The 144,179-nt window shown below is 44.4% G+C and overlaps 1 protein-coding gene and 1 pseudogene across 1 annotated transcript; both read left to right on the forward strand.

Moving 5' to 3' along the window:
- The first annotated feature begins 15,771 nt into the window (after positions 1–15,771).
- Positions 15,772–116,457, forward strand: LOC138993917 (heparan sulfate glucosamine 3-O-sulfotransferase 3A1). The gene is made up of 2 exons (XM_070393398.1): positions 15,772–16,592; positions 113,743–116,457. Exons 1-2 carry the CDS (start codon positions 16,000–16,002, stop codon positions 114,362–114,364), a joined length of 1,215 nt encoding a protein of 404 aa, XP_070249499.1. The 5' UTR covers positions 15,772–15,999; the 3' UTR covers positions 114,365–116,457.
- LOC138994513 (cytochrome c-like) lies at positions 25,967–28,984 on the forward strand (annotated as a pseudogene).
- Positions 116,458–144,179: the final 27,722 nt, after the last annotated feature.

The raw sequence follows: 144,179 nt of genomic DNA on the forward strand, positions 1-144,179 counted from the left end.
TGCCCCCTGGTGGTCAGTGTGCTTCCACAGAGGGAGTCCTACTCAGCCAAAAGCCCTGAGCCAGGTTCACAGCTTGTGAGTGCAGCGGCGGTGGCAGGAGCGCTAAGGATGTCCGACTGACGGCTGTCTGACTGACCCGTCAGTAGGACATCCCCTGAGGGCTCCCAGACTGCAAGAGGGTGCAGGCTGAGCTGAGGGATTCCCCCCGCCCCCCTCCCCGTGCACAAATTTTGTGCACCAGGCCTCTATTATTTAAATAAAATAAAAAGATGCAATCATTTAGTTTCAGTACAACTTTTTAAAAACTAGTAGATGAGAAAAGTTATCTAGGTTGGCATCATTTGGGTCTTCTTGGATTGTAACAATGAGATGAAGGAGAAAGCAGTAAAGAAGGGTGTGTTTGCAAATCACATTATAAGAGGCTGAGCATATATATGACCTGGAACAGAAACCCCTGGGGGACAGAGAATAAAACATGTCCAATTGCTAGCCACTGTCTGCTTCTTTTTTAGCCACCCAGCTCTTTACTGTGTGTGTGTGTGTGTGTGTGTGTGTGTGTGTGTGTGATTTTGCAGGTAATGCAGTATTTTCTATCATTTATGAAATTTTATTTATTTCTCACCATCACCCTATATTTTACATGCTTTATGAACTTAAGTAAAAGGCAAATTTACTTAAGTGGAATATGGCATTACCCAAGGAGCATCTGCAGTGAGTATTCAATGTCCAGTTATTATTCCTGCTCAGCTGGATTAGTCATTTTTTTTCTTTCTGTTTTTAAAAAATCAATCACTAGCAGGGTAAATGAGATGGGTCCTAAGAGAACAATCAATTTAAATCTCATCCTATAAATATGAAGCTATTTATGTTTCTGTGTCTGCATGTTTATGTATGATATGCACATGTCTTATCTAGGTATTCCAGGGAACAATGGAAAGGCGATTATTTGGGCAAAGAGAATAGAAGTGATCTCTCATTTTGAATTTAAAGTGCCAAATCTTAAAAGCCTTGTGAACATTTATTAACTTGATCAAGTAAGACCTGTTTATACTCCAGGAGATCAAAACCATCCAAACTTTAAAACTGTAAGTACTTAACTTTGACCATGTTTTATTTTCTGTTCCCCCTGGTGCATAAAAAATCAGCAGTAATCTTGCACTCCTAATTGCTGAATAATATGACTGAAAAAAGCTATATGATTATGTTGAAATAATATCACAACTGAAAAGAAAATTAAAATAGCATTTGTTAAAAGAAGTGCTATCTGTAGGTGTTTTAAGGCATGCCTTGTGTTTTCATGAGTAAACTAAGCATATGGGCTTATACCTACTTCCATGAGTGTGCAGGCACAAATGGCTCAGGCTGGGAAGTTAGGTGTGCAAATATAACTCTTTTGTGCTTTTGAAAACTGACCTGACTTTTCATTTTGATTGTGAAAAATGTCATCTCAGTCCACTCTGGGTAATCTCAGGGTCTCCCCAGACTCTCCCTGCTCCCACACCTTTATTAGTTCCTCTGATCTCACCCTACAGCTCCAATATGGTCTTAGAGAATTCCAAGCTGTCACAGGGAATCTGGGCTCTGACAGATGCTCCCATCCATGGGCACCTGACGAGCTGCACTTTTCCCACCTGTTCATGGGCAGCAGCTCATGCTATCCAGTTGTGTCAGGACGTGTTCCTGGCCCCCAGCTTCTCCAGTCTGTGCTCAGTCCTCCAGACCTGCTCCCTCTGCATCTGTCTGGGCCCTTTTCCAATGCCTCTGGGGACCCGGGGGAGCTGTGGCTGGTGCTTTCTGCTAAGGAACACACAGCCCTCTCTTCTTCTGCCTGATGCCACTCAGAGGTGGGGGATCTCTTTGAGACTTGCCCCTTCCCGGGGCCCTCCCTGAGGACTGGGGCACATGTCTCCTTTGTTCTCAGGTTCTCCCAGGCTAACCTGGGTGGCCTATGCCTTCCCTCCCATGCCTGCTGGGCATATGTCTTGGGAGTGGGAGGGTCAAGACACTGGCTCCTGCTCAGGAGACCCCAGACTATCTCTCACTTTCCCTCTGACTGGCCTCTCTCTTCTCCAGCACAAGGAATGTTCTAGAAATCACTAGGGTAAGGGGCCATGGAAACTCACTCAGACTCCTCTATTTTTCACCTCTATTATTTATGTCCCACAATCTTCTAAAAGTCACCTAAAGATTAACTTATTTTGTCTACTATGAAAAGTATGGTACAGTATGTCCTCGAGTTACATCGGAGATCCGGCGATTTTGCCTGGAAGTCGGAACCCACCTGCATAAGCACCTACGTCACGCACATGGAGCACATACACAGCAGCAATGAAGTGAAACACTAAAAAAAAATTTAAAAGAAAGATAACAATTCCTGACCTTTAACTTGTGGTAAATAAATAATAAAAAAACATAAAGCACATATGTACATATGTCAAAATGATGGAACTTTTTTTTATATAAATAAATGGGAGATGGCAACATAACCACGAAACAACATACATTGAGTCCGATGTAACCTGAGGACTGTCTGTATCTTAAAATAAAACAAGGTATTGGTGTTACAGTAAAACAAAGAGAATTATGGACTCAGTGGTCTGTACTTTTGGAAGAGAAACTGAGAGGAGAACAAATAAAATAACTAAACAACCTTCATTGAATCAACTTTAGCCTCAGGTTACTTATTTGAATAGGTTCAGGTTTTTTTTTGTTTGTTTGTTTGGTTTTTTTTTGTTGTTGTTGTTGTTTTTAACCAACAGTTCATCTTTCTTCTGTTGCTTGACTGTTATTGTCACCATGAGATTTTGAAAACTGGATGGTCAGTTGACTGAAAAAAAATGTTTCTTGACCCTTTTGCATGCTGATTCATTTCTTGATGCGGCATTTTTCAAAACCTGCACCTATTTTTTTTTTTAATATGTCACAGGATCTAAAAGAATTGACTCAGGACAGAAGCAGGAAGCCTGAGGAAATTTCTGTGTAATTATCAACCTTTCCCATTATTTTTGGCCAAATCAATAACTCATGAAAATTGCCATTTGTCAAGTCATTATTTAAGACCCTATTCCTTGGGGAATGTCAGTCCCTGGAGAAATAACAGAACAAAAGAGGATCCCAGATAGTCGGTGAAATGTCCCTGCCCTCAGGCTAAACCAAGGTCTCACCATGTGCAGCTGAGACCCCAGTGTGTTCTGCAAACATTAGTGCTCCGAGGTTCCTGGCAGCAGCCAGTTCTATAAAACTTACTAGAAGGTCCTATTTCTTAATGTGTGTTCCTCAGAACAGTGAATGTTACTGGACAGGGAAGGGGTAAAAGGAGTCCATGGTCCCAAAAGCTTGGCAAACAGTATATGAAGCAAAGTTTAACCAGTTTCTTCATTGAAAAGTCATCTCAGAGACTTCTATGAGGAATGCTACTGTTCATCAAGAATGCTCAAGAGGTAAAAATGGTTTCCCAAACTTACTTGGCTACAGGCTAGTTTGTTATGGAGAATTTCTCAGGACTAGGGTTGTATTGAGGGAAACTCTGGCCTCTTCCAACATTGGAAATGACAGGAAAAGACCTGCCCATCCATTCAGACTAAGATCTGCTGCCCAGCACACTGGCATCAGCAAACATCAGCCCCTGCTCAGTATCTTTCCCTCATCACCTTTTCTTATCCAAACTACAAAGCGTTTTGCTCACTATTATTGATGAAAACACTCCTGAATGTTGCCTTGCCTAACTTTCTGTTTTATTTTTATTTTTTCAACCTGGAACAACCATCTTGCTCATCTTCACCTGAAAAAAATCTTTGTATTTCTTCAACAAGGTCCTTCTTAAATTTCACTTACTTTGGGAACTCTTAGTGATATTTCTATTTTATTTGAATTCTCCATAACCCATAGCTTAGCAATTAATGTATTTTTAATCATCATGTTGCTTGAGACTGAGAAAATAATTTTGCCCTCAACATGCGATGAGTAAGAATCATGTATGATTTAGAGAAAAAGTCACTGCGATCAAATAGTCACTGTGATTCCATTTCAAGCCAGATCCAGCTTTGAGGAGCTCTGGCTTGTCACTAAGGCAGTACAGGTCCTTCTGGTAGTGACTGGACCCAGCTTCCAATCCCACGTGGCCACTTGACTGCTACTCACTGAACTCATCTCTCCAGTCCCACTGGCAGGTCCCCATCCCCAAGTCCACCTAGAGCAAGGCACCAGCATCCTGATTGTACAGACAGAGAAATAAAAACCGACTACAAACCAATACAAGGCCAGTGTGGAAGGACGGACTCAGTGGGGACACTTGGAGTGGCTTTTGACTCTTCCTTTCCCTTCATCTGCTCTATCTACCATATCACAGGGTTTTATGTTTCTTTCTCTTTAAGATATTTTAGATTCTCTCTTTTTGTTTGTGCCCTCTGTCAACACTGCAATTGGCATTCTGTGATTTCATGGCCAGCATCTAACTCCAGACTCTCCATTGGGTTGTCTCCTGCAAACTTTCCTAATTTGTATAGCATTCTGTTTTCAAAGCAATTTTCCAAAATGATGCTTTCATAATTCCTGGGGCTGAGAACAAGAAATCGGAACTTAAATTTAAAATCTGAAGATCCTGGACCCCAAGTTTTGTCTTTTTGTTTTGGTGTATTTTAATTATAAAGAGTTTATGGTATCAGGTAGTTTTATATCCCAAGAAGTAGTGAATCAACCTTTATTTTCCTAATAGTGTTGTGATTGAAATAAGTTGAGAGAGGCAAAGATTTTCTTTCATGAATAATAAATCCTTTAAAAATGGTATTGGAATGATGTGCACAAATTGTTGAAAGCAGTATGTATATCTGTTGTATAAGAGTCAGCAATTGAATTTCGAAGCAAACATTCCTTATTTATAGTAAAAAAAAAATAGTAATGTGTTAAACCCCCCATAGGGTAAATAAAAAGACAATTTAAATGTCAGGATTAACTTACTGCCTTTGAGCTGGTCTCCCTAGAGTCAGGCTAGGTGACCACAGTGTAGGTCTGGCTGATGTGCTGGGGGCAGGAGAACAGGTACAATCAGACAGGTGAGAGCAGGTGGTTCCTGGAGGATCTAAGCTGGTGAGCATGAGCGATGCAGGCTGGGGGCATTAATAGGACAGGAGGCATTACTTGACCCGGCACAAGCCTGTTTGGGGGAGCAGAGGAGCAGACGTGATGAATTCGAGGAGACATGCTGCTCTAAAATCCCAATGAACACTGAATATTACAGCAGCAGAACGTACTCCAGGGCATGAATGAATCTGAGATCAGATCAAGTTTCCTGGAATCTACCTCTGTTTCCTGTGTTGAGTTCATCCCCGGGCAGATTTCCCTCCAGAGAGGAAAGTATGGCCCCCAACAGCTCGGGCTTGTATCCCAAAAGCTGGGCAAACCTAGGGCAAAGGACAAGATTTTCCAGGAACTCCAGCAGGGTCCTGCCTCAAAACCTTTGGGGCTGGTTTGATTTACTCGCATTCTCTATGCAGAGCCTGTGCACTGGAACATGACTACTGTGACAGCTTAACCCAGGAGTTGAGCGCAGCTGTCCCCATATTTTGTGGCATGAGTATAAGGAGGAGTGTTGGCCAGAGGAAAGCCCAGGTGCTGCCATTAGAAGAAGAGCAGGCAAAAGTATAGCTCTTCACCAGAATATGTATGGGCGCTTCCTATTTATAATCTGGCTTCTTGGTGTTTATGGCAGAAAGCACCTCTTCTCAGGACCTCACATGTGTCATAGGCAAATTTCATCCCGGAGTTTCAGCATCCCTGTGAGAACTCTTGACAAAGAGAAAGATTATTATTTTATGCCCAAGCCGGTTTGGCTCAACGGATAGAGTGTTGGCCTGCGGACTGAAGGGCCCCGGGGCAACCAAGGTACATGCAGACTCCTGGCCCTTGTTGGGGGCATGTGGGAGGCAACCAGGCAATGTGTCTCTCTCACATCGGTGTTTCTCTTGTCTCTCCCTCTCCCTTCCACTCTCTCTAAAAATCAATGGAAAAAACTGTCCTCCAGTGAGGATTTAAAAGAAAAAGAAAAAAGATGCTTCGTTTTCAAAACGCTGTCCTGCCATCTCACAGAAACTGTCACCATAAATTACAAATCTGCATGACTCCCATGCCGGTGTCTCTGGAATGAATGAAGGGGACCGAAGCTGGAATCTGTGGGTCCTCACACTCCCCTTCAGATGAACAAGGGCATTTCTGTGAAGTTCCTCGGTCATTTCTTGACCACAGTTTATCCTTTTGGGTCTTCAAGGTAGTTTATGGCAACACAATGTCTGAGGCAAGTCTTTAGACAGAGAGAACTGGTGGGAGCTGGAATGCTGGGTGAACACTGAGGACAGAAGAACCCGGCTTCTCACCCGGTGACCGCATTCTCTCCTGACGGCAGTAACATAACCAGAGAAAAGCAGGGTGCCTAGTCAGACAGACACTACAACGTCACAGGGAAGCCAAGGCAGTTTCCAAAGGCTGTGAAAATCACACTTCTGCTTCTAAGAAACCTTCCTGCATTAACAGATAATTGAAACAGGTCCCAGGGCTGAAAGGAGGATCAAGGGAGATGTGGTCACAGGTCACCATCAGCATTTTTATTGGCTGCCTCTCATGCCTGCAGCATTGGTGCTTAGCCCTTGTGACCCCAAATACCACGCCCCTCAACCAATTCCTCAAGATTCATTTTAAAGTCCACCGCCTCCACTGAATCTCCCTCCTAATTTCAAGCTAATTATCGATTATCACATTTTCTCTGTTCTACCAAAAGCTGGGATCTTGCCCTCTAGTCTTGACAATGCTAGGAAAAAGCTTTTTAAATTTTTTTCTTTATTTTTAAAAGTATTACAGATGTCCTCTTTTTCCCCCCATTGACCCCTTCCACCCCACACTCATCTCCCTACCTCCAGGCCTTTCCCACACTATTGTCTGTGTCCATGAGTTATGCATATATGCATAAAAGTTCTTTGGTTAATCTCTACCCACCTACCACCAACCCTGCCTTTCCTCTGGGATTTGTCAATCTGCTCCATGTTTCTATATCTCTGGACCTATTTTGTTCAACAGTTTATTTTGTTCATTAGATTCCACATATAAGTGAGAGCATGTGATATCTGTCTTTTTCTTACTGGCTTATTTTGCTTAGCATAATGCTCTCCAGGTCTCTCCATGCTGTCTCAAAGGGAACTACATATATAAATATAGATATATTATAATATATCTATTGATCACACAGCCCAAGTGTCCATTAGTAGATGAGTGGAAAAATAAAGCTGTGGGATATTTACACCATGGAATACTATGCAGCTGTAAAAAAAAAAAAAAAATAGGACAGCTTTTTTTTAGGAGAAACTTTGCTCAAAAACCATATGTAGTCATGCCAGCCTCCACAGAGGTGTGACAAAAGCACAGACTCCGAAGAAAAATCATACAGGGCCCTCAGGATCTCACTCCTGTTTCTTCTACGTTCTCATTTTTATGCTACTTCTGGCTCCTTTCATTGCCTCCCCCAGGCCAACCCACACTTTATTCACAGTGAAGCACAGGCAGCCGACAGCACACCAGGCCCTCTCTTGTCCCTGGCTTTTCTGTGTGCTCTCAGGCTGAATGCCCAGCCCTCAACTCTTCTAGAATCATAGTTCATCAACAAATCTTTACTGGCTGCCTTGCGCCCCGTAATAAGGTAGGTGTTCCAGGTGAACTATTGAACAGTTGTCTTAGACTTTGTGGAGTGCTCGTGTGGTCTAAAAGGGAAGCCCGGACATCACCACATACCTGTAACATTACAAACCCTCACAAAGTCTGTAGGGAGAACTTCTGGGAACTTTTAGAATCTGTCCAAGAGACTAGATCAAACCAGGGCCAGGGGATGGACAAGAAGACATCCTTGAAGATGCATTTTGAGCTGATACTTGAAGGATGAAGTGGATTTGCACTCTAGGTAGAAGCACCATGTGCTTGGGGATAGGAAGGACTGGGCACATCTGAAAATACATGTGAATCAGTTGGACACAATGCAATCTTGCATTCCAAGGAATGTGTGCATGTTTTGTCTCATTAAGATTATAAGCTCCAAAAACCTGTGTTTCCTCACATGCAGAACATAATTTGTTTGCTCTCCCAGAACCATGTTACCCCCTGACCTGCTTTAGGAGGCTGACCTGGATACATGACATCCTTGGGCCCTCAAGTTCTCTGGTTTCCATGGTGGCTTGGCCAGTAGGGTGCCCTGGCAGAAGATGGAGGTGGAGATGAGCATGAGACACAGAGAAGAAAGGAAAGGAACCAGGCAGTGGAGGGCCAAAGGATTGTTTCTTAGAAATGCTGGGCTCCTGGGGTAAGGGAGAATAAAGGTCCAGTGAAGTACCCTAAGTCCGTATACATCAATTATTCTCATTCTTTCCAGTGGCCAAAGGATGCTCTCCACATTGTTAGAAAGTCTTTGTCTTTCAAAAAAAAATAGCTATCTTTACATCTATCTATAGATGGATATTTGTAATTCATATGTATAACTTTATATAGAGGTTTATATATATTATGTTATAATTACAGATAAATTATTATCTAATCTAATAAAAGAGAAGCATGTAAATTGACCACACCTCCGCTATGCCCCAAGCCACACCCACCAGCCAATCAGAGGGACTATATGCAAATTAACACAACCAAGATGGTGGCCAGCAGCCAAGGAGCTGGAGCAAGCAGGAGGCTTGGTTGCCCTGGCAATGGAGGAAGCCAAGCTTTCCGCCTGCCCTGGCTGGCTGTGGCCTCCGCTCAAGGCAACAAAGTTTCAATTATAGAAGATAAATAAATCCCAGATACCTGCTTCCAGCCAGCCTCCACTGGGAGCTTGGGTGGCTGGGGGCCGTGGCCAGCCTGTAAATAGCCATCAGCCCCTCACCTAGGCTGGCCACACCCTCATGGGGTGAGAGTCCCTGCTGGGGGGCTGTGGCCAACTGGCAAACAGCCATCAGCCCCTCACCCAGGATGGCCACACCCTCATGGGGTGAGGGTCCCTGCTGGAGGGGTTGGCCAGCCTACAAACAGCCATGAGCCACTCACCCAGGCTGGCCACACCCTCATGAGATGAGGGTCCCTGCTGGGGGGGTTGGCCAGCCTGCAAACAGCCATCAGCCCCTCACCCAGGCTAGCCGGGCACCCCAGAGGAGACCCCCCACCCTGAAGGGGCTGTGGCCAGCCTGAAAACAGCCTCAGCCCCTCACCCAGGCTGGACAGGCACTCCAGCGGGGACTCCCACACTGAAGGGGCTGTGGCCAGCCTGCACACAGCCATCAGCCACTCACCAAGGCTGGCCAGGAACCCCAGTGGGGACCCCCACCCTGAAGGGGCTGTGGCCAGCCTGCAAACAGCCATCAGCCACTCACCAAGGCTGGCCAGGCACCCCAGCGGGGACCCCCACACTGAAGGGGCTGTGGCCAGCTGGCAAACAGCCATCAGCCACTCACCCAGGCTGGCCAGGCACCCCAGCAGGACCCCCCTTCCTGAAGGGCATGTGGCCAGCCTAAAAACAGCCTTAGCCCTTCACCCAGGCTGGCCAGGCACTCCAGCAGGGACCCCCACCTTGAAGAGGGTGTGGCCAGTCTGAAAACAGCCCTCAGCCTCTCACCCAGGTTGGCCAGGCACTCCAGCGGGACCCCCACCCTGATTGGGGACACCCTTCAGGGCAAACCAGCTGGGCCCCACCCATGCACCAGGTCTTTATTCTATATAATAAAAGAGTAATATTCAAATTGGCCCTAACAGCAGAATGACTGGGAATGACTAGTCACTATGACACACACTGACCACCAGGGGGCAGACGCTCAATGCAGGAGCTGCCCCCTGGTGGTCATTGTGCTCCCACAGGGGGAGCTCTGCTTAGCCACAAGCCATGCTGATGGCTGCCAGTACAGCAGTGGTGGCGGGAGCCTCTCCCACCTCCTCAGCAGTGCTAAGGATGTCCGACTGCAGCTTAGGCCTGCTCCCTGCTGGCAAGTGGACATCCCCCGAGGGCTCCCGAGCTGCCAGAGGGATATCTGACTGCTAGCTTAGGCCTGATTTCCCGGGGAGTGGGCCTAAGTCAGAAGGTGGTCATCCCCGAAGGGATCCCAGGCTGTGAGAGGGCACAGGCCAGGCTGAGGGACCCCCCCGAGTGCACAAATTTTTGTGCACCAGGCCTCTAGTATTATATAATAAATCATATACACATATAATACATAGTAGTATATATTGTTTTATGTATAATAAGTTATATAAATATATTTTATGTTATGTAATTATTATATATAATTATTGTAGCACTGTATATTATATCTATATCTATTTATGTAGTTGACCTTTAAATAGCACAAGTTTGAACTGCACAGGTCTGCCTATATGCTGATCTTTTTTATCATTAGCCATACTGTTTTCATTTACCAGTCGGGAGCCTGTGGATGAGGTGGTTCGACTATATGCATTTTTCCAGATCGTTTTATACCAGGACTGGAGCATCTGCAGATTTTGGTATCCATGGTGCCCCAACCCCTGCATTGTTCAAAGTCCACTATATATATATATATATATATATATATATATATATATATAAACTTTAAAGGAAACTAACCAATATATTAATCACAGTCATCTCTAGGCAATGAAATTTTGAGTGTGCTTTGTTTTACTTTATTCTTTCTATTTCATTGTATATTAAGTGTTTTACATAAACACAAATTACTGATGCTAGAAGAAAGTCATTGAAATTATATTTCTTTTTTAAAATATATTTTTATTGATTTCAGAGAGGAAGGGAGAAGGAGAGAGAGATAGAAACATCAATGATGAGAGAGATCATTGATTGGATTCTCCCTGCATGCCCTGTATTGGGGAATCAAGCCTGCTCCCTGTGCCCTGACTGGGAATTGAACCATGACCTCCTGGGTCATAGGTCAATGTTCAACAATTGAGCCATGCTAGTTGGGCTGAAATTATATTTCTAAGTTTAAAATAATGTTTAAGTAAACACTCTGGGTAGGGATGAAGGAAGGTAAGTGATCTTTGGTACAGTAGAGTGGATGGGTCTATAAGATCCAGGGCTAAGAAGGGCCTGTGGGTAGGAGGCCTTGGATGATGGTGGAGCAGAAGTGGGCACCCACCAAGGGGAGACAAGGCTGCAGAGAAGGAAGCTGGAAGGCAGGGAACATCACCCTCACCTACCTCCCCGCTGAGCACAGACCAGCTTCTATGGTGGCAGGAGCTTTCCTGGAAGAACCTGTGAGGAGTGGCCCTGCACTTTCCCATGGAACAACAAAGAGCAAGGGAGAAACAAGGAGGCCTGGCGGCAACCTCCACAGCGCGTCTTGGTATTTCGGCAGCCGTATTTCTCCCTCCAAAGTTCCATAATAATGGTGAACTGTGACTGGCTGCATTCTAACAAATGCCCCTGAGTGAATGGAAAGAAGCTGTTTCTATTAGTAAAGGGCTGTGGTGTGACTGTAACTAATGTTATCATGGGAATTCGTGGGACTTTAATCAATCTTGTTATGATTAGACATATGCCACATATCTGTCCCCTATTGTTTTGTTGTTGGTGTGGTGGTTTTTTCTTTCTTTCTTTTTTTTTTTGGTTTTGTGTTTTCTTTGTTTGTTTTTGTCAAAAATCTTTCTCTCCCCCTGACCCTTTGTTGAGAACTTGCCTTGCCTGGGCTGAGCTCCTGCTCCTCTCAAGGGCCTCCTTAGATGACCTTTTCCTTCTGGTTGTGATAAGCTGTCCTTTCCTTCTTTCCTGAGACTGAAATGTGGTAACAACCCCAATGCTGCTGGCCCAGGGTGTTGCATTGTACCCTCACGTGGGAAACTGATATAGGGTTAAGCCTCAGACTGGCCTGCTGGCAAAGTCACAAACAAGTCCTAGCTTAAAGGGCACAGTCCTCTTAGCATAATTAGGCTTGACCTTATAACACTCCCTAGATCTTATCTGGGAAAGCTAATGGGATGAGGAAGTGCAGGAAGTGTAACCATGGTCAAAACAAGTGAAACTCACAAGAACTGTGTAACTATGGTAATCACTACCTTGTTTACCTCTCACTATAAAAGCTTGGTGAGGCCTGAGCACAGTGGAAGTCCTTCCTCTTGAGTTGGACTTGCTCGCCTGGTCCCCCATATTCCCAAATTATCTTATGTCTTTTCTATTTCATTTGTGTGCGGCTCCACTTCCAGACCCGAACCCTGAACCACGCAGAACGTGGAGGGAAACACTTACGACACCCTCATATTTGCCTTTCCTACTACTTTGTAACAAATCTTTTGTAAATAAGCCCTCTAAGAATTACCCTAATTTAAATGTGCTACCTGTTTTCTGTTGGGACTCAGAGATAAACCCCTCTTGCCCATCTGTACTGTCCAATGTGGGGGTCACTAGCCACGTGTGGTGTTGAGCACTGAAACGTGGCTAGTCCCAACAAAGAAGTGCTGGAAGGCCCTAACCGGTTTGGCTCAATGGATAGAGCATCAGCAGGTGGGCTAAAGGGTCCCAGGTTCAATCTGAGTAAAGGGCATGTACCTTGGTTGCTGGCTCCATCCCTGGTGGGGGGTGTGCAGGAGGCAGCTGATTGATGTTTATCTCTCGTTGATGTTTCTAACTCTATATTCCTCTCCCTTCCTCTCTGAAAAATCAATAAGATATATTTAAAAGAAGAGCTGGAAATGTGATGTTGAAGACTTGGTATGAAAAGAAAGAATGTAAATTACGTCAATTATTTTTATATTGACTACATATAAAAATCACACTTTTAGGTGTAGCAGATATATTACTAAATTTAATTTCACCTGCTTCTCTACCTTTTTAAAGGTGGGTTAGATATAATGTATCTATATGTAAAGATAGCTGCCTTCTGCACACCCCCTACTGGGGATGGAGCTGGAAACACAGGCATGTTCCCTGACCGAGAATCTACCATGACCTCCTGGTTCACATAGGTCTATGCTCAACCACTGAGCCACACCCACTGGGCTGTGGCTCATATTTATTTTTAACTAGAATCCTGGTGCATGAAATTCATGCATGGGAGGGGGGGCCCCCTCAGCCCAGCCTGCACCCTCTCCAATCCAGGACCCCTCACGGTTTAGGCCCGATCCCAGGGACATCCCTCTCACAATCCTGGACTGCTGGCTCCTAATCGCTCACCTGCCTGCCTTCCTGATAACCCCTCACTGCCTCTGCATGCTGGTCTGGTCTCTCCTAACTGCCCCCCCCCCCCCCACCAGCCTGGTCACCCCCAACTGCCCCTCCACCGGCCTAGTCACCCTTCACTTCCCCCCCTGCCAGCCTAATTGCCACCAGCTCCCTCCCCCCCCAGCCTGGTCGCCCCTAACTGCCCCCCTCTGCCAGTCTGGTCACCCCCAACTACGCCCCTGCTGGCCTGATCGCCCCCAAGTGCCCCCCCCCGCCTGCCTGGTCTCTCCTCACGGCCCTCCCGCTGGCCGGGTTGTCCCATGAAGCCATCTTGTGAGGGCATGAGGGTTAATTTGCATATTACTTCTTTATTATATAGGTTGTACAGTGAGACCCTGGATAACTAGTGAGTGGTCTCCGGAATGCACATCTCTCCTACATAATGTGTATTTCTAACACTCACATGGAGCAATCACCTGTGCTGGAAATGTGAAAGCAGAAACACAATATCCCACCATTTGGGAGCTGGGAGGGGTCTTGGAAGCCATCGTTTTCAGGAGGAGAAAAGCTAGACATGTTTGTAAGCACTTACTTTAAAATGGTCTGATTTTTTTGTTGTTCGTTTTTCTTCTGGAACGCAGACTGAAATAACTAGAGAAAAACTTTAAAATACACTAAATCTCAAGTTAGTATTAAACCTCAACTGGTTTGTCGATATCCAATTTTAGCACACAACGAGGCATTAAAACTTGGCAGGATTTGTTTGTTATCCTTGTAAAAGCCCACTGCTTTATGGCATCAGAATGTAATAAGCTCTTCGCTGGCTTGTGGAAGAAGCTGGGATGGGTGCTTCATGAACATAAAACCATGTCCAGCACTGCGCATTTATCTATCCGGCGGGCACGCGCAGCCACTTTTCCCAGCACAGCTAGAGCCACTCGGGTCCCTTTGGAAGGTTAAAAAGGACTTTCGTGACTGCCACTTCCAAGGCCAAACAGAGCCCAGCAGAGAAGGGCGCACAGTCCCAACACTGGGGAGCAGGAGTCCCCCAAGTTTCTTGCCACACTGATGCGCCCGCTGGGGGCCCTGGGTCAGCACCCAGGCCGGCCCAGGCTGCCTCAGCCACATACAGGAACTGGTGTGCCAGCCAGGCTACCGCCCACATTGTGGGGCATCCTGCTGAGAGGAGGAAGCCAAGAAATCAGGAACAAATCGGATTGGAATAAAGACCTGCCTCATGCAGGTTCCACGGCCGACCTCCCTCCATTAAACTGCCGGGCGATTTGTAGCCCTTCCTGACCTGATCTCCCAGGGGCGCAAGGAGAGGATGTGGGGTCAGAGGAGGCAAAAGAGGGGAAATCGCCATTTATAAAAGGACATTTAACTCTTTTACACACACACACACACACACACACACACACCATTTAAAAAAATCCATCATCAAAAACTGGGCATATGGATTTGGAATCGAAGTTGATGTATTTTTTTAATCTTAATTTCTCATCTTGATTTATTGGCTTCTCTCCTAAGAGGTTGTTCCTTTCTAGGTCGGGGAACTCCTGATCATCCTAAATTAATAGAAGGGAGAACAATCAAAAGGAAAAATAACTACAAACACAGCGGCGGGGAGACCAGCCTCCCTGCCGGGCCTCCTCACCTAAGAGGTGCTCCCCGAGTCGCCATGGAGGGCGAGGGGGGATCCCGCCCGCCAGGGACACATGGTGCGCAGCGCGCAGCAGCCCTGGGACTGCTCCGCAAAACTTCGGAGGGTTCCGGGAGGAGCGGGCGGGGCGCGGGAGGACAGCGCGACCAGGCGGGCGGGGAGAGGGGCGCCGGCGACTCGGACGGGGTCAGTGCCGCGAAGGGCTGAGCCGAGCCGGAGGCGTTGGGAACCCCTAATCCAGGGAGTGTCCGCTGGTGGAAGTCAGGCCCCGGGGATCTGGCAGCTCTGGCCGTCAGTCTGACGTCCCGGGGGCCGCCGCCTCCAGCTCCAGAGAGAGGGGCGCGGCCGCCGGCGGGGGAGGGAGGGACAGCGGCGAGGAGAAGGGGCGTCGCCCTGGCCGCGCCCGCCCTCTCCGATGTCATTGGGCCGCGGCTGCGGGGTCCGCGCCACCTTTTCTCCATCCCACCCGGCCGGTCCCGGGGCTGGTCGGGCCCACCGTTGACGTCACCTCCAAGTTTGCTGTCCTGGGCGCCCCACGTGTGGCGGCAGCGGCGGCCCGGGAGGCAGGAGGGAGCGCCTGCGAGCTGCGGCCGCGGCGCTGACAGGTCCCTCGCAACCCGACCCGCCGCGCGGCTCCCAGGTAGGGCGCCCGCGCCGTTGGGAGCCGCCGGGCGCGCCCCGAGAGGGGCGGACTGCGGGGTGCGGGCCTCAGGGGACCTCGCACCAGGGCCCTAGGAAGCGAAGACCGGGAAGCGGGGCCGGGAGGCACTGTCGCTACTGCTGTCTGGAGCGCACGGAGCTCAGCGGCTCCGCAGCAGCAGCAGCGCGTCCTCAAGGGACGGAGCGAGGGATGCCCGGCCGCTGAGCGGAGATCGGGGCCGAGTGCCGCCCGGGCCGGGCTAAGACGCGCCCTCGCCACAGCCGCGGAGACCCCCCTTTTCCGCGACTCTGAGAACTGGGCGCCGAAACCTGCCGCCAGGCTCCGGACTTGGCGAGTCTCAGACGATGGTCTCTTAAGCACGGCACCGTGTCTCCCGTCCCGCCCCCGACCCGAGGCAGGGCTCCCGTGCCGGCTCCCGGGGCCTGGCTCCCCAGCAGGGGGGCAGCTCCCGGAGGATGTCCTGGCACCCGGAGGAGTCCCGGCCTAGCATGGCCCGCGCGCTCCCGGACGTCGCCTCCGGCTAGGATGGCCTCTCCGGGCCCGGCTGGCGCGCACCCCGCCCCGGCCGAGCCGCTGTCCCGCAGCATCTTTCGGAAGTTCTTGCTGTTGCTCTGCTCCCTGCTCACGTCCCTGTACGTCTTCTACTGCCTGGCCGAGCGCTGCCGGACCCTGTCGGGCCCCGTCGTGGGGCTGCCGGTTGGCGAGGAGGCGGGCGCCCCGGGTCGCGGCGCCCTGGCCGGATGCCCCCAGGAGCTGGCGGCGTGGCCCGCGGCACAGAGAACTCGCCTTTGGCAGCTGCGGCAGTGGCGGAGGCGCCGGCGGCCCCCCGGGCGCGACGGCGGCGAGGAGGCGGCCTGGGAGGAGGAGACCCCCAGCCTGGCCGGGGGTCCCGGGGGCTCCGGGGCCGGGAGTAGCGTGGCCGAGCCCCCGCCGGGGACCCTGGAGCTGCTGCTGGACGAGGGCAGCAAGCAGCTGCCGCAGGCCATCATCATCGGCGTGAAGAAGGGCGGCACGCGGGCGCTGCTCGAGTTCCTGCGCGTGCACCCCGACGTGCGCGCCGTGGGCGCCGAGCCCCACTTCTTCGACCGAAGCTACGACAAGGGCCTCGCCTGGTACCGGTGAGCTGGCGCGGGGCACTGGCGGGGTGGCAGAGCGCTGGTGTGTTTGGGGAGGCAGTGGAGGGAGGGCTCTAAAGAGCCCATGTTGACCCCCAATTCAGCTCCTTCCCCATTTCAGGAAGAAGGCAACAGGTCCTCAGTAATTGTCCTTAACTCGCGGGGCGCCTTCCTTTTACCAGGAGAGTGGGTGATATCCACTTTGCAGGTGGGTGGGTGGGCAATTTGGGCCTTCAGGGTTTTTTCCTTAGTCCTCAGGATTCCCTTTCCCCCAAATAGCCAATCTCATCTTTTCCTCCTGCTCTGTGAGAGGATGTTTGTTAGCTAAAGAAGAAAGAAATCTCACACAAGCTAGATCCTGTTTATCAATTATTGGGTGGACACCCCTCTCCGGAGGAAGCCTGTTTCTACTTCTCCGTTCCCTCCTGGGCAATTCCCTGTGATGAATGCAGTCTTAGCCGCCATGTATTTATTCACCTTGACTCCCAGAGACTTGTTCTAGGTGGTAATATAGAAACTTCATAAAAGTGTCAAGAATCAGAGTCCAGGAAGTTGGGAAAAATATGTTGGAGCAAGTGCCAGCAACGGGTCACTGTGCTTCAAAGAAGGCGTCCTTGGTAATAACTTTTGTTTGGGGCGAGGAATGAGTTTTGCCCGGTGCTATCTATATTTATAAAGGAGAGTAAGTGCCCTTTGTCTCTGGCTTGCCAGAAACTTTTCCAGAAACTTTTCCAGAGTGCTTCAGACAATTCTTTTTAGGAATTCGGTAGTCAATTAAAAAACAAAAACAAAAAAGAAGAAAAGGACAAAATATAAGGACTCTGGTTACATGGTGAAAAACCCTCCTAATAGAGTTTAGGAAACAAGTCTGATTTAGATCTTAATCTTAAATGTAGCAGTCCTCTCAGATTCTGCCCACTTTTAATAATAGAATCAGCCAAACTCTAATAAATCCTAGTGTCACCTGGACTTTGTTTGCCATAAAATACTGGCCTTTTTCTTTACTCTGAGAACAAGGAGAAATCGTGTGGCCCGGACTTTCCATTTCACAGTTTTAGCTTGTTCATTAAATGTGCAGTCTCCTTGTCATTTTAACAGAAACAGTGTTACAAAGGTTACAACACAATTTAAATATATATCAAAAGCCCACTAAATCAACCATGCATCCCCTGAACAGAAATGGACATGATTTGACAAGTTTATTTACATGAGGGGTCAGACACACTCTCAGATAGCTTTCAGGAGCTGAATTTACAGTAACCCAACTCATGAGAAAACATTTGGTCCTAAAAGTCAAATTCAAACATTAAATACTTTAAAACAGTAACTTTTCATTGGTTGGAAAGAAAAACAAACAACCTTTCCTTAATGTGGGATATATATCATTTAAAATCATCAGTCTCTTAAAAAATCCCCTTGTGTTTCTGTCATTTATGTTGTATCCTCTGGGAAGTTCTTATAAAAATGACCTGTTGAATCTGAAAACAACAGGTCCTTCTTTTTAGCACAAAGGCAGCTCTGTTTTTTCCATCAAGGACACAAGAAAGAAGTGATTAAAGACCCCTAAAACTCTTATCTGTAGCAGTTCCCAATGAATTCGGCCTCGTACAGTGTATAAGTGAACGCATTGCAAGCTGACTGCCCCAAATATCTAAGACAGTGTTTGGCTCTGGGGTGCTATTCTATATGGTGAAATGTGTAGTACTAAAACCCTTTATTTAAATTTTACCTTTTAGACTTTATTTCCACAAAGTAGTACTGTTTCTTCTTATTCCAGAAATGAGTGTTTGAGGGCCCAGTATACGGTATGTAGAGACCTGGAGACCTGGATCTTATTTTCTGTGGGACTTTCTGAGCTTGTGAGAGAGAAGGAAGGCTTCAAGGTAACTAGAAACACAAGTATTGAGAGAGAGAGAGAGAGAGAGAGAGAGAGAGCAAGAGAAAAGGGGAAAAGTCATAAACATTTAGAGCACTCTCTATTTGGAAACGGGATGCACGTTGTAAAGTAAATCTTTCTTTGGATTGTTTACTCCAGCAGAGGAGTTCTATAAAGCAATTTATGGTGGTTACAAAAATAACTGCACAGTAGACTTCATGGTTTGGTGAATTTAATTTTCCAAGTGTTGGAGCAATGTCTTTGTTTTGCCATTTGCAATGGGTTTTTATTGGATGCATAAATTTAAGTTTAACTCAATTACATAGGAAACTCATTACAAAAAAAAATCCAAGCTGTGGAGCCTGGATTATGTGATTATTTAATGAAATTTTGCCACAGTTCCCTTTCATTTGGCCCTGAAGTTAGAGTTTGATGTTTGTGAGAAAGACTGAAGACTTCACCTTGAAAAATAAATCTCCCACACAGAATGCCACTTAACTATTAAGCACGTTTTAATTTTTTTTGTTTATTGATTTTTAGAGAGAGGGGGGTGGAGGGAGAGAGAGAAACATAAACTTATTGTTCCACTAATATCGATGTATTCGTTGGTTGCTTCTTGTATGTGCCCTGACCAGCCATGGAACCTGCAACCCTGGCGTATCCGGTGGACACTCTAACCAACTACCCTGCCAGGGGTTAACTGTTAAGTGCATTTCAGCTGCTTGTATTTAGCCAGTATTTTAGAATAAGGGGTTCAGTTAGACTTTCTTTAGTTAGACCAAAATTTGTAATATAGCACTTCTAATCCATACTGATGACCACTTGTGTGTGCACACACACAAACAGGAAGTCCTAGTATTTGCACCCTGATGTGAATTGTGGAAGAGAAAGATCTGTATAATAGCTTTTAGATGCTCAATGAATGATATGGGAGAATCATAATACATGTCTAGCCCTGTTTTTCTGCCCCTAATAGTTTGTTGTGGCAGTGCCCCCTACTGTCCAGACAAAGGGAGCAATCTGTTGCTGTTAGGAAGTTGGAGAGAATCCCTTGGGGAATGAGTTTGAGGGTTAGAAATGCCTTGCTGGGACGTTTCAATATATTTATCATGCTGGGGGAAAATAAGGTGCTTTATAAACTGCATCCCAAGAAGAGTGTAACCAACTGTTTCTTTGAACAAATTGGTAATGAAGGCAAAGAAAACTTATTTAAAAATATTTAAAAAAGGATTTCTTCTAATTAATTTAAAATGTCCTAACATTATTCTAAAATAAATGAAACAAAAGCAAATTTTCATGTTCTAGGAGATTTGTCAATGATAACTCAGGCTGCTGCCGTGTAGTTTTCTGGATATGAAACTCCACACGGATGAGTCTAAAATAGCAGACATGATATCAGGACAACAAATGTCTGTGGCTTGCACGTCCCGGGAAAGCAATCCTTTGCCATGAATAGTCTCCATTTCCGTTGTCCGTGTGGTGGGTTCATAAAGCAGAGCAGGGAGTTGCTTCATTGGCTTCTAGGCATTCAGATCTTTTCTGGAAGTCACGACCACATGCCTCTATGGGATTCGAGAGCAGGTGAGCTTAGGATTGCATAGGAGGGCCTCCCTCTCCCCTGCACCAGCCAGAAGGTGTGCTTTTTTCTCTGAAGACAAGGCATACCTACTCATGAAGGATTTAAAGATGCGTGTATTTATGTATATGGGTGTGTCTCTCTCTCTCTATGAATATATATACACACGTTTATATGTGTGTGCGCACGTAAATGTTTGGTTTCTCTAGCACTTTAGTTTCATATTTTAGGACAGGATAGTATTTATTATCCCGTCGTCTATGCTGGCACATCTATTCCCTACGTTTTGATTTGCTTTCCTTGGTGAGACTGGACAGTTTCAGCGGAGATCGGTATCACCTAAATTGTTTTACTCCGCAGCGTTCAGGAAGATCAAAGATTGCTTCCCTGGTATTTGGGAGTCGGTTCTCCCCCGACCGAAGTTTTGTGGCCTTCCCCGATTACCGTGTTTTTTCTCAAGTCCAGGGAGGGACAGGCTGAGTGGAGGAGCTTCGGTTCCTCTCGGGCAGTCGGCGTTTGGCAGCAGCTGGGAGCAGCTGCAGAGGACCTCCGTGTGCAGTTCCCACCCTCCTGAGCCGCAGGCCCTTCTGCGCCGAGGCTTGGAAACGAAATGTGAGCCAAGGGAGCTGCAGGGCTGGCCACCCGGGCTCGGTCACATGGCTGAAGTCCGAAGCGGTCTCTCTGTCCCTAGGGACGAGTTAAGAACATGGGGAGGGGGCTAGAGTAGGAGGAAGCAGGACAAAGTTGCTCTGGACCCTGAGTCTAGGGCACATGTCTGGGGGGGAGGGGATACAGTTTCTCTCCTACATACAGTCCCCAGAGCTCTCGGTGGTGGCCACCTCCGTCCCTGAGAGGTGGCATACGGGCTGGTGGAGAAGCCACAGTGCTGCCACTTGTTTTCTGAGCGTCGGCCCTGGGCCCCTCCTCCCGGCAGACTGCCCAGCAAACAAGTCAGATAGCCTCGTTCTGTGTGTCTGTGGGTTGCATCCCCACACGCACTTGGGGCAAGACCAGACACCTCCAGGAGGGGGAAGGGATGGACTGGTCACAGGGAAGTTATGAAGCGGTTAGGAAACATCTGAACAATATCAGTTACCCTGCTATGGGACAGGCTTTGGGGATACCGAGTCCAGGCCCTAAAAGCAAGAACAGCAATAAAGCTACATTCAGCTTGGTCCTGGAATACCTCGTGTGAGCAAATATTTCTGCATAACCACGCGATTTATAATGTGCTGTTATGTTTCATGTCAAATGCATAGCCACGTATGAGTGAGAATCCTCCACAATATTAAAATCTGCCTTCTCCTTCAAAGGAAAACACTCTGGCAAAATAGTTGTCTCATATACATGTGTTGGTTGGTCAGGAAATATGTGTCAAATCGGTATTTTTGGAGGGGTCATGGGAACGCCCTGAGCCGGTGCAGTAGTGACAGCGGGGTAACCTCCCACATACCGATGCTCCATCCTGCGGAGGGAGTCAGACAAGCCGGCCGCCAGGTGTAAACCACAGCGCGCCTCGCATCTCCAAGGGACGGATTTGAACAATCGCAAACTGCAGTTACCACCAGTCCAAGGGCTGGGCCAAGTCGGGAATTTTATATATTTAGCAGGTTTCCTTAGGGGGAGGTCTTTCTCCACCAAGTAATAGTAACCTGGCTGCTAAAAACTACCATTTCTTGGTGTGTCTCCCAGGTATATTATATAGACTGCAAGCTTTTAGAAATGTGTTTCTGCTTAAGTGATGAGCTAACTTTGTGAAGTTGAGGTTTCTTATTGAATATATGTTTTTAATGTGTAATAAGAGGAAATTACACCCAAGTACTATTTTAGCTTTCTAGGTTTGGCATTTGTAAAACTGTCTTAAACATGTTTGCCAGCACTTTAAATGTGATGCAGCTTAAAAATATCTGCAGGGGATATTGATATAGTTAATAAATAAAATTACGTGAACAGAACTTAGAAACTGAGGAAATGCCCAGTTCAGTGGATTGAAGCATCTTCCCAGTTTTTTGCCTTCAACCATAGAAACTTCTGCTTTTTGCATTATTCACGTGGTCCCTATCATGCCTCTCACATTGACATTCTTCCTATGAACACGTCAGGAAGGGATTTCAGAAGTTCAAATTAGGCTTGATTCAGAAGTTGTCAGATGACAGCAAATGTCAAAAGAAAAGGGGAAGTGTTTATGAAGAATGAAGTACTTGACATTAAGCTTGTGGTATTCTTGAAATTTTTTTTTTAAATTTATTCACTGTCTCCTGAGAGCAGATTACTTTGAATGTGACCTGTAGCGCCACCTAGTGGAAGGGACAGTCAGCAAGGAACCGAATTGGCTGAACTTTGAAAACATTATCTCAATCTAAATTCAGTCTCAACTGAAAAAGGGGTGCGGGGTGGGGCTGTGTTAGGGGGCACTTACAGCAAGTATGATCTGCCGGTGTGGCTGAGCTGCCTTGACTCTCTGCCTGCGCTCGCTTCTTTCAGGTAGGGAGTTTATTCTTTGGAGAGGAATAAAAGAGACTTGCCTTCACAATAAATCTGAAAAACAAGATATAAATGATTAGGAGATTTATATTAGAAATGCACATGACTGAAAAGAATGCCATATGCCCCAGATTAGCTTTGTTAGTGTGTTTTGCCTCTGTTTCTGAAAGCCAGCCTCCAATGAAAATACTTCCAGATGATTTTATTTCAGCAGGCAGCCTTATTCCTTCCCGTGCTGTGCAGGCTCTGGAGGAAGGTCCTGTGACTCCTAACAGGGAGCACACAGAAGTCCGTTTAACCCTTCATGTCCCGAGATGCACTGCCAAGGCCCTGCTCACCAGGATGCTGTATGGGAAGTGCTTCTAGAGTTCCAGGAAGCCTTCCTGGGACCACAGCCCAGTGCCCAGCCAGGGCGACATGTCGAGGGGGTGGGGGGGGGGTGGGGGGGGTGGGGGAGGCTCAGGGTAAAAGTAATGCAGGAGGGAAGGGAAAAATAGGAATGTTAAGGTGGAGAAACATGGCAGACACCACCCTGATCAGGTGGTGAGGTTAATGTTTCTTGTTATCATGTGGATGTCCCTTCCCCTCCCCCCGTGGGGGATTCTCCTCCCAATTCCATAATCTCGCTCTAATCATGAGAAGACATTTGACCAACCAAATGGAGGGGCATCTACAAAATTCCTGACTGATATTCTTGGAAAAAGTCCAGATGATGTAAGACTGATAAACTGTCCCAGATGGGAGGAGGCAAGCGAGACTGATCGCTAATGAGTAAATAAAGGTGATAGTCTTGATTGGATCCTGGAACAGAACAAGGCCGTTCATGGGAAAGGGGGAATGTGAGTAATGTGAGTGGTCTAGTCCAGTGGTCGCCAACCTTTTGGACCTCACGGACCACCAGTGGTCCACGGGCCACCAGTTGGTGACCGCCCATAGTATTCTACCGAGGTTAATTTCTTGGTTTCGTTCATAGCACTAGGGTTATGCAAGATAACAAGCTTAGGAGAATTAAGGCAGAGTCGCATATGAGAATTCGTTCTACTATTTCTTTTACGAGTTTAAAACCTAAAATTATTCTAAAACAAAAGGAAAAACAGCTCCATCAACAGAGATGGCAGGAGATGCATCCGCACGGAGGGACAGGGCATATGCCTGCATGCCCTGTGGCAGCTCCCTCGTGTCTGTGTCTGTGTCCGGGGTCCTCTCTCCTCTCTGAAGGCCCCAGCGCAGGCTTTCCCGCCACCCCAGCACCTGTCACTTCAGACATGCGCAGCCTCCCTCAGCTGATTTTATGTGAAAATCAGCTCGTGGCTCCCCTCCTACTCTCTTGTCTCTGAATCCAGCACAGAGATAGTTTTGTTTTTCTTTCTTTCTCCGGCAAATGGAAAGTGAGGAAGGTCTAAGACGTTGCCCACCCCGACTGCATCCCTCTCGTGCTGGAGGGCAAAAACTCTGATGTAAATGACAGGTCCCTGGGGACACAGGAGCTGAGGCAGGGGTCAGAGGAAAGTCAGACGTGGGCATCTGGTTCTTTTGCTACAAATACAGGAGGAGCAGTTGCCAGGGGTGAAGAGATGGGCACATGGCTGTGGACGTGCCTTGTGGCTAAGGAAACAGCACAGCCTAGATTTCCTGGGCCAGCTCAGACATTCTACCCGCATACTCTGTGCTTTTCACCTCTGGTTTAGGCACGAGGGCTAGGAGGTCAGCCACAGGAGCAAGCAGATCAGGAGCAATCGCGGGGCTAAAGGACCAGGGGGTCCAGAAGCTCTGACCCTCAGGGCACAGGAGGGCCAGGCCTGGGCATCCGGGCGGTTCTTCCTGCTGGAGCTGCCCAGCCAGAGGCCGGTCATCAGACCCAAAGTTCCTGCCTAGGGGCACGCGGGCATTCTCTGCTCTGTCTTCAAACACACAGTGTGCAACAGAGAGTCCAGCTCGATAGAGGAATGGAAATCCGACTTGAAGCATTTCCTTTGACATTTTTCACAACTGTCATTACATGTTTATGTAAGCAAAACAAAACCGCACGCAAGCTACATCTTAAAATCAGAGAATTTAATAGTATTTCCTATTAATTGTTGAGTCACTTACCTTTATTGGATCTGTTTTATGAACCTGTTTCCTGCAAAAGACAGGCTACTTATGCTTATGTAGGTAAAATGAATTTCTGTGATTTAATGCCATTTCCAACTTGTTTGGTACTTTTCTCTGTGCGTTTTGAACTTTTTTTTTTTAATTAGCAAAACACTTGAACCCTGCAATGCACATTTGATAAAAATCTATCATTTTAGTCTGATTTCATTTATTTTCACTGTTTTTTTTGTTGTTGTTGTTGTTAATTCTTTCCTTCTACTAACTTTCAGCTTAGTTGTTTCTTCTTTTTCTGGTTTTTTAAAAGGTAAAGGAGGTTGTTTGAGATCTTCCTTTTCTCTTGACCTATTGCATTTATCGCTGTAAACCTCCCTCCACAAACTGCCTTTGCTGCTCCCATAAGTTGTATTTCCCTATTCAGTTATATATATATATATATATATATATATATATATATATATATATATATATAAATTTCCATTTTGATTTCTTCTTTGACTTGTCCAGGAGCAGATTGTTCAATCTCTATATATGTGTGGGTTTTCCCGTTACTGATTTCTAGTTTCGTACCGTTGTGTTCGAGAAGATACTTGCGATGATTTCAGTCTTCTTACTTTTGTTCAGACTTGTCTGTGGCCCCGCCTAGGGTCTCTCCTGGAGAATGTTCCATGCGCTGGAGACGAACACCCGTTCTCCTGTTGGCCGGACTGTTCTGTGTGTCTGTTAGATCCATCTGCTCTAAAGTGCAGTTCAAGCCCGCGTTTCCGTCCTGATTCCTCCCTGGATGATTCATCTATCATTGTAGACATGCCAGAATGGCTACATTTGCTGGGCCCTCACTGTGTGCTGGATGCTGCTGTGTGCCCTGCTGCATGGTCTGGAAACTTGATGGATATGATTAGTATTATTAAGTAGGTGCATTATCTATCAGGATATAGAGGCTCAAGGTAACTTTCCCAAATAGTAGGACTGGCGCTGGGCCCAGCATGCCCGTGCTCCACCACGAAACATTCTCCGTGTTCTCAGACAGCCGCTCATGTGGCAGAGTGACTTGGAATGTTTGATTCTGGGTCCCGCATCTTCCGTTGAAAAACAAGGCAACATATCAACATGTAGTTGCAAAGTGAATTTTGAAAGTAGTTGATAAATACCCTTGTGCGCTCATTGGCCTATATAGAATAATGGAGGCCCCCTCTGCTTTTGGTGTAATTCTTTTTTTTAAGAAGTAATCTGATCACAGAACTCATTGTTCTGAGCATATCAGAAATCCTGGGCCATTCAATTGATTTTTTCCTCACCCATTAAAATATCACAATAACCATGAAAAAATCCAACTAGTCATTGGTCCAAATGAGCAAGTTTCTTCCTTCTAAACAGCTGGATAGGAAAACAAAATATGATCAGAGCTATAATCAGACAGTTGCTTGTGCTCCTGGAATCGGGGCAAGGTGAGTTGGTGTCTGTGCCCCTTGGCTGCTGTCGTCAGCAACGCCTGTTCCTGTAGACTGTAGGAATCCCTCCACAACCCCCTCACAGCCCCCCCCCTCCCCCCCGCACACAAATTTGGCTGAGTCATTGCCAAAGTCCATCTTTCTCACTCTTTTCTGTATTTGCACTTTTTGATTGATCCTTTTTTTATTCTTTAGATATATTAATACTCCCAATGAGGGCATGGCCCAGTTTTTACCTCCAATCACTATTCTATCTTCATTATTGTTATTAGTAACTTTCATCTAATTGATTTCTGGCCAGCTGGTCATTGTTCCTGCCCAGCCCTTCGGTACAGTGACCAGGTCATTGCCACATCAGACGTGGCTCTAGCCAGATAGAATGGTAAGTTGTAAAGTTGGAATTAAAAGCCACTTAGAGTCTTCTTTGTATGAAGAAACTGAGGTGTCTTGCCCAGGGTTAAGCCAAACCACAGGATCTTGAGGCTCCTGATGGCCAGGGAACAATTCTGGAGAACACAATTTGGGAAACAGTTACAAGGCTCTGAATTACATAAATGTAATTTTGGAGGATTTGCACCAATGACAAAAAAATATTCCTGAGAATGGAACAAGTTACAGCATTTTTTTTTCTCCTCCCACAACTGGTGAGCTAAAGCACTGAATTGAATTTGAGTCAGCGATGCTTAGAGATTTTAGAGGCCCGCTAGCACGACTGGCCTATGGATCCGTGTAAGTAATTTGTGTTTTATGCCTGTTGCCTGCTTGTAAAAGATTAGTGGGAGAAATCCGAGCACAGGCAGGAAAAAGTTTGCTTTTTCTCTCTTGAGTGTTCAGGGTAGGAAGTAATCAATCAAATTATGGGAATAAAATTCTGTTTCCCTTTTACAGAGTTCTTACTTGGATTAGCCCTCTCTTTTCAATAGAAAATATCAAAGTTGCCAGGCTGGTTTGAATGACAAAGTCAGAAATGATGTGTTTGTTACGGTCATAAATCTTGGCGGAGTCTCATTAAGTTCAGGTATTTAAGAGGGAACTGGATTAAGCAGCAACTAAAGTTCCATTCCCAGAGCCCACTGCTCCCCTCCGCACCTTTCTTAACTGAAGCCACGTTCTCCCAGACTCACTGTTTTGAAAAGTCTGTGGTAGGAAAACGCTGCAGCCACCAGTGATTTCATTTCACAAACAACGCTTTTCAGTAAACAAAAACGGGCATCTCCTTTTTTTTTTTAAATTTCCTGGTGGACTCTAATTATTTTTGTTGTTTCTTTCATCAAATGTCGTGGGTGTGTTTTGTTTTTGTTTCTGTTTGAAAGAAATAAAGGCCACTTGTTTTTCTTTCTAATGAGACCTTACTCTTTCTTCTCCGTGTAGGAGGACCTGGATTCCAACAGTATCTGTTAAAATGGCTTTTCCCAAAGCCAGAGGGCCTACTCGAAGCCCTGCCAGATTTAACGATGGAAAGAAAACAAATTGGATCTGTTTTATATTTATATGGGGGGGAAGTCATGGGGAGTTAATGCTTGTGATAAAAATTCTTGGGATTTTCAGGTGCATTTTTCCTGTGGCGAAGGCTGGCAGGTTGGAAGCAAATGTTGGACTAAGGACTTCTCAGCTCCAGCTGGTGGTGACCAAGTAAGAAAGTGGACTCCTGACTGCCGTGCCCTCTGATTTTTTAAATACTTTTGGGACACTAAAAAAGAAACATGTTGGGGAACATGTTTTTAAAAAACGTATTGGGAAACAATTCATATATTTAGAACCAAAACCAAATCTAAAACAAAACAAACTTTGGCCTGGATGAAGCAGAACACTCTTACCTGAGGGGAATAGTTTCTAGTTCGTAAACTAGGGGAGACCAGAGCTGGACAGTAAAAAGCTGGTGAACCAAGAGTCTTCAAACACTGAGTCACAAGACATTCATGTGTAACAAAATCAAACGATTTAATGGAAGGGGCTACAATAGGATGCAATAGAGGAGTGAATCCAGGTAGCTAGCAATTCATGCATCTTGACAAACATGGTTTGGTTGTGTGTGTGTGTGTGTGTGTGTGTGTGTGTGTGTGTGTGTAGGAAGGATTAGGCATAAAATGTATTTGCTATAGTGAATCTCAATGGAAAAATAGTTTGGGAAACTCTGGCTGGTGTGAGCAGGAGTCCTGTGTGAAGAGACTCAGGTGAATACGCTGCATTCTGTGCTGAGGATCTAAACCTTGTATCTCCAAAGCTTGGAACTGTACCTGCCACGTAATAGATTCACTATTTGTTTAATGAAAAAAAATTGAAAATGACCTTTAAAGCCAAGGTCAGTATTTTTTTTCTGGAAAAGGCCAGGTAGCAAATATTTTAGGCTTTGTGGGCCATATGGTCTCCATCAATTATTCAGCTGTGCTTTTAGAGCAGAAAAACAGCCTTCGACAATATGTGAATGGGCATTGTGATGGCCCAATAAAACTGTATTTATCAGAGAGCGGGACGGCTGGCTGGTGAGTGGGAACCTCCGTGTCGCGCGTGACTAACGAGCGATTTAAATGTGGGTGATGTTGAGGAGGGCAGGGAGATTTTTGTTCATTAGTGTGCCCAGGGCCATACTGTGGAGAAGGGAGGCAAGCCCAAGGCTGGGCCAAATCTCCGTGGTCTGTTTGGGCGAAAGACAGGTCAGGCCCCTGGACTTTCTTACACGGATGCCAACAAGAACAAAGGTATCACCTGGGGTGAGGCTACACTGATGGAGCATTTGGAGAATCCTAAGAAGTACATCCCTGGAACAAAAATGCTCTTCGCTGGCCTTGAGAAGAGTGCAGAAAGGGCAGACCTGATAGCTTATCTCAAAACGCTACTCATGAGTAATAGTTGGCCACGGCCTTGTTTGCTACAAACGTCTCGTGACTTTTTTGCCTGTGCCATATTTAAAATGTGAAGTGATTATAGGCTCCACTACATGCATTCTGTTTTAGAAAAGCCACCACATAAACACAAATCGAAGCAGTCTTGGGTCATTTTTTAAAAGCTCAATAACTCATTGATATTTCCTTGACCTGGTACTTTAATACATGTATAATTTACAGATCTCCCTGTTCTTTCCCATTTTCCCTTTTGTCTTTGGGATGGCGATAGAGGACAGGATGAGGCAATAGCTCATCATCTGACCTCCGTTCTGAGAAATGGTCCCACCACGTGGTTTAATTCAACCACGTGCCTTGGCAAGAGAGGAGCAAGACACCAGGAAAGATCACTGAGGGCATGTTTAAAAGGCATGTTTCGGGAGTTGGGACCTTATTCTCAATCAGCGTTGTCTAATAGAAATGTAATAGGAGCCACGTATGCCATTTAAAATTTTCTAGTAGCTGCCTTAAAAAAGTAAGAATGAAGAGGTGAAATTCATTTCAATACTATTTTTACTAAAGCTGACATGTCTGAAATATTAACATTTCAATATGTAAACAAAAATAAAACATTATCAATGAGATATTTTGCCTTTTCGTACGAGATATGACAGGCCTAGTGCGCGTTTTATGGGCGCAGCCATCTCTGTGCCGACCAGCCACATCTCAAGGGTTTACTAACCCCATGAGGCCAGTGGCTACCGTACTGGGCAGCACAGCTGTCTGGGGGCAGGGCCTGGCAGTGCGTGTTGAAGATTTCAGCAGAGGACCCGCTCTTCGCTCTTCTCTGGTTCTGCTATGGAGCCTAAGCCTCTGAAAGTTGGAGGATACTGAGCAGGTGACGGTTAAAGGGCCTAAAAGAAAGACAATGGAGACTTGAGCTAGCGGTGCTGTAGGCATGGGACTGGGGGATGATGTGCTAGACATTTCGGTAACAGGAATTGTAAAGCTTTTTGTGGAATGCTGGCAATGAAGAAGGGGGGAGAAATTGGAGAATATTTCCAGCTCAGGTGTGTTTAGTGGTAACTGTGACTATGATAGGGAACAGATAGGAATAACAGTGATCATAGAGAACAAACAGCTTTCTTTTAGACCATGAAGAGGACAGTGCATCGGGGTGAGCTGCAGCTCATGAGGTAAGGCTCAGGAGCCATCAAAAGGCATGGCTGCTGAGGTTGTGCCAGCCGTGACCATGACCATGACGTGCAAGTGTGTAGCAGACACAAGGAAAGGGTGGAAGGGGCGCAGGACCAGAAAAACGTGTGTATTCTTCCCCAAAGGGAGGCAGTTTCCGTAGGTTATGCCATGAAGGCAGAAGTGTTTAGAAGGAACTGTACTGATGTCTATAATTTACTTTGAAATGCATTAAAAATGACATCATGGATAGATGGATGAATAGCTATATGATAATAAAAATATAAAACTATGTATTTAGAATTTGGTGTCGGTGGGTAAATAGTGTTTGTTGTACAAGTCTCTCCTACTGTGGCCGTGGTTAAAGTTTTCATAATACAGGGTTGGGGGGAGGGGATGGAGATGGTTTCAAGGTCAGTGGTATCGAGTGCTAAGGAAGGGGGAGGAGGTCCGGAATGAAAGGATGTGTGTCTCTTCAGTCAGGAAGGGATTGGCGACCCTGCGACCGGATGGGCTGTTGTGCTGTGACAGAGCCAGCCGGCAGTGGGAGAATGGAAATGCTTCAGAGAGACAGGGAGTGTAAGGGACTTCACCAGGTGTCTGCTCTATGCCTTCTCCTTTGCTGGACTGGAGTTGGCCAGTGAGTTCCTTATCCTTGTTTTAGGACCATCATTGCTAGTCATCCAGGTATAAAATTCCCTATAAGGAAGGAGGCTTTAGAATGTATTTAGTGTGTCTTTGTCCTGGTTACTGCCTTTTGCATAATGTTTTCTGCACTGACATGGTTACATATGCATAGTGACTTGACCAATGGCCTTTTTTTTGTCAGAAGTTTCTAGCGAGATTTTTTTTAAATTGCAGATTGTGCTCTTTGGTTGGATGCTAAGGTTTCAGTATTAATTATTGAACACAAGTTGTGTCTGCTATGCCTGTTGAATGTTCTTTGAAAATTTTGGGGAAAGCATAGTGGCTCTGTTTCAAGTTATGCTGCACCAGCCTATGCTAAACTGCATGGCGGGCGTGGAAGGAAGCATAAACTTGCTTTAAGAATCTCCATCTACCTTGACTAGCATAGCCCAGTGGTTAGAGCATCGGCCTGTGCACCAGAAGTCACAGGTTCAATTCTAGGTCAAGGGCACAGACCTGGGTTGAAGGGCCAATCCCTTCTCCCGCTTCGGTGCATGTGTGGGAGGCAACCAATAGTGTCTCTGTCACATGGACATTTTTCTCTCTCCTCCCTCCCCCCTCCCTTCCGCTCTCCCTAAAGTCAATGGAAAATGTATCCTCATTCTTTGGGTGATGATTAAAAACATTATTTAAAAAAAGAATCTCCATCTTTTTAACCTCACTTGAAAGGCCCATGAGAGAATGAAGAAATTTAAATGCTTTGTGTTTTCTCTCACCAACACTGAAATTTTTAAAGAAGTTTCAACCATTGAATATTTTTCCATCATTGACATATTCTTATTTTTCCTCTATGAATGTCAAATATCAAACATGCTTTCTTATGTTCCTGATGCTTTCTCATCTCGGGAAACTTTGGTGATGATGAGAATACACTAAAAAAAGAGAGAGAGAAGAAAACCCTGAGAAAACCAAACCAATTTATTCCTTAACTGTCTGACTCGCAAATCGATTGCTCATGGAAAAACTGTAGTGTTTTATTTGTCATTTAGTTGATGGTGATGATTTCTCTCCAATTCATATAAACTCCTAGAGAAAGGACTTGGAAGACATTTCAAACTGAAAGTTGCTTAAAACAAGGGGACTTGCTGCATCTAAAGTCAGGAATGATTTCCATGGCGTCTCTCTAGATTTGGTGCTGGAATGTTGCAGTCAGGAATCCACTGCACCAGCCTGTGATTCCAGTGCACCCGGAGACACAAGGTGGGCCCTCAGCACCATGCAACACCTCAGGGCATCCATTTGGAGAGGATGAGGGAGGAGAGCAGAGGGAGAGAGTGTGAAGTCCAGAGAGCAGAGGGAGAGAGTGTGAAGTCCAGAGAGCAGAGGGAGAGAGTGTGAAGTCCAGAGAGCAGAGGGAGAGTGTGTGAAGTCCAGAGAACTGAAGAATTGAAAAGCTAGTGGGCTTATGTTTAGACAGATGACTGCATTTTCACTCTACTCATCTACTCTCCTGATTGAGATACAGCAGCTGCCATGCTACCCTCTGTGTATGAGTGAGAGAACTTGGAAAGGTTGACCTGCATGACCAGAACTCACCATAATTGCAGCAGGGGAGAAAGTAGAAAACAGCACCGAACAGATACGTGCTGGGAGGGCCACCAGGAAAGGGCCAAGGAGACCCACGTGCATTGGAGTGGGATGAGAAACAGTTTCAGAGTTCGTTCATGGTCAGACTTGATGTTTTCAGTGGGTACCTCCAGCATCTCCTTTGAGTCCTGAAATTCTTAGATGTGGAAATGTTCATTGTACCTTCTTCCCCATGTCTGTTTTCCTGGTCACATCTTTTCTACGGCCGTGGGTTTCCGATACATTTCCTCAGGCCCTAAATTTATTGCTTTTTCAATTTCTACCATAATTTTGTTCACTTGACTTTTTTTTTGATAAGTAACATTTCCCCATGTTTGTGGAGATGAAGACCTGTACCGTCTTTACAGGAATGCCAGTCATCTGCCTCCACAAAATTAACAATGACAGGATCTCATGAACTGCTCAGTCTGCTTATACATCATCAGAGTCACTGCTGGGGGATACTCTATACGACAGTGTGGGTTGAAAAGTAAGGCATTAAGAGAGATATGACAATATTTCAAATATGGTTTCTTTTAAGATATAATTAACTTCTCAGGCAAAGGAAGCATGAAAATCATTAATTAAGTGATCTAATGTATGAACAGTGCTATTCAAATGCAGAAGCTGACTATTACAAAATGCTTAGAAATCCATTGGCCATTCATTGTCTCATTCCATGCGCAAACCCCTTAATTGTCTAGCAAAGTATGTCAATGGATGGGTTATATTTCAGCTGTCTTCTTGCAAGCATGTTTCCCTCATTTATAAAAAAAGTAAATAAGTTAATAGTTCATTGATTACTAATTGGCTTGAATAAGTGGCTTATGTATATCTATTATTATGATTGTAGAGGCCTGGTGCACGGATTCTTGCACCAGTGGGGTCCCTCTGTGGGCCTGCAGGGGTTGGGCCGAAACCGGCAGTCCAGCATCCCCCAAGGGATGTAGCAGTGTGTGAAGCAGCAGGTAGCCGGGGAGGCTGTGCTACTCCCTCTCACCCTGGCCCAGATGCACCTGCCACCTCCACCATTCGGTAGGCTCGCTGCCACTCTGCTGTGGTCTCCGCACCTGTCTGAGGATGATACTGGCGTGCCCATGACCAAGAAGCAGCTGCTGGCTCATGCCCAGTTAGTCCTGATGCAGGTCCCGATTCCAGTTCCGGTCCGGATGGGGGAGGGGCGTGCAGGGGCAGTGTCTGGGGGAGAGGCTCGTGCCGCCGCAGCGGCGCTCGCCAGCTATGAGCCTGGCGTCTTGTGCCCATTGGTCAGCTGAGTGGCATTCCCACTGTGGGAGTGCACTGACCACCAGGGGGCAGCTCCTGCATTGAGCATCTGCCCCCCGGTGGTCAGTGGGTGTCATAGAGCCACCAGTCCAATGGTCGAACAGACGCTTAGGCTTTTATATATATAGACACCAGCACAGTTGTAAAGTTTGACTGACATCATTGTCCTTCAAAACAGGAAGTCCTCAAAATCAGATAATAATTAGATATGTAAGCAATTTCAATATATTGATTTATGAGTACCTGTGATCAGAATCTTGTAGAATATACTAGCTCAGTTTGGAAAGCTCGGGCAAAATCATTTTCCTTGGAAACAGAAAGTTCTTTTTCTTCCTCCCCATGGCCTCTGAAAATCTGAACTATTGAACTCCGATTTGAGTAATGATGTACTCGGCTTTGCCAAATGAGTCGTTTCCCCTTTTATAACATCCATCAGAAAAAAAGGGAAGTGTTCATTTGGACACACTGTTTCCCAGGAAAGGCCTTTTCTTGTGTTTGTTTAAGTCACAGTAATTTTAAAATAGAGGAAAACTTCCTATTGTAGTTGAGTAACATTTAGGGAATAAAAAAGTTTGAGTCTCTGGGTTGTGTTCTGTTGGCACAGAGATGCTAAGACAGTAGTTAAACAAGTGTCTTCCGTGGTCAGAGGAATGTAACTTGGACTATTTAACAGCATATGTTCATATAAAAATGACAGAAATAAGAGATGGTCCACATATTTGCAGTTTTCTTAGACACAACGACATGTAAAATATACTTTAAACATATTTTTATAAATTTGAAATACTTAGGCTCAGGATGATGTGACTGGATTTATTTTTATTGCATTCGATTCTTGTTTGAAATTCATGGAGTACTAAATCCCAGCCCACTGGGAACTGAGCTTGTTTACTGTGATCCAAAATAAAGTGCCTTATTAATAAGAAAAAAGCCCACTATCATCAGATCTCATTATCAGCATGGGAAATGGCCTCCGGACCATTTAGTCCAACACTTACCTGATAGACCAGAGTTTATTTAAACAGCTCATAGCTCTTCTAGTCATCGGGTAATGCTTCTGAGATGTAACAGCGATATAACGTGTTTGAAGAGTAAAATATTTAGTCATCCCATTGCTTCCTTTGCCTACTGGTTGACAAGCAGGTTCATATGTCTTTATTCTTTATTCACGTGGCTAGTGGCTGTGAGATAGTACAGCGTGTGTAGACGACTGTAGAAGTATGCCTTTACTAGCCGCTATCAAAGTTATTTATTCGGAAGACAGGACAGGCACTTCTGCTCTGATGCTTGTTTTAATCAAGTGAGTCTGTTCCTGGGAACAAGGATATTAGGGGATAATTTGAGCATGAAGTGAATTTTGCGTTTGTTTATGTGCATTTTCATCCACAAGAAACACTAAAGGAATGCAGAAAACTGTACCCAGCTGAACCCAGCCACGCAAGAAAACACACATGCACACACACAGCCCTCAGCTCACCACACGTTACGGCACACATGTGTGTGGTGTCCAGCTGTAGGTACCACTTCACAGTCACTGACAAGCTGCAGCCTTCCAGTACCCACTTTCACAAGAAAACTTTAGGGTGTTTTCAAGGTTAAGTGCCATGTTTATTGTAGTATTTATGAATTTCATAACCATTTAAGGTGTGTAAAACTGTGCTACTCTTATTAGGTTCCCGCCTTTTTTTACGATGCTACTGGTTAAGTGTCTGAGTGTTGTACCCTAAGTCTATTTTCCCCATAAGCCCTGTAACTTTTACTGTGTGGTTTATGCAGTGTGATGATTTTAGGACTGCGTATGTTGGAGTTCTTTGCACAAGCTCTGCATGGCTGACCCATGACAGAAAACAGCAAATACAGAAAAGACAACCCTTGCAACCGGCTAGATGCACTTCCTCCCAGGCATTCTACTACATAGCACTCATTTTTTAAAAAACGTTTTAACCTAATGAGGCTCAGGGCATATATACAATGTATAATAATAATTTTATCATTTAGGAGAATAGTATAAACCTTGCTAAGTTTACTGGTAGGCCTTTTATAAATACTGTATTGACTTCTAAATCCTATTTTAAGAATATATCATAATTTACTTGTTTTGTCTTTAGGTACTTTTTAAATTTGGGACTATTATAAGTGGCACCTTGCTGGATATCTTTGTAATGTTATTTGTTACATTGAGTACAAGTTGTTTAGAATGTGTGCCTAGAAATAGAATCATAAGGTCAAAGGCTATGAACATTTCATACACACCACTAAATTGATTTCCACATGGTTGTGTGAATTTATATTCTCAACAGTATTGTACAGGTAGAAATGTGATAAAGTCTTCATTATTCTGAAACAAAAAAAAGAAAATTTCATTTAAATGCCAAAATGTATCCAATTACACAAATATTTTAATAAAAAAACGATGCACAGTGCTAGGCATCCGGATATTTAAGTATATAGATGTGTGATGTGGTCAAAGAATCTCCAGCTTACCTAAAATTAAAATTTCTTAGGTTTTTTGACATCAGACAGCTAGCTACATGTTGTTCATACATTTTGTACAATTAATAGAAATAGAGAATTTGGGGATCATAATAATGGAAAGTCAATGCTAGTTTTAATACATGAAGTAATTCAAATTTAAATAATCACCATACTTGCAAATAGTTATTGTTATTGACATGGTATTTGTAATTTCCCTTACCTGAGTGTGACTTTGTTATTAAGGCACTTTGGTGCCACGGTAAGAGTAGTTGTTATTTTCTCATTTACTCATTCATTAACTATTCCAGGTCCCTTTCCCGTGAGAGCACTGTGCTGGGAACTGGGTCTCCATGGGAGATCTGTGGGTCCCAGGCCCCAGACTGGATTAAGGCCGTGAGTGAAGAAAGCACAGCTCTCCAAACACCACTGCGAAGCCCCGCCCTTACAGATGCTTAATGTGGCAGAGATTCTGTTGTCTGGCTCTGCCATGAGGCGCTTAAGAACTCCTTACTATTCAAGTCCAGCATTTCACTAAGACAAACAAAACTGCAGTGGGTTCCTTGGAACAGATCCTGAGTGTTCACCCCTGGTTATTTTTTAGGGTGACTTCTTGGGAGAAAAATGGTTGGGTTAAATGGCAGGCACGTTGTTTAAGGCTTTTGATAGACACTGCAAAATTGCCCTTTGGAAACACTGTTTTCAGATGCTCCCACTGGTGGTGTGAGAGAGTCCATTCGGTTGGGTTCTAGATTACAGCTACTCTGAGCAATCTTTTCCTCATGAATAACAGCGCTGCTGTCAGTCCTGCCTGGGGTCCTGCCGTAGCCATGGCACAAACGTGGAGTGGAAGCCTGAGCTGATGCCAATGGCAGTCATGTCGACGGTTGTGGAAAAGCCTGGAATCCGGGCCTGGCGTCCTCACTAATTAGTGAACTTATACCACACCCTAGACTTCCTCGTGACTGAGGTTTTTCATCTGCAAAACAGGAATGTCTCAGTGATTTCTGTTGGTTCCCACTGAGCTGGAAAGTGCACTGCTCTCCATGTCATCTGTACTGGTTACGGATGTGGGCCATTGAAGCCTGGCTTTCCCGTCGTCGTGAACAGTCCTGCTCTCATTCTTCCTCTCGCCCAGGAGGGCCAGTTGGCTTCACTGGTCCCTCCACAGCCAGACCTAACAGCTCTTCAAGGCAGAAGGTGATGGAGAAGGTAGGCCCTTTGTGGTGAGCAGCTGGAAAGCCACTCCAGGGGCCCATTGTCAGCAGAAAGTCCATACGGCTTAGAGGACTCTGGACTGGCCAGCTCTCGTCTCATGCTGGCCAGGCGGTATATCTAGGAATAAACAGTTGATTCTTAGGATGGTGTGCTGGAGAGATTTATTTTTTTGAATTGCAAAATGATGACCACAATAAGTCTAGCCAACATCTGTCACCATACATAGCCACAAATTTTTTTTTCTTGTGATGAGAATTTTAAGATCTACTCTCTGAGAAACTTAAAATATACAATCTTATTAACTACTAGTGGCCTGGTGCATGAAATTTGTGCACATTAAAAGGAAATTAATTAGAGGAAATATTTTAATATTGCTATTTGCCCTTTCTCTATAATAAAAGTGTCAGAGATGAAAGAAAATTAGTAAAATGTATATGAAAATATCCCTCCTGGCAGAGTCTGGGGTGCACCATGGAACCCAGAGTCAAGTCCCTGCCCACCACCTGCACCCACTTCGAAAACGTAGGAGACCGAGACCCGGCTGGCCCCACCCCCATTCGGTGAGACCAAGACCTGGTCAGCCCCACCCCCGTCAAGCCCCTCCAGGCAGAGGGCACAGCCTCAGGTCCCCTAGCCTGGCACTGGGGGGCGGGGGTGCAGCCTCAGATCCCCCAGCCCAGCGCCAAATGGGGGTGCAGTCTCAGGTCCCCCATCAAGCCCTGCCTGGTGAGGGGTGTGATCTGAGGTCCCCTGTCAAGCCCCGAGGGGCAGGGGGTGCGGCCTGCGGTGTCCCGGCTTGGTGCTGGGCTGGGGGCACAGCCTGAGGCCCCCCATCAAGCCCCACCAGGCGAGGGGCGTGGCCTGAGGTCCCTTGCCCTGTCCAGGCACCATGCAGCCTCAGGTTCCTGCTGTTCGGTCTTGACATTACAGCTTCCTGGATAATTTGCATATTCCTCTATTATATAGATAGATAACCACCAAGCTATACATTACACCCTCATGACATATGTATTTTATAACTGCAACATCCTAATTAAAATGGGATGCTTCAGCTGCTCTGTGCTCTTAACATCTCCAACCCTGCCATCCTGGTGGCTTAGAAGCTGTGCCCACAGATTCTGTGATACCCCCTCTTTCAGGGGGTGGCCTTAACCCTCTCTTCCCAGTGTGGGCTGGGTGTAGGCACTCATACCAAATTGAGTGTGGCGAAAGCGATAGAATGCTACTCTCGGGTTCTGTTATAAAAAGACTACTTTCCGACATGGGTGTGTTCTTTATCTTGGATGACTTGAATGGGGGAATCAGCAGCCCTTCGGCCCACAGGGAAGGGCCAGAAGTCTGCCACAGCTAGGCAGCATTAGTGTGTCTATAATGGATCCTCCAGCCTCGTCAAGCCTGCCTGTGACCGCAGCCTCCCCTGACCACAGGCCTATAACCTCAGGGGACACCTGAGCAGGAACCGCCGCCATATGCTGCTCCAGGAATTCCGGCCCTCAGGAACTGTGTGAGATCATCTGTCTGTTATTTAAGTTACTGAGTTCTGGATCATTTGTTACTCAGCAGTTGCTGACACAACCAGCAGCATGGTCTGTCTGCTGAGGCTGCTCCAACCCAGTGGGCATCCGAATCTTCTGGGAGCTCATTTACACACAGTCCTGGGCCCAGCTGCTAAGGGTCAGATGCAGGAGGATTCCTGTGGGGCTGAGAATGGGCCCTTCTCACAGGTGCTCAAATGATGCCGAAGCTGCTGGTTTGGGGGCCATCCTTTAAGTGAGAAGGCCTCACCAGCCGCCCAGAGGACCTCCCTGTCTCCGTGGCCTCAGCAGGGCAGCTTCTCCGTGGTGCTGCCCTGGAAGAACTTTCTAGCCTCCCAGCCACCTGCTGCCTCCCCTTGCTGCCCAGCATTGGAGCTGGAATGAAGCTTAATATTTACAATGGAAGCTCTGGAGGCTTCGCAGCCTGCTGGTCCGTTGGTAGCCATTCCAGCAGTTAGTCTGTTTTCAGTTCCCTCTTTCCCAATACAATTTCCCTCCTTTCTTAGCTTCTGTGGGCAAACTCTTGATAACACTTGGTATGGTCTTGTGTTGTCTAGAATCTCAACACATGTGGAAGAAGCTAAAATCTCTGAGTAATGTTTAGAATAAGCTGGAAGCTGAAATTGTGGGAGTTGAAGGTTAACGATGGCTTTCCCATTGTTGGGACTAGGTGTCGACTGCCTGCAGACTCAAGCTTGTGTCTGTGGTTCGTTCTGTAACGCACACACCCACCTTTATCTGAGCTGTGCAGTGTCATATACAAATGTCTTATGAACTGGAAAATTATAAAATCAAAATGCAGGCTGGGAATTTCCTGGCTTTATGACTTCAACCATTATTACCCAACTTTTTTGAGCCAGTAAAAGATCCTTTCCCCTTAGTGTGGGAGCTTGCTGTTCGGTTGGGGAATCAGGAAAAGGCTGCAGTAAGGGGTAGCGTGTGCAGTGCCACGTGAGGGCCTGCAGATGATAAGCATCAGAACATGTCAGAGTGGATAGCGCAGTAGAGACCTTCGCGTGCTGGGACAATGGAGGAAACCTCCGGAAGGAGATGGGGTCTCAGAAGTGAATAGACTTAGATAAACAGGGAGACACGGAGAACAAAGTCCAGGGAGGGCACCTGCAAAGTGGGGGAGGGAGTGCTGTGTGGGGTGGTGGGAGGTGGCCCACTTTAACCAGAGTGGGTAGTTTGCCTATGAGGAGTGTTGTGAGATAAGATGAGAAAGAAAAACTAGAACCTCCCTGTGGGGTCCTGAAAGGTAGTTGAAAAGTTTAGTATTTTTTCCCTGTGGAAATAGGACAAGTTTCTGAGCAAGGCAGTGGTGTAGGCCCTTAAATGCTGTAAGGAGATAGGTAGATAGGGCTGACTGAATTAGGCTGATGTTCAGTGTGGGGTGGTACTGCAGGTGGGAACTCACTGAGGCACCATCTGCGGTCATTGGGCCACAGCTAATGAAGACCTGAGCCAGGGGAGACTGGACCGGAGAATCATCGCAATGTGGTGTCTGGTTGGTTTGGGAGAAGGAAAGGAATTAAAAATGACTCTCCCCAAATGTTATCACGTTTGCCTGGAAATGCACGAGGCTGAGTGTGGCTGAGGGGTGTGGATTTGAATGCACAGAGGTCGGCGGAACACGACGAATGTGGATGTGGAGTGCTCTTAGCAGTGAGAGGAGAAACCAGAGGCAGACTGAGCTTTTAAGAGACCGAGGGCAGGAGGCTTGGAGGAAGCCTGGCTGGGGGCCCTGGGCTATGGGAGAATGTTTTAAAGTGCATTCCGAGAGGTCAGACGAGACGCAGGACAACTGTAAGGCCATGGCGGCCAGGAGAGTGTCCTCTTAAATGCAGGCAGGAAGGAGGCGGGGAGCAGCCAAGACCTCCAAAGATCGAACAAGTTTGGCACTTAGTAGGTCAGGGTGAGCATTCGCATGGATGTGCATATTTTGACTGCAATCCAGGTGTGAGGGGAAAGCTTTGATGGAGTGTGTTGTACTGTTTCTCCAGGACCTTCTGAACTCCAGGCCTTTGCATAAAAATCCTTTCTGCCTGCGGAGGTCAAGGTGTTCATTAAGCCTGGCCTATGGTAGAAAAGGGTCATCGCTTTTCTGCAGTTCAGTACATAAAATTTTCACTTACTCCTTTTCTCTCCCAGGTCCCTCCTAGGATGGTGATCTCCTTGTATCCATGTTTTGCTCATTTTTAAAATTTTTCCTGACGTTTCTGGCCCAGTATCTCGCACCTGGTAGAAACTCTGAAAATGGCTGTTGAATTTCCATCTTCTAAATCCTTTCAAATGAGAGAATGGGTCTAAAGGTCAGCAGGTGAAGTGCCCTCAGCAGGTTAAATCACAGCCGGACGTCTGCTCAGGGAGCCAGCTTCTAGGAACAGAAGCCAAAGGTCAGTTGTGAGCCCTGTCTCAGAAGCAGAGTCCAGTCTCAGACGCTCTTGCGTCCCTTCTGCTCGCTCGTGGGCTGTCCTCAGCACCCTAACTTCTTTTAAACCTCCACTCAGTTTCCAAGTGCAGTAGCTTCCTAGTCCTCCCAGGTGAAGGTTCACAAGGAAGAGATCCAGCTCTCCACCCGAGGGAGGCGTGTGAGGACGCCGTGTAAACTGGGAGACAGGGGGCCTTCGTTCTGCTCCAAACCCCCTGTGGTAACTTGATTTGGGACCTTAATCCCCTCTCTAGGACTCAGTTTTGTTCTCTCAAAAATGGGTTTGAGCCCTGGCCGGTGTGGCTCAGTTGGTTGGGCGCTGTCCGGTTCACCGAAGGGTCGCTGGTTCCATTCCCAGTCAGGGCACATGCCCGGGTTTTGGGGCTGGATCCCTGGTAGCGGGTGTGCAGGAGGCAGACAACCAATGTTTCTCTCTCGTCGATGTTACTCTCTCTCTTTTCCTCTCCATTCCTCTCTCTCTCTCTAAAATCAATAAAAACGTTTTTTAAGTAAATGGGTTTTAATCACTATTTTCTGATCACATTTGGTTCCCTTTAGACTTAGAGGAATGTTTTCAAGCAATTCATAGAAGTAAAAAGGACACGAGAGAGGGTGAGGTGAAGAGAAAAGACAATTATCTAAGCTGGAGCAGTTTGTCATTTAGGAAACCATTTTTCTGTGAAGTCTCTGTCTTGTCTTGTTTTGCTGTTAAACAGCATTTTATTCTGAGAAATTCCAGTACGTAGCAAAGCTAAAATGAGTTTACAGTGAATGCGCAACTACTCACCCTAAAGCTCATTCTTCACATCCTACTACACTTGTTTTATCGCATGTCTTTCCACCCATTTCTTCTCTCTCCAGTGTGGATCCTCCTGTTTTCATGATTCCTCAGGGCCTGTGACTGCTCGGACTCCTCCCAGGGCTGTGGGAGAGGGAGGGACGGTTGCTAGTTACCATCCAGACAAACAGGAGTTGTCACGTGGGCAGCCCTCGCCATCATGGATGCTCTGAGGGAGATGCTCTTCCTGCACTCACAGAGCAGGAAAGTTGCTGAGCTAATACCCCGCTCTGCAATGGAAAACCTGAAGCTAAGGAGATGGGGGTGGGGGGTGGGAGTGGTAGTGGAGAATTTGCAGATCCCATTGAGCAGGTTCACCAGAGCCCAGGATGAGGCTGCTGCCTGCCCTGTGCTGCCCTCACACAGGCTTGGGGGGTGGGGGTGGGGTTTTTTTTTGGAATTCCCTTTGGAACTAAATGTCTCCCAGGAAAGCTGGCTTCATTGTTTCTTGGGAGGCAGACACTGTAATGACTGATTAGACATGTAATTGCTGCTCTCCAAGCCACCTCTGTCCCCGCAGCTCCCCCCGCGCCTCTCCTCATTGCCCAGGAGCCCGCAGCAGCCCAGCAGATGAGTGCCCTAGGCCTGTGGACACCCACAAAGAGCCTGAGAACAACCTCTCTCCTTGTATCCCTGTCACACCCAGCAACTCGCCATCAAATGCCTGCACCTCGGTTTCCTTTTCTGTAAAAGTCGGCCAAAAAATTTTGGTTTGCTCCGGTTAGAGGTTGTTAGATGACAAAAACAGCGAGATGTTTAGGAACCCAGAGCTTTCTTAAAGGCATTAAAAATGCATGGGGCACTATGATTTTAACTGTTTAAATAAAAGTCATAAGTCAAAAAAATAGACTGAGAGGAAATAGATTAAGTTGTGTGTGTGCTAGAATGAAGGATGAGTGACTAGCCCTCGCCGGTTTGGCTCAGTGGGTAGAGCGTTGTCCTGGGGACCGAAGTTCGATTCCGGTCAAGGGCACATACCTTGTCTGCAGGCTCCTCTCCGGCATCGATATTTCTCTCTGTCTTTCCCTCTCTCTTTCATTCTCTCTAAAAATTAATGGGAAAATATCCTCAGGTGAGAATTAAAAAAAAAAAGGATGAGTGATTATTTCCTCTTCCTGTTTCCAAAATTGCTTATAAGGTGTTATTACTGTTATCATGAAAATGGGGATTAGGACTAAACATCTGTGTTTTTATCATTTTAGAAGAAAAAGCAAAAACAATTTTTGTTTTAGATAGTAGATAAAGGAAACAACCAGTCATTTGAGAAATGGAAATATCATCGCAATGACTACTTTTTGCCCAATGTAGCACTGACTATTGATTTATACCTTCTAGTAGAGGCCCAGTGCATGAATTTGTGCAAGGGTGGGGTCTGGCCAGCCTGCCCTGATTGGGGTGGCGGGGCTGATCAGGCGTGGGGCCGGCCATGGGGAGGGACCACAAGTGGTTGGTCGGCTGGCCCTGCCCCCTGGTCAAACTCCCCATCAAACTCCCGGTCGAGGGGACAATTTGCACATTAGCCTTTTATTATATAGGATATCCTAAGAATTTCTTTTATTTTGCATTCCTGGGTAACAGCTGGAATCTCCCAAATGTGGTGAAAATATTAAAATGTCAATAATTCTGGAACACTTCATCAGTTTTGAGCTATAAGAAAGCTTTGGGAGGCCAGAGGAACTGCTGGTTAACCTGCTCTCTCCTAGCTTTTGCACTGTGCCATGGTCCAAGCTGGATTAGTGGCGACTCCCAGAATAGAATTTCCCGTCTACCCATGTAGGACATAGCTTGCTGCACAGGAAGGTGGGAGGAGTGTGGAATGGCTAGAGACCCGTTTTAGATTATAGAACAGAGCATGTGAAGACCAGGAGGCTAAAGGGGGAGGCAGCAATGAGATTCCTTAGGTGTGCTATCCAAGAGTTCTATTTTAACTTTCATCCCCCACTACCTTCCCCAAGGGAATGAATGTACATCAGATTTTACTTCCAGACTAGTCTCCAGCATTAAAGTTTCAGAAGTTGATAGTTGTGAAAAATGAGCATCTTAGAAACCATTACTGGTTGTGCAGACAGATGAAAATGGAAGGAGCTGGCAGGCACGCCTGGGGACATGATCAGCGAGTGATCCGATTCGCTCTGTCAGCCTGGGACATCCAGGTGTGTGTACCTCGTACCAGCCAGGGCCCCCAGCAGTCCCCACGGGAAGGCTCAGGCTGGTGCATCTGTGAGCATTACGGCAATGGAGTGGCTGTGAGATGTGGTACCAATATAGCCTCATAATTAAAACCTTTCATTATCTCAGCAACACTTCCAGCAATGAGATGAACTGAGCAGAGGAAAGATGTGATCTAATTCCCGCCCTTCCGCCCACTAACAATAAACACATAGGAATGTTGCATAAATATAACTACCACAACAAAAGCAAGTTCACCACGCTGAAGTTCAAAGAAAGGAAATTCTGCCGGAGCAGTAAGTAGAGGCTGAGCTGCAGGAACCCACAGAGGGTAAGCAGGAGAGAGGAGCTGGAATTCAGCTCCTGTAGGAGGGAGCCCGAGGCTGGAATTCGGTCTTGTGTTTGTCAGGAGAAACAAAACTGTGCCCCCTCCAGAATGTCCAATGCCCAAACCCCATGGTCTTGACCTTGTGGGTTAGAAAACCTCACCTCCAAGGACCAGAACACAACGCTGAAGAGACAGGATTTTGGACAAAATTTTAAAATCGACCATAGGGAATGAAAACCACAGTCTGAGCTGTATGTTCACAAGTGGTCTGAGTTCATACTTCCTGTGAAGTGTGAGAACCACAGCTCAGACGTCAACATAAGGACTGGTCTCAGGACCATTGACACCCTGGTATCTTTGGCAGAAGAAAAACTGAAACCTGTCCCATGATTTTTCATAACTTGGTTCCCAGGAGACTTCCCCACAATCAGCAACCACAATTGAGGACAAGTGCACAGTTAGCAATTTAGGAAAGAAATCAACCATGAGAGGGAAGCAGCAGACACAACAAACCCCAAGACAGACCTCAAAAATATATATACTCTGAAAGATACTTACATGCTTGTTTCAAATTATTAAAGAAATAAAAGAAAATATAAAAATCATAATGAAAAGGTTGGACAGCATAAAGATTTGAAAAAGAGCCAAATAGAATGTGAAATGAAAAATAGAGTTGAAATTAAAAAATCAGTGAAGATAAAAGAGCAGAAAAACATAATAATGAAAATATCGACTTGATAAACAGCAGAGCAAAACAGCCGTGTAATATTAATCACTGAAATATTTGATAAAGTTACCAAAGAGATAAAGAAATGGAGGACTAGAAAAAAGGTCATTTATAGAGACAGAGAATAGAATAACTAGGTCCAATATATGTTTATTAAGACAGAACTTGGAGAACTTTCAGATAAACAAAAAGAGAGTTAACCACACACAGACTTCCCCTGAAATAATGACTAAATGACATACTTTAGCCAGAAAGACTGAAGCCAGAGGAAACCATGATGTAATAAATGCCATGTTAAGCCAAGAAATCGGTAAACATGCTAGTGCATCTAAATGAGCAAAGACTATAAGATTAATTAAAGTAAGACGTTGGTTGGATCACTAATGAGAATGAGAGGAAGGTGAAGTGGGGGCAGCATTGAAGTATTTTAAACTGTGTTGATAGGGTGAAGGTAAGAGATACCAGCTTTAGGTTTTCTTAAGTCAATTGTCATGCAAAACATTTCAATATAACCACTAAAAGAATAAAAATAACTTCAAACTGGAGAGATGCTAAGCCAAACTACAGCTAAACTTGACCAATCCAGTAAGACGATAGAAAATGAAGCCAAATTTATAAGTAATGAAAATAAATGTGAACCTGGAGAGATTTTCTGATTGGATAATTTTCTCAGAAATATGGATCTCCATCAAGAAGAGCCTCGGTCTTTGGAGAAACATCACTCTCCCAGCTTCCTCAATGCACTTCCCACCCGTATCTTCACCGAGGGATAAAAATACATGCTGCTGTGCAGAGAGCAGAGATCTGTATATAGAAACATATTATTAACACATGTCCCGAGGTGCTGCTGATGCAAGAATTACTTTTCTTGGATTAACATTAGAAACTTCCTAAAATCAATGCTAAACTCTAGCTTCCTACAGAGCAATGGCGATGCAGATTTTGGTCAATGGGATGAGTCCAAATGTTTCACTGTGTAATAATAGACCGGACCCTTCATTCACTGATAATTCAGAAAAACTTTATTCCTGGCACCAGTGCTAAAAGTTGCAATTTTGTGATTTTAAATTGCTCTCTCACAGTTAATTATAAGCATTTACAAAGTTCAGAAGCTTGGGCTGAGGGAAGGAAGGGCTGCAGCTGTGTTTGCCTGGGACAGATTTCCCAGCCAGAGAGCGCGGCAGCCTCCGGCCAGCATCGGGACCTGTGCCTGGAGGTCGGGCCGTTTCGTGATGCTTTGCTGGGCTGACACCTCTGGACTCCGTCCACTTAGTCAGTCCTGGTAGCAGAGCTGGTCAGAGCTGGTAGGAACCTTCCGAATATCAACCTGTCAATCTGCTGCAGAGATGAAGGGAGCGAAATCCCCCACCCCTCACGTAATAGCTGGACATCCTCATGTTTCTCAGTTTGCCTGGATTCCCACTTTCAGATACCCTACACAAGCCCTGCTCCCATTGAACAGCCCAGCCAACTCCAAGTCCTCCTGCACAACGACCGAGTGAGACATAACATGGTCCTGGGCCTCAGTTTCCCGCCAACTTCCTATGCTCCAGCCTCAGTTCCTTTCGGTACTGGAGCCACTCTGAACGATGACATGTGGTCTCCCTCCCGCGGGCTCTGGGCTTAGTTGCACCCACCACTGACTTCCCCTCTCCCGTGGGACCCTGCCCGCTGCAGGAGTGGGAGCTGGCATGTGTTTTCTCACTTGCAGGGCACCCCGAGGGCCTGTGGGGTCGTTACAGCCCCTTTAGGTCTGACTTACTCCTTTACCCCAACAAAGTGAGCAAACAACAGCTGCTGACCTGTCTTTTCAGGTCCCGTGTCCGCTTCTGCTGCACAGTCCCCTGTAAAAGCAGCGGGGGCCTGCAGGCAAGGCAAGTCAGACAAGAACCATCTTCTTATGAGCGTGCGCACTGCTCTGTCATCGTAAACATAAGGTTTATGGTCACAGGCTTGTGGACTGGCTTCATGAACCGTCTTCTGGAGCTCAGCCGGGTGCCATGGCATTTGACTCTATGAGTTTGTCCCAGTGGATGTGATTGTCAGTGATTTCCATCCATGTAGGGGAACGGGACCCACAGCCATAGACTGTCTCCTGGCCAGGGGGGAGGTAGGGCGGGCTTGGGGTCAGGGCCTGAGGCGGAGGGCGGAGGATGCTGAAGGACCTCATGGGGTAAGGTTTCTTGGGTTTCTGAACCTGTCTTTCACGCTGGACATTTTTATGGGGCCATTCAATCCCAGGATGTAAGGAGATCAGAGTGGGTGGGAGGGGCTGCAGTGTCAGGAATCAGATAGGGTTACTGCCCCGGCCACCTCCCTGGTGACAGGATGTGCCGTGTTCACAGAATGGCCTGGGTGTCTGTCTGTCCGAGGCAGGCTCGGTGGTTGCTGCCTTCTGCAGAACGAGTTACCCTGGACCTACTGCCCGGCCACCCACATGTGTGACTCATTCCATGGCAGGTGGCAGGCTGCGGCTCCCCTCTCCCAGAGATGAATCTGAGCTACTACTTGCCTGTCCCCCAAAGGCAGGGTGGTAATGGCCACCCATCCTGTTCCCATTGGTAGGTATTTTGAGACAGTACCAGCACCGGCCTTTGCTTGAGGATACGGCTGCCCACAGGGGCCTCTGCCTGTGCTGTGTCAGCTACGGCTTTCTCTGTGGCTGCGCTCGCTGCCCAGTGAGGATGCCAACATCTCTGAGGACGGGCATTCAGCCCCAGCCAGACCAGCACACCGCATGGCATCCTCACTTTGCTCTTGGCTCCTGCTCTCCTCGCCTATGTTTGGGGCATCTGTGCTGGTGAAACACACCGTTGTCTTTTGGATGCTTGTGTGAGCGAAAGTGCTGCCATTGGCCACTGTGTCTGTCTCCTGCTAGAATCCCTGGTGTCTTGGGCCTGGTGGGAGGGCTGTGGCCAGTGAGTTGAGGAAGGGCTGTGGCCTGGCAGTTTCTCAGGGTGAATGCCGGCCAGAAAAATCAGCATCAGGGAGAGAAAAATGCAGTCTGGTGTTACCTCCTAAGGCGAGAGACTTACACAGCTGCAGCCAATGTCTGGGCTCCCACTGCTCCGGGCATGGGGCCCCATGCTGGCTGTGAGAGTCACCTGGGGAGCTTGTAAACACTGGTGCCCTGGTTCTGCCCAGAGACTCCTGGTTAATTGGCCCGGGGGCTTTGAAGGCATCTGTGCGTCCTTTAAAAGGTCCCAGGGTGCTTCTGCTGGGCACTAGGGAGGAGCCCTTGCTCAGATGTGGTGTGAACAGAAATGAGGCCATGAAAGCAGCTCCTTTCTGCTCCACGTGGCTCCAGCCCCCAGAGAGTAAGCATCTTGAGGCTCTGTGTGTACCTGGGTGACATCGCTGGAATTAGTCTGAATTTCACCAAGTGGTAGCTCAGGAATGCCACTTTAAGTTCCTAAACTTTGGTGTCTTTATCTTTTTAAAAGAAGGAAACATTTTAAATGCTTTTCCTGGAGCACTAAGTACTCTAGTTCAATGTCAGGTTCTTTACTAAGCACCTCACTGGGTTGCAGTTGTCCTCTGAGTTAAACAGAACGACAATACTTAACTATGTTGAGGTATTTGTCCATAATATGAGTGATGGAGCCTGCAGTGTTTTGCGCTAAAAGAGGTCTGATCACTTTAGCCTGGGCATCATCAGGCTAAACCTAAACACAGTCACATGCTGTGACCAAAAAATAAAATAAAATAAATACTAGTAAAGGTCTCAATGTGAACTATCCTGAGGGTGATAATTGCATTAGGATTACTTCTGTTTGTTCTCAGAAGATTAGCAAGGAGGGGCCAAGGGGTGGGGCTAAGGTCTTGGGTGAGAATGCAGTCTTTTAGGCCAATGAGATGTAGAGAAGGGGTGTTTGAAATATCCTATATAATAAAAGGCTAATATGCAAATCGACTGAATGGCAGGAAGACCGGTTGCTATGACATGCACTGACCAATGCAGGAGCTGCCCCCTGGTAGTCAGTGCACTCCCACAGGGGGAGTGCTGCTCAGACAGAAGCTGGGCTCACTAAGAATGTCCAACAGCCAGCATTAAGCCATCAGTCAGACATCTCCTGAGGGCTCCCAGACTGTGAGAGGTCACAGGCCGGGTTGAGGGACCCCTCCCCCCTCAAGTGCATGAATTTTATACACTGAGCTTCTAGTTTAAAAATAAAAATTTTCAGAATCAAGAAATTGGTTTAAAAAGCTGGTGGCCCAGCTATAACTTAAACTCTTTAAAAAAATGAATGCAGTTGTTTGTACAATCTGAGCAAAGTAAATAAGTAAATAAAAATCTGTATTTGTGTGCTGTTTGCCAATCTCCTCAGTGACATCAAGGTCAGTGTGTGCTTACACTCTCTGCCCAGAATGTGAGGAAGAAGTGCTAGTTGCTATCAGCTGCCTGTTAGCTGAGGCTATCTACTAGCAATGTACTCATTTCTAGAATTTTAGAAGGGAATGGTATCATAGAGATAATAAATTGCTTAAAACCTTTATACAGTGGGGCCTTGATTGACGAGTGTCCCAACTAACGAGTTGTTTGAGATACCAGCTGTCTCTCGGCCGATTTTTTGCATTGAGTTGATAGAGTAATTTGAGTTAATGAGCTCCTTAACAAGCTAGGTCTCAGAATGAATTAAACTCGTAAGTCAAGACCCCACTGTATATGTATAACAAATAAAATAGCTATACGTAGTATATAATACATTTGTCTCTTAGTATCCACAGGGGATTGGTTTTGGGACATCCCCACAGATACCATAATCTCAAGTCTCTCATGTAAAATGATGCAATGTTTGCGTGGAACCTATGCACTTGTTCTGTATCATCTCTAGGTTACTTACTATACTTAATGCAATGAAATGCTATGTAGAGGCTTGTTGCGCTGAATTGCTTAGGAGCTATTACAAGAAAAAAGGCCTGTACGTGTTCAGTACGGCCACATCACAGGCCTGACAACATAGTATGCGTCAGCAACAATGTAACTATTTTGGAATATTTTCAATCCGAGTATTCGGAACCCACAGATAGGGAGGGCTGACCGTGTGTATGATAGACATTTAATCTCCCTCCTAGTTGAAAGTGTAACCTGGAACTAGAGTCTCACCTGTGAATGTTTGAGTTTCTAGATGTTTGGGGTGGCACTTACTGTCCATATGTGAAATGGTCTCCCTCGGGTCCCTCCGCGAGAGTGCCCAGCCCAGGGCCAGGCGCTGAGGGCGATGCTCGAGGCCACACCCAGCATCCTGGTGCAGGGCCTCCGTGCCCAGGGATAAGGTGCGTTTTCAAATTTGCATCAAGGTTCTATACGGGCAACCAGGGGTTTTCATTCTTACCATTACTTAGGTCATTTATCCTTAAACTCGGACTTATTTGGTGTCTTTCTTCTACTTAAATTGCCCATTAATTTTTTTTTTTAAATATATTTTTTATTGATTTTTTACAGAGAGGAAGGGAGAGAGATAGAGAGTTAGAAACATCGATGAGAGAGAAACATCGATCAGCTGCCTCCTGCACATCTCCCACTGGGGATGTGCCCGCAACCCAAGTACATGCCCTTGACCGGAATCGAACCTGGGACCTTTCAGTCCGCAGGCCGATGCTCTATCCACTGAGCCAAACCGGTTTTGGCAAATTGCCCATTAATTTTTGCTTGTTCAACTTTTTTGCCTGTACTTTTACTTTACTTTGACTTGCCTTAGGTAACTCATTGTACTCTTTGTTTGTTCTTAACATTTTGAAGCATTTACCGGGACATCCTGTGTTTGTCCCCTTTCAGGAATTTTCCTGTCAGAGCAGACCTTCCTGGCTGCAGACCTGACCATGAGGCCTGCCCCGGCACAGCCCTCGGCCGAACCTCTGCTCCGGGGTCTCTGGGTCTATGGCCGCCCTTCTCTCTCCTCTTCTCGTCTCTGCCGAGGGTTTCTCTGCACTTTAAGGGGAGACAGCTTCGTTTGGCCTCCACAGTGATCATTCACTTTTTACTTGAGTGTTTCTTTTAATTACTTTCCTTATCCCCTTTCCATTTCTCTTTACCTCTCAAGTAGCGTTTCCATAGTCAGTTTTATCCTTAGTATTTCATTTTTTTTTCTGGGTTTAGAAGATCTATATTTAAGTTTCGTGAGCATATTGGCAGGTAGCCCTTAAACTTCCAGTTTTGTTTGTTTGTTATACATCATCACTTTTTTTCTCTCCACTATGTACCTCTGTAGTCTCTCCTTATTTAGGGCTTTGTTCCTTTCTTTTAACTTTGCGGCTGCTCTTTCATGATGTCCGCTGTTGACTCATAGTTGACTGTTCAAGGTTTTATTCAGGTCTTTAATTTGCTTAAAAAATAGGGTGCATGACTCACCTCCGATACACGGGAGGTCCAGCTAATGACGTGACTCAGCAACTGAGAGGAGGGAAGAGGCCGCACCTCAGCACCCACCAGGGACGTTCCTGGTCGTCGCCCACCCTCCTCGTTGTTGTAAATGTGCTGGGCTGGACGGCCGACTTCCCATGGCTTTTGTTTATTAGCAGTGTTTTGTCTTTGTTTGTTTTGATTTGGTGTAAATGACAGGGCTGGGTCTGCCCTACTCCCGGGTCTCCATTTATTTTGTGATGTCTCCCGAGATTCAAGGAGTCCTTCGAGGGGCGCCCCTGCTTACTGCTCATCATACAGTCTACCTTCCTAGGAAAGATGCTCAGGTATGCTGGCCATAGGTACCATTTCTTAACTTGGCTTGACTGTGTCCGCACGCCGAGGTCACCTTACTAGTTGTCAGTCCCAGGGGACGGATTTCTACACATTCACCTTCCTCTGGTCACTTTGCCTAAGCCTGGGGAAGGATGTAAGGCAGGGGGGTTTAATGCAGCCTTAGGTATCTTTTACCTTCAGGATTTGTTCCTTCGCTTTCGTGCTTAGAAAACACTTCACCAGGAGTGACTACATGTCTTCAGTTCTAATTATGCAAATACACGTGGAACTCTTAACACCTAGAATTTACTGGGTGTGTGGTTTGGGGTGCAGATAGAACTTTATTTCTTGTCTCAAATAGTTCAGCTTCTGATGAGTGTAGATACCTTTCTTATGTTCATTATTTCATCAAAAATGTGCCACATTCATGTCATAGGGGAATCGTGTCTCATTTGGATGTTAACTTAAATTCCACATGGAAGGTAAATTCTCATAGAGTCGTTTGCCTGAGGAACCTGGAGTCAGGTGTAGCGTGCGGCATGGCGTGGAGCTCTGCAGGGCCCCAGGGAAGCAGCGAGCTGGGACCATTCCTTCTTTTTCGGGCATATGCACCCGGCGAAGGCCAGGGTGAGTTCCCTGCATTGTTTCAGAAGTGTGCCCTCCATGGCCAAACTGACACTGTGTAATCGAGATGGGTGTCAATGTGACGCCCCTTTAAACAAGGGTGGTTGCACTTCTCCATCTGGCTGCCCTTTTGCGTGCAGCATGAGCCACATGGTGGGTTTATAAGAGCATGGCTTTGGGAATGCTTCCCAGAGTGCACCGCAGCGGGCGAACTCTGGGCAGGCAGCTCAGAGGAGGCATGAAACCTTGGTTTGTGTTCAGGCAGCCTTGGGGGTCCGGGGTCACAGAAATGTGGGTCTCAGAGCGGGTGGTGACACTAAACAGGCAGGAGATCTGGGACAACTGTGACTTCCAGACTAAGATGTCCATTCATAATGTGCTCATCAGCCGGGTGCCACTGAGTTAGTGCCAGTGACACCATCCTCGGGGGCTTGAGGAAGAGTGGTTGGGCAGCACGGAGGCTCAGGGTGGAATTGAATGGTAGTTTCAGGATAAGAAGGCAGAATGGGGTGGGGGATGGATGGTGGTGAAGGGAGGTGGCGTGTTACAGCCTCAAGGATGGCATCTTGCCCACCCAGCAGGGTTTGAAACTCTGGAGGAACTTGACTCTTTTTGTTTGAAAACAAACCTTTGCCTTGTCTCTTTGGAAGGACGGCTGAGCTTGCTCTACCTTGACTGCCCTTGTAGGTTGGAGACTCAACAGTTGTTAAGGCACCAGCACCCAGTGAGGGAGGCAGTGACCAGCTGCCTGGTCAGGGCGGGCAGGGATGCTGAGCGTCCCCGGGGCCTGCCTCCAGGGACATCCACTCCCCATGGGAACTTGCGCTGTCAGGTGGTGGCTTTGGTAACAACTGTGTCTGGGGACCTTCATGGACTTGCCATTCCCCTGGTGAACACTTATTCCCCATTTTTAGTTGCTTCTCTGGGTGCTGTGAGTTTCCTGCTACTCTCCTTCATCGGCAGAAGGCTCCGAGCTGCTCACACCGCAGGACGTGGGCCACGGGCTCTGCAGCTGGGCTGGTAGATGCTCTGAGCCTGGAGCACAGGCTTGCTACTCAACAGGAACTCTAAGAAACAGCAGAAGGAAACAAACTAACCCACAAGAGAACCAAAAGGAACAAACCTACGATCAGTCAAATGGAGAAGATGTCTTGTCTCTGCAGCAGAAGTCCCCAACTCTGATTAATGGGCCAGGAATGTCCTTTTCCCTTGGAATCTCTGATTGTTGATGTCTCCAGCCTCTGTACTTGCTGGCAAGCACGTGAGAGGCATCGTTCCCTTATCTTGGTGCCTAATTTCCTTTGCAGATTGCTGCCTAGAATATTCATAGGGAAATTATCAGATTATCCATTGCTCTAAAGTCCCTCTCTGTAAAGGGTATCAAAGGAATACAATTTCTTCTGAACATCATTTTAAGGGGTGCTTGATAAAGACGGATAGTTAGGCCAAGAGCCTACATACACTTTTAGAAGGAAACACTGGGATGATGAACATAACATTTTTTAAAGAAATCAGTACTAGAGAGAAAAAATGGCAGAGGCTTAGACGGACGTGTTGGTGCTTTGTTCCGGAGCAGATAGGGGCGAGCAGCTGAAACGGGTAACAATCAGCCCGATCAAGCTGGGGAGGTTCAGCTGAGAGACAGTCTGCAGCCAGGAAAGACAGAGAACTCCTAAAAAATGCGGATGGTTAGAGATTGAGGCTGAAACTTCCCCCTGGGCGCCAGCGCAGCGGCGAGACCGCGCCATCTTGGGAAGCGGTTACCGGCATCCAGAGATCGGCTACTAACCCGGCGGCTACTAACCCGGAGGCAACCACTCGCAAGCAGCGCGACTGCAAGAGCCCAGAGGAGACCTGCACCCCTCCACGGAAAGGTTAGACTTACCCCAGGGGTGCGGTTTGCAGTTCAGGTTGGAGCGAGGAGCGCGAGCGCGGGCGCAGGGGGAAATCTCCGCCCTCCAAAATCCGCGCCCATAGAGGCCAGCGTGACTCGCAAGTGGGGAGGGCTTCCTCAGGGCTGCTGCCAGAAGGTAACACTATAAATGAGCCCATAGTTGGACTGGATGCAGGAGGGCTGCCTCAGAGTTTCCCTGATAGCCGGCTACTTGTTGCCGGGGGCTTGAGCGCATGCAGACACTCCGCGCAGCTCTGGGGGGTGGAACCCTGCGAGTTCGAACAGCTTCCCAGGCTCTTGTTTGCACACTTCCTCTTACTTCTGTGAGTTTGATTGTTGACCGCAGTACATGTGATTGCCCAGTTGGGGTCACTAGCAGAGCCTGTAGGGGAAGATTGTTTTTGGGGAGCCTGGGAAACAGAGCTGGGAGTGGCACCTGGGGAGCCAGCTCTGGGCGGAGCTGGTTCAGGTACAATAGAGAACTCCTGGTCAGAGAGAACTTATAGCCTCAGAGGTCAATCCAGACACACTGCCACCCAGAGGCAGAGCCACAAACTGACTCTTCTGTAAATACAGATAAGGCAATAAGGGGATTTTACGGCCGACTTTAAAATCAGGACTGTGGCTTACAACACGGAGGAACAGTGTATCAGAGGGAAACTCAACATTCTCCTGAATTCCAGGCATGCCAATAAGAAGAGTAGAAGATCTGAAGCACCTGCATTACTGCACATTTTTATTTTTATTTTTTTAAATTACTTTTTCTCCTTTTAACTAAGAAAACATTTTTTTTCTTTTTTTTCTTTTTTCTTTTTCTCCATCCCCTGATTTTGCCCCTTCAGCTACTACATTTTTATTTTTAACTAGTATTATTACCGCTACCATTTTACCATTTTTTAAAGTGTCATTTTATTTTGTCTTTATTTTATTTTGGGACTAATGTTCTCCATTCTATTTTCATCGTTCCTTTAGCAACATTTTTGTCTACCTCAATTTGCCTCTGTGCTAAACAATCTTCCCCACTTTTTCCCTTTTGCTGTCCTGTTTCTCTTACCCTACTCCAGCTTTTGATTTTCCCTATTCTTTTTACCCCCTGTCAAAATTCAACACTGCTTATATATCCTACGTCCAATCCCCTGTTCTAAATCCTTATACACCTTTCCCTTATCTTCCTTCACTATCCCATTTTTTTTTTCTCTTCTTCTTCTTTTCTCTCTCTATTGTTTTATTGTTGTTTGCTTGATTGATGAGTATATTGGGTTTTTTTTTTTGTTTGTTTTTTTGTTGTATTTTTTTTGGATTGTTTGAGAGGTTAGACTGCTTATTCTTTTTATTTTCCTGCCCCTCCCTCTCCCCGCCCCCCCCCCCCCCCGGTTATTTCTGTGCTTCTGTTTCCCCTTGCGTCGCTTGATATTATTGGTTGTTTGTAGTTTGTATTCATCTCCAGGAATCTGTTGCTGTAATTTGTTGGTATTAGTGGCGGACCTATAGGAGTTTTCTCCTCATATAAATAGTCTCTTCCCCTTATATACTTCATTCTCTTTTCTCTCTTACTTTTTTTTTTTTCCTCCTCTTTTTCCCCTCCCTTTTTCCAATTTCATTTTTGCACTCCTTTTTTTTCTTTCTTTCTTCTTTCCCTTCTACATTTTGCTCTTCTTTCCCCCTTATCTCCCAACTCTCTTAGCTCGGGTGGCCACCTTTATTTGGGGTTAGTAATATCATAAATACATTAGTGTTCAGTGCCTGGTACGTTGTGCCTTGTTGTGTTGTATTATGTGCCTTTAAATCAACGCAGCAGATTCAAGCAACAGCGGCCTCCTCATCACCACACGCTCTGCCTGGGGAACAGTTGCTGTGTGTGAAGCCTCCCTCCACCAGCCAGAAGAGCCACCACAACTGTGAACAGCACCCACCAGAGGCTCTGCTATCAACAGAGGAGCCGCTGCTACCACAACCGCCCAAGGAGCAACCACAGCCCGAGGAGCAACTGCCACCCAGGAAGCAGCCACTGCCACCCAGGGTCCAGCCACTGAACGACTCAACAACTAGTCATGTCAGTGAGATCAAACATGGGTAGACAAAGAAACCCCCAAAGGAAAGAAAAGGAGGACTCGCCAGAAAAGCAGCTGAGACAGAGATATGCAACATGACGGAAAAAGAATTCAGAATAAGGTTCCTAGAGTACATGCACCGGATGTTCAAGAAGCAAGAAGAAACAGATGAAAAACTCAACTACTTATGCAAGAAGCTAGAAGAAACAGATGAAAAAATCAACAACTTAAGTAAGTCCCAAGAAGAAATGAAGAGCGACATAGCTGCAATAAAAAACACCATTGAAAGTATCAACAGTAGACTGGGAGAAGCGGAGGACCGAATTAGTGAATTAGAAGACAAAGAAGCAAAACACACTCAAACTGTACTGCAAATGGAGAAAAAAATTAAAAGACAGGAGGAGAGCCTAAGGGAACTTTGGGACAACATGAAACGAAACAACATACGAATAATAGGGGTGCCAGAACAACAGAAAGATGAACATGGATTAGAAAACCTATTCGAAGAAATAATATCAGAAAACTTCCCTGAGTTGGGGAAGAAAAAAGTCACACAAGCCCAGAGAGTCCCTAACAAGGTAAACCCGAAAAGACCCACACCAAGACACATCATAATTACCATGGCAAATGTTCAGGATAAAGAGAGAATCTTACAGGCTGCAAGAGAGAGACGGAAAGTAACATACAAGGGAGCTCCCATTAGATTATCAAATGATTTCTCAACAGAAACTCATCAGGCCAGAAAAGAATGGACGGAAATCTACAAAGTGATGCAAAGCAAAGGACTGAATCCAAGAATACTCTACCCAGCAAGGCTATCATTCAAAATTGAAGGGGAAATAAGAAGTTTCACAGACAAAAAAGGGCTAAGGGAGTTTATCACCACCAAGCCAGCCATGCAAGAAATGCTAAAGGGACTGGTGTAAAAAGAAGAAATATCAAGCTCAGAAAGAAAACAGCCACACACACACACAAAAAGAAATGTCTACAAACAAGTACCTTTCAATAATAACTTTAAATGTAAATGGACTAAATGCTCCAACCAAAAGACATCGAGTGGCTGAATGGATAAAAAAACATGACCCATACATCTGCTGTCTACAAGAGACCCACCTCATTAGAAGGGACTCACACAGACTGAAAGTGAAGGGATGGAAAAATATCTTTCACGCAAATGGAAAGGAAAAGAAAGCTGGGGTAGCAATACTTATATCTGACAAAATACATCTCAAAGTGAAGGCCATAACCAGACATAAGGAAGGCCACTTCATAATACTAAAGGGTTCAATACAACAAGAAGATATAACCCTGGTAAACATATATGCACCCAATGCAGGAGCACCCACATACGTAAGAAAACTTCTGGAAGATATCAGGGGAGAGATCGACAATAATACAATCATAGTAGGGGACTTTAATACACCACTGACATCACTGGATAAATCCGCTAGACAAACAATCAGCAAAGAAACAGCAATCCTAAATGACTCACTAGATCAGATGGACTTGATTGACATCTTCAGAACACTTCACCCCACAGCTGCGGAATATACATTCCTCTCAGGTGCTCATGGGACATATTCAAAAATTGACCACATATTGGGTCACAAGCAAAGTCTCCACAAATTCAAGAAGATTGAAATCATAAAAAGCATCTTCGCAGACCACGATGGCATAATGTTAGAAATAAACTACAATAAAAACAACCCAAAATACTCAAACACTTGGAAGCTGAATAGCATGTTATTAAATATTGATTGGGTTACCGATGACATCAAAGAAGAAATTAAAAACATCCTGGACACTAATGACAATGAAAACACAACAATCCAAAACCTCTGGGACACAATGAAAGCAGTCCTGAGAGGGAAGTTTATAGCTCTACAGGCCTATCTCAAAAAACAAGAAAAAATGGTAGTCAACCATCTAACTCTACAACTCAAAGAATTAGAAAGTGAGCAACAAGAAAACCCCAGAGTGAGCAGAAGGAAGGAGATAATAAAGATTAGAGCAGAAATCAATGAAATAGTGACCAAAAAAACAATACAGAAAATCAATGAAACCAAGAGCTGGTTCTTTGAAAGGATAAACAAGATTGACAAACCCCTAGCCAGGCTCACCAAGAAGGAAAGAGAGAGGTCCCAAATAAACCAAATCAGAAATGATAGAGGCGAAATAACAACAGACCCCACAGAAATACAAATGATTGTTAAACAATACTACGGGCAACTCTACTCCAACAAACTAGACAACCTGGAGGAAATGGACAAATTCCTAGAAAAATACAACATTCCAAAACTCAATCAGGAAGAATCTAAAAACCTCAATAGGCCAATAACTATGGAAGAAATTGAAGCAGTCATCAGAAAGCTTCCAGCAAACAAAAGCCCAGGGCCAGACGGCTTCACAGGGGAGTTCTACCAAACATTCAAGGAAGAACTAAAACCTACCCTCCTCAGACTACTACAAAAAATTCAAGAGGAAGGAACACTTCCAAGCTCATTCTATGAAGCCAGCATCACCCTAATACCAAAACCAGGTAAAGACATCACAATGAAAGAGAATTATAGGCCAATATCCCTCATGAACATAGATGCCAAAATCCTCAACAAAATCTTAGCAAATCGGATCCAGCAGTACATCAGAAGGATAATACACCATGACCAAGTAGGATTTATCCCAGAGATGCAAGGATGGTACAACATCCGTAAATCAATAAATGTGATACATCACATAAACAAATTGAAAGAAAAAAACCACATGGTCATATCAATTGATGCAGAAAAAGCATTCGACAAAATCCAACACCCATTTTTGATAAAAACTCTCAGAAAGGTGGGAATAGAAGGATCATACCTCAACATAATAAAAGCCATATACGACAGGCCCACAGCCAACATCATACTCAATGGTCAAAAACTAACACCATTTCCCCTAAGAACAGGAACAAGACAGGGATGCCCACTTTCACCACTCCTGTTCAACATAGTACTGGAAGTATTAGCCATTGCAATTAGGCAAGAAGAAGAAATAAAAGGCATCCAAATTGGAAAAGAGGAAGTAAAACTGTCCTTATTTGCAGATGACATGATATTATACATACAAAACCCTAGAGACTCCATCCAAAAGCTACTAGACTTAATACATGAATTTGGCAATGTAGCAGGATACAAAATTAACCCCAAGAAATCTGAGGCATTTCTATACACCAATAGTGAACTTTCAGAAAGAGAGATTAGAAAAACAATCCCATTTACCATCGCACCAAAAAAATTAAGATACCTAGGAATAAACTTAACTAAAGAGGTTAAAGACCTCTACTCAGAAAACTACAGGACGTTGAAAAAAGAGATAGAGGAAGACATAAACAGATGGAAGAACATACCATGTTCTTGGATTGGTAGAATCAACATCATTAAAATGTCCATACTACCCAAAGCAATCTATACATTCAACGCACTTCCCATTAAAATACCAATGGCCTTCTTCAAAGATCTAGAATGAACTCTCCAAAAATTCATCTGGAATAAAAAAAGACCCCGAATAGCTGCAAAGATCCTGAGAAAGAACAAAGTAGGTGGGATCTCAATGCCAGATATCAAGCTGTATTACAAAGCCACTGTTCTCAAAACTGCCTGGTACTGGCACAAGAACAGACATATAGATCAGTGGAATAGAATAGAGACTCCAGAAATTAGCCTGAACCAATATGCTCAATTAATTTTTGACAAAGGAGGCATGAACATACAATGGAGCCAAGATAGTCTCTTCAATAAATGGTGTTGGGAAAATTGGACAGATATATGCAAGAAAATGAAACTAGACCACCAACTTACACCATACACAAGAATAAACTCAAAATGGATAAAGGACTTAAATGTACAACAGGAAACCATAAAAATTCTAGAAGAATACAAAGGCAACAAAATCTCAGACATATGCCAAAACAATTTCTTCACTGATACAGCTCCTAGGGCAGTTGAAACTAAAGAGAAACTGAACAAATGGGACTACCTCAAAATAAAAAGCTTCTGCACAGCAAAAGAAACCATCAACAAAACAACAAGAAAACCCACCTCGTGGGAAAACATATTTGCCAACGTCATATCTGATAAGGGCTTAATCTCCAAAATTTATAGGGAACTCATACAACTTAACAAAAAGAAGATAAACAATCCAATCAAAAAATGGGCAAAGGATCTAAATAGACACCTTTCAAAAGAGGACATTCAGAAAGCCAAGAGACATATGAAAACATGCTCATAGTCACTAATCATCCGAGAGATGCAAATCAAAACAACAATGAGGTACCATCTCACACCTGTCAGAATGGCCATCATCAACAAATCAACAAACGACAAGTGCTGGAGAGGATGTGGAGAAAAAGGAACACTTGTGCACTGCTGGTGGGAATGCAGACTGGTGCAGCCACTATGGAAGGCAGTATGGAGGTTCCTCAAAAAATTGGAAATGGAACTCCCATTTGACCCTGTGATCCCACTTCTAGGAATATATCCCAAGAAACCAGAAACACCAATCAGAAAGGATATATGTACCCAGATGTTCATAGCAGCACAATTCACCATAGCTAAGATCTGGAAACAGCCTAAGTGCCCATCAGTAGATGAATGGATTAGAAAACTGTGGTACATCTACACGATGGAATACTATGCTGCTGTTAAAAAGAAGGAACTCCTACCATTTGCATCAGCATGGATGGAACTGGAGAGCATTATGCTAAGTGAAACAAGCCAGTCAATGAAGGAAAAATACCACATGATCTCACTCATTCATGGATAATAAAGACCATTACAAACTTTTGAACAATAATAGATACAGAGGCAGAGCTGCCTCAAACTGATTGTCAAACTGCAATGGGAAGGCCAGGGAGGGTTGGGGGGGAGGAGAGAGGGGATTAAGAGATCAACTGAAGGACTTGTATGCACCCATATAACCATAGCTAATGGACATAAGACACTGGGGGGTAAGGGAGGGCAGGGGCTTGTCAAGGGCGGGGGGGAAAAAAAAGGACACTTATGTAATACCCTATGTAATACTTTAAGCGAAAAAAAAGAAAAAAAAAAAAAGAAATCAGTACTGTTTGAAATGCCTCAGAAGAACTCCAGGAGTATTCAGAAAGCTGTATATCAGCTGGCCAGGGGCATCTCAGAAGAAAAGTCTTTAAAGCAAGAAGGGCTGTGGATGGGGACTTGGTTCATGAGGATAATCTCAGAGATATTCAGGGAGATCTGAGCTATGTTTTAGAATTTTGGTGCATGGACAAGTCTGAGAACCCTGAGGCAACCACAGGTAGAGAAGAGCTTAGTTTTTGCAGCTAAGAGGAAGGCACAGCGTCATCATGGCAGGCACCCTCATCACTGCCCTTGTGCATCTGCAGTGATGGCTAGTGATGGGCGGCCCTGAGCTCCCCTCCCTTCCTCAGCAGCCTCTCCTGCACAGGGCCTGTGGAGACGCCCTCCTTGGTCATCCCCGGGTTGCACCTGTTGGGCCCGGCAGCACCACGTTTCCTGTCCTGTGAACCCACAGTCCCCCACTGAGAAGCTGACAGGAGGAACTAGCTCCAACTGTACACTCAGCCTCGGAGACATCATCTGATCTGATTGGGTTCTGCATTTTGTTCTCAGCTTTGGGCCACAGCAGTTCTTGCTTCTTGTGTACACTTTGTACCATGACCAAGAAACAGCCACAGGAGTTGAAGTTAGTTGATCATGGAAAACCAGGAAGCCTCAGGCCTAGGGATCCACAGGTCAGCTGACAATTCTCCTCCCTGTTAAAGGGGAGCAGTGTTGGTCAGTGACCAGAGGGGAGAACTCTTCGTCGGGTTGTAGTCAAGGTCCAGGTGACTTGCTTGGGTGGGAGAGGTAAGGCCTGGGAAGGCCCCACCCTAATCTGCTGCTTCCATTTCCCTTCTTGGGCACAGGGGCTGCTGATAAGGACATTGTAGCTGCACCTTTTTTTGTTTTAATTTGAGTTTGAAAAAGTCCTGGAAGTGTTCATAATAAGTGCATCTCTGAATAATCATGAAGGCAGATATGGCACCATCCCTTCAGCTAGCAGGCAGGATTCTGGGGAAGAATATTTCAGCGCAGATAGGAATCTTCTGTAAATAAATTTCAAATAAGATGATAGGGCATAAGCCAGCCACCTAAGAAGAGGCAGAAGGAGCAACCCTCTGCCCCCCCCCCCCCCCCCCCCCAGCCCCTGCACACATCCACTTCCCACACTGCCCTTGAGAATGCCTTTATGGGGAAGTTGTATTGATCAATGCCTCAATCGTCTTTTCCCCTGACGTGCCTGGCTCTGGGATCATACCGCCATGGTCAGCCAGGGGAAATGAAAGTGTTCAGGAACCACATATAGCAGTGGCCAGTCAGACAGCCATAAACTCGGGTCTAAATCAGATCAGTAAGTGCCCTCAATTGATGTCTCTGTGTGTGGGGATAAACAGAGGATGAAGACAGGGTCTTACTTCACGAAATCTACTGCTTCCTCGGGTAGAACAGATGCTGACCTAAAATGTTAAATTGTAATTTTCAAGTTAAATAATATATAAAAAACATAAATGAGGAAAAAGACATGCCATGAGGCAAAGAGATCACTATGATAAAGGCATGTGAAGGAGATAGTGGGACATTAATGGGGAAGTGTGGGATATGATGAAAAAGGTAGAGAATAGAAATGTAAGAATGGAAACAGTTGAAGCATTGCATAGAGACAGAAGTGAATCCAATTTATTCAAAATAGAGATTGAAAATTACTTTTTTCCCCTTAGAGAATGCGATTCATTTAAGCAGGGACAATATTTCGGAGCCTGAAAGTAAGGGCTCTGCTAAGCAGGTCAGCGTCCCCCAGGAGCCCTTTGGATGAGGCTGGGTATGACCACAGTGGTATGTGATTCATAGGCTGCTGTGTGCACGTGCAAAGCTCTGTCAAGTAGGAAAGCGTGTCTGCTGAAGCAGGTAAATGGTGATCCTGTCGTCATTTAAAATATTGACAATGTGTTCCTGATGGATTTTTTCATCAATGTTGATTTTTTAAAAAATATTGCGTTAAAATCTTGCTCATCTTGATTCCTGAATTTTTGGGGCCCCCTTAAATTTTGTACCTGAGGAAAACATCTCAGTCATCTCACCCTAGCCCTGGCCCTGGGTAAATCCTCAAATTTGAGCATTTACATAAAAGTTTACTTGTCACTCAAGTAACCGACAGTGCAGGTGTTTTTGGTCAGGTGACTCTGCTTCAAGTGGTGATTCGGGGACCCGGGTTTCTGACATACACATACCGCCCGGCTTGCTCTGGTCCAGCCATTGGAAGTGGGACAGACCAGGGAGGGCTGTGGAGAGGAGGTCTGCACAGACCCGATTTTGAGGTGGTGCAGTCAGCTCTGCCTTCAGACCACTGGCTGGAGCTCAGCACCTGCCACCTATGGTGGGCAGCGGGTGGTAAGTAAGGTGTGGCTGTGTTCTCAGGAAGAAAAGGAAATAGGTTGGGTGAACAGCTAGCCAGACCCCTCTGTCACAAGTCCTGCAAAAACAATTTAAACTTATGCTAAAAGTTTGGTCTTGATCAGCTGCCTCCTGCATGCCCTTTACTGGGGCTAGAGCCTGCAACCTGGGCATGTGCCCTGACTGGGGAATCCAACCAGCAACCTTTTGGCGCATGGGACAATGCCCAGCCCACTGAGCAACACCAGCCAGGGTGGATAAATGAAACTTTAATTTAACCGTATGTTCCCCAAACATAGGTAGCCATGGAATCTTCTTTTCCTAGATTATCTGTCAATCTCCTGTGAGCATCTTGGGGAATGGTGTGTGTAGACTCTAGTGGTCCTCAAACTTTTTAAACAGGGGGCCAGTACACTGTCCCTCAGACCATTGGAGGGCCGGACTATATTAAAAAAAAAACAACTATGAACAAATTCCTATGCACACAGCGGCGACAAAAACACCCGGCGGGCCGGATAAATGTTTTCGGCGGGCCGCATGTGGCCCGTGGGCTGCAGTTTGAGGACCCCTGGTCTAGAGGAAAGGGAATTCTTGAGATAATCAATAAGAAGTGAATAAAAGGACCTCTGAGTACCATTAGCCATTAACGGGTTCAGTTGTTTTAGTCGGCAAGAATTTATGGTGAACTAAGATAGGGCAGCTTTGTGACTTTTCTTAGTACCTTTCCTTGAGGCTACATGGGGAGAAGTCTATGGCTCTGGAGTTCCAAGTGTGACAACAGGTACAACGGATTAAGTCCACATGGTGGTTGGAGGGACGTGTGTGAGTAAGTGTGAGGAATGTGTCCGACGCAGAGTCCAGCAGAGTGAGGTGTGGCTACTGTCAGAGGAAGCCAGGTGGGTCTGGTTCACTGGGAGGGGTCAGTGCTGGGGAAATTTCCCTGAGCTCAGAGAACCATTAAACAGTGGTGAGCAGGGAAACATAGCAAGAGAAAATGTGCATGTAGAAAGCAGGAAAGTTTGGAGAACTCGGAGACTGTGTGGTGCAATAGCTGAGTGTGTGCCCGTTTGTGGCTGACAGATGCAGCGTGAAGACTTACCAGTGAAGTCTTTGAGGATGATGGATGGCAGGTCAAGATTATAGATGGGTCCTTAGCCTGCATAGTATCTAGGATGCTAAGAGACATGGTGGATGTGTGCTTTGGATTGACTATTCATGCCCCCCCTCCACTTTATATGTGATGATGTTTGAAGGTGGGGCCCTTAGGAGGTGATTGCATTCAGGTGAAGGCCTGCCAGAGGAGCCCTGCTGCTGGGATCAATCCCTTGCCAGTGCGGATGCAGCAAGGCGGTGATGTCTGCCAACCAAGAAGAGCTCTCACCATGCACCATATCTGCAGGCACCTTGATATTGGACCTTCCAGCCTCCAGAACTTTTTGTTGTTTAAACAGCCCAGCCTGTGGTATTTTGTTTAGCAGCCTGAACTGATTAAGACAATATATAAACGCAATGCAGCCAGAAAATCATTAAAGACCAAGGAAATGGCTACTGGGAAGCATTAGAGTATGAAATGAGACTTAGACTTGTTAGGGTACTTAAATAACGGGGACTTAAAAAGGTGAGGCACAGTGCTAGCTGCTGAGAGGAGCGATTGAGTCAAAGACTCCTTTTCTTCCTCGGAGATGATGGTCTCAATGTGAGATACTGGGTCATAGAATTTAATAGGTTATGAATATTTAACAGAATAGGGATGTCGGTAATCACTGACTGATGTGTGTTCTGGGGGGGCTTCCTAGGCAATCCACACATGCACCTGGCAGTTCAATATGTTTGCTAAGTGTCACAGACCATGTGATCTTGGAGTTTCCCAGTGCCTACTAGCACTTACAGGATTTGAAAGCTCCTAAAGATTAAACACATTTATCTCAACTCTTCCCAAACTTATTTGCCTATGAAATCCATCTTTTTCATGGTACATGTAGTTTTATGTATTCAACACATATTTATTGAGCATTTACTACTTGGGACTGTAGTATGAAAGGTTGGTGATCTAGAGAATGCAACTGAGAAATGCTGATCTGGTCCAACCTCTTTATTTTTCAGAAGAGGAAGTTAAGCCTGTGAATAGTCAGATTTCAGTAAAGAGAGAGGCTGAGGAGGTGGTTAATTTCCATACGGACGTCAGTGCGGGAAAGTCCACACAGGATCTTGGAACTGAGCGAGTGCTGTGGTGGGAATGACGTTGGGGGGCAGGCACATTTTTCTTGGGTGGCACATGAAAAAGGAATAAGACACGATGAAGTGCACCATCTTCGTGGTGAGGAGAGGGTCTACCCAGTAGACAGTCAGTTTTATGATATTGGAGAGGAAAGGGTGGAAATTAAGCAGAGAAATACACATGCATAGCCCCCTGCTCAAGTGTTCAGAGGCTGGGAAGTGAAGATTCATCGGGTTTCTGAGTTTCAGGCTGGATGCTCCGGGTGATGGAGACATGAGGAAGAGAGCGTCCCTCCCGTAAACTGACGGAGAGGTGGCACAGCTTCAGACCCCGCTCTGCAACGGGTCACATCCCAAGCATAGCCTGGTCCTTTGGAAGCCACATGACCACAGCTTCCACGGCAGAAATTATGAAACCTCTCCCCCGCAGAGAGATGCTTAACTCCCAGGTCCAGGGCGAGGGAAGGAAAGGTTGCTCAGATGGCAAAGGCAAATCATGAGAGAGAAACACGCAGAATGAAAGCTCCTCCCCTGGGATACAGACAGACACTGGGAGGAGTCACTTGTGGACGTGCTCCCTGTGGAGCAGAGAGCTCTGATTTCTCCATTCATTGCGCACGTCCCCCTCACCCTGTTCATTACTTGAACACTATCTGGTGTCATTAAGATATCAGGGTTATTTAGGGGTATCCACATTGGCAGTTTAATTATGTCTGGGTAAGCCTGGGCGTTTGTTCAGGGTGGTCTGGGACTTGTCAGACAGCGGTGCCTGAGGAATGCTAATGCTCCCCAGTGCTCACTGACATACGCATGCCCGTTATTACCAAACTGATGACTTCAATCATTAGCAACACATACATCAGCCTCCTTCGCCCAGGACTGCCACAGGCGTTCATCTTTTCATAAACAATTATCTGACAAGGGCCCTGAGAATGGATGTTCTGTGGGGAATTGCCTAACGCGGGTCAGCCAGGAGATGCGGCAAACTGACACCCCGTTAGCATCATCATTTCATTAATCAGATTAGGACAATCACCCAGGAGTGAGCACCACATCCGTAAACAATCACCAATCAGAATGCCTTTGTGTTGCCCGAGGCGGTGGCTGAATCTCTTTTTAGAGGATGCTGCTTTGCAGGTCCCCTTGGAAAACCTGCATCTTGGCTCATCCTATCACCCGCCCATTTATAATAATTACTGTTGTTCAATGGATCGGGGCATGCGGAGGGGCTCTGGGGCTGTGGAGGCACCATCTGCTCCTTATTGCTCACCTGAGTCAGAGCCCCCTGATCACTGCTCCACAGCGACGTGAGCCAAACCGCACAAGTGAAGAGGGTGGGGCTGTGCCAGACGTTGCAGGGCCTGACGGTGGTGAAGGAAAGCGATGGGAGGCAGCAGAGCTGCTCCCGGCAGACAACCCTTTCTTGCCAAGGGTGATGCACAGAAAAGGCAGCTCTGCCCCATTCCCGAGGTCAGCAGATCCTTTTAACGACCCTTTTGAGTTCTCTCTCTACCGGCACAGCTTGTTCCGATTGCATCTCAACCGTATGGGAAAGGAGAACACCCGTCCAGTCCCACCTAGACTTTTTCTTCTGATGATGAATACAAAGTTTCAGAGTCCAGTTTCTAATGAGTCTAGACCAGTGGTTCTCAACCTTGGCTGCACATTAGAATCACCTGGGAATCTTTTCAAAATCCTGATTTCTGGGCCTCATCCTCCGGAAATTCTGTTTCTTTGTTATGGGGTGGGGCCACAACATTAGTAACAAAGAAACAGAATTTCCGGAGGATGAGGCCCAGAAATCAGGATTTTAAAAAGATTCCCAGGTGATTCTAATGTGCAGCCAAGGTTGAGAACCACTGGTCTAGATGATTGCCTTTCTAATAAATAAACATTTCTGTTTAAGCAATCCACAGGGAACAAAGAGCTTTGCCCTTGGAGTGGTTTCATTTGGCGACACCTGTGACATGATGGTGATGGTGCTGACACTTCCCATCCACGTAATGCTTCACTAGTGCAGTCCTTATTGATTTTCACAAAAGTTGGACTTATTTCTAAAAAAAATTTGGGAATGGAGGTTAAGAGACCTTAAGCAACTTGCCCAAGATCCTGAGTTGGTTAGTGGTAACCCCTTATGAGAGGTGTCCTCTCTCTTAGCTTTACCACCTTACATTCATCCTGGAGTCGCAGCAGCCAACATTCTATGTGATGCTTCAGTCCTGGCGAATGCTTATTCACTCCCTTTCGGTGTCTAGCTCATCTTTTGAAAGGCTGTAAAAATTACAAATTCTTTTAGCAATTGGGCCAAATTCTTTATTGTTTTCAGCTGATTCTAGATTTCCTCCCAGGTGCACATAGAACAAGTCTGAGTCCCTACCCAGGAGCCTCTCAGACCGTTAAAGACAGCCACACCGTCTTCCTTCCAAAGGCCAATGCCTGGGATGGAGGTTAAGTGGTACTGCACTCGTCTTCTAAGGATCCATCACTAAATACCACACATGGGGCAGTTTCTACAACAGAAATTCATTTTCTCATAATTCTGGAGGTTGAAAGTCCAAGATCAAAATGTCAGTCAGGATAGTTTTTCCTGAAGCATCTTTCCTTGGCCTTCTTGCCTATCCATGGTGACTCTATTCTTATAAGGATGCCAGTTTCATTAGTTTAAATAAAGCTCATCCTTATGACCTCATATAACCTTAATTACCTCTTTTTAAAATATATTTTACTGATTTTTTACAGAGAGGAAGGGAGAGGGATAGAGAGTTAGAAACATCGATGAGAGAGAAACATCGATCAGCTGCCTCCTGCACACCCTCCACTGGGGATGTGCCGTCAACCAAGGTACATGCCCTTAACCTGAATCGAACCTGGGACCCTTCAGTCCGCAGGCCGACGCTCTATCCACTGAGCCAAACCAGTTAGGGCCTTAATTACCTCTTTAAGTGTCTTATCTCCAAATATAGTCACACTGGGGCTTAAGGTTTTAATGGACAAATATAGCAGGGGGTGGGGGAAAAACTCAGTTCATAACAGGTACAATTAAATGAAGGCCTCCATTTCTTTAGCATAATTTTCTGTTCAGGAAACAGAGAAAGCCAGTACCTTTCACAAGTGAAAGGGGTGTCTGGAGCTGTGTGAAAGACCTGACCTCTGTCTTCTTCAAGTAGCCTTCGGACATTGTTTTCCTGAATGTACGATGTAAACGGCCAACAAATGGTCCTCCGGCCATGATGCTCAAAGACTCAAACTAAGTTCATATTGAAATGATCAAGCCCAAGGCAAGAGATATCCTGTATAATAAAAGGCCAAGGACATAAGCATAATGACCGGAACAACCACTCGACCAGTTGCCATGAGGTGCATTGACCTCCTCTGGGTCCCTCTCCCTCCCCCTGCCCACCCCAGACGGGGCGGCTTGCAGCTCACGGTGGCAGGTGGGGCGGCTCACGGTGGCAAGCGGCAGCGAGCTAAATGTGCATGATTTTGTGTGCTGGACCTCTAGTGATTCCATAAAGGAGGAGAATTCTCAAGTACCTCAGGTTTCTTGGAACTGGCTATTCTGTAGCACAGGGTGGAAAATTGGAAGGTCACCCACTTCAATCTCAAAGAAACCAGACTCAGGCTTTGTTTTCTTACACTACGTTTGAGAAGGTGGAGAGGGTAATTATATAACTGGCTCTTCCATTCCCAATATGTATACTAAGGGTGAGTGAGACAGTGATGAATTACCCAGGATGAGGTTAGAATAATTTAATAAAAAGAAGTGGAAATGGGGTCTTTCACTCCTAACCTTTGGTGCAGTGGCTCAAATCCATCACTAGAACATGGATTAAGAAGTCCAGAGTAAGATTACTCAGCACTGCCCACCAGTGAACCACTCTGGCACTTGGGTCAGAATTAACATCTGAGAATTCTTTAAAACTTCATGACTGAGATTTTTTGTGTGGCTTGACTTCTTTTGTAGTCTTAGTCTCTTTATCTAGTGAGATAGGAAATGTTTGGCATCCACTCAAAACTCATTCAAATCACAGGGAAGAACTGTAAAAGAGGTTTTGGGGAGTATGCAGGGTCAGTCTGAATAGTTTATATCATAGCTTTCAGTAAAAAATAGTATTTTACAGTATCAGTACAGAGATTTATATCACAATTATGTAAGTAGAGTTAGCAAGATTTACAAAACTACATGTGTTCTCTTAAGCCAGCGGTTCTCAACCTGTGGGTCGAGACCCCTTTGGCGGTCGAACGACCCTTTCACAGGGGTCACCTAAGACCATCCTGCATATCAGATATTTACATTACAATTCATAACAGTAGCAACATTACAGTTATGAAGTAGCAAGGAAAATAATTTTATGGTTGGGTCACAACATGAAGAACTGTATTTAAAGGGCCAGAAGGTTGAGAACCACTGCCTTAAGCAGTAGTTTTCAAACATTTGATGATCTTAGAACTCTGGGTTCAAATGAAATATTTCATTGAAGTAAAATTCTGTTTAAATAAGAATGTGCGTTCTCAAGCACCCCCACCAATCTATTTCACTCTTGTGGGTAGACCATAATGAGAAGGAATGCTATGGTCTTTCAAGAAGATAGATTGAATGCCTTTTCTCCGGGAGATTCTTATTCTACAGTGAATTTCTCCAGTAAAGCACAGAACATATGTGAACAAAGTTGATCATTAAGTAGTAAGTCACACTTCTCCTTAAGTTTTGAAAAATATTTTTAAATGTATAGTTTGTCTTCCAACCTAAATGTAGAGGTTAAGGAAAATAGATTTCCCTCATAGCAGGAACATTTAAAATTCTTTGACTGTTTAAAGCAAACTGCTGAAAGCAGGTGTATTTCATCAATTGAGCATGCATTTTTAATCCATCAAATCATACAATGGTGAAAATGAAAGGGAATCTAGCAATTGAAATCAAATGAGTTAATTAGATAAAAGTGACTTCTAACCTAGAAAACATTCTGCAAGGATAAGCATTCATGATGACGATGTCTACCCGCTTCCTTTAACTTTAATATCCCTTTGATCTTTAACACATGGACCTTTAGCTGGAGCTCAGAAAAGGGTAAAAACATCTTGCTCCGTGTCAAGCAGCTAGTCAGTGATGTAGAGGACACTAGAACGTTATTGATTGCTGCTTGAGGACATTTCGATCAGTGGTATACACCTAATAATCAAAGGTCAACAAGAAATTTAAAATCAACCATTTGCTTTCTCTTGTGCAGAAATGTATTTCATTTATGGTTGAGATAGATGCCAAGGAACTGCTTTTGGTCGGAACACAAAAGATAAGTCTATCAGCCTGGACCACATGTCTAAATAAAACATGTTCGTGGAAGGATTTTAGGCTCATTTACCCAAGCCCAAGCTGAGGGGCAGAGGGGCACCCTCGCTATAGCTCTGCACTGGCAAGTTTGGAACATACAGAGCGGGCTCCCATCTTACATGGTTGGTGGTGAGCTTCTAAAATAAGTGTAAAAGGTAAAGATCCTACAAAATCAAAATCACCTCTGAGAATCCTTCAGGCTCTTAGAAGCTCAAAGACAAGTTCTGTATTTTGTCTCTGGAGAATTGGCTGATATATTACTTTTCCTGTGGTGTTGGAAGCCAAGGTCATTTTTCACCTGAGCAAGGCAGCATAACTATGTTATATGCTTGGTTCTTTTGAGCTTCATTGGTTGCCTGTGTTGAGGAATTGCCCTTGATCTGACTTCACTATACAAGTGTCCCACTTCACCCACAAATTGACTCATGGTGATAGAACTGACTTGTAACTCAAATAAATTTAAAAAGAGGATGTAGTAACAAATATGTAGTGATGCTTAATGGAAAAGGTGTTCTTTGGCAATGTTTCTAAACTGTGAAGAGAAATTATGGAGGGTGACTGCAAATTTCCTCGGATGACCTTTAGTACCCTCCTCTGAGGCTGGATCTGGGTTTAGAAGAACACTGGTATTATCTCCAATGGTGGCCACCAGCGATTCTTCCCATTCATATTTGTGCATTCCACTCCTTCCATCAAGAGGAGGAATCTAATTTCTCTCCCCTTGGATCTGAGCTGGCCTTGTGACTTGCAGTGGCCATCTAAATGAAGAGATGCTGTGCCAGTTCCAGGCTTAGCCATGCAGAGGCTTGACAGCTTCGGTTTTTGCTCCCTTGGACCCGAGAGCCACCATATAAGAAGGCCAGCCACCCTGCTGGAGGGAGAGGCCGGCCAGCCCCAACTCTTCCACCACCATAATGGAGGACCCAGCCACATGAATGGAGCCATCTTGATCATTATAGCTGAGCTGAGCTCCTGGATGAATGAAGCTGTGTGAGTCCTACTGACATCATATGGAGCAGCAGAACCACGTAACCAAGCCCTTCCTAAAATGCAGAATCATGAGCAACTAAATGCTTTGTTTGGTCTTAAGCATTAAATTTTGTTGCTTTGTTAGGCAACAGTGGGTGACAGTAGAAAACAGTAGATATCTCTGCCCTGATTCTTTTCCTTCCTCCAGTAGAGTCTTCTGCTTTTGTGTGCTCCAAGGCTGCGCAGATTCTTGGTGAAAAAAGCAAAACAGAAACAAAGCCTCAGGGACTTCTCAGTGGTGGGCCCTGCACAACCTTCTGTTTCATCCGAATGGGTGATTGGGCTGGGAGACCTGGCCACAGTGTTTGCCAGTGGCTCTCAGTTGTGTAGGAGTGGTCACTGATGCATATTTTATACATTTCCTATTGATACATTCCATATTATTTTATTCCACATTTTACTTTGCTTGGTTTTCAGTTCCCATTGCAAAGCAAGATAGTGACAGTTGGCACACAATTACTTCCTGAAGGATTTAAAACCTAGGGAGAAGGAGGCAGTGATAAGGATCAGAAGTGAAAAATTAGACAATGGTAGGGTAAGGGTGGCAATTGAATTCCAGGAAAAGAAAGCGCTACCACAAAACTATCCAGAATCCACTCCAGTGACTTGCAAAATGAACGACTCCACCAGGGGAGGTGGAGTCTGCAAAGTGGCAGATCCGAGGGCTGGGGGTTGGTCAGTCACTGAGCCATCTAAGTCAGCTGTGAAAGAAAGTTGTCTGGGAAAAAGTGGAATCCCACCTGTAAACACAAAGTGGCTTGCCCATGCAGTAACACCGCGAGCTTCACTCTGGGAAACACAGATGCTGGATGCCTGACCATTAAGCACTAAGCCATGTCCCTTTTGTTGGGTCGAAAACACTATAAAACTGATGTATCAGTTAAAATACACAAATGCTGCACTTCCATATCAAATACATATTTCTTGATAGAAAACACCCTTTAAGACCTTGGAACGGCAAAGCAATCTGCTAAAGAATGCTTATCGTATTAGTTGAAACTCAGTTAAATTGAGCAATGTTGTCACTTAGGAAAACACCGAAACCCAGATTTTAACCTTACAGAAGTATTGACGCACACGGTGGGGGCTGATGAAATAAAGGATTCTCATTACTGTCACTGCCTCGGAATGACTTCTGGCTGTAAAGTACAGGGCACTGCTTTCCCACCGCCGTCCCTCCCCCTCCCCCCCCCCCCCCCCCACACACACACCCTTGTCCTGTATGAGACAGCTCTACCCTCAGTTGACAAGTGTCTGGTGGAAATTTTATAAGAGTTTTCAGTGAGGCATCAGTTGTCTTTACTACCTGAGAGAAATGGAAAGGAAAGATTCAATTACTCTTGTGAAAAAATGAACCTTCTCTGAAGGTTTGGCCACTGCTGCTGTGCTTGTTTTAAAGCTGAATTATAGGTGCAATACATTTTCCAGAGACACCGGCATTAATTCTTCTCAGACCATTCAAGATTGGTAGGACAGAGTGGGAGGGAACAGAGAGAAAATAAGATAATAAGAGTTTCATGTTGATTTATTCACCTTTGTGCAATGTTCGGGGACAGGAGGGAGGGAGGCCGCTTCAGGAGCCCGAGGAGACGAGGAGCTGCCGGGGAAGGGATGCAGGGCAGCCTGCCAAATAGAGAGGGTTGTTGTTCTTAGATGATAGAAGATCGCTTCATTTCTCTAGCTACTTTATAAAAATACATATACATAAAATATGCCACTTGATGCTGCTCGAGTGACTGGAGGCCACTGTGTTTGTCCAGGAAGCAGTGTGTTCCTAACCTGCCTGTCTGTTAGCTCATTCTTTTCATTCAGATAAACAGGGTCTGTGCAGAGCAGAGCCGAGGCGCTGGTCCCAGGGTGTGTGAGTCTGGTAGTGCGAGAGATTGGCTCCCAGCCACACTGGTGGATGGATGGGATCAGAGGCATGAAGTTGACATCACACAGAAGTGTCTGCGACCTGTCTTGCAGACCTTGTAGGACCACTTAGAGTTGATGGGAAGCACCGGACCAGGAATCCATAGTCCTCCCTCAGTCATTAGCTCCAGGCAAGACCAGGTTCATAATGTGTGTGCAGTGTGCAAAATGAACATGTAAGGCTCCTTGTTTAAAAAGTTTTGAGAATTTTTGGCTGCAACATCAAAGCACTAAACAGAGGGCAGAGCCTTTCTAAGCATGGACCCTGCGAGACTGCACGGGCTTCATGCCCGTCAGGCCATCCGGGCTCCATGACTTTGTAATAAGAAGCTTCTCCTTGGAGTTGTCAGTTTCCATGTATTTAAAATGCACTGGTGAGATGTGATTAGCAACGTTAACCTTGGGTGTGGGGGTGAAACATTTGATGGAGTCAGCAACATTATTAATGGACTCCAAGTCTTATTTCCAAAAAGCTGCTCCCCATCCTGTTCTTCAAACCATGGATTTGGATTCTCTTAGGTACCCAGGAGGTGGGGAGTAGGAAGTTCGTGGCCATTGTCTCATAAAGCAAAAAAAGAACTTAAAAAAATAAGAGCATGTTTTCTTGCATCCTATATAATAAAGAACTAATATGTTAATTAGACCAGACAGCAGAACGACCTTCCAGAACAACCTTCTGGAATGACCAGTGGGTGGAGGGCGGGGCTATGAGACAGCCAGGGCTGCAAAGGTTTACTCTTGTATGAATTTCGTGCATTGGGCCTCTAGTCTATAAAATAAAATAAAATCCATTCAGTTGCATTGAAAATTAGTCTTTGCCTTTCTTCTAAAACAACTTAAACCTTTTTTGGTTCCCAAACAGAGATTTTTAAAACAGCACATTCTCATTTATCTGGAACCTGACTCTTTAGGCTATGCTGGCAGGTTTATCTGTTTAAAAAGAGACCTTGAAACCCAAGTGCCTTCTGTAAAGCTTGGGCTCTGAGATCGAACTTCTGGGAGATGACAAATGAGAATGGGATGAAGGCTCACTTTTCTTGCTGTGACCATAACAGGATCACTAACCCTGAGCACCGAGGTTTGGATTTTGAGTCCTGAGAAACATCACTCTGTGTCTGGCAGCTGCGAAATGAGTAACTCTGGTTCTCCAGGTCATTTAGGGAAGGTTCTGGAGTCGCCAGGAAAACATGCTGATGCTTCAGTTTCTGGGCGTGATGAAAGAAGCTAATATAATTCTGCAGATCAGCTCTTTTCCCCCTCAGAACCCAGGGCAGAGACAGTGGTACAGTCAAGCTATTCACTAGCACAGGGAAAGTGATTTAACATTGACTTGTCATTTTGGGTGTGTTTCTGACCAATTCATGTTTTGCTTTATTTTATTTATTTATTTATTTATTTATTTATTTATTTATTGTCTTGTAAAAAGGAAAAACCTGATTTGGAAGGATTCTTGCAATACATTTGGTATACTTTTACAGGTTTTTAATTCATCCACTTAGCAAGTACAGTTGACCTTTGTTATTTATATATTTGCATTTGTGAATTTGTCTGCTTCCTAAAATTTATTTGTAATCCCAAAATTAACACTTGCAGCACATCCACGGTCATTGGTGGGCATGTACAGAGCAACAAAACATTCGAGTAAAGGGCACATGTGTTCCCAGCAGAAGTCAAACAAGGACACACTCTGCTTCTCGTTTTAGCCCTCATACTGCCAAAGTGTCCTTTTCTGGTCTATTTAGTGCCATGAGGGTTTTTTGGGTTTGCTTAATATATATATTTTTTGCATTTTTGTGCTTTGTTGTGTGTGTGTTTTTTTGTTTTTGCTTTTGTTTTTGTTTTGTTTTGTTTTGCAATTTCACTGTTTAAGTGTCCCCCAAGTGTAATGCTAAAGTGCTGTCTAGTGTCCCTAAGCTCAGGGAAGCTGTCATGTATCCCACAGAGAAAGTATGTGTGTTAGGTCAACTTTGTCCAGGCATGAGTTATAGTGCAGTGGACTGAGAGTTCAATGTAATGAATCAACAATATATATATGTATATATATTAAAAAGTGTCTTTAAATAGAAACAGACATAAAACAAGGTTATTAGGTATTGATTGGTTGATGAAGTGCTGCGAACAGAGCTCTTGGGAACCTAACCCTGTGTTTCCCTTAGGAACAGCAGGTCAGTATTTGCTAATGTTCACTTTATAGGACAAAACTATACTGAATAATGAGAATCCATTGTGTATGTTGAGAACCCACTCTGTTCAACTGTCCTGAAGCTGCAAAGTGCAATGGAAGAGGGCATCCGTCCTCAGGGAGTGTGTTTCATCATAGTGTGACCATTTTTTACTACCGTTTATTCCAAGCACCTTATACAGTACTAGGGGCCCAGTGCTCGAATTCGTGCACCTTGAAAGGAACTGTGGGCCATGAGGCTGCAGTAGGCATAGGGGTGGTTATCGGCCCATCCTCCATGCCCCCGCCTGGCTCCTCCTGCCGTGGCCCCCGGTCCCCTGTTCTCTGGCAGCCCCACTCCTGTTGCCACTGCTCCCATGCTCTGACAGCGCCAGCCCCACTCACAACCTCTGAAGACACAGAGCGATTGGGGCTGGTACCAGCAGTGGGTGCAAGCTGCAGCTGCTGCCCCAATCGCCCCTCAGGAGCAGGGGAAGGTGAAGAAGCCCTGAGGGGTGATTGGGGCTAGCAGCCACCCCTCACACCTGCTGATGGTGCCGAGTGATTGGGGCTGGTGCCGGGTGCTGGCAGTGGGTGCGAGCAGTGGCTCCAGCATTGGCAGCAGGTGTAAGTGGGGCTGTGCCGGCAGCAGGTGCAAGCACCAGGCGGGACCATGGCACACGGGTGCAAAGAATTTTCAGTAATCACCAGAGACTCGCCCCGATGACAGCGACCGGTGCCCCGCCTTGGACTGGCACTCCCGCTCACCTGCTCCACCATCCTGCCACGGCCGATGACCGCCATATTCTGCGCACGCCCTCTGGTGGTCAGTGCACATCATAGTGACCAGTTATTCAGTTGTTCGGTTGTTCCAATTGTTCCACCATCCCATCTATTTGCATATTAGCCTTTTATTATATAGACTGTTCTTTAATTCTCCAAATAATCCTGTAAGTTGGGCATTAAACCATTTGTTGGAACAAAGACTCAAGTTGGCATAGCTTCTAAGTGGCACAGCCAGGAATTGGACCCGAATCATTGACTCTCCAAATCATGCATCATCCTCTCAAACTCTGCTGTCTAGTCAAAGAGAAGGAAACACACACACTTCCACTATGAGAATGAGAAAAAGAAGATACCAAATAGATATTTCTGGTTTGTTTTCTCAAAACCACCAAGCCCAGCTTACTTTCTCCCTCTAGCTTGCTTTGAGATATTTATAAAAATCTTCTCAGAGAAGCTCTTGTAAAATTTACAGTTCTTCATATCAGTTCTTTTTTCCTGAGTTGTTGGATTAAATATAACACATGAATTTTAAGCAAGCAAGAAACACATGAATTTTAAACAAGCAAGAAAACAACTTTAACTCAAGACTATGATCCTTTATGATAATAAATTTTATTTAATTTGGGGGGGGGTATTGCTGTCCTCTTTAATCAATTTATAGACTGTATCAAAAGTTTTAGGAAACTGTCTCCATGAAAGTAACATCTTTTTACCCCCAATCACATTCCTCCAGTTGTATTATTTTAACTTAAACCCTTTGCAATAGATCAATCAAACTCAACGACAGGTGTACATGGAGTGGTTTAATTCTGCCTTTAAAATGAATTTAATAGTTTTCCAATTTCTTGTCCTGTCTTCCCTTTAAAGGTTTGGGGACTCTTTTAAATCAGGGTCTGTGTCCAGGACTTTCCCATCCAATCAGGACTTAATGACATTTTTGTCTTGTTCCTTTAAGTTTGCTGTAAGGATAAAGGAAAATGACATAAAAATCACCTTCAGCGGCAGCTGGTTATAGCAGGGCTCATTAAATATTAGTTTTTACTTTCTACTCCCCTTACTAAGCAACTTAATCTCTGGTTAGCAGTCAAGGCCACTTGTAAGGCTAGTGTGTAAATAAGAAAACCCAACTTGTACATATTGCTATGTAGAATTCTCTACAGTTTGCAGAGCCCCCTCCCATCTCCTGCACATATTTTATTCAATTTAATCCCCACAGTGTTATTGGTCCCTACCAGTTGCTAGTGGAAGTGGGAGTCTTGGGTGCCACTGGAATAAGAATTTCCAGAGGCTACCACGGGAGAATGAGGCGTCATGGAAAGCTTTATTTCTATGAATTAAATCCCTGAGTTTCCAATGTCCCATCTTCCTCTGCCCCTCCAAGCAAAAACTCCCATTTCATCTTCAGCAGAGCTAAGATAAAAGCCACAGCCCCAAGTTTCCATTCCACATGAGGCACAGTCCAGCCAGCTAGTGTGGCCGTGTCCCCAGCTGCAGTCCATTGCGTGCAGGGCCTAGATGGCAGTGGGGTTTTTAGGGCCATGTGGCTAACATGGGATCAAGGGAGCAGGAGTGAAACAAGATGAACAAGAGGCAGAGAATTCCTTTGGGGATTTTGTATTCCCAAAGTTTCACTGGCTTGCATTGGTTAACCCTCCTAGCCAACGTTTGTCCCAGGTTAGACTGCCAGGCAAGGACCTTCCTTGCACCACCCAGCTTTTACTGCTCCTGCATCCATCTTCCCCTTTGTTGGACCCCTTCCCCCAGTGATCTGTGGGGAGTGGACCCGTGGTTCCCTGGGGAGTATCAAGTTGCAGCTTCCTGGTGAAGCTGCCCAGATGACCGTGCTTACAATGTCTGCCCCCCTTAGCTTTCTTTCTATTATTAATATTAATAACTAGCTAGTTACACCAACCTTGAAAAAAGGACAAAGCAGGTGTCATTGCCTTCTTTAGTAAGATGATGACATAGGGGTCTACAGAGGATGAGATCATTCAGAAAAAGATCAAACATGTCACAGGAAGGAACCTGTTCTACTTCCTCCATGTTCATCATGAGTCAAAGCATAAGTCACCATATTGCTTTAGTAAGCAAATACTTCTTAAAAATGTCCCAAACCACCAATATTGTAAAACCAGCAGAACCCGACTTAAAGAAGCTGCTTTGCGATCCTCTTGTCTCCTGCTGCCCAGACATCCCTATTCACACTTGGCCTCAGGACTACCGGAGAATGATGGTTTTCCCCCATCACGGGTATCTTATCAACAGATTTCAACGAAATTCTTAACTCTCCCTTACTTTCTGAATATCCAGGTTCTTTCTCTGTGTTATCTCCACTTTGTTCCCCTTGGTTTTGACTCTTAGGCTTTGGGTTCTCCGGGAACACTCATTCCCTCCCCAGATGCCCCTGTCTCCTTGTGGCCAGGTCTTCCGTGGCTTGTTCCTCAAGTGCTGGGCTTTGGTTCCAGAGTTCTGGAAACTTGGCTGATGCTTCTTTTTCTTCCTGCCTTAGGATCACTCATTTGCCAGTTTGCATTTTTTACTTCCTGGTGGTTCGCTCCCAGCCATCCTGTCCCCATGTTCCTCAGCTGCACAGAAGAGTCTGCCTCTGGGTGCCCATGTCACATGATAACCAAGTTTTTAGAAAATGCAATTTTGATGGCACACGTGTGCAGTGAGGGTTTGCCAGTGCACGAGAGATCTCTCTGTGTGCAGGAAACCACCTAGGCCCCAGTTCAGCAGTCCCCACTCCAGCGCAGCAGCAATTGCCAGACAAGTCACTGGTGAGCTCTGCCCACGGCTTCTTGGCCTCAAAATGGGCTGTTTCAACTCATCTGGCTGATTGTGCTGCAAAGAGGCTTGGTTTTCAACTCTAATTACAGCGCTGATTCAGGCCTGGCCTTCTGGTCATTCATCTTGAAGTGTTCACTCTGACTCCCATTTGGTCCCCTGTCCCGTCTCTCCTACCACCTCCCCTTGATGTGGCCAGAATAGTGAACTGAGACAATTAGTAAATGCTGAATCATTGAGTCCCTGAATGAGGCGAGTGTCTGTGTGAGGTATACAACTTCCTGAGGGGGCTTCATGGAAGCCTAAAGAGATTTTTCACAGATTCATGGGTTTTCAAAGGAGAAATTTGCATATTAATAAGAAGCTGTTCAGACTGATTCCCTTAATGTGTTTGGAGTGAGTATAATTAAATGTCAAGGGAGATATATCATGAAGTAATGAAGCTGAAGCCAATTTATCAAAAATAAGGTCCAGGGAGACATTTCAAATAATAAACAGTCCTCTAACCTTCCTTTTTAAGGTGCTTTGCTTAGTCTGGGCCCAGATTTACATGTTTTTTTGAGACTCAGTTCAAACAAAGCTGCTGGGAACAGAGTGGGGGTTGGGAAGGAGAAGAGACATTTTTCCTATTCAAGTTTATAGCATTGACGGAGGTTTTTCCTGTCTGAAGCACTTTTAAAGGGGACAAACCTGTTTAGTCTTCCTCTCTCGATATTGGGATGTGACTAGGGTCGGCACCCCCCGCTTCACCCCAACACACACAGCTGTTCACTCCAGAATCACACCTATAACAAAAATCGTTGAAAACATAATCCTGGCTTCTGGGTTTTGAAGAATAAGCTATTTATTAATACGTATGTCTAAGGAGTTGGCTAGTCTTCAAACAAATTCAATCCATGCTTCGCTTTGAATTCCTTTAGAAGCGAAGTAATGATAACATTGCACAGCCATCTATTTATACTTTATCCCCTCAGTGTTTGACTGAATCAATCAGGACATTCAGGCTCTAGCAGTAGATGGGTTCTCTGGAATTCCGGATAACACTAAAGTGCCCTCGGAAGAGTTGCATGGCTGGGTCACATGGAGACACTCAGTAGCATCCTGACTCTGTTTATCGGCGTGTGAGAGCAGTGGGTTCACTCCTGGGTGGACTGCAGGGAACAGCCCGCACTGGCCCTCCTCAAAGAGGTCTCAGGGGCAGAGGAGAGACGTGAGGTGCTCTGAAGCCACGGCAGAAGAGAGGAAGTGCCTACCTTGTACTCGCTTATCACACTAGGAAAATGAAAAGGCCCTTATACAAAACGGGGAGACTGAGGAGTTTCCACCTACAATGACTGTGTCGGACTGACTGGGGCCACTGGACGAAGTGAGCAAAGGAAGGCCATGAATCAGGGGTTTAAACTTCTGAAGCTTGTAGCACTTAAATCCGGGTAGCAGCAGATGACCCCAAGTTCCACAAAGCAAGCTAACCTTAGAAGCTTTTTTTTAAAAAATTATTTTTAATATATTTTATTGATTTTTTACAGAGAGGAAGGGAGAGGGATAGAGAGTTAGAAACATCGATGAGAGAGAAACATCGATCAGCTGCCTCCTGCACACCCCCTACTGGGGATGTGCCCACAACCAAGGTACATGTCCTTGACCAGAATCGAACCTGGGAACCTTCAGTCTGTAGGCCAACGCTCTATCCATTGAGACAAACTGGTTAGGGCACCTTAGAAGCTTTGAAAACAATCTAGTTTGTCCCATTTCTGAACAGATAATGCTTTCGTAAGAGCACTGCCTTTGAAACCTGCGTGCCTGGGGTTCAAGCCCCAGCATTCATCCTTATCCTCTGGGTAACTGTGAACAGTGGCTTAGCTTGTCCATGCTTTAGTTTTGCCGTCTGGAAAGGTAGAGATGATGTATGCGTTGGTTGGCTTGTGTTGGAGTAGAGATGGTGCATGTAAGCCGTCTTGTTACTGTTGTGATGTGGTCACTTGACCCATGACCTCAGGACGCCATCATTTTGGGGCCATCATTAGTGGACATCCTTTATACTTCAGGCGATTGGAGACATTGGGCCCTGCAATGTTTTCTTAAGTTTCAAGGGTAGCAATGAGAATGTATTTTAGATGGGACTGTGGTTGTCTGACCAGGAGAATCCCTTGGGAACTCTGTGTTGCCTCTATTCAGAGCACTCAAAAAGGGGGCATTTCTTTCCTCACAGTCAAGCCCCTGGTCACCCCCCCTTACCCTAATGACAGACTTACCTTCCACTGTGTGTATGTGTGTGTGTGTGTGTGTGTGTGTGTGTGTGTGTAGATTACAGTTTACAGTTGTGGTTACAAATGATTGTACACCTAGGACTCATCCTTTAAAAGAAAAAGTGACCAACTCTTACCACATCATAGAATCTGTGCTGATTGACTGAGGGAGGCAGGGTGTCTGCCACCCACCTGCTTAGCCCACTTTCTCACTTTATAGAGTGATACCTTCAAACTTTATCAAGCAGCCTTTAGGGTTGCCTTCAGGCTGGTTTGAATGCATAGCTCAATGGCTTGCATTGTCTCTGTGTTGGACAGGTTTGCATCATTGTTTTAGTAATGCGCAACTTCTACCACATCACTGAAACTTAAAATGAGCACAAGAATATTGCACTGTGGTCACAAACACTAAGACTTATACAAATGTTCCCTAATTTGGCAGAATTGGAGGTTCCTTCCATAGATGATTGTTTGGCAACCCCGCAAACCATAGGCTTTGAACTTCTTATTTATACCTTTAAACTGTGTTCCAGCTGTAAGCTGCTCTCTTTCTACCACAGAAAGAGCACATTGACTATTCCCCAGTCCCACTGCCACAGGACCCTCCACAGCTGACCAGTGAGGACCATCCACATACCAGGCTAGGGACAAACCTTCTCCAACTTTATTCTGAGTCCAGGGGCAGCAAGTTCAGGAATAAGAGGTGAAACTTTATGAAACTAGATGACAATTCTTTTGTTTACTATGATCACATTTTGATATGAAATGTTTATGGATTCCTCAAAGTCAGCCTGCAAAATATATTCACTGTAATGTTACTTCCATGATGTTATGAAAGTAGGAGGATTTTGTAGTCAGATGGGAATGGGAAATGAATTCAACTGGATTTTTTTATAGAGGACTTATTTTTATAGAATACAAGGTCTTTTTAAAAAACATATTTTTATTGATTTCAGAGAGTAAGGGAGAGGGAGAGAGAGATAGAAACATCAATGATGAGAGAGAATCATTGATCGCCTGCCTCCTGCATGCCCACACTGGGGATCGAGCCCACAACCTGGGCATGTGCCCTGATCTGGAATTGAACCGTGACCTCCTGGTTCTTGGGCCGATATTCAACCACTGAGCTATGCCAGCTGGGCTACAGTGGACTTTTAAAAGTTGTGTTTCTAAGATTCACTGTTACAAGTCAAATGGGTTTTGTCATTTGCAGTGTTTCTGACAATGGAAAGTATTTGTAATGAAAACCCACAGAACTATGTGTTCCTTGGAACACAGTTTGGGAAATGCTGTGTTTTCTTTACAGAAAATTGTGATTTATAAAATGAAAACTTTGCTAGGATGGATGAATTTCATTGTTATAATTTGATAATGGTCTCAAGGAAATTATTCTGGATCCCATGAGCAGGTCATTTTCTCCTTCTCAGTAAGTAGATGGTGATGGGAATATTAACTGCCAATTTCTTTCCTGGAAACTTGGTTTTAGAGACTGATTTTTACATGAGAGATTGGTGTTACGATATGATAGATTTTGCTGTAGCATGGGACAAGCAGTTCGTTTTCTCCCTAACAAATAGCAGGTGCTATTCGTTCAAGGAAACCACCTACGTAGAATAAAACATCTTTTTTTCAGGCTGTCAAAAGTTCTGTGCTATGGAATTTTCCACATTTCATTGCTGTAGGTGCTCATTATTCTCCAAGGATTTCCATTTTTCTTATCAGAGTCTACAAACCAACAAGGCTACGTATGTAGACCATTTGTGACAACTGTATACCCTGGGTCCCGCATTTTCCAGCGTTATCTTCCAAGTCCTCCTTCTGCCCCCACCACTGCACACTCTCTTCCCGCCCAGTACCCTGTCCCACATCCTTCCTCCTCATACCGTGGTGCCTCTGAGCCTGTGTCCATCCCTCTGCTGGAAATGCCTGTTTTCTTCTTTTCCACCCATTAAAGCTTCACTAATTCTTCAAAGATAAAGTCCAGTTCCTGTGTGACTTTGCTTTTCCCAGTGTCCCCTTCGTGGTTGGATTTAACATACCCTTTTCTGAGTTGAATGCTATGTTGGCTACAACCCATTCTGTCATTCTTTGGGTTTTCCAGAAGGCGTTCAGAATACAAAGGTGTTAGGAGACAGGGCAGACCTGTGGGCAGTGCCAGCCACCAGGAGATCTGGAGCCAAGATCACTCATCAGAGTAGCTGCAACCAGGGCAGACTGGGCTACACTCCTGTGTCACCTCCGTTCAGCCACTGACCAAGATCCGCCTGTGCAAAGTCTGTGCCAGTAGCTGAAATGACCCTAAGGATTCTAACAGCTGGAACCTGTCAGCTGACCGCACTTCACACAGCTGGGCCGCAGTCCTCCGGGGAGGGAGACCAGAGTGCTCAGCTGTGTGCCTTCCATCTTTGTCCCTGTCAGTTCATTCCTTCCCCTATGTGCCCGGGGTGCTAGAACCAGAGGGACTTTTGAGGTCATGCAGTGGAGCCTCCACATTTTACAGACACAGAGACAGAAATCCTTGTCAGAAACACTGCATAGGATTGCCTTCATTGCAGGATCCACGCTGAATTGAGTCCCAAATCAGAATCTACCGGATCAATCCATCCATCCCATTCCCACTCCTCATTCCAGTGACATTCAAGGATCCATTTATCTGGCCACACAGGAGGCACTGCCTTTTCCTGGGGCCAGGAGGAATGAATGTGGGAGGACGTTGGGTATGAAAAGGAGGAAATTATGAATGAGATCTGTCGTAGTTCAATTGCACACTTAACAGAAACAGTCCTGGCGCTCTGAATATTCGGCTTTGTGACTGGAAGTCCCCAGACAATTACAGACAATGAAGGGGGCTGGGGTCCCAGAGCCAGGGCACGGCAGCCGCGGGCAGAGCCTGTGAACAAGGCTTTGTCTGTGGAAGGAAGACTGGCCGGGGAGCAGGATGGGAGCCAATCTTGGGGTGGCTGCGTGTTTGCTCTCCCCTGGTTGTCAGTTGCTCTTCTAGAACCTGCGACCAGCATTCAGGTCTCCTGACATCGTGACACCGTGGACATCTCCCCCGGGCCACCCTCCCTGGCTGGGACTGCCGAAGCCTTAATTACCAGACCCAGAGCAGGTGAGGCCTGTCTTCTGGGGCCTGGGGGAGCTCGATCACTCAGCTCCCTAAAAGTACACACTCTCCTCATGAATAATTGAGCAGAGCAATTAGGGGGATACAAAACGTATAATTGGACAGAACCACCTCTGTGTCCCGTGAGCATTCTGCCTCTTTCTTCTTTCAGGCTCTAGTCCCAAAAGCGTCACTGTGGACATGGAGTGGGGCATGCAGGAGGAAGCCCTGGTCTGTGCCTCTAAAACCAGGCAGAAAGGGGAGAGTCATCCATCAGAAAGGAACAGGCGGAGGGTGGGGGAAGTGCCCTTCTCTCCTCTCGGTAGAGCCACCAGCTCCGGGCGAGGCGTGGACAGGGCCCGGCCGTGGGGCTGGCACATGCCGCATGCAGGCCTCTGGAACTTGGGTCCCTGTCCCCCGCACAGCGTGGTGGCCCCCTGAGGCCCCACAGGAGATGACATCCACTAGAGCCCGCTTCCCTCACTGATCCAGCCAGGGTCCTCGGGTGAAGAGAGTCCACCTTTTCCTAACATCAATCACGGGCTAACAGAATAAGAAATTGAGATGTATTCCAGTTCACTGTGGTAGCATGGACCTTGGCATGTAAGTCCTCCCTTTTCCCAAATCCCCAGTGAAATGGCCAAAGAAATCGTTTCAATAAGAAAAAAGCAGTATCAGCAATGAAACAAGTCACCTCCACATGCCAAAGGAACTTCCTGCAGAGATAAAGCAGGGGAATCTGGACTGAGGAGGGGGCGCCACGCCAGGAGTCCAGGGACCATCAGGAAGCCTCGAGGGAGGGTGCGGAGCAGCGCAGAAACTGAGCGGAGATCTCCTCTGGGAAACACCGCGGGCCAGGATGAACATCAGCACCCGCACCTGCCTTGGTGGGGCCGGGCCTGGAGATGCCCTGCCTCCAGGGACAGTGGGGTACAGGCAGGGCTCAGCACAGCTGGCTTCAGCGCTCAGCCCAGGCACAGTAGCTCCTGTGTTCACCCCCCACTTCCTCCCCTAGCCAGGCTATTTATTTCACTTTTAATTTGACAAAGTAAATCCCAGAAAATACCTGCCATTTCTCTTCTCCCTCTTCTGGCCCTGACAGATTGCAGTAGGAACTGGGAACAATAAGTCATTTCAGCCTACATGTGGGCAAATGTAGATTCACCTTTGGTGCCCTGTAGGGTCAGCAGGCAGAAACAGGATCAAACCTAAGTGCTGGTTGTTCAAAAGAATGTAACCAATGGGCGGAATCAGAAAGAACACCCTCTCCCCCTCCCTCCCTGGTGCAGAGCTTCAGTATGAAATGGGAGAAAACCAGAAAAAGCTCTCATGTGTTTCCTCAACAAGATTTCAGTCTCCAGTTGAAAAGATTAACTGAAGACCATGCAAAAGTAATGAAAATGGCCTAAATGTATCCTGACTCCAAAGAGAAAAGTTTGATCAAATGATGAAAGGGGGAGGGGAGGGACAAAACAAAATGCTTGAATTATCTAAATGACAAAAACAGTTTCCTAAAAAGAAGAAAAGTGAAGTTGGCATTAGATGTATTCCTCAAAATATTATATTTCAGAAAACTTTAGCCTCTTATTAGAGAGTTTTGAAGGGAAAATTTTGTGCCTTAAGAATTTTTAACCATCCAAATGATCTCAAATGGCTAAGGTACAGAAAGTTAATACATCACAAAAAATGAGTGAACTGACATTATATAGTACAACACGGAATTAATCAATGATGGGAATTCATTGTTTACAAGAGGCATACTCAAGCAATATAAAATAATACTTAGAAATATAAGAATGGTCAAAGCTAGCACACACACACCCACACTCAAACTGAGAAAAGGAAATAAAAGTAAGCAAACTGGAGTGATATAAACACATGACATTTATATCAGTCAATGTAAAATTCAACATAAAGACTAAATGAAATAAAAGATCTGTTTTTAATAATCAAGAGTACAACCTTTAGCTTAGTTTCTGAGATGACATAACCATTTATCATCAAAATATATGAAGTGAAAGCTGTTAGAAAGGCAAACAATTTTTACTTTATTTTATTTTTCACCTTTTGTTTTGAAATCATTTATAGATTTATAGTATTGCAAATGAATGTACAGAAGTTCCTGTGTATCATTCACCCAGCTTTCCTTAATTTTAACATCTTGTATAATTATGGTATAACTAGAGACCTGGTGCATGAAATTCTTGCAAAGGTAGGGTCCCTATACCTGGCGGGCAATCGGGACTGATCTGTGGGGTGACCAGCAGGGCAATCAGGGGGTGGGGGGATGCTCACACCCACCCACCTTGGCTGGCCTGGGGCCTGTGGGCTGGGGGCAGCTTCTGCATTGAGGAAACACATGAGAGCGTTCTTCTGCCCCCTGGTGGTCAGTGTGCATCAGAGCAACCGGTCATTCCACCATTTGGTCAGTTTGCATATTAGGCTTTTATTATATAGGATATTAAAACCAGGAAATTGACATGGGTATAATCCACAGTACAAGCAGAGATTTTTTTTAAACATCAGAACTTGATGGAATATTCTAATATACTTATTTGAATCTTTGTCACAGCAATTAAAAACAATAAACATATGAAACTCTCAAAAAGAAACTTAATTTTAATGTAATAAATAGGTATAAGAAAGCTACCTATACTACAAACAGAAAATAGGAAGTTTTTTAAAAAGTCTGAAGAACATTTATAAAAGTGTTTATATGCATGGCCACAAAAAGCATAATAAGTTTCCTGAAAATTTAAGATTAAACTCACACTTTGAGTACAAATGAAAATTTAACAGAGGGAAACATAAAATTTATAAAATTACTACAAGGTTTAAAGGTATTCTCTTTAAAATCCTTGAATTAGCAGGAAATTAAATCTGCACTTACGTAATAGTCAAATGATAACACTACATACCTGTTATTATTGTAAAGTCAATGATATAAGTAAAATGAATTCAGTCCTCACATATTTTGATATCAAGCTAGAAAGAATGAAAATGAGTAATGTTGGCATTCAAATCCAAAAAAAAAAAAAAAACAGAAAAAGCTAGAAATAATAAAACAATGAGAATAGATATAGCTAAAAATGTCAAAGAAATTAGAAAACATAACTAACTATAAGAGTGAATTTAAAGAATTTCTGAAATAATTTATAATCTATAGAAAGATAAAAATTGCCAAAGCTAGAGCAAACAAAGGGGACATCAGTTGTTGAGAGACAATCCAAGTTAAATCAAAAGCAGACAAAAACTTGCAGAGAGAAACCGTCAGGGATTTCTCCTTTTTAAGCTCGCTCTCATCTGTCATCTGAAGCACAAGGAAACCTGCCCCACATGGGGACACACGTTCTAGGGGCACCGTTCTCTCCGAGGGCAGCAGCAGTGCACTGTACTGCTCAGCCGTCATCCGCACCATCTTTTTTTTTTTTTTTTTTTTTTTAATATATTTTATTAATTTTTTACAGAGAGGAAGGGAGAGGGATAGAGAATTAGAAACATCGATGAGAGAGAAACATCGATCAGCTGCCTCCTGCACTCCCCACAGCAGGGAGGTGCCCGCAACCAAGGTACATGCCCTTGACCGGAATCGAACCTGGGACCCCTGAGTCCACAGGCCGATGCTCTATCCACTGAGCCAAACCGGTTCGGCTTATCCGCACCATCTTTACTCATATCTTTGTAGCATTTGATACTTGACACAGTTGATTTGAACTCTTTTTAAGGCCTTGTCCTGTATACCCTGGCTTCACTTCCCATTGACACTACCCTCCTCTTGCATTGCCTTTTCTTCCTAATTTTACCCATGTGGGCCTCCAAGGTCCAGGCTTTGTCCTACAAATTGTTATGTCCTTTGTCTTTATTAATTGATCCTGTTTCCTACTCAAGAAATTGATTGGTCAGGTCACATTCTTTGTCTTTTTCTTATTCCACCCACTTTCTGCACAACTACATGGCCAGGTCTTGAAATCTCGTTTTTCTAGAAAGGAAATATGTAAGCGGAAACATGGACAAAACTTCACTTGTTCTTTTGCTTGATTCTAGTCTGAGATGCTGGAACCTTGAGACCTAGCTCCTCATCTCTTCTTTGTGAACTTCCTTGCTTGTAAAACTTCTCACTTTTGACTATACCTCCTGCCTCCACTTCCTATTTTTACCCCCATCTGTTTCATTCCCACACACTCAGCATTTCTAGCTCACTCCAGATTTTTTTTTCCAACTTGAGAACTTGCTCTACCACCGCTTACAAAACTTCACTTCTGTTTTCTATGGTAATGTGGCCAAAACTAAGAGTGTATCTTCTGTACTCGTGTGTGTGTGTGTGTGTGTGTGTGTGTGTGTGTGTGTTTCTGGTTTGTGAAGCTTGACTTGAGACTGAAGCTTTGGTGTTGTTAGACATTATTTTACCTTTATATACTTGTTTCAGTCTCTATATGTTCATGTTATACATTTCTCACTAAGAAGATACCATTTCTTGTATGACTTGATATTCATCAACTAACTCTGTGATCTGACTATAAAATGAGACCTAAAGAAACATTGTCGAATAGATCATCCCCGGAAGTAGATGATAGTGCTGAGTGGGCAAGGTTTTAAAATTCCCACATTTTTCTGTAGCACATAGCAGACTCACTAATCTGCTGGATGATTAGTGATGTTCTATTTTGATAACTTTGTGTCCTCTGTTTTGGAGATAAACCACAATTGCCGTAATTAGGTAGAAAACAAAGTGCCATTAGTTGTTGAAATGAAACCACATTAAATTAAAAACAATCAAACAAAAGCATGCAATAAATTACTGAGACAAAAATAGAGTTTCTAAGTGTGAGACAATACCCATCTCCTAGCAATAGTGCAGATAAAGAATTGGTTTTTGAAAGTCAAGATACTCTATCAGTGTTTTTCACACTTTTTTTTTTTTACCATGATCCACATTATTTCTATGCATATACATACAAATAAGTATGAAATATGTGTTCATAAAGAATACTTTTCTTACCTTATGTGATTTTGTCTGATATTTTCTATCCTATTTTATTCTATATTTTTAATGTAGATTGTGATCTTCTAAAGCATTATTTCTCAACGGGGTGTTTTCCCCACAGGGGTCTTCACACAATGTCTGGAGACATTTTTGGTCGTTGTCATGCCTTAGGGATCTGGGGAGGGATCCTTGTAGTGGGTAGAGGCCAGGAATTCTGTTCATATCCTACAATACACAAAATAGTTCTCATAACAGAGAATTATTCACCCCAAAATGCCAATAGTGTCGAGGTTGAGAAACTCTGATCTAAAGGGTTGTGCCCACAGATGGCAAATTGCTTTCATTCTACATTTACCAAAGAGGAAAGAACATTGTCTATAATAATATGCCAAAGTTTTTCCAAGAGGAACGGTAAGAACAATTTTTGTCTTTTGGGGCCTTTACAAAGTGGACCCATTTTTCCCTATTATAGTGTTTGGTGTACTCTTTCTTCAAGTTTACATCAACTTGTGAGACTTGGGTCTTCAGGCCGAACAGGGCACTGCGAGGTTAAAACGAAGGCCTCCTTAAGTGTCCCCGAAAGCTGAATCAGCACTCAAGGCGGTTAGCAGAGTTGGGTTGGAACTAATGAGCTTTGGGTGCCAGTAGTTGGCATTAGAGCTCAGTGAGGCATTGAGACCCAACAGCACTCACCTTCTTTCTGACCTGCTTGGGCTTCTATTACTTCAAAACCCAGTAGTGAGAAAACTGCTGAACTGGCTGTTTATTCCCCATCAGGCTAATTACTTATTTTCCCAAGATCAAGTCTGTATTTTGGAAGGGCTGTGACATCTGAAAGCAGAGAACATCCTGCCTACCGGGGCAGGGAAGTTCAGGGAGTTTTTGTGCCCCTGAAAGAACTAGGCGATTAGCAAAGAATCTGAAAGCAGATCACCAAGTGGAGGGACTTCTAATGTAGTCTGTGGACCAGCCCAGCCAACAAGCCGGCTGTGACCAGAACTCAGAAGCATGGGTTTGGGAGGCGTGCCACCGTGGACAGCTGCTGCTCTGGAGCAAGAAAGGGTGGCAGTGGGACTAGGAAAGCTCAACGAAATTCATGTAACAGTAGAGAATTTGGAAGGGGGCATGTGAAGTTGCTTTTGGTTGGAAGGTTGAGGTTGTCACAGCAAGTGCTCATCAAACTTGACATGTAAGAATGATATTTTAGTTTTCTTATGAATAAGCAATACATTTTTATCTAAACAGAAATATTTTGCATATTCTTCAACATTCTTAGCTGTAATCACTATGCATTAGTTCTATAGACGTACAGTAGTTGGGAAATGTTTTAGAGGTCACTCTGACAAGGAGGTGGAGGCCTAGATTTTTGTTCCTATTTGATTGGTGTAATGTTGAGTTAATTATCTTGTCTCCCAGCCAGGCTCTTGTAATATCTAAACGTGTGGTTGGACTGCTGTGATTGCTAAAGGCCTGTTTCCCCTTGAACATACTATGGATGTAAGAGGACAGGTAATGATGGAACTGTAAAGTACAGCAGCTCCTGTTTCACATCACTAATCTAGCAGACATTAGAAAATGGAGGCATATTGGAGGAAGAGAGGTTACGAGTCAAAATATTTTGGTTATAAGGAATATGGAGAGTGTCAATGGCAATAGCACATCAGTTCTTCACTGATCCTTTGCCAGGCTTCTTACTAATTTGATGGTAGGATAGAAGTAGGGAGATGGTGGAAAATGACTTAATTTGATTTTTATAACAAAGGTACCTTAATTATTTCCATTGAATGGATGAGGAAACTGGGTCAGATAAATTAAAACACATATGGGTCACAGTTATTAGGAAATGGAACCAGATACTTACAGTCACCAAACCTGACCAATTTTCTTACTATTTTTTCATCCTACTCCCTCTAAGTTCCGTGGTTCACACCAGGGGATGAGCCTCTGGTATTTCAGATTTCTACAGTTATTTTAAATTTATTTCAGGCAGTTAACAGTAAGCTTAATGTGGGAATAACAATCCAACTGTATCAATAATAGTTTGTAATTTTTTTTTCTAGACTTGATAAAGGTTAAACAATAATCATATCTTTTCCCAGACAATTGGCATGACTGAATGAAGTAACTAGATACATCAGTATCTAATTATTTATAAAATATCTCATGTATTTTAATCATCTGAAAGTCCAAAGTAGATCCACTGCAAGATGGTTAGAGATCATATAGCAGTTGGCTGTCACTGTGCATAAAAATAAACACATCATCATCATCATCATCATCTCCTCACTAAGCACTTTCAGCTTCTTTGCTCATTTATACAGCATTTCGGGTAGTTTTAACAGTTTCTCATCATGGCTTTCCTATTCATAGTAGAGACAATTATTGTCTTGATGACTCCACTCCAACAAGAGCCACTTGCGTCTTTATAAAAGAAAAATTGGCTAAAATAGGGGTTAAGTGGCTTGTTCACTGATTTCAGGCCATCTGTGTGGCAGATAAGAACAAAAGCCAACCATTCTAAAAGTTAGTACTGTAACCATTTAGACTTAATCTTAAGACCCTAGGCAGCTACTAGAAGTAGGACTATATTTTTTATCTAATCTATTTTGACATTTTAAGAACAAGTTAAGGAAAGAAAATGGATCAAATCAGAAATAGCAACTCTATTTCTTAGAGAGTATAGCAATACTTTCAAGTGTTTGGAAATACAATGTTAACCAATAATTCCATTCCCTAGAGGTAACCACTGTTAATAGTTTGGTGTGCATCTGTCCAGATTTTTGGCAAGTCTATATTCTATACAAATACTGCTTTATAACATTACTACAAAACCTCAGAAACATACAATAATAGTTATTTTACAAGTCTACAGAGTTCAGCGGATCCAGGCTAATTTGAGATCTCAGCTGGCCTTGCTCATGGGCCTGTGGTCAGTTGTGAGTCAACCACATTTCTTTCCTGATCTTGGCTGGGTCTGCTCACATGTCTGGGGAATCAGCTTGGCTCAAGACAGAACTAGGGTGTTCTTTGCTGGGATAACTTGGGTGGCTCAACCATTTGTTTTTCATCCTCCAGAAGGCTTGTCCAGACATGTCCTTGCAGTGGTGGCCAGACACAGGAGCGTGAGCTGGACATATAAGAAGTTTTTCAAGCCTCTTCTTGTATCACAACTGCTTGTGTCCATTGGCCAAAGCAAGTCACATGGCTGAACTCAGTATCAAGGAATGAAAGATAGATTATACTCGTGATGAATAATTTGCAAAATCTATGGTTAAGGGTAAAAATAGAGAGGAATGAAGAATTGGGGCCATCAACACACTCAACCTAATAATCATTGAAACATGTTAACACACAGGCATTCTTTTTTATTACCTGTTTTCTTTAAAATGTGGGATAATATCCTATCACTGTATGGCTTATACTATTTTGAAGACTTTTTAAAATGTGAAACAAATATAAGTCAATGTTCTTACTTGTTCCAAGATGTTCCATTATATGGATATACTGCAGAAGTTTTTATCCAGTCCCCTAATGATTGACATTTAAGTTGTTTCTTGTTTTGAAGGCTTTTGTAAAAGTACTACAGTGCACTCTCATTTACAGAAATATTTGCATTTCTGTGTATTGAACCTGCAGAAGTACGGTCTGTGGGCTCCCTCATACTTTGTCCTCCAGGAAAACTGAGCCATTTGTAGTTCCCTGAACATGCCTCAAACTCCAATGCTTCCATGTTTCCAAATACCTATCCCCTACAATTCTCTCCTTTGACCCTCCTAAACTACAGTGAAACCCATGATAAAGTGGGTCTATACGTAACATGATTGGTGATTGGCTCCAAGCTTCCACATCAGACTCATTCTGAAACATCTCAACTTTACGGTATATGCAATTGAACTGTTTGGGAAGCCACTTATAGCTCTACCCTCATCGACATTCTAGTCTTCACTCAAGCACCACTGTATTTGTGAAGCCATCTCTAAATCTTTAGCAGATCAAGTGTTCTTTTTCTGAACCTGATAAACACTCTTATTATAGTAATTATCCCATTGAAACACCTTGGCTATTAAGTCTATCTGCCCCTTAGATGGTAAGGTCTTTGTGGACAGGAACATCATCTTTTTTGTCCATGTAATTCCATTTTTTAATAGGGAGCTTGGACAAAGTTGGCACTCAATAAACATTTGCTAAATAAAAATTTTATACTTGGGGTCAAAACCTAAAGGTAGCCATATAATAATAATTCAGTAAATGTTTATTTGTTCGTTCATTCAACAAATATGTATTGAATATGTACAGTGAATTGGATGTGTTTGAAATGAGAGGCTGGAGAGAATGTGAATGTACCTTCTCGAAATAGAATGGTCTCTTTAGAACATCTGATGAAATTTCAGGCTTTTCTCTCAGAAAAATGCATGTATGCTCTTGTTCACATTTTACTTCCAGTGAGCTCACTACTTCCTGATACTCATTCTTTGGGATTCAGATTAAGAACCTCTGCTTTTGGTTGATAAGATCATGGCCCTGTGTCAGACTTAGCTACACCAAGGGCAGATTTGGGGACCTTGAGCTTAGACCCACCCATCAAGGTCTTCATTCTTTACTCATGACAATTGTGCAAGTTGCCAGAATAAGGAGTCTGTCATATCTATACCTTTATCTACATTGTAGATATCTTTCCTACCCCTAAAATAGTTTTAGAGACACCCATGTTATTTCAGGCTACTGATAATGCCACAGATGCAAATGTAAACCTCTCCCACATGTATGCCTCATGACTTATTTGACACAACTTAACCATAACTCCATGCAAATACATAGATGTTTGATTTATTGGAAGAAAAACATTACCAGATAGAAAATATGATCTCAGCATTTTAAAAACATTTTAAGTTATATTCAGTTTAAATGTAACATCAGGATCACATTCAAAGTAGCCTGTAAAAAGTTTTACTGACGCTTCCTGACCTGGAGCTGGGCAAAGAGTTTTTAGACATGACTAAGAGCACAATCCATAAAATTGTGCTTCATAAAAATTTTAAAAAATATTGCTAAGTTATAGACTGAGCAATGTTTTTTTAAAGACAGATACTTCATAGTGTCATTTATATGTGGAATCTTTAAAAAAAAATGGCAAACTCAGAAACAGTAGAAAAGTGGTTGCCAGGAGCTGAGTATGGGGGAGGTAGGGAGAGGTTAGTAAAAGGGTTCAAACTCTCATTTATAAAATGAACTAGAGGCCCGGTGCACAAAAATTTGTGCACTGGGGGGGGGGGGGGGGAGAGGGAGGTCCCTCAGCCCATCCTGTGCCCTCTCGCAGTCTGGGACCCCTCGGGAGATAACGACCTGCTGGCTTAGGCCTGCTCCCGGGTGGCAGAGGGCACGCCCAATCCCTAGGTGCAGCGCCTGGTCGGGCTCAGAGCAGGGCCGATTGGGGAGTTGGGGCGCCGCCCCCTGTCATGCACAGAGCAGGGCGGATGGGAAGGTTGCGATGCCACCCCTAGTCACGTTCAGGGTAGGGCCGATTGGGGGGTTGGGGCACCGCCCCGTCACACTCAAGGCAGGGTCAATAGGGCGCCACACCCTGCCACGCAAAGAGCAGGGCCAATCAGGGGGTTGGGGCGCTGCCCCCTGTCACACACAGAGCAGGGTCAATCAGGGGTTTGGGAAGCTCCCCCCTGTCACACACAGAGCAGGGTCCGTGGGGGGGGGCGAGTTGGGGCACCACACCCTGTCACACACAGAGTAGGGCCGATCAGGAGGTTGGGGCGCCGCCACTGTCACACTCAGGGCAGGGCCGATGGGGAGGTATGGCTCTACCCCGTCTCACATAGAGCAGGGCCCGTGGGGGGGGTTTGGGGTGCTGCCCCCTATCACACACAGAGCCGCAGGGCAATCAGGGGGTTTGGGCGCTGCCCCCTGTCACGCTGATCCCGGTGCCGGGAGGCCTCGAGGCTCCGCTGATCCCACCCGGCAGGGTCACAGATCAGGGTCCCAGACCGCAGACAGCCTTGCCTGCTGCCGCCTGCCTTCAGTATGCAAATTAGCCGCCATCTTGTTGCTTCAGGGTGGGGGTCCCCACTGGGGTGCCTGGCCAGTCTGGGTGAGGGGCTGAGGGCTGTTTTCAGGCTGGCGGGCGACTGAAGCTCCAGACCTCTCCTTTTTTTCTTTTTTCTTTTTTTATTCTGGCATTTATTTACCTTCTATGGCTGTCACTGGAGCTGAGAGCCGGCTTTCTCTCTGAGGCTCTGCTGAAAGCAGCTTTCTGGCCTTTGTTTTCTGTATTCGAAACAATGTTGCGACTCCAGCTCTGAGATCCCGGCTGACTGACAGGAGGTTTCTGGGCTTTTGTTTATCTTTTATAAATGTTACTATGTTTCCAACTGAAGCTCAGAGGCAGGTGGGGAACGTTGGAGTCCTCTGTCACTGAAGGAAGCAAACCTCCCTGTTCGCATCGGCTGCCTGGCTGCCGGCCGCCATCTTGGCTGACAGTTACTTTGTATATATTCACTGATTAGCCAATTGGAAGGGTAGCGGTCGTACGCTAATTACCATGTTTCTCTTTTATTAGTGTAGATAAGTCTGAAGATCACATGTATAGCAGGATGCCTATAGTTGATAACACTGTATTGTATAATTAAAACTTACTAAGAGAAGAGAACTAAATATTCTCACCAAAAAAAAATAGAACTGAAAAAAAGAAGCCCAAAATTTAATTATTAATGTTGTCTAGTATTCATGAAAAAAAAGAAAAGAATGATAAGACAAACTACAGACTGCGAAAATATTTCTAAATCCTGTATCCAACAAAGGACTTCTAGTTAGAATATATAAAGAACTTTAAAATCCAACAGTAGAAAATAAACCACCCAGTTTTTAAAATGGGCAAAAGGCTTTAACAAACATTCAACAAAGAGGCAATTAAGCAAATGAGAAGATGTTCAATACCATTAGCCATTAGGCACTGCAAGTTAAAAACCACTGTGAGATACCACAGTGTAACTGTTAGGAAGGCTAAAAGATAAGATACGGGAAAATTATATCACATGCTGACAAGAATGTGGAACAAATGGAACCATCATACATTGTTTTGAAGAATGCAAATGGCACAGCTACTCTTTAAAATAATTTGGCAGTTTCTTATAAAGTTAACAAAATTTCTTATCAAATTATTCAGCAATCCCACTCCCTGCTTGCCAGGGATCAGAGGAGAAGGGAGGGAAGACTGCAAAGTGGTAGCACATTGTTGGAGTGATGGAACTGTCTTATATTCTGATTGTGGCCAGGTTTCACAAATCTACACAGATACTGAATTGCATAGACTTGTACTCCAAAAAAAGTCAATTTTACTACATATTAACTTAAATATAAAATAAAGGCTTTAGTGAGGAGTATTAAAGAAAATTTGTATAAATGAAAGCCCTATCAGATTGACAGACCCAATATAGAAAAAATGCCATTTCTTCCTAAAAGTGATCTCTACATTTTATGAAATCCCAGTTATAATGGGGGAAGGTAGGGGATTTGATACAAACATTTTATAATTGTTCAGGTAATTTGGAAGAGAACACATTTAATAAAAATATTCAAGAATAGAATAGATAGGCAATTTCATGTTAGATTTAAGACATATTAGGACATTACAATAATTAAAAGAGTGTTCTAGTAGTGCCAAAATAAACAGAGAACAGACTCTAAAAACTTAATATACAAACAGCATATAGAATCTTGATATACAAAATGCAGGTTATATAGGAATTTACTATAAGAAATTGGTGGATATCAGTATTAGAATTCATTTTAGATAATTGCTGAGGTTGAATTTTAAATACTTTTCTTCTTAAAGACTGATAGATAATGAATTCCAAAATAAATAAAATTAAGATGGCTATTTCTTTATATTATATTAAAGTAAGAAAGAGCTTATTTAGACAACATCATAAAGAAATGCAAAAGTCATAAAGAAAAAGACTGATTGATTTAAAAACAAAAAAATCAAAGACCACAAAAATGGAAATGAGAAATTATAAACTAGAATAGATGCTGCATGAAAGAAAAAGGATAAATGTAATTAATATAAAGGAAATGCTTAAGATCTAAGAAAAAAATCATTCAGTAGAAAATAATAGGCAAAAAATAATAGATTTTAATGTCTTTAAAATTTTAAAGACATACACTATTACCTAATAGTATATGAGATAATTCTCACTAGTTTAAAACATAGGTATTAAAATGTTGAAAATCATTTTCCTATGTTTATTGGTAGTAATTGTGCAATATGATAACACAGTATTAATGAGTGCATGAGAAAACATATACTTTAATATATTGAACTAGAAATAAAATATTAAAAATGATATATTGCCGAAACCGGTTTGGCTCAGTGGATAGAGCGTTAGCCTGCGGACTGAAAGGTCCCAGGTTCGATTCCGGTCAAGGGCATGTACCTTGGTTGTGGGCACATTCCCAGTGGGAGATGTGCCAGAGGCAGCTGATCGATGTTTCTCTCTCATCGATGTTTCTAACTCTCTATCTCTCTCCCTTCTTCTCTGTAAAAAAATCAATAAAAAATATATTTTAAAAAATGATATATTAAAATTCAAAGACAAAATTTAAATACCTTTGCAGAAGGAAGATTGTAATATGATTCTTTAAAAGATGCCTTTAAACATGCATGCTTTCATTTTCCCTTCCAGGAAATAATTAAACATATGAATAAATTATTTAACTTTGGAAACAACCTAAGTGTCCAACAATAAGGGATTCACTAAGCCCTTTATCGCAGTTCACCTAGTCAATACTGTGCAGTCATTTAAAATGAAGTTGACATGTATTTAACACCAGGAGTGATGTTTCCAATTTATTCCTAAGTGCAAAAAGCATTTCAAACAACCTATGTACAAAATGATCTATTTTATAAATAATTTACAAAGATCAGGATAGAATAGTCTGGATGGATATAGTTCACAATGCTACATCTGCATGCTAGGTGGGTGTATTTCTTTGAATTTTTCTATAATGAACCTTTTTCATTTGTCTAATTTTCAAATTTTGAAACATTTAATTGTAAAAACAAGTCCATTTGGAAGCCAGCTATTGTCTCCGTGGCCTTCCCCTGGAGCCTGTGGTGTTTTGTCTTCTGTGCTGAAAAAGAGAAACTTGTTTAATCACATTGATGTCGGAGCCATCTGTGGCATCTGTTGTGAAGAATGCCTAGTCCCCAGGAATTGCTCCCTGGCAAAGTCCAGCTCTGGGTCTCCCAGCTTGCTGGGAGACCCAGAGCCTCGTTTTCTGCTGTCATTTCCTTTATACCGACTTCTCCGAGCCCTGGCACATGCTCCCCAGGCCCACCCTTCACCCTGTCGGGTCGCTGGACAAGAGTGCAAATGGAGGCCCCACGTCTCACTTGTCTAAGCATTTAAAGAGTGATGCATTAAGCTTATAAACTGTTAAGTGAAATATACTCTATTCTCCGATTTTGACAACTATTCCTTCATGACAACAAAGCAGAAAATTATGTTTAAATCTACTGTTTTTATATGTCTGAAAGTTTTGGCAAACTACCAAAGATGACTCGATTTAATTATTATTGCTCAGCGGGGTATTCTGTTGATGGGCCAGCGATGTTTGGATGAGTAATAAAGATCTACACAAATCATGAGCTCATATATTTATGCAGTGCAATTTGCTTTTCATGCTCAATTTCAACAAAATACTAATTATGCTACAATCGAGATTTTTCTATTAATTTTCTTCTATTGACAATAATGATCTAAAGAAAGAATTGACAAACTTTCCGAAACAGTCACGATAGTAAATATTGTAGACCATCTGGTCTCTGTCACAACTGCTCACTCTGCCGTTGCTGCTCAGAGGCAGCCATAGACAATACGTAAGCAGGTAGGCATGGCTCTGTTTCCATAAAACTTTCCAATAAAAATAGTTGGAGTTAGCCTGTGGGCCACAGTTTAGCAACTCTTGGTCTAAAGGATTGTTAAAGGCAGTGTACAAATTTAAATGTATCTTTATCCAAACTGTAAATCAAAGTAAGTATAAAAGTTAAAATTATTTTCATCTTTTTAAAAGTCATTTTTTTCTTCTGAAGTATTCCAAGGTATCTATCAACATCCCAAGACAAAAATATAAATTGTAATGAATAAATAACAAAATTTGAAATCAGAATTAAAGTTGAATTTTATTCATTTTTAAAATTCTAAATTTTAGATAGGTTCTTTGTTAATTATATTTATCCCTTTTCTTATTAAAGATTTTCATAAAATTAGAACTGTTTTCAGTTCTAAGCTGAAATGCCCATGGAGTTGCCAATTCATACCCCACCTGGTTCCCCTTGACCTACATACAGTGGGGCCTTGACTTACGAGTTTAATTCGTTCCGAGACCAACTGAGCTCGTTAAGGAGCTTGTTAAGGAGCTCGTTAACTCAAATCACTCTATCAACTCAATGCAAAAAATCGGCCGAGAAACAGCTGGAATCTCAAAAAACTCGTTAGTCGGGACACTCGTAAGTCAAGGCCCCACTGTATTTACAAGTTTTCAAGTAGCATGATCGGCTTAATAATACAAATTGTCCCTTCCCCTCCAGGGACTATAAATTGGAATAGGAGCAGTCAGTAATTCTAGCAAATGATACTTATAACAAGAAGCCATTCCATGCTCTTTGATATGAAGATCCGGGAAGTTACTTACTTGTCTTTTCTCTCTGCTAACTCTCTCCCTCACTCAACTCTTCCTGAAGCAGAGAGATGCCCAGGTTCAATGTTGGCAGCATCTCAAACCCACCCCATTCTCAGCATCCTGATGCTTTGTTTTGAAAACACGGGGCAAGAGGCTTGGCGAAGCATTTCCTGGTGCCTGAGCAGTGTCGGTCACCAGAGTGGGTATTTGGGTTTAGAGGTTGCACCGTGCAGCGCAGGAGTGACAATCTCTTTAATAAATTTGTATGTCGTGTGGGACTTTCCACAATGTGGGACGTGGAGCTGGGGCTCGTCTTGTCCTACTGGAGCGATGGTTTTCTCCTTCGTGCGGCACATGGTACAGCCACGCTGATGGACTGTGTCTAATGGACACGCACTGATTTACTTCCTGGAGTCTGTTTTGTCTGCAGGCCTCGTTTCATAATGATGCTATTATCTTGAAAATTTGTTTTATGTCAAAAGAGTGAGATTATTTGGGAAGTTTTGCTTTGATGTTGGTGAGACAGACTGTGTCATTGTCTACTGTTGAAAATCGTGGAGGCTGCTGCCAGGGTACTGGTAGCCAATTTCAGGAAGAACATCGAAGCAGGCCAAGGCCCCAGATCATGCAAATCCTGGTTTAGGATGGCTTTTCCTGTTTTAAACTCAAAAGATATATTGATTTAGCACTTACTCTGTGTCCAGAACCTAATACACAAACAAACAAAAATTAATCAAAGGAGCCCTGGCCGGTGTGGCTCAATAGGTTGAGATTCATCCCTTGCACCAAGAGGTCACTGGTTCGATTCCTGCTCAGGGCACATGTCTGGGTTTCAGGCTTGATACCCAGTAGGGGGCATGCAGGAGGCAGTGGATTGATTTGTCTCATCCATGTTTCTCTCCCTCTCCCTTCCTTTCTCTCTCAAATCAATAAAAGCATATTAAAAAAAACTTAAAAAATCAAGGAAACAAAAAACTAATGAAAACCCATTATTGCCAAAATGTAACAAATAACCTATCTAAAATTTTAGGTTTTTCCCTCAACATGTTTCTGTCTCGCTTGCTCTTAGATTGTTGATTTCCAGGCCAGGAAAGCAGCTCTTCCCGTATCTCCAGCAGCACAGGTGAGAAGGCCTGGGCTGAGGCCGCTGCCCACAGCATCACGCAGCTGATAGCCCAGCTCCCAAACTGATCACTTAGAAAGCCCCTGTCAGGAGCCCTGAGGAGCTGCTAGGCCAGGCGGGGCATTTCCTGGGCCATCCCATGGAGCTGGGAGGTGCCTATCCCTGGCCCACGCTTTGGGTACTTAGAGAATTCCGAGTTCCTCTTCCAGACTGTGGGTTGTAAAGCGGTTAACAGTGTCCATCTGCTGCTTCCCCCTTCATCCGGGCTCATGGGGAAGGGCACTCCCCTCCTTCAGGAGCACTTCACGGGAGTTTTGCCTCCGCAGATGAATTTTATTTTTCAGGGATCTGGAACGTCAAGGTGGTTGAGCCCTGCACATATTTTATGTAGAGAAAGTTGGCTGCGTGAGAAGAGGCTGGATTAGGAGACTTCTGTGATTCCTCTCAGGTCTAATGTCCAGAAAGGCTGCTGCTAATGAGGACACAGCCCTCCACTTCTCCTTTCTTCCGCACATTCTCTTTCCTCCACCTTCTTGGGCACCTCTTCTCTGTATCTCAGTAATCAGTCTCTCTCTCTCTCTCTCTCTCTCTCTCTCTCTCTCTCACTGCTTTTAAGGGTTTGTAAATATCAGGCTTTAGATCCTGACTAGTTTAATTTTAGTTATTTCTGCCATTTCTTTATGGTCATTTTTATAACTAGATTTGGAATCATTCTTTGACTTATTTCTGTTCCACCTGATTTTAGATTTCCTTCATTCTTGAGCTCTGTCCAATTGAAATGGAACTTCCGTGTTTGCTTTTCTCATGTAGATGCTAAGCATCCCTGAGTGTTAAGATTTTTGACTCTTTGCTTCTCTGGAAAAGTCTTTCTGAGGCTACTTCAAATGAAGTAAGACTTAGCTGAGTACAAGGGCCTTTTTTCCTTTACTCGTTCACTGCCGTTGAGCACTTCTTACTAAAGTCTTAGGCCAAACTCCCCCTCCCCACCTGCCAGTAGCTTAGTTATTGTGTAATTTGGTTTGTTTTCTGCATGAATGGCTAGGAAATACTTTATTCTGAAACTAAAAATTGTGCTAATATTTTTCAAGGCGTGGCTCCCTGCCACACTAGAGTAAGGAGTGAGATGAGGCACGAGCAGCACAGTTCTGAGGAGCTGCTCCCAGAGGGTCCTGCACGCCTCTCAGAGTGTTGAGCTCTGCACCTGGAGTAACAGAAGAATCGCCACTAGCTTGATGCATAAAGACTGTTTTAAATCCAGAGACACCATGCAGGGGTGGGGCATGTCCCTATATTTATCCAGGTGCTTTCTTAGGCTCTGATTGGCTTACATATTCTGACATTATTAGGTTTGTCTGTGAATTTTAGTTTTTAATGTTATTTTTTTTCTGGATATTCTTTGATAATTTGATAGGACACTAGGAGAAGCACATTTTTCCCAAGAGCCAGGCAGAGTTTGGGATAATGTCTACAGGGTTAGAAATGATAATTATGTCTTATATGTACTAGAGTCCTGGTGCACGAAATCTGTGCACTGGAGGGGTGTCCCTCAGCCCAGCCTGCACCTTCTCCCATCTGGGACATCCCCCCCCACAATCCAGGACCACTGGCTCCTAACCACTCACCTGCCTGCCAGCCTGATTGCCCCCAACTGCCCTCCCCTGCCAGCCATCATGTGGCGAGCATCTTGTGGTGGCCATCTTGTGATGACATGAGGGCATTGCGCAAGGGTGTGATGCCACCTAGGCTTTTATTATATAGGATGAGCTCCTCAGTCAAGTAAACTGAGGAGAAAAGCAGAGGGTGCAGCGGTGAGCCTGTATTCCCTAAGAGTCCCTGTGTGAGCTAACATGCAGGATTGCTTGGAAAACAATAAGGTCCTACACAAAGAGAAAGCATTGTTGCTGGAGTTTATGACCCAGGATAACTCTTACCCCTTACATTTCAGAGCTCTTCTCTCTGGCCTGGATGCAGAGGTACTTTCTGTCCTTTTATGAGGTTCCCCAAAATTATCAGCCCAGAATTCCTGACCTTTCTCTCCTCTTCTGGAGGGCCACAGCCATGGCATTGCTTTCTTGAAATAAACTTTCTTCCTTTGTTGTAAGCCTGGGGAGAGTAAGAACCTTCGTTTTCTCTTTCTTTATTTGATAGGTCAGAGGTTGAGAAGGCGTCTGCTATCACCGGCACTGGGAGGTGTGCCAACCGTCAGGTTTACTGCGTGACTTATCTGGACAGTGGTTTGATGACTAGAATTACACATCTTCCTTCAGTCAGTGTGGAGTTGGTTTAGCAACATAAGTCTTCTTCTTCCACAGAAGCCAAGTCAAACAATAACTAGAGGGAGGCTCCTTTCCAGCTTGACAAGTCACGTTTTGAGTGGGATTGCACTTAGCAACAGCAGGAAAAGGAATATTGATGTGGTCAGGCCTGGCCCGAGGGACGCGGGCTGACAGCTCCGGGGTTTGCAGCAGCTTCCTCCCCTCCAGCCTCATGCCACTGGGGACCCACGAGAATGACCTTCATGCAATGGCCATGAAAAGAGCGTGTTTTCCTAGAATTTGCTGCTGCCAAAGGCTTCACAAAAAGCTTTCAAAAGCAGACACATGGATCTGTTTGGTTGTGTAGACTAGAAAAATGTTGTGTGTCCACGGGCCAGATTTATTTGTTCCTCAAGGTGAATTGCCCTGCATTAGAGCTCAGGGACTTCCCTGGCGGCATGTCCTTCTGCTGCAGAAGCAGCTGCTGAAAACACATGGGAAGGTTTTACCTCCTCACAGTGTTCCAGGTGGGCGATTTGCCCTCTGAGGTGAACGGTGAAGTTTGCCTTCAACACTCGCATGTTTTGACAAAATGCCAAAGACAGCCAACAGCAGCGACCAGAAGAGCGCCACTGATGTTTCCTGGGTGTCTGGAAGGTTGACAGGATATGTGCTTTAGAGCTGTCCCTTTCACTCATCCCTGTGTTTCTTGTGCAAGTCACATGACCTCTCTGGGCCTACTTACTCACCTGAGAAATTCTGATAATTCTAGCTTTTTACTATTGTGAGAGGCAGGAAGTAATGCATCAGATCTTTGTCTATAATAAATACTTAATAAGTATTCATTTGCTCTGCCTTCGCCATGTTCTGTCTGAGGCACCGAACTTGAATTCTTGGCTGCCCTATATCTGTTATTCTTAACTTAGTCTTATCCGTGAACTTCATCTTCTCGCTATGATGTCTTTGATGTTTCAGGCACAGAGGGAGCAGGGGACAGAGATGGGTTTTCTTAGTCAGAGATGGGTTTGTCTTATCAGATGCAGTGAGATCGCTCAACTCGTGGGCTGCCTGGTGTTTCCTTCCCTCCACATGCTAGGGAAATGCCAGGCGAGCCTACATTTAAACTAACCTCAGTGCCTTCTCTTGGCAGCCGCTGTATGAGCTGCATTCTTCTAAACCTCAGTGATTTTGAAGTCCATCCTCTTGATGCAGAATGGCCTTGTCTGATGATTTACACGAAATCATTTCTTTGATTGGTGGAGTCTCACTTTGGCCCAGAGCAGTGTGAGGTGTGCGGAGCTTTCCATTGGACACATTAATAATTAATTAGTGGGTGGAAAGGCCTTGGAGACATGGAGGACAATAGTCTTATTCGTCTAATGCAGAAAACAAGGCCCAGAAAACTAAAGTGGCTTGTTTAAGATCACCCCGACTGAACAATCAAGACTCAATCCCCATTCTTGTTCCCAGATTTGAGCTTCCGGTGAAACTGTTGTCTTCATGGAGATGTCTGTCTGTGCCATGTTTTAGGATAAAACTAATAGTGTTTGTCTTCATTAGAATTCTTGGGCAGAAATCCTAACTTTTGAAAATGAGTCTTGACTCTACTGAAAGAGAAACTTACGTTTCTTTCCTTTTTTAGTTATTTCAATAACTTTTGTTGTTTGTTTTAGTACAATTGCCATCCTTTTCCACTTTAAAGTGTTGGGATCTCCTACTTTGCTCCCTTCATGAATCAGCTGTCCAGCCCCATCGGCTCTCCCTTCAGTACCTTCCATGCTCTCACCACCCCTGTCTCCCACTCTTATCCCCCTAATGCAGGTTGTTAGCTACCAAGCTGGGGTTATCCTGGAAGAGCTTCCTAAAGGACTTCACTACCTGCTGCCTATTCTTGCTCATTCTATTTGTGCATCACCTCGGATTGAACTTATCACTGATGTTAAATGCACCATCATCTTCTCATTCTAATTTTACACAATCCTCCAGTTCAAGCAATCAGATTCCTTTGTCTGTATTCAATTCCGATTAGGGGTCTTTCAGGACCTTCACAGCTCCCCACTGGATAACTTCCTCACATTCTCACGTTCTCCATCTGTCAAATTTGCTCTGAGCCAACTTCTGCATGTTATTTTCCTGTCCTCTTTGCTGACTTTCTCTTATTCAATGCAATAGAAGTAACCTTGCTCTGGGCTTTGGGAAGACCAGCCATTGCCTTCCATACATAGACTGTGGGAACTTGCCCATGCCACACAGCCTCATGCATCTCAGCTTTCTCATCAGAAAACTTGGAGAGCATATCAACCTTATCCCTCCTATGTCTGTGTAAAGGTTAATTGAGAAAGTAATTGCTAAACTGTTGTGAAAATATAATATGTTCTTCAGCTTTCTCTGTACTCATGTCCACACTCTAGAGACACTTCCTCTATGATTCTGTGAACACTGTGCTTATGGCACCATGAGAATCAGTGGCCCATGAGTGGGATAGAGGCTCAGCAGCTCCTGTTCTAATAACTTAAATGGGACGACTGGGATGTGGCCACTGAGATGTCCACTGACTCCTAAGTCTGGGAGCTCAACTGCCATTCCTTTATGATCTGAGTGTCCACAAAGTGGAGATATAGTTGGTTTGGCAAATGCACTTTTCTGAAATGAATGTTTTTCTTGGGGAATATAAAAATTTGGTCCATTTATTTTTTTATACATGTTGTAAATGTTTGTTGAAGTATAACAAAATACAGAAAAGAATACAAATTCTGTATAGATCAATGACTTTTCACAAGGTGGGTGTACTGTGTAACCAGCACCCAGATCATGGCCAGGGACACTTCCATCTCTCCAGATCTCTTTAATGTCCCCTCCAGTCACTAACTCCCCCACGGGTGTCCACTGTCCCGACATAAAACACTCTGGTGAGTTTTTGCTAGTTTTTGAACTTTTTATAAGGGAAAGCACACAGTATATACATTTTTGTGACTGGCTATGTTTGCCAACATTGGGTGTATAAAATTCACAGATTTGAGTCATTCATGCCAAGTCTGAATATAAACATAAATACATTTATATATAAACATATATGTGTGTATATGTATATATCATACAAATAGAAGGATATTCATGTTTGGTTAGCTTGCATTTGGGGCTGTCATGATTAACTCTAAACATTCATGAACGTGTCTTAGTGAACATGTTGTGGTGATGAGTATATCTCTGGCAGTGAAATTGCTGGGCCACAGTACATGCACATGTTCAACTTTGGTAGACAGTGCCAAACAGTTTGCTAAAGTCATCGTGTCGTTTACACTCCTACCAGTGGGGAGTCAGCTGTTCCCCATCCTCCCCACACTCAGATTGCTCTGTGATTTTTATGTTAGCCTCTCAGGAGGGGTTGTCATCGTATGGCATTCGTTGTGTTTGAATTTGGGTTTCCCTGAGGGCTAATAAAGTTCAGCAGCTTTTCATACTTGTATTGACTATTTGGAGACTGTCTTTTGCATTCAGTATACATTCAAGAAATTTTAGAAATCTTTACCCCCACTAAAAATTATTAAGATATCTCTTCATTTCCTTTCAAACTTTTTTTTTGAATTTTACCATTTGTATTTATATCTTATGAAATCCTTTTGTATCCTCATCCTCTTCAGGAGAAAACAAATAAGCTTCACTAGTTTTCTTTGTAATTTTGGTTTCTACCCATTTATGCATCTCCATACTTATTATAAATGTCTTCAAATCCCTTTTATTATTTAGAGGAGAAATTGGAATAGCCTACACCAAGCATGTCAAACTCAAAGGCTAACACGGGCCAAATAAGTGAGGCATGTGGCCCGAGGGCCACAAGTTTGACATGCTTGGCCTAGAAGCTAAGGCCTCCTGGGGTCTATCCTTGCCATCATACAGTTGAATTTCTCACTCCCACCCCAACGTTTTCTGTCTTCAGCTGAACAGACCTTTCTGCCCCACAGCCTGCCTCATAGTTCTACAAAGCTCTCATCATGGAGGGGCTGGTTCAGTCACTGCCCAACTCGGCACACCCTGGCACCGAGCCGGCCACGGCACATACTTCACTCGGGTAGGGAAAGACAGGCCCATTCCTTCCAAACACTTTGAGATATGGTACTCCAAAGCACACGTGCATTTCATCTTATGTGAGAGACAAGCCCTTTTCTGAACACTAAAATTCAAATTGCAGTAAGAAAATGAATGAGGAAATTAAAAGGGACATTGTTGGTTTAAGAAAACTGTCCTGAGTCCTTTTACAAAGCAATCATTCTCTACACTGTACGCTCAATTAAAGATCTATTTAGACTATCACTTCATCCTTTCTGGAAAAAGTAGCTTGCAGTCAGTTTATAGTTAACCTGGACTCCCATCCCAACCCATGCTAACCCAGCGACTTTTCTCATCCTGTGGATGACAGTAATTAATGTGTTTTTCTTCTGAAATTCTATTTTAGCTTTTCCTCTTCTAACTCCCCCTCTTTTGGATAGCGTTTCCTCTGCTCTATTGAGATAACTTATATGGTTTCTTTTTTCAGAGATAGTAGTAGTATTTCCTCTGGCTCAGCCCAATCTGCAGCTTTAATCTCTGCTGACTTTAAGGGCTGCTGGGGACCGGCCTCCCGCTGCGACCCAGGGAAGGAAAGTTGAGACCGCCAGCCAGTAGCTCCGGAGTGAAGGATGTTATCTCTATTTCACAGGCCAAAATAGGAGGTCGAGTAGTTAAAAGTCAGAGATTCCAGGAAAGGAGGCAAAAATGTTGCCTTTTTTTTAAAAAAAAAAAAAAATCATGTGTTTTTTTAAATCGTTATCACTTTAGTGATATTTGATGTTTGCTTTTACATCCCAAACTTTTTCACACATCTGATCAAATTTCCTTAACTGAGATATTCCCACAATTTCTGGATAGATCTCCTGCCTCATCTGATGAAAGTGTAACCTAAGCTTCCAGAGTGGGTTGGTCTAGCCAATTTCTCGAGTCCAATGAAGGGAGGTGCGCAGTGACAAAATCTGTGAAAGGGTCTCCCAGTGGCACTGGCGTAGCTCAGAGAGGAATGGCAGCCTGCAGCTCCCTGTGCACTATTTGGTTACCATTACCCAGATCTTAGGATAGTTAAGAAATGGAGAACATGGCACATTCAAAGTTCATTTGAAAAGGGAATTGCAGATTTCTTAAAAACAAACAAAAAAAAGCTATCAGACATCTAATTATCATTTTCCCTTTCAAAAAAAAAAAAATTAAAGATAACCTGACTGCAATATCAAAGAAAGCAAAAATGGGAGAACCCTGCATCGTTCAATTGAGGCACCGTCAGGCCACTAGATTGCCACGAGGTTGGAGAGTCTGTGCCAGATCCAATGCAGTGTCTAAGAACCAATTGTGATCTCTGAGCTAGGCTTCCAGAGAATCCACTTGGGGTCTTGAGGAAGTAGGAATGGAAAGTTATGAAAGAAATCAAACTGGCCACTAGTGATCACTTCTTAAAACTGAATGTAGGGCACTGAGATTTATGTTAGAGTTCTTTGTATTTTTGTGTATCTTTGAAATTTTTCACAATATACAGCTAGGTAATAGTAGAGGTGAGAAAAATTATAGGAAGTCAACAAAAGCAAACTCACATATCACAAGTACATTCTTTTCTTACAAAGGCAAAGTAGAAATTAACAAAATTACCACACACACACAAAAAAAACCCCACAACATCAAATCAACCATTAGAGTTAAAAATGAAAATAAAGAATCAATCCTAGATAATGCCTGGACCATAATGGAAATAACAAGTGCAAAATGTGATTCCTAAGTAATCATGAAGTTATGAAAATTACAACTATGCATATTAAAACTTGTGGAATTTGCCCTAGCCGGAACGGTGGCCCTTGGACTGAAGGGTCCAGGGTTCGATTCTGGTCAAGTGCACATACCTGGTTGTAGGCTCAGTCCCTGGCCCTGGTTGGGGCATGTGTGGGAGTCAACCAATTGATGTGTCTCTTTCACATTGATGTTTCTCTGTCTCTCCCCCTCCTTTCCACTCTCTCTAAAAATCTGGAAAAATATCCTTGGGTGAGGATTATAAAAAAAAAGACACAAAAAACAAAAACAAAAACTTGTGGAATTTGACTAAGTCTGTACTTAAAGGGAAATTAGTATAATCAAAATGCTGTTGTTAATTGAGAAGGGAGATTGAAAATAAATGAACCAAGCACTCAGTTACATAAACTAGAAGAACAACAAAGCATAACTAGAAAAAGTATAGAAAGGCATTAAAGAGCTAAAAGGGAAATCAGCAAATTAAAGAAGATAGTCTAATAGAGAAAGCAGAAAGATAGGCAGAAAATGCTAAATCAACTCCTCAACTGGGTGATTTTTAGAAAAATATTTATTGCTAAAATTTACACAATATGAGGCAGAGTATTACAAAAACAAACAAACAAACAAACAAGCAAACCAGTAACCAGGGAAGAAACTGAAAAGAGATTTGAAGACCCTAGTTCCTTTGCTACCCTCACTCTAAAAGTGCCTGGATTAGATGGCTGAGTATGTGACACGCATCAAATTTTGAAAGACTAGAAAATTATTTTGCTACTTAAAGTTTTCTAGGATATATAATAAATAAGATGAAACTTTTCTGGACTCGTTTTGTTTGTAGAATAATTCATATTTTAACAAATCATTAAGCTATTAATCAAAGGAAAAACTACAGAAACATCTCATCAATGAATATAGATGAAAAATCCAAAACAAAGTAAAGATGATTCGAATGCAGGACTATATTAAAAGAATAATATACTATGATCAAAGAGAATATATTCCAGGAATAAAAGTACAAACAATATAAGGATATTTATAAGTTTGATTTTTCTTATCTATACTAATAAAAGGGTAATATGCTAACTAGACCAGATAGACTGGACATCTTCCAGACGTCATTCTGGACATCCTTCCTGACAAAGCCAGGGCCCAGGCAGTGCCGGCTGGGGTCCCAGGTGCCTGCAGCCGGCCAGAGGGAGGGAAACCTGAGTCCAGGGGGCCTGCGTCGGCTGGAGGAGGGAAGCCTGGGTCCTGGGTACGGGGGCCAAGGCAGAGGCGGTTAGGGGTGATCAGGCAGGCAGGCAGTGGTTAGGTGTAATCAGGCAGGCAGGCAGAGTGGTTAGGGGTGATCAGGCAGACAGGCAGGCAAGCAGTTAGGAGCCAGTGGTCCCGGATTGCGAGAGGGATGTCCTGGATTGCGAGACAGTGCAGGCCGGGCTGAGGAACCCCCCCGCCCCTGTGCACAAATTTCGTACACCAGGCCTCTAGTTGATGAATAAAAGGACAAAACACATTCAGTCATTGTAAATCCCCAAAATACAGTTATTTTAATATTGATTTGAGGAACATCTATTTCTTGTAAAACTTGAAACTGGAAAAACACTGCCTTAACATATACATATTTAATGTGTATTTTTCTAATAAGTAGTGGATTTAATGACAGTGCACTTAAATTGGAGAGTAAATAGAGTTTCTCTGTCTGGCTCATAAGTTTTGACTGGCCCTGAGACCCACCCGTTCTCAGGAGGAAAGCATGCTTGAACAGGGTGGCAGTATCCACTCTACGGAGAGTCCCCTGGGCTCTGGCTGGGTTGCCCAGTTGGCTGGAGTGTCGTCCAGTTCACCCAAGAAGTGGTGGATTTGACTCCCTGTCAGAGCACATATCCCCTTCCTCTTTCTAAAAAAAAAAAAAAAAAAAAAAAAAATATTCCAGCCGGATGTGTGTGTGTGTGTGTGTGTGTGTCACAAAGTGATTCTAACATTCATCAGGAAGAATAGACAGACAAGACTCGCCAAGAACGTTTTGAATAAAGTCCGAATTTACTTTGATGTACATAAAAATGTACTCTAATGTGATAATAACCCTATAATTGGGCCAATGAAGAGAGGAAGCAAGATATTTAGAATATTGTAATAATGACATTTCAAATTATTAGATAAAAGATGGATTATTTAATGTCTTGTTTGTTATAGGAAAATTCCAGAATTATGGAGAAGTACTTTGTGTAATATGCTATGGTATGACATTAAATACTAGGGGCCCGGTGCACAAATTCATGCACCTTTAAAGGAACTGGGGGCTGCAAGGCTGCGGTAGGTACAGGGGTGGGTCTCGGACCATCTTTCATGCCCCCACCCCACTCCTCCCACCGCAGCCCTGTCCTCTGTCTGTCAGCAGCTTCGCTCCCACTGCTGCTGCTCCTAGGTGCTGACAGTGCCAGCCTCACTTGTACCCGCTGACGGCGTGAAGCAATTGGGGCCAGCACCAGCAGCAAGTGTGAGTGGTGGCTCCTGCGCTGGCAGCAGGTGCAAGCACTGGGCAGGACCGCAGCGCAAGGGAGTAAAGAATTTTCAGTAACTATCAAAGGCTCGCCCTGATGACAGTGACTGGCACCCACCTTGGTCTGGCGCCCCCGCTCACCTGCTCCACTGTCCCACCGTGGCTGACACTCTCCATGTTCTGCACATGCCCCCGGTGGCCAGCCCACGTCATAGCGACCAGTTCCGGTTTTTCCACCATTCGGTCTATTTGCATATTAGCCTTTTGTTATATAGGATAATTGCTTTGTTTTTAAGAAAATTACAGAAAGTATTTAGGGTATTTTATTACCATCTCATAGCAGTGTGATTGTGCTTATTACAATATTCTAATTCACATAAAGAATTTGATCAAGCTTATTTTCTACAGCATTGTGGGTTGGTAATAATTAAAAATAAAAATTAGATAGCATTTATTCTGTCAGGCATTTTTCTAAGCTATTGAGATGCATTAACTCATTTAATCATCACAATAATCATCTGAGATTATTGTTATTTATTATTATTATTATTTTCCATTAAATACACAGGCACCTGAGTATTATTATTACTATTTTCCATTAAATATGCAGTCATACATCTAGCAGGTGGGAGAGCTGGGATCGGGTCAAAGTCCGGCTCTGAGTATATACTCACCCCCTCCCCTTGGAATGAGCTCTCTGTGTAAACCAGGGCCAGTCGCTTTGTTTCAGGCTCACGTGCCTTTTTCTTTCCTCAGGGACCTGATGCCCAGAACCCTGGACGGGCAGATCACCATGGAGAAGACGCCCAGCTACTTCGTCACCCGGGAGGCCCCCGCGCGCATCTCGGCCATGTCCAAGGACACCAAGCTCATCGTGGTGGTGCGCGACCCGGTGACCAGGGCCATCTCGGACTACACGCAGACGCTCTCCAAGCGGCCGGACATCCCCACCTTCGAGAGCTTGACGTTCAAAAACAGGAGCACGGGCCTCATCGACACGTCGTGGAGCGCCATCCAGATCGGCATCTACGCCAAGCACCTGGAGCACTGGCTGCGCCACTTCCCGCTCGGCCAGATGCTCTTCGTGAGCGGCGAGCGGCTCATCAGCGACCCGGCCGGCGAGCTGGGCCGCGTGCAGGACTTCCTGGGCCTCAAGAGGATCATCACCGACAAGCACTTCTACTTCAACAAGACCAAGGGCTTCCCCTGCCTGAAGAAGGCCGAGGGCAGCAGCAAGCCCCACTGCCTGGGCAAGACCAAGGGCCGGACCCACCCCGACATCGACCCCGAGGTGGTGCGGAGGCTGCGCGAGTTCTACCGGCCCTTCAACCGCAAGTTCTACCAGATGACCGGGCACGACTTTGGCTGGGATGGATAACAATGTAATTTAAAAAGAAAAGAAAAATCAAATATAATATATTTTTTTACCAATCGGTAGAGAAAAGGCAGTTTAATATTTGTGCTGAAAATATTTCTTGCAGTAGTTTTTTCAATGAATGTTAAGAGATTGTGCTCACCTCTGACCCCATCTTCATGTGTTTAACTTACACCAAACATTTGGATAAATGAAAAATGGAAAACTTTACTCATCTAAATACTTTCCATCTTTAATTTTTATTTTATGTTTTATATGCATAATTTTATAAAGTAAGAGCATCAGTTGCCATGAGAACTTTTAAGAGAACTCTGAGGGGAAATCAGTCTCTCTCTCTCTGGCTTACAAGGCCCAGACAAAATTGATCCCTAGCCTTGTGTATTTCTCCCTTTAAGTTTTTTTTCTTCTGTGCCACTTTTTCTAAAACTATTTCCCAACTGATAATACTGTATGGTTTTACACCACTTCAGTTATCACAGTGTTTTTAAAAATAAAACATTTTTTGATCCTTATACTACTGTGCGGTACAAAACATGGTACCTAGAGATCATTATCCCCATTTTACAGATAAGGAAACTTGAGTCTCAGGGAGGTTAAATAACTTATCTTAGGGCCAGATGGTGACTCCTGGACAACCCTTCTTTCATTTGTTCTTTATTACATGCCACTTTTCCCAGGAGAATTGGAAATAAACATCTGTACCTTTAAAATCGGTTAGCCAGGTTGGACACGGGCTCGATGGGACGGAGAGGGTTTCCTCTGGCTTTCTCAATGCCAGGCCAGCCCTCGGCCCTCGGTCACACCACAGTACACTCCAGGAGAACATCAGACCTGGGCACACATTCTGTTAAGAGCCAATCTCGGTTTGAATGAAGCTGAGAGAAATTACCGGATTCTTGTATTAAGAACAAGGGGGACAGTCATGCTGGCAACAAGACAAGGTGTGGTAGGAGCACAACTTACCTATTTGTTCTTTTGACCTGTCCGTCCTATTTTTTTAATTAAGAAAAAGCCATTTCTGTAAGAGCTTACAAATATGAATCTCCTTTTTATTTATCCCTTTTCTTAACGGAGAAAATCTGCTTCTGTTTGTGGTATCTCATTTCTAACCTTGGAGCTAGCACGAAAGATGTATCAATAAACCTCTGTTACCATGCCCTTATTTTTCATGGGTTGAGGACTGTCAACTTTGACTCTTCATTTTTCCCCACTTCCTATTCATACCTAGTCGAACCTAATACTCATCAATATTTGGAAAATAGTCTCAGAATTGCAGGTGGATAAAAATGGTGGTTTTTTCCTCCTCTCCCATCTGTTTCTGCCCATCCCCCATTGAAATATCTCAAATAAATCAATTGTTTATTAAAAGGATTCCTTTCCTCTCCGAGTGGGCAATAACAAGATTAGCATTAATGGGAATTAAATTGGTTTAGAGAGGAGCACATATGCACGAAATATATAAAACATGTATAATTAGCCTGTTGGTGACATTTTATTATAGGTTTAAACCTAAGAGGAAAACGTTTCCTATCTCATGGAACTTTCCTGTATCTGCCAGAATTTAAAGGACCAAACACTCTAGTATTCTAAAAGTGCATTCTCTTTCTTCTCTGGTGTTGTCAATCAAAAGAAACTGAAGTTGTTTTGAATATGCAGTACAATTTCCCATTTACCGCAGAGGTTGCATCAGGAAGGAAGTATTTCTTGAGAAGCCTAACACAGGATTAAAAGGAGGGGGGAAATCATTTAGGTTTCTAGGTAGTTGATGATTGCTCCAACTCTTTGGCTCTATTTATTCCCACCTTTAGGAGTTCCGTAAACCCCAAATCCAGGCCCCTTTTTCCAGGTGATCTCCTTCCCCTCCATGCCCTCAGCTTTCCAGTGCCACAGCCTGTCTTTGTTCCACTAGAATTGCCACTACCAGCAACAAGATACTCATTTCGAACTCTTTATCTGTTTTTCTTAACTCGTTTTGTTTGTGCTTCTGACCCTTTTATAAACATTTGTTTGACATAATGCAAAAGTAGCTTGCACAAGGAAACAATTGTATTCAGCAATCTTCATCTTTTTTTGCGTTAAGAAACAATAATAATAAAAACAGAACTGAGTGCAAATGATCTCTTCTTGCATGTAGATTTTTTTGTTCATATTACTTTTTTAAAATGAATGACTACACAGCACTCTAGGAAAACCTGACTTCTAAGATTTCTGATGGTGTTAGAAGTTACAGATTCCAGAAAAAACAATGTGTAAAGATCTCGAATCAGAGTACTCTGTTTCCTCCAGAAAAGGACTTTTCCGTATCTGCTTCTCTGTGGCACTTACACTTGTTGCATGTGGACTTGGGTTCAGATGTCTCTTTCCATTTAGCCATGCCCAATAGTAGGTTTTGCTGCTCCCACCTGGCTGTCTGCTCCACAGCCTTGCCTGCTGACTGCCTTAACTCTTCCTAAAAGTGAAGAATTGTCTCCAGAACCACCAGAGTCCACAGCTTCTTTCTCTGTAGTTTCCTTACGAGGTGACATCTACTGTGTGTAAATTCTCCCAATAACTTAGAAACTATTAAGGGAAATTACTTTTATTCTAATAGCCTGGGATTAATGAGCTTCTAGAGAATGGATGTTAAGTACTCTAGGAGTATTAATCCCTCTCTAATTTCCCCTTTTCCACAAATCCTTAAAGTTAGACTAAACCTCAGGGTCATTTGGATCACAGCCCCATTTGGTATTTGCACTCGTTCTTGAACTGGGCATGAGAACATTGATGTTTCTGTAAATTCTTAGCTCTTGGATTTGCAGTTGTTAAGAGGATACATTCCCTCTCTGCACATTGCTCCTGCTCTGTCAGCTGAGACCTGCCAAATCCGTTACCCATGAAAGAACCTAAATTCCATGTGTGAACAAATATGTCTGTAAGTAATACTACCTTACAGTCATGTAGCAGACCAACCTATTGAGTGCAGCATTTCACCGTCAGCCCCCAGCAGCTCTCCACTCTCATGGGCTTTACTTTACCATTGAGGAAACAAATCCTTAAGACAGTGATTCTCAACAAAGGCTGCTTTTGCATCCCAAGTCCATGTCTGGAGGAGATATTTGGGTTGTCCCGAAGGTGGTGGCATGTAGGTGCTTCTGGTGGGTGAGTGCCAGGGATGCTGTTAAACATCTCACCATGCAGAGGCGAGTCCCCCTCACAGAGTCACCCACCCAATGGCCAGTGGTGCTAAGGCTCCCGGTGGAAGAAGTAAACCCGCCGCAGGTAGTGTGTGTCTGAACCATGTCTACGAACCAGGTTCTAGTGAAGCTTGATGGTAACTCTTCCACTCACCTCTCCGGGTTTTTCTCCTGAGAATCCTTCTCTCTGTGACTCTGCACGTGACTGCACCATAATAAACAGATCCACGGTTCCTGTTGCGCTTTGCCAGGAGGAGTACCAAAGAGAAACAGCAAGAAACTGGGCATTTACGGAGATACAGGAGCAGCTTGTAACACGCAGATGGTTACGTTTCTGTGAAGTGGAAGCAGTCGGTTTCAGTTGGAAAATGACCTTCTAAGAAGACGTTCCCAAAGGCCTTTTCAAGTTCAAGTCGTGCAGTTTCGATTTGCCTCCATGACAGTGCTGTGACAGCATTTCTTGTCACCAGACACAGCCAAGTGACAAGAGCTAGGCTCCTCTTCGGCTAAGCAGCTGTTTCCACATGGATGTGCTATGGTTTACAAATGCCCTGAGTTGCTGAGGAATAGCAAAGGAAGGAGAATTCTCACTGGGACACATTTTCTAGAAACCTGGGAACTTAGTATCTAATGACCATAGAATTGGGAGAGAGAAGAGCTTATGGTTCGCAAAGATAGACATGTGGGGCTGAGATTCAATGCAAGTCTTGGTGCAGAATAAAGGGCCCTCCCTATCCTCTTGCATCTCGGGGGTCACTGAGGGAGAATCTGGCTTCAATGACCCAAACATCAGCTCTGTCAGGGCAACATCAGCGTGACTGTAGGATTTGTGGTCCTTAAAACACCTTCCTTAGCAGGAAAACAGCTCTGCATTCAGAATCTCAAGTATCTGGGTGGGAAAAATGGATGGTGAAAGTTTCACCCTTTTGTCATGGAGTTTGAGAATGGGAGGCCTTTCCTCTTAAAAAGAGGTGAATTTTGGGAAATTTCAAAGCAGCGCACCTTCATACAAAGAGTAGTAAAATAGTGAATTTTTAATTATGCCAGGAGGAAATAAAACTGGAAATAGAAATCGCTTCTAATATATGGATCCATTGTGGTGTATTTAGGATATTTAGTTAGTATGTTTCAGGCTATCACTCTAATTTTCTAGTTTAATTTCTAACTGTTGGTTGTGTCGTTTTAATAGCTATATATTCCACAACCTACTTTCCTCTAGTTTTACTGTCGAATAAAAGGTAACAATAAGTTGGGAGCCTACTTTTCATCCCCAAATTCTTGGGTTTGCTACCTTAAGTGCATTCAAAGGATCAGATATGAGAAGTAGCATCTTTGATGGGCTTTGCTGGCTGGGACATGATAGGCCAGATTTCTAGCTGGGTGTAAGCTGGTAATTCCTAAGAGAGCTTTAAAGTTCCTGTCTGGTCCCCACCGTGACAAACAAAGCCCATGTGTTCTGGTCTCTCCCAAAGTCACTCATAGTAAACCTAGAGTGTTCACTGTCCCTGGGGTCTCGCTTCCATGGAAAAGGGGGGGATGTGTCTATCTCCCTCCCACTTCCCATCTCCTTGCTTCTCCCACCTTGTAGTGCCTTCTCTCCCTGCTGGGTCCAAGGATGCCCGGTATCCCAGGCTCTTCTAGCCTAAGTTCTGCCCTCTCTTCAAATGCACCGAACCCAATGGTGTCCACTTCCTACTTCAGATCCCTGGGGAAAGCCTTGCAGTCCACCTTGGGCCACTGCTCTCAGCTTCAGCCCTAGGGGAAGCCGTCCAAGTATTTGATGCATGTCCCCAAACCGATGAAGGTCAGGTGGGTTTATCTTTCCCCAAGAGTAATTACACTAGGAAAATGGGGCCCAAAGGGAGAGGGATGAAAGCATGGGGGGCCATTTTTGACAAGAGATGGAGGTGCTGTTGGAAGGTCACTTACCAGCTTCCCCGCCCCACCCCTCACCAATGACCTGAGGAACCAGGGTCAGCCACGTGGCATCTCACTTCTGAAAGGTTGTCTGCCTCTGGTCTGGGCAGTGGCATTTTCTCCACCTGTTTTCCCATAAACCCTTATCTAAGCTCAGGTTTCCTTATTGCAGGCCTGCAACAGCTGGTCAAGCAGAGGACAGGAGGAAGCAAGACAATTGCACAGTCATGTTACTGCAAGTTTTCAGAGGGAACAAGAGAAGCCTCATTCTTGTTGCAGATGACTTGATCTTATACCAGATCACATGTTCTTTGTCATGAAAAGTCCAACTCAATAGCCTGTAATAATAATCTTACCTTTAGAGGGAATGACTCAAATCACTTTACACCCCACTTGGGTTTGAATAGTTTTTTTTCCTTTTTCCTTTCTTTCTAGATACTAAGTGTGTATGTCTGCTACAGCTCCTTCCCACTCCAGCACCACCACACTTCCTCTCACCTGAGTTACTGACAACATCCTTCAGCCTCGCCTCTCCACATCATTCTTACTCCCATGCCATTTCTCTTCTGAGTGAATTTTTCCCCTTCAGTATTTTCCTGTATCAAAATCTTTATGCCAAAATGTCACCTGTGGCTTTAATTTTGGTTGTTGTTGTTGTTATTCCTCCTTTCTTATCAATGTGACTCTTGTTACTTTTTCCCTTTTTGTAACCATCTGGCCACAGAATGATACCTTATTTTTTACTTAAAAACTCAGCCTTTTGTCTACCTTCCTTTACCTCTTGTCCCTTTCCTTAGATTGTGCCCTTACCTCTTAGGAATCGTTCTCTCTGGAGAAAGTCCCTTCCCCTGGCCTCCAGCATGTGCCTTCTGATCCCCTCTGCCCACTGAGATGCAGCAGTCCTCTGTGGCATTGGCTCCCCCTGGGAGGTGGTTCCACATGCATTGAACTTGTCTGCTCTGCTTCCATCGAGTGGTAAACAATGAGCTCTTTTTCAGACTCTTTGGCCCTTGCTATCAGATGAGGTCATTATTAGAAAGTTCTGTATCAACAAAATAAGCTCTACTACCCAGAGCCATAGAGAATGAATACACAGAAAAACTGGAAGCAGATCTGCTTTTCCCAGCCCCACCCTGTCCTCTAACTCAGGCAGCATGTCTCCCACGTGGTAGTAATGCCCCCAGATTCCGTTTCCCTCATCGATCCTTCCGTGCTGGATCCCGTGTTTCCATCAGTGTGTTCTCTGCTTTTCATGCCCATTCATTCCAATGATGCTTTCATTATTTAATTGACTCACAGTGCCAGTTTCTCCGGCCTGATCGTCATCATTTTTACGATTGCCTTCCTGATTTCTGTTATCACCACTATGCTGTTGTCTGGTGTCTGCGTCTGCCTTTCCCTGACACCTACCATCTTCATAAGCAGCCCTTCTTTATTTCCTACTTCACTTAAAACTTTTCTCTACACACTGTTTGAGGCCAGAGATATAGCTCTACTGATACATAATATGATTACATAGTCCTTAGATTTACTTACCACCGTGTGTGTGTGTGTGTGTGTGTGTGTGCATGTGTGTGTGTATCCTGAAAGGAAACCATAGTTTTTCCATCCATTTTCTTGACTCTACCTTCCATTATTTTTCTTTTTTAAAAAATATATTTATTGATTTTTTACAGAGAGGAAGGGAGAGGGATAGAGAGTTAGAAACATTGATGAGAGAGAAACATCGATCAGCTGCCTCCTTCACACCCCCTACTGGGGATGTGCCCGCAACCCAGGCATGTGCCCTTGACCGGAATCGAACCTGGGACCCTTCAGTCCAAAGGCCGACACTCTATCCACTGAGCCAAACCAGTCAGGGCTACCTTCCATTTTTAAATGACATTTGTTCCACTCATCAGCTCTATCTGTGCTTTAATGATGAAAACTCATATTTTGTGGGCAATTTACTGAATAGTCCTGATTTGACTGGGAATAATGAGGTCTTGCATGAATCATTCAGGACCAATGAACCTTGGTTTTCTCATTCATTGAAAAAAAATGCAGAGGACAAACTATGCTGGCAGTCCCATGCCAGGGGAAATGTCTGCAAGCATTGCATGCTTGGGGCTGTCACAATCATTAGTTTCTGACTCTTAAACGATTATCATTAAATCAATCACTTTTCTTACTTCCCATAGGGCACTGAAAATGCTTAACAAAAATGTGCTTTTATTAATAAGTATCAGTGCTGGCGGCCCCAGACCTCCCTTCCCCTGCACGCAGCCACATTGCGGAGGCTGAGGAGTGGTGCCTTTGCTGACCCCGGGCTTCTTCCCGCTCCTGCAGCCCTGCTCCCTCACGCGGGCCATCATATCTTTTCTGGATTCTGAAAAAATTTCGTTAAAAAAAGGTCCTTAATAACAGTTTCTAAATTGGGGCTATCTTAATCCATCCAGTTTGGGCCCTTTAATTTACAGACTACCCCCCACCTTGAGCAGTAAAATAGAGCTATAAAAAAGCTCCTTCGTTCTTGTGCTAAGCATTGCTTTCATCATCACTTTGATCTGGTCCAGACAGACCATGTTTTCCTTTGAATTTTTATACTCTGCTTTTCCCACCTTCCGGACCACACCCTGCTCTAAAAAGGAGGTTGAATCCTGGTGTTCGAATCCTAATACTGAGAGAAGGCAGCATGTGTCATCTTTTGGAACTTGTATTCTAGGCCTTGGGTTCGCCAAGATCAGTGGTTCTCAACCTTCCTAATGCTGTGACCCTTTAATACAGTTCCTCATGTTGTGGTGACCCCCAATTTCATTGTTACAAATTGAACATAATTAAAGCATAGTGGTTAATCATAAAAACAATATGTAATTATATATGTGTTTTCCAATGGTCTTAGGCGACACCTGTGAAAGGGTTGTTTGACCCCCAAAGGGGTCGCGACCCACAGGTTGAGAACCACTGGCCAAGATTGTCATCAAGTGGCCAAAAAGTGAATATGCATTGCCTGAGTCCAGGTCTGTGGTGCTTGCAATTAAATCCATTCTGCTTTGGTTCATGAGAATTTACTTCGTTTTCAAAGTACCCCTTGAAGTCCGTATGGTAAAATACACATAACATATATTTTACCATGTCAGCCATTAAGCTTATGATTCAGTGCCACTAAGTACATACACATTGTTGTGCAACCATCACCACTATCCATCTCCTGAACTTTTTCATCATCCCAAATAGAAACCCAGTACCCATCAATCACAAACTCACCCCCCTCCACCAGCCCCAGGGAGTCTACTCTACTCTCTGCCTCCGGTAATTTACTCCTCTAGGTACCCCATGTAATGGAATTATGTAATATTTGTCCTTTTGCGTCTGGGTTCTTTCACTTATAATGTCTTTTAGGATCATCCACATTGTGTGCTTGGATTCTCTTCATTTTTAAGGCTGAATACTATTTCATTGTGTGTGTGTGTGTGTGTGTTGTATATCCCACAGTGGACACCTGGCTGTTGTGAATAATGCTGCTGTGGACATGGGTGTGCACATATCTGCCCCAGTCTCTGATTTCAGTTTTAGGGAACACACCTCAGAGCAGAATCCTGGATCAGGCGGTAGTTCTGCGCTTAACTTTTTGAGAAACTGCCAAAACGTTTCCACCGTGGCTGTACCCTTTATGTTCCCACCAACAAAGCATGAAGCTCCCATGTCTCCACATCCTCTTCGACGCTGTTGTTTCTGGCTTCTTTCTTCACTTTAGTTTTATAATAGCCATCCTAACAGGTGTGAAGAAAAAGGAGCTGTGTCCTGTTCTTATTTTTTAACACCAAGTCGTTATTTCTGGCTGCCCTGTTTGTTTGTTTGTTTATTTATTTATTTATTTATTTATTTATCCTGCTTCTTGTCATCCTTCTAAGGTGCTTTCAAATTGTTATTTCTTCTTAAGTACACAGACTTGTTTTTCATTTCCTTCCCTTTCTTGTCTTCCTTCCCCCTCTCTGTCCCTGAATTTTCCCCTTTCCTTTCCACAAGAGGAACTGAGTAACCCTTCACCTTCTTCACTGCTTCCTCTGCCTTCCTTTAACCCCCCCAGGTCTTAGCAGCCTCCTGACCATCCACCCTGAGAGCACGCAGCAGTCGCCTGGATGGAGCTGAGCCACCCAGACAGTCGGCCTCTCCACAGGGGCCCTTGCAGCTGAACAACCTGTACTTTTTTCTTCTGATCCCAGGAAGCACATGGCCAGGTTACCCACAATCACTAGCCTCACCCAGGCTCGCAACCCAAGTGTCCATTGTCCTTCCTCAAAGACTGTGTTTAAGTTGAATCTCACTCTGAGCTGAGAGATTGCCAGGTGCTGGTTTTGCACACTGGTGACACTTTTCCGATGGTATTAATACTCAGGTGACCCTCTGACCCACTCCAGACCTTGAGTAAATGGTCTAGGTCAGTGGTCAGCAAACTGGGGATCGCGAGCCACATGCGGCTCTTTGGCCCCTTGAGTGTGGCTCTTCCTAAGCCTTAGGAGTACCCTAATTAAGTTAATAACAATGTACCTACATATATAGTTTAAGTTTAAAAAATTTGGCTCTCAAAAGAAATTTCAGTCGTTTACTGTTGATATTTGGCTCTGTTGACTAATGAGTTTGCCGACCACTGGTCTAGGTCTCTGACTACCAGCCATAAACCCACAAGTTACAAATAGAAGACCCCATTGTCTGCAGGCCACGTTCCTTTTTCATGTAATATAGCCATCAATGGTTTGTTAACCTGTAAGCACAGCCCAGGGCTTCTCTACTCAGTCACAATGTCTTTCTTTTTTTAATTTAAATTCTTTATTGTTTCAAGTATTACATATGTCTCCTTTTTCCCCCTTGACCTCTCCTCCCCTCCCCCCCCCAGTGCATGCCCTCATCTCCCCCACCCCGTCTATGTCCATTGATTATGCTCATATGCATGCATACAAAGTCACAGTTCTTTCTTACCCTGAAGGGATGCACAAAATTTAACTTGAGCCTACTTACTAAGATTACTATTAACAAAAACACGTTGAGCCATTCTGCATTGTTTTCACTGCCACATGATGAAAGTGTCACCCAATGAGAGGATCTGCATGCATTCCTGTTGCTTCATCTTGGAAAATGGGCATCAGAAAAATGCTACCCGGGCACATCCAAAACCACCCCAGGCTCAGACTAATCTGTCCTCTGATGGGATATAGATGCCCAAACCTTACACCACAGCCATAGCACTAAGCCTCACCTACCTGGAATTTGGCTCCAATCTGATAATTGGGCTCATTTTGCTTTTCCATCACTAAGCTCCCATTCTCATCATCCTGCCCCATAGCTGTGTAGCCAGCCGCCTCGGAGCCGGGTCCTAAGCTTTCTGCCCCCACTTATCCACCCACGATCAGGAGATGTGGCCAAACCTGCCTCTGTGACCACATTCTGATGTCTGCTGTGGGACTTCCCTGGACTTGTGACCTGGGCGAGGCAGGGGACAGGACAAGGGCCTTCTATGTGAACTCACCCAGGCACTGGGCTGGCCTGAAGTGTTCTGTTCCTTTGATCCACTTAGTGACGTCCTTGCTGACCCTGCGAACACCAGGGAGGCCTGATTCTGAAGAACATGTGGCTCTGGTCCAATTTCTCTTCATACAGTTTCTAAAACAAACCAGTTTTCTCTCTCGATGTGAATGTATTCCTTGTAGGAATTTGAAGGGCAGCTTTTGCAGCTTTGGTTCCTCCCCATGTAATTGCTATTCCCCAGGGGGCTGTGGTTTCTCCTAAGGCAGTGGTTCTCAACCTTGGCTGCACATTAGAATCACCTGGGAATCTTTTTAAAATCCTGATTTCTGGGCCCCATCCTCCAGAAATTCTGTTTCTTTGTTATGGGGTGAGGCCACAACATTAGTAACAAAGAAACAGAATTTCTGGAGGATGGGGCCCAGAAATCAGGATTTTAAAAAGATTCCCAGGTGATTCTAATGTGCAGCCAAGGTTGAGAACCACTGTCCTAAGGGCTCTCTGGAAGAAATCTGCCGCCTACCTGGGCACACAGGAGCAGGCGTTCTTTCTGTGGGCTCCTGCCTCCCCCTGAGCAGGTGGGTGCACTGCAGAGGGAATACGCTTGAGCTCTGGATCCTTCACCTAGTAAGCCCCTCCAGGCTCCTCTACCCACTCCCAGTTGTGCAGCTTTGTGTTCTGTTCTTAAAGAAGCCCCTACAGCTGTCAGAGCTTCAGGCCCCATGAAAGGGAATCTGCTTCTGGCTGTGCAATCTGGGGGGAAGTTGAATTCCCAGGATGCAATTTCTTCCCCTTGCACCCTCTTCTTAAGTTAGTACATCCAGAATTCTCTCCTCCCCAACTCCTCAGCTATACTCTCCAGTTCTGCCTCCTTACCCTTACCTTGCACCCGGCTGATAGCAGTATACAAGGAGGCTTAAGGGTGTGTGTAAATAGCAGTGACAAACCAGGGCAATGGAGGACCCTTCTCTCATTTGAAAGGACTGGTAAGGATGCATCTACACTAATAAAAGAGAAACATGGTAATTAGCATACGACCGCTACCCTTCCCATTGGCTAATCAGCATATCCTTATGCAAATTAACTGTCAGCCAAGATGGCGGCCAGCAGCCATGCACTGAAGCCAACAGGGAGGCTTGCTTGCTCCAGTGATGGCGAACTCCAACGTTCCCCGCCTGACTTGCCGGCCTCTCAGCTGCAACTCTAAGCAACTATGTTGCAAATATAGAAGCTAAACAAAACCCTAGAAACCAGCTTTCAGTCAGCCAGGTTTCAGCCAGCCGGACCACAACATTGTATCAAATACAGAAGGTAAAGGCCAGAAACCTGCTTTCAGCAGTGAGGCCTCAGAGCTAAAGCTGGCCCAGAATAGAAAAAAAATAAAATAAAAAAAGGAGCGGTTGGGAGCTTCAGTCACCTGCCAGCCTGAAAACGGCTCTCAGCCCCTCATCCAGGCTGGCCAGGCACCCCAGTGGGGACCCCCACCCTGATCCAGGACACCCTTCAGGGCAAACCAGCCGGCCCCCACCCGTGCACCAGGCCTCTATTCTATATAGTAAAAGGATAATATGCCTCCCGGCACCGGGATCAGCATGACAGGGGGCAGCGCCCAAACCCTCTGATTGCCCTGCAGCTCTGTGAGTGACAGGGGGCGGGGCCACAACCTCCCTATCCACCCTGCTCTGTTGGTAACAGGGGAAGGCACCCCAACCCCCTGATCAGCCCTGCTCTGTGCCTGAAAGGGGGGAGCGCCCCAATCCCCTGATCGCCCTGCGGCTCGGTGTTTGACAGGGTGCGGTGCACCAACCCCCTGATTGGCCCTGCTCTGTGTGTGACAGGGTACAGCGCCCCCCCCCCCCCCACGGGCCCTGCTCTGTGTGTGACAGGGTAGAGCCATAACCTCTCCATTGGCCCTGCCCTGAGTGTGACAGTGGCAGTGCCCCAACCCCCTGATCGGCCCTGCTCTGTGGGTGATAGAGGGTGGCGCCCCAACCCCCCTCCACGGGCCTTGCTCTGTGTGTGACAGGGTAGAGCCATAACCTCCCCATTGGCCCTGCCCTGAGTGTGACAGGGTGCAGCGCCCCAACCCCCTGGTCCGCCCTGCTCTGTGTGTGACAGGCGGCAGTGCCCCAACTCCCCTATCGGCCCTGCTCTGTGCATGACAGGGGGGAGCTCCTCAACCCCTTGATGGGCCCTGCTCTGTGCGTGACAGGAGGCAGCGCCCCAACCCCCTGATTGGCCCTGCTCTGTGAGTGACAGGGGGCAGCGCCCCAACCCCCTGATCGGCCCTGCTCTGTGCGTGACAGGGGGTGGCGCCGCAACCTCCCCATCGACCCTGCCTTGAGTGTGACAGGGGGCGGTGCCCCAACCCCCCAATCGGCCCTACCCTGAGCATGACTGAGGGTGGCATCGCAACCTCCCAATCTGCCCTGCTCTGTGCATGACAGGGGCCGGCGCTCCCACTCCCCAATCGGCCCTGCTCTAAGCCTGACCAGGGGCTGCACCTAGGGATTGGGCGTGCCCTCTGCCACCCGGGAGCAGGCCTAAGCCAGCAGGTCGTTATCTCCCAAGGGGTCTCAGACTTCGAGAGGGCACAGGCCGGGCTGGGGGACCCCCCGGCCCCCCCGGAGTGCACAAATTTTTGTGCACCGGGCCTCTAGTTTTAATTATAATTGGCAATGCCGGGTGGAACTAATCAGCACATTCTGAAACCATTGGTGGCCATGGGTACCATATGTTACTACAACTCACCAATCACCTTGCACGCTTAAGCCTATCTCTAACAGAATCCTCATTACTGAGAGTCAGAGTCAATTGTTGGTTAAGAGCATGGGTGTTCTACTGGTGTTTGAACTCTAGATTTGCTGGTCTCCAGTGGGACACTCCGGGAAACTATCTCTCTGAGCCTCAGTTTTCTAGCCTGTAAAGAAGGGATGATAACAAGAGCACTCACAGCCTAGGTTGTTATAAAGATTAAATTATTATGTAACGTGCTTATACCAATGCCTGGCATACAGTAAATAGGATATCAGTTCTTATATTAGCCTCTGTTTAAAAACTGTATAGACACACTCGTGGCTCTAGAGCAGTGATTCTCCATCTTCTGGCCCTTTAAATACAGTTCCTCATGTTGTCACCCAACCATAAAACTATTTTCATTACTACTTCATAACTGTAACATTGCTACTGTTATGAATTGTAATGTAAATATCTGATATGCAGGATGGTCTTAGGTGACCCCTGTGAAAGGGTTGTTCGACCACCAAAGGGGTCGCAATCCACAGGTTGAGAACCGCTGCTAGAGAATGACTATAGTTTGCCTGAATATGTTTGCGTACATGTACATCCCTATTTTGCTGCACACTTCCAGGCCTCTTTGCACGGAGATTATACAATTTGGGATCATTGTAATACATTTTAAGGTTATTTTATCTTGAACTTAGAAGACTACCCAAGCACGCACTGCAAGTTTCCGAATCCTAAAACTCTCTAACAGTGAAGTAGATGTCAGAAGGAGAGAGGAGTGAGCTAATCCCACTGGTGGAGTCTACGTTGGTCATTGCGGCAAGAGGGAGGCCATATGACCTCCTCATCCTGAGTCACCAACAGGAAGCAGACACAGGGGTTGCACGGCAGAGTGAGCGTGGGTCTCCCATCGCAGGCTGGGAATCGGTGAGGAGCAGCTCAGGACCTGGAGTTCTGCTCTGCCTGACGCTGTCTTGTGACTTGACATAAAGGCCGAGGGGCTTTCAGAGTCTCAGTGTGCTCGTCAGGGAACAGATTAATATCTTCAGAGATTCCTGCCAGCCCTAAGCAAATATACACGCAAGTTTCATCAAACTGCTTGGCGAGTCCTGTGATGACGCGTTTCAATGGCAAACTACTTAGGGTTTGCACAGGTCTTTGATGTACAGACTAACTTTCTTTTCTTTCGCAGTCAGTGTCCCTAAAGTGGGGATACTTCCACCTTCCTCACTGAACACTCCTAATGGCACCTAAGTTCAATGACACTTTCTCATGATACCTTTGTAACAACATGGCAGACTATTTCTGTATTGAAAAAGTCATTAGCATGGGCACACTGACCTGGTAGATTTCGTAGACTAGGCCACATCCCACTTCTGCAATCATCTAGTCTTGAAACAACTTAAGTTGACATTTTACATTTTTATTGGAAGAGGAAAGACATGGTGATGTGAAAGTTTAAAATATATTGATTTTTCAAGAAACAAGCTTTAGGGGAAAAGCTTAATGAGAGCTGATTCATACACTGGCAAGGGTGTTGCTAAATTCAACAACTATAGATCCAGGGTGATCAAACCGGAATGCTCTGTTTATCAGACTGTTTTGGGGTCATGAGTTAACTCATGCTTGTAGTTATAAAACTCAACATGATGAAATGGTCACTAGCAGCAGTTCCATAGATGAAGAGATTTACCATGAAATAGGATGACTCTGCTATGAAATAAACTTTACAGGCTCCCAGCCTTCTAGACTAGGACTATTAGCACTTTCTATACCTGCCAAATTGGTTAAACAGCTTTAGCTTTCCTCCTTTCTTTAAATTAAAAGGTGTAATTTTCAAGGGTAAATCTGGGCTTCCTAGGGATTTTTGCAAATATGTATTAAGATTCGTAACTAACAAGCAAAGTAACAGTTTCCCTTGGTGGCTTGGTTCAGTTCAGCCAATTTACATTTTGTTTATTTTCATCAAATTGTTTTGGGAAAAGAACTGAAAAGAGATAATTTGTGGTGGTGGATGTTGACGTGATGCAATGTATTTTCACATATTTGTTGAAGTAGAAATTTTATATAAATTTTAGAGTGCCTTCATATATACATATATGTTCCAAGATTTGGCCTTATTTAATGATCCTTAACATTTTAATAGCCTCTCAAAGCTTCTTTAAAATATTCTTCTATGACTTAAGTCATCAAAAAAAGGTAGTTTTTATGCACTTCAAGTCTCTGAATTTATTTTTAGTATTGCAAATTTTCTTCATCTGAGAGAACTCATCATTTTCTTTCTTGAGGAAATACAGTTTCTTCTCTGTTTTATGTCCATCATTCTTGATTATTGTGTATAAAAGCTGCTATTTATTTAAAATGCTTGTGGGACTTTTCTTAATTCTGTAACTTTTCTACTCTAGTCATTGAAACTGGAAAGTGTTGAATGTATTAAATGTAAATTCATTGTGACAAAACTACCAGGAAAATTAGAAACAATAACAATAATTTAAAAATTAAACTTAAAATTGAAAAATCTAATTTTAGGTGCATTTATTAAATTGCATAACTATGCCAGGCTTTTTTTCTCTTTCTATGTAACATAAAATATGTATATGTTTTCTATGCTGAAGATTTAAAGGGTTTAAAACATCTGCCTTCACATAATATTTTTGTTGGACATTTTCCTTTCAGTTTTATTTCTCTTCAAAAAAAAATAAATTTTGTTTGTGTGCTATATTTTACTTAATAAAAGGTACCATTTCATACAATACAGCCTCAGTTAATGTATTTTTTGGATGCTTAACTATAAAACATATTACTTAAGGATCTTAATATTACTGATGAGGTATTCATTATTTCAATATTTAATTAAAATAAAAATTATTAAAACTTTAGACTTGTCTATTATTTTTATTCCTTAAAATCAGCCGTGACTAAATTTATTTATTTATTTATTTATTTATTTATTTATTTATTTATTTTGGTCCAAAGGCTCGACATTGGGAGGGTTTTGATTTTCTGATAAAGCAAAAATTTGTTAGTTTATTGATTATTTAAACAGTTTATTTTATTCTTATAGCTTTCTAATATAATTTTAAACATACCATTGAACATAATTAACTGTAAACATTTAAAGCATATATTCGATGTGTTGAGATATATAAAAACTAATGACCATACTCAAAATAATGAAAATATTAAATACTGTACTCCAAAATTTTTCTATTTCCTCTTATAGTTCTATCAAGTTTAATTTCATATATTCTGAGGTGCTGCTATTAGGTACATACACATTTATGATTGCTATGTTTTTTTGATGAATCAACATCTTTACCATTATGAAGTAACCTTCTTTATCCCTAGTCACATTCTTTTTTGGAAATGTGCTTTGTCTGGTATAAATATAGTCATTCAAGCTTTATTTTTATTAATATTAGTACAGTAAGCTTTTTTATGCTCTTTTACTTTTGATCCATTTATGTCTTTATATTTGAAATACTTTTTTGTAGGCAACATATAGCTGAATATTGATATTTTCAATCCATTATGGCAGTCTTCCTTTTAATTGAGGTATTTAAACCATTTACATTTAATGTGATTATTGATATAGTTGGGTTTGAATCTATCATCTTGATATTTGTTTTCTATTTGGCCCATCTGTTTTTTGTTCCTTTATCTATTTCTGCCTTCCTTCAGATTAATTGGCTTTCCCACAATCCCATGTTAACTCTTTGTTGGCTTATAGAATTAAGTTTTTAGCACATAATAAATTTTGTTCTTGTGTGAGATATCTCCCCAGCAGTGGTATTGACCCAATGTTTAGCCTTAATATTCCCAAAATAAAATCAAAATGACTATGCTCCTTCCACTTACTATCTAGCATTAAGTTCCAACTATTGCCTACTTGTTATGTGGTTTGAATGAGCATGTACACACACACACACACACACACACACACACACTTTATTTCACCACAGGTCTCATTTTGTCCTGCACATCTCTAACTCTGTCCTGGTATCTTATCACTCTAAAGAATTCGCATTTCGGAGTCTGAGAACTTGGGTCATTGAGCTTACTTTCCAAGGTGCTTATTTTAGTTTCTTGGGGCTTCCCTAACAAATTAGCACAAACTGAGTGGCTTAACACAACAGGAATTTACTTATTTATCCCAAGTGTCCAGATGTCTGAAATGGAGGTGTTGGCAGGATTATTTCCCTCTGTACACTTTGAAGGAGACTCCTTTCCATGCCTGTCTCCTGATTTCTGTTTGTTGGCAGAATTCTTGTCATTCCTTGGCTTATCGCTGAAATTTCTGTGTCTGTCTTCACATACCTTCTTTCCTGTACATATCTGTGTCCCCTCTGTCTCTAAAATTTCCTTTACTTATGAAAAACACCGGTTGTTAAATTTAAAGCTCACCCCAATCTGATATAACCTTATCTTTGTAAAAAAATATTATTGAAGTATAATTGACATATAACATTATATTAGTGTCAGAAGTATAATATTTTTATACTGGAGGCCCAGCACATGAAATCATGCTCAGGTTGGGTCCCTAGGCCCAGTCTGCAATCAGGGCCATCCTCCACCCTCTCACCAGTCCCCCATCCAGCCCCGCCACCACCACCCACCCCGGCTCCTCCAGCGATCAAAAGAACATCTCACTCTGCCTTAGGTGCCTTGTGCCATCAAAGGGCACCTGGCCCTTTGCTCCCTTTAAAGAAGTAAGATAAACGCCCTCTCTCTGCACTTGTTTCTTCTCTTCCTTGTGAATCCTTTCACAGCTGGCGTCACCAGTCAAAACATAATAAATTTTGTTCTTGTCTGAGATATCTCCCCAAAAGTGGTATTGACCCAATGTTTAGCCTTAATATTTCCAAGATAAAAATCAAAATGACTATGCTCCTTCCTCTTACTATCTAGCATTAAGTTCCAAATGATGTGGGAAACTCAACCAGAAAGGGCTACACCTGTGGGAGGATGTGCAGGGAACCAGGGCTGCCCCCTGTCCTCCCTCTTTCCCTCCCCCCTTCCCTTTTTCCTTGCACTGGCCCAGCTGGCTGGCTCGGCCCCTCCCTCATCGCAGAACCGCTCAGCTCAGGCTCTGTCCCTGCCCATCCCACAGGGAGGAGCATGCCAGTTTCTTGGGGAGCCAGAAGCCACTGTGGAGAGGAAGGTGGTGGTTCTCCCTGAGGAGGGTGTTTGTGCTTTAAAGCTGATGCTCTCCATCCACCTCCCAGCAGGGAAGGCTGAGGGTCGCTGCAGGTGCTGGAGTCCTTGCTGAGGTCCCCCAGAGCCTCTCACGGCAGTGAGTCCGTGTCCTGGGAGGCTGCGCAGTGGAGGCACCACATTCTTTTAGGAAGAAACTGAGGATTGATCACAGCCTGCAGGCCAGGGGGCGGGACCAGGAGGTCTGCTTTTCGCCTGCTCACCAGTCCCCATTCCTGCCCCACCACCACCCAGCCAGGTTCCCTGTGTTTCCCCATTGGCCATCCAGTGATCAGAGCCTGCTGGCTGGGGGGAGGGACCAAGAGGCGGTCAATGCACCTCAGTGACGGGTCTATCGGTCATTCCGATCATTATGCCATTATGGTCACTGGCCTTTTATTATATAGGACTAGAGGCCCATTGCATGAAGAGATTCATGCAATAGGCCTTCCCTTCCCCTGACTGCCGGCAACGGTTTTCCTCTGGCACCCAGGACCCAGGCCTTCACTCCGGCCAGAATCTTCAGCCTCCGCAGCTCCAGATGGAGCCTTCAGCCTTTGCGGCTCTGGATGGAGCCTTCAGTTTTTGCTTCACTCCTATGTATGCAAATTAATCGCCATCTTTGTTGGGTTAATTTTCATACTCTCCTGATTGGCTGGTGAGCATAGCAGAGGGATGGTTAATTTACATGTTTGTCTATTATTAGGTAAGATTGTAAAATGACCACCACAATAAGTCTAGTTAACATCCATCATCCTACATAGGTACAAGGTTTTCTTTCTTGTGATGAGAACTTCTAAGATCTACTCTCTTAGAAACTTTCAATGTAGCTGTACAGTACAGCTGCCATGCTGTGCCTTACATCCCCATGATTATGTGGAAGGCTGTGCCTTTGAACCCCCAACACAACCACCCATGACAACCACCAATCTGTTCTCTGTATCCATGAGCTTGTTTGTTTGTTTCTAGGTTTGACACATAAGTGAGATCACATGGTATTTGTCTTTTCTTGTATATCTTATTTCACTAGGCATAATGCCCTCAAGGTCCAACCATATTGTCACAAATGGCAAGATGTCCTTGTTTTTCATGGCTGAATTATGTGTATATATATATATATTCCATTCTGTATTTATTCATTCACTGATGGACACTCAGGTTGTTTCTAAGCCTTGGCTATTGTAAATAATGATGCAATAAACATAGGGTGCATAGATCTTTTTTAATTCGTACTTTTGTTTTCTTTGGATAAATACCCAGAAGTGGATTTGCTAGGTCATATACATGGCAGTTCTATTTTTTTTATAGATTTTTTATTGATTTTTTTTAAGGGAGAGGAGAGAGAGAGAAACAGCCATGTGCGCGTAAAACATTGATCAGGATCGTGCTGCCTCCTGTATGTCCCCTCCTGGGGATTAAGCATGCAACTAGGGCGTGTTTTCTGACAGGAGCCATATGTGAGGGCTATGGAAGTTCTATTTTTAATATTAGTATTTTAAAATAATATGATATCTTAACTTGATTACATCATCAAGGACCAAATAGGGTCACATTAACAGGTACCTGGGGTCAGGACTTGAACACATCTTTCTGGGGGAACATAATTCAATCCCAAGCAGTACCATAAATACAGGGCACAGAAACAAATATTTTCTGATCTACACTGAAATTACCGTAGACGAACAATTTATCCTTCCCGGGTTGCATGTGTGTGCTATATGTTGCTACAGAACAAATAGCCATGATTTACTATGCCACAGTTTCTGTGGGTCTGAAGTCAGGCCAGCTTTGTGGGTGCTTGGATCAGAGTCTCAGAAAGCTGCAGTGTCAGGCTGCATTCTCATCTGGACACTTGTCTGGGGAAGAATCTGCTTCCAAACTCATTCAAGTTGAGTTAATTTTTTTTTAAGTTATAGGACTGAGGACTCAGTTCTCGCTGTTGTCTGGAGGTTCTTTCAGCTCTCAGAGGCTGCTTCCAGCCATGAGGGCTGCCTGCAGTTCCGGGGCCACCGCAGGTCCTGGCCATGTGGCCTTCCCCAAACACACCCATTTACTTCACCAAGCCAGCTAGGAGAGTCTCTAGAGTAAGTCTGCTAGTAAGATGGCATCTCCTATCATGTAACATAATCACAGAGTGGCATCCCTAACTGTTGCCATATTCTGTTGGCTAGAAGCAAGTTCTGCCTACACTCAAGGGGACAGGGTTACATTGGTGAGGTGAGGATCACCGAGGGCACCATAGAGTCGGTCTCATGTTTCCCAACCTGATGAATGAGGAGACTCAGTAGGCACTCCCTAAGGTTCCTTTCAGCTCTGGCATCTAATTGTCTAGGACCGTGATTGGCAAACTGCAGCTTTTTTGGCCCCTTGAGTGTGGCTCTTCCACAAAAATACCACGTGTGGGCCCACGTACAGTGCGATTGAAACTTCGTGGCCCATGCGCAGAAGTCGGTTTTCCACCTGGGTGAGTCTATTTTGAAGAAGTACTGTTGATATTTGGCTCTGTTGACTAATGAGGTTGCTGACCAGCAGTAGGAGATTCTGTCATCCCCAAGCTTACATCTGCTGGCAACCCCACCCCTGTCCATCATGTCTCGCTTCTGACATGCAAACACAGAACCATTCAAAAGGTTATCTGTCTTTTTGCCACAGACTTGGTGATAGATAAACTTTGTTGATATTGGTAGCCATTCATGGAAAGGCTTTGTTAACCAATGTAAGGTGATTTTAATTCCTAAATAAAACAAGGCCTCCACTTTCCTCTGAGTAGAGTAACTTGAATTTATTACACTCTCAACTTGTTTCCTCTTGACACATTCTCTTATGTAGTCTCTTGAAGAATACTGCTGACCTGAAGTTATTATCAAAATCCCCTGCTTCCAAAAAGGTGAATTACAGAACTGTGTCTTCTTTATATAACTCCCTAATTGCTAAGGAGTGTCCCATCATATTTTTCCCCTGCTCTGCCTTTATAAGACCCCATCTTCACATTCCTTTGCTTAGAAGACCTTCTTCTCCTGCATGCCACATCATTTCCTGCTCACTCTATCTCCTTTTCTTCTTTCCTCTTTTCTTTTCTCTTCTCCAACCTGCTCAGGCTATGACCAACCCTAGCCCCGCCACAACTAGAATATTCAAGAAAAACAGCAGCAAAATAAAGCACACAGGCAAGACATTGAGGTGTCTGCTGCCTCTCTTTGCCTTTCTTCATAGCCCTGTTGGTGCACCCCTTTCTCGTCCTGTTCCAGAGCTGATACCTCTGACTATAGGCCCTTCCTCCTCTTCACTATGTTGTTTATGGTTAAAAACAGATGCTCCCTGGGAGAGAAGAGCTCAGAACATCTACATTCCCACCCAAAACCCCCTGCTGGGCTACCACTCTGTTCACTATACACACACATGCACAGCCTTTCCTCTCTGCCTCTTCCCTCTCCTGGGTTTTTACCTTCTGGGCTAAGTTGACAGAACCCAGCCAACTAGGACCCTCAGCCTAGTCCTCACAGCCACCTCTTGCCTCACTGGTGAGAGAAAGGCATTCTCAAACCTGGGTAGAATGATATAGAGCTAGATCAGTTTTACATTGAGATTCAAGTCAAGTATCATTCTGACTGGGAGCCAATTTCTATTGGAATTCTTAGAAGCGCCAACCTCACAACAGTGAGTCCATTCCTCAGTGCAGTAGCATTCGACTGTTGCTTCACAGGATGGATGGGGTTGTTGTTGGTGGAGTGAGGGCAGGAGAGAGCACAGAGCTACAATGGAGAAGCTTCTCAGAATAGATGCTAACAAACTGATTTATTGTTTCAGCTCCCCATCAAAGGTACAATGACAGCACTGTGGGGAAGGACATGACACGGCGCACCTGCCTTGTAGGCTTCCTCCTTTACCCACAGAAGACAGGTATCATTAAGTGATCACAGCACTCTGACACACTGAACCCCAGTTTCCCTGAGAATCCTCCCCACCACGTGCTTTGGGATGCTACTACCAATTGATTGAAGCTGGTACAGGTGATGAAACCTATTTGCCATGCTCTATGGAATATAAAGGGATAACATGGGAAAGGAGGCTTGGAAAGGAAAATGGACAAGATCCCTGAGATCTCCAATGACAACTTACTCTTCCTACAGAACATTTACCTTGATCACATTTTAGTTTCCCTGCCATAAAACTGAAATGCAGGTTCCCAGAAGTTGTCTGGGTTCCCTAAGATCACAGAGCCAGACTTTAGTGTTTTTAAATTGTTTCATTTTCATTTGTAAAACAGGGGTGATGATGGCATCAACTCTGTAGACTTGCTCTTAAGAGTCAATAAAGTTCCACGCATTGGATTCTTAGAGTAGTGTTGGCAGGTGGTAGGTACCTAATAAATATCAGCTATCATTGAGGTTAATGTTAGTTGTGACTTGTGAGCAGTTGCCCTCTTGGTGAGGCTGGCAAGACACCTTTTACCACGAATGCAGCCTTTCCGGATGGCATTTTTCCCTGCTCCAGAGAAAAGCCATGCAAAGGAACTGGCAAGCTTGTTCACTCCATGTTTACCAGGTCAGCGCAGAGTGGACATGCCTGCGGTCCACAGCATTGTGCGAATCATAACCAACCTCCCAAATGCAACCTGACCCAGCTGCTCACTGTGCTTCCCGTTAACTTTCACTTCACCTCAGAAAGACCTTCCTGGGAATGTGGTTTTATAAGTGTTGGAGGAATTTGTCATCAGGGACCTCTTGAGTTACAGAACCCAGGTGAAGTAACCAGGGCAGGAAATCCATCTGTTCCGCAGCACCAGCTGCCCCAGTGGGTGCACAGCTCTCCAACTGCAGGGGAACTTTTGCGCACCGGCGTCCTATATCAGAGCCATCTGCCCAGCAACTCCTGCGCCTACTGCTAGTAAAACCACCTGAATCCAGGGATGGAATGTGTGATTCATTAGCTACTGATGAGGCTAGGGATCCAAAGACCTGACTTCTCTTTTCTGCCTCATTACATTCAAGAGCAATTAAGAAAAGTGATTTTTGTCATCACACTCTTGGCAATAAATGCAGTTTTAGTGGGTTAAGCAGTTGCCTAGAAGCAAAAGAGGGTCATGGGTTTCTATCACATTTTCAGATTGAAACTAATGGTGGTCATTGTCACAACCTTTTTGCCTAACTGTGTTTCTATCTTACTATCTATATATATATAAAAGCCTAAGCAACCGTTCAACCATTCAACTGTTTGACTGGTAGCTATGATGTGCACTGACCACTAGGGGGCAAACAGTCAACATACAGACATGGAAATATGGAACAGACTGATGAATCTCAGAGGGAACAGGGGAGGGGGGAGGGCAGGAAGCGATTAACCAAAGATCTTATATGCATACTAGAGGCCTGGTGCATGAATTTGTGAACCGATGGGATCCCTCAGCCTGGCCAGCAGGGATTGGGCCAAAACTGGCAGTCTGACATCCACCAAGGGGTCCCAGATTGCAAGAGGGCTCAGGCCAGGCTGAGGGACCCCACCGGTGCATGAGTTTATGCACCAGTCCTCTAGTCTAAAAACAAAAGGAATGAATAAGTACACTGACCTCCCTTCAGTAGAGCAATGAACATTGGAGTAGCTACCCTCAGAGACCCTCTTGTTCCAAAGTGGCTCGTGATTTGTGTCTAAGATGCTTAGAGGACAGGTGTTATTGAACCTGACCCAGGGATCAGAGACCAGGGGATTAGAAACAGGGGTAAAATAGTTCTCCCAGATTTGGGAAGTGTTCTGAGATCTCAGCTGCCATCCTAAACCTGGTAGGCACATCATTCACTGCCCTGTCCTGTGGGCCAGGCATTGCAGCACTCCGAAGGGCTGTAATAGAAAAAGGTGGAATGATATTTAAAAAATTTGCCAAATCAGAGGGTTTTTTGTTTTTGTTTTTTTGCTTGTGGTACAAATAAAAATTATTTAAAAAGAATGAAAACAATACATACTGCAATGAAATCAGGGATTGCAATTATTTCCCCTAAAAATATTGTTTCAGCCGTAGTTATATTGGCAACCTATAATACTTTTTATATTATAGGTTTTATTTTTTTAATAAAAGAGGCATTAATTTAAGTTTTTTAACAAATAAGAATTTTAAAAACAGCAAAGCAATTTGATCCTTTCTTCAACCACCTGGACCAAAATCCAAGAATTTAATCTGACTGACCAGGGGTATCAACACATATAGGACTGTCAAAGAAATGTCAAATTCAGTGCAGAAAATCTTAATTTCCATTTTAATTTAATCTTGGATTTTAAAGATATGTTTGGGAGTAACTGTTCTAACTTCCTTAAAGTTTATACAAAGCCACAGTGGCCACCTTAGTCATTTTCCACATTTGGTCACACTGGTAAGAGAACAAATGAAGAGATCCTTTCAAGGATCTCTTTACTATTTAGAAGAGTAAAGAGAGATCCTGGCTTGGCCCTCCATGCAAAAGCAGGAGCTTTTAACTGAATCCCTGCAACTTTAAACTCCACCCAGTAGCACATGGATGACATTTTTTTGAGATTCAAAAGGGTGGAGAGGGGAGAGCCCAGTACATCCACTAGAAGTTGCTGGATGCCGCTAACAATCCCATACATCAGTCACCCTTGGCTTTGACATATGGTCATCATCAGTGCACACCTGTCTCTGTGGACTCTGTAATTTGCCAGTTGGTCTGACTTTCTGACTAATCACACCTTTACCTCCTTATCCCATTTCCTGACACTCTATGCTGCTAGCCACAGCCTCCACAGTCCACAAACTGCTTAAGCTGTCCGCTCAGCTCTAGGCTTATTCTGATTTATCTTAGAACCCCGTGTAGAGAGAATCAGGGCATTCACATGTGAAAACAGGAGCTTCGGGGTTGCAAAGAAGAAATTAATACCATTGTATTGTGGAGCTTACCAGGCTCAGCTCAACGGTTGGCATAAAACATTCTTCCTGATATTAATGCAAACCACATGTGGTATAGACAGAGAGGGGTTTGATCCAATTTATAGAGCCAGAGTCTAGCACAAATAAACCCTAGTTATAGCAGTTAAAGGGACTAATGATTGAAGACATTTACTACTTGCCAAACTCATTCTGATGGAGGGATGGCATGGGTCAAGTGAGAGAAAGTAAAGAACAAATGGGAATAAGACACTGTGAAGAAAGCTTGTCAAAAGGGACTTGGACAGAGATGAGAGGGTTAAGGTTGTGAGAAGTGACTTGATTTAACTGGTAAGGCTCCACTCCTTCACTCCCAGTTTATTCCAGAGAATATCTTCTCTGGCCAAAGGACACCACCTCAACCATCCCAGAAGTTCCTGGTGGGTGGAATGACTAAGAACAGGGCACATCCTGCCCAACTAAGCAAATGATGAAACTAATTCGTTCCGATCTATCTACACACACATTGTAAGCAGTAGCAATAGTCCCTGGTGGGTGGGAGACAGCACCCATTGAACATTTTACCAGACTCTATAATTACATTCACACTCTGAGATTTGAACCCTGGTGGATGTGTGCCTTAAGCCAATTCCAGGAGGTCATAATTGCAAGAGTCTTATCAAAAGGTTGATGGAACTTAGGGACTCAACAAGGGCTGAGTCACACCTGTTGGGAATGGCTGAAGGCATTTCCCCAAACCTGAAAAGGGATGATTGTTGGCTGCCAGACAGCTCAGGGCATCTTAATCTACTTATTATTGCCTACTGGCCAGACACCTGAACAGCCATAGGCTAATTCCCCCATTCTGACAATGCCTCTGCACCAAACCCTGACCCTTTGAAGTGTATATCTCTGCCTCACCTCAGTACAAATTGTGTTAATAAAAAGCATGGGGTCCTGAGACAAGGAGATCTTAGAACTTAGTTTCCTTTAAGCTCAGCTCCTCTGACCCCCAAATGCCTTTCAAAATTATATTTCATCTCTGGACTCCTATTTAATCTAAGCCCAGCCTTCTCCAGATTGCTGAACCCTTCTTAATGCTGGAACAAGAACCCCAACAGATGTGTGCTGGTTTCCTCTGTGAGTTTTCAGTCGTTTCTTTCGGACTCCAGCACATACTCTTGCTCATGCCACCATAAGGATGCCTGTTCTGAAGGATGTCACTCAGGAGGCTGTGCTCAGCTCCCAGAAGTGCACCTTGCACATGCCCCTGCACTGCCTCTGTAAACCATTAATGCCAAGCTGTCGTTTAGCAGAAAGCTGAGTAACCCCCAGCAGGCCTTTCGGGAAATGACCCAATGTCCAGTTTTCGGCATTTGCCTTCCCACATAGCAAAATGTATGTTTCTCCAGTAACTTGATCCACATTCTGTTTATTCTCTTAGCTTGAAAATTTTCTTGATTTTTAACTATTTACTTCATTAACCCAATTATAAGGCTCTGAGGGAGAAACTGAGCCAATCCCTTTACATCTTCAGCAAAGTGAAGGGTGCTCATCTGGCTCAGGGGTTCCGAAACGGTTCGTTTCAGCGCCCTTTCCCACCAAAGGCCACACGGAGCATCTTCCCACCACCTCTACCGCCTCTCTGCTCCAGCGGCCGGGGTCTGCCGCTTCTCCAGGCTGGTGGTCGCTTGGGGACATTGCACAGCACAGATGAGACTCAGCAAAGGTCTCCGAGCCTGGATGTCCCTCTTGCGGAGCAGCCACAAGATGAGAAAATAAATGTCAGCCGACCCCAGGAAGCTGTGTGTGGTGCCGCCGGGCATTCTTGGAGGACATGCATATTTTAAAACCAGATGCAAGGCAGGGGCATACATCCCTGGCTCTCCACATCTGCAGTCACAGTTTTGTTTTAATGCTGTTTTCTTTCTAAGTGTGTGCAGCACTGTCTTTCCAAATAACAACAGGATGGAGCAGAAGAACTATGTGGCCTTCACTGTAGCAATGCGCACCGTTACAGTTCCACACCAAAATTCCTGGTCTCCATGTACAATTTCTGGTGTAGTACAGCATTACCACTTAATGAACACTCGATGGTATTGTTCCGAGTTAAACATGACTTCAACCGATATTTACAATTAATGCTAAAACAGAAACACAATTGTTTCAGAAGTTTTCACTCCTATACACAGCAAAGTAGTACAAAGGACACGGGTGGAAGGGGCCAAGAATGCCTTCATGCAGGTGACTGGGGCTGCTGCTTGGCAAAGGTGACAATACATTTGGTCATTTGTCATCTGTGGCTCGTCACTTCATTTCATCTGCAACCTTAGGAAAATGGGCCTTTTACATTGTGTCCCCCCCCCCCCCCATATAATGTGAGATTGTGTTACTGATGTCCCTATAGCACTATTGCAATATAACATGTAACCCCCCTGTGGTCAGTGCCCAGGGGCCCACACTCACCAGTGAAGGTGGGAGAATCCCAGGCCAGGGACTCGGCTCCCACACCCCCCTCTGCTGGAGAAAGTCCCTGGTCCTTTGCAGGGTCTGTGTTAAGGGGCCTCCCAGCAGTGGAGCCTTTTCCTTCTGTTAACGTAAAAAAACATTGAAACCTGTAAAGAATTTTTGTGAGTTTATTTGAGCCAAACTGTCGACATATGCCAGGAAGCTGAACCTCAATGAATTGAGATAATGCTCCGGAGAATGGCGGGTTACATCTGTATTTATACATTGCAATCAAAGGAGGGATGTAGGTGGGTTACATGAAATCCATTGGTGATAGATTAGAGGTGGGAGAAAGCAAAGCAGGGAAACCCCTGGGATTGGATACAAAGTAAAATGATAGACACATGCTTAGGTGGGTGCAGGAACAATTAACATGATAATGAATGAATTTGTGGTCTCTGTCCTGGTGCCCAGGCACATTAGGCTGTGCCCCAAGGGGTCCGGAAAAAGGAAGTTACAAGTTACCCAGACATTTCAAGGGTATGTTATTATAGATGCAAAAAGACAGATAGGCTCAGTTAAGGTAAAGGTTGACCTTGTCAGTGAAGATACCAGCCTAGGATGTAACTACTCACCATAACTGCTCTTAGTAAAAGTTTAATTTCAGACCATCCTTTGTGGTTACTTTAGGTCTATGAGTTTGCAAGATCGCCATGCAGGCCTCCCCTGAGCTTGTCAGGTCAGCATGTGGCCCCTTTCGTCCACACTTCTCACCTCTTTGGCTATGCTCCTGGGTCCTGGGAACCTTGTCTAGGAAGTCTTTTTGTTTTTCTATCTCTCTCCCAATCCAGGAAAACCTCAGCCTAATCTGGGAAACAACCTTTCCTCTTTTTCCTTCACACCGCCCCCCACCTTAATCAAACTATTTGGCAGATACCCATGAACCCTATGCATCAGATTAGCATTCTGCCTCCACCAGCATTCAGAGGCCATGGAAATGGGAACAGCAGTGATTGGAGCTGATTTCCACAGTTTTCCTGAGATCCTGCTGAGACCCTGCCCTGTGCATTGCTAGGAGCAAATGCAAATGAAGTCAGAGAAAGTATAAGAGGGAGTGTCCCCAAATTCTAAATTCTTCCAAAATCCTATCTGCAGAGGGAGGGGAAGAAGAGAACCCCTAAACTCCTTGGTTTTGCTCCCTTCCCATTTATTCCACACACTAGCCTGCCCCCACCTTCCTGTGATGAACCATGGCTCATCTACTGATTTGCTCTTTTAAAAAGTATTCAGCCCTAGCCAGTTTGGCTCAATGGACAGAGCATCGGCCTGAAGACTGAAGGGACCTGGGTTCAATTCCAGTCAAGGGCATATGGCTGGGTTGTGGGTTTGATCCCCAGTAGGGGGCGTACAGGAGGCAGCCAATCAGTGGTTCTCCATCATCATTTATGTTTCTATCTCTCTCTCCCTCTCTCTCAAAAAAGTATTCAGAAGATTATATGAGGAAAAGGGGTTAGTTATTGTTTTCTTCAGAATAGGAACTTTGGACTAAGGGAATTACTCTCAAGCTTATTCTCCCTGTACCTGAAGAATGGCTTTTAAATTGCTTCTCCAGTTTTATTGCCATATAATTGACATATAACTTGTATTAGTTTCAGGTGTATAACATAATGATTTGATATATGTGTATATTGCAAAATGATCACCATAATAAGTTTAATGTTCACCACCTCACATAGTTACAAACTCTTTTCCTTGTGGTGAAAACTTTTAAGATCTGTTCACTTAGCAACTTTTCAATATACAACACAGCATTGTCAACCACAGTCACCATGCTTACATTGCATCCCAGACTCATTTCTCCTATAATGAGGAGAATGGCATTTCTTAAGAGATCTGGACTGAGATGGTAGGTGTATAGAATAGGTGAGGGACAGCAAATTGTGAGTAAGAAATAGATAAACTAAAGTTC

Source organism: Myotis yumanensis, unplaced genomic scaffold (genome assembly GCF_028538775.1).
Source record: "Myotis yumanensis isolate MYYU_CA2020_CCGP unplaced genomic scaffold, mMyoYum1.0.hap1 SCAF_16, whole genome shotgun sequence".
Classification (NCBI taxonomy): Eukaryota; Metazoa; Chordata; class Mammalia; order Chiroptera; family Vespertilionidae; genus Myotis; species Myotis yumanensis.

Coding starts and splice junctions, on each gene's coding strand:
- LOC138993917 (XM_070393398.1), top strand. CDS start 16,000: ATGGCCTCTCCGGGCCCGGCTGGCGCGCACCCCGCCCCGGCCGAGCCG. Junction 16,593..113,742: donor AAGGGCCTCGCCTGGTACCG/GTGAGCTGGCGC, acceptor TTCTTTCCTCAG/GGACCTGATGCCCAGAACCC.